Consider the following 124,875-nt stretch of genomic DNA (forward strand, 5'->3'; position numbering starts at 1 on the left):
AGAATTTGGAGGGATTAACTGAGTAATATTATCTTGAATTTGTCTTGTATGTAAAGAGCCTTATTATATGTTTCTTATAACAATAATTTACTTAGATTTTACTGACGCGATTTATTAAAAAAAAAAACATTATAATGTTGAAAATCACAACTATACACCTATATAACTCACTATCAAAGGTGAGTTTTATATATATATATATATATATATATATATATATATATATATATATATGAAATTAAATAAGGCTATTGCCATTTATACAATTTAATGTAAATAAAAGTCGTAATTGACAGGTATTTGGTCTTCCGATCATATGTTAGTTTGCTTATTTAAACACATATGTGACAGATACGGCCAAATACAAAATAATTGAATCGGAAAAAGTAAGCGCTCTGTGGTGTAATGGTAGCACATTCACCCGGCAAGTGAGAGATCCGGGTTCGACTCCCGGCGGAGCAAGTACTTTTTGTGATTCAATGTTTATTGAAATTAAATAAGGCTATTGCCATTTATACAATTTAATGTATATATATATATATATATATATATATAGCACAGTTATATACTGATGGGAGTGTTAGTGCATGTGAAGAATAATAGACCTTTAAACTTATAAACCCCTCAATTCCAAAGTCTCGCGGAAACGAGATCAAACAAAATTTGAAGCAAATTGAAGCTAAAACTTTAATAACTTTGCGTTCAATCTACTTATTAATTGATAACCGCTTATACTTGTGGTTTTAAATGTCTAAATATATGTCTTCATCGACTTACTATATCCCAATAAATAGTTAAGTAAACCCTAATAAGAATTGTACGCATTGTAAAAATAAGGTGACTACTATTTATATGTAGGAAGAAAATAAGGTTTTAACCTATAAAAATGTTAATAATGTCTCTGTGAACGTACTTAAAGCGTATCATAGAGTGGCAAGGCAGGAGAGAGTACTGAGAAATATAGTTAACCCGTTTTGATAATACAGACGTTTTCACGTTTCAGAGAGCTAAATTTTGTTATTGTCCATTCCAAACTGCTCAAAACTGGTTAAATTAAAAGTTAGCTACCCCAAACCTTAAGGTTCGTTTCTATCAACTAATAAAATAGTCTAGTAATTCAAAGTAATAAAAACTGTGTAATTCATAATTATATCATTTATAATTGAATCAGACTAGGAATTATCTAGATGTTATTATTAATTATCAAAAACTAGTTTTTGAATGATTTTATTTGACATTCGGTCATCAGTATTAGCAGTTCCATCGATGGTTACAAAAAGAAAACATCCCTCGAGAAAGTGATTTATCACATAATAGAAGAAAACTCGAGAGGAACTAATCTGATCAGAAATGCCAGAGACAGCAATCAAATATAATAAACCTATTTGCAAGGATGTATTTCCATTTAAAAGAAAAGTTTCAGTTCCAAGTCCAGCTGATTAGTTGCAAGTTTGTTATCTGTATAGCAACCAGGTGTTTGCCACATGTACGAGGCACGTCCAGAAAGTAAGTGTACTGGTACTCTCATAGCTGTAGGGAATACTTTTTCGACATGTTTGCAACACTGCCGCGTAGCCTGGCTCCTCCCCTTCAAAACGAGACCAATCCGAGGTTAGTGTGTTGAATACTCTTGTCACAGTAGTATCTCTCGCGGAAAATACCGATCGTATCTCTCGCCAATTAGTGCGAAATTCGCGCCGTCATTCGCTACCTTATCGTGAAGTTGAAAGCTCAGGTTGAAATTTATAATGAGGTGAAAACTGTTAACGGTAATGGAGTTATGAATCGTACGAGCGTGTACAAGTGGTGTCACGAGTTTCAAAATGGCCGTACTTCCGTGCATTACGATCAGAGGAGCGGAAGACCTTCAATTGTGACTGACGAACTTGTGAAAAAAAATCAAGAATGCGGTCTGTGACGATCGCAGATTGACGTTAGATGAATTTTCTGCGATATTTCCGCAAATCTCCAGATCCCTGATACACGAAACAACCACAGAAACTCTCGGATATCGGAAATTGTCTGCGAGGTGGGTCCCAAAACAGCTGACAGAACAGCACAAGTTGAATCGAGTGCAGAGCTCCATAGAGTTTACGGAACGCTACGAACTCGAAGACGATAATTTTCTATTGTTACTGGAGACGAAACTTGGGTTGCCCAGTACACGCCTGAAACTACGAGGCAGTCTAAACAGTTTTCTCCTCAAATTTCAACCGGAGCTTTTCCCTTCACAATGAGGTAGCGAATGACGGTGCGAATTTTGCACTTGGCGGGAGATACGAACGGCATTTTTCGCGAGAGATGCTACTGCGTCAAGAGTTTTCAACACCCTAACCTCGGATTGGTCTCATTTTGAAGGGGAGGATTCAGGCTATGCGGCCGTGTTGCCAACATGTAGAAAAAGTATTCCATACAGTTGTGAGAGTACCAGTACACTTACTTCTGGACGTGCCTCGTATTATAACTGATAACGCAGATAACTGATTTTAGTAGTTGTTAACAATGCATATAAATAAAAACGTTTAAGGTTTCGAAGCATCTAACAGAAATGTGGTCCTCAATATGCATTGAATACATTTCGGAAACCTAAAACACTAAAAGCTAAATATATCGGCAAGCACAAACGGAACCAATAAGCCTGTGTTAGTGTGAATACGGTACGTATTGCTTAACACTCTGGCTTGATAGTCAATTAGTTCCTGTGATGCCGCTGAACAGTCATGTTAAAGTCAGTCATACTCGTACTACATAGATGATCTGGTTTTTTACTAGAAAACCTTCAAGCATAAGTTTTTATTAGCGAACTGGTGAGCAGAGACTAGGAAGGAACGTAGTGTCGTGCCAGCCCGTTACTGCCGTCCCGAGAGTGATTTAGCTTGAGAAAGGACTAGGAAGGAACGTAGTGTCGTGCCAGCCCGTTACTGCCGTCCCGGGAGTGATTTAGCTAGAGAAAGGACTAGGAAGGAACGTAGTTTCGTGCCAGCCCGTTACTTCCGTCCCGGGAGTGATTTAGCTTGAAAAAGGACTAGGAAGGAACGTAGTGTCGTGCCAGCCCGTTACTGCCGTCCCGGGAGTGATTTAGCTAGAGAAAGGACTAGGAAGGAACGTAGTTTCGTGCCAGCCCATTACTTCCGTCACGGGAGTGATTTAGCTTGAGAAAGGACTAGGAAGGAACGTAGTGTCGTGCCAGCCCGTTACTGCCGTCCCGGGAGTGATTTAGCTAGAGAAAGGACTAGGAAGGAACGTAGCGTCGTGCCAGCCCGTTACTGCCGTCCCGGGAGTGATTTAGTTAGACAAAGCGTTCCTCGAGCTACTCGGCCTCAACAGTACGTGGTTGGCAGCTATATGCCCGCTGTCGATGAGTGGGAAGACCAGTTGAGGTTTATTCCAGTGATATTCACTGTGACAGGGGTGCCAGAAAAGCTTATTTAGTACAGTACAATCCCGATGGTGTAATGGGATATCCACTGTTACTTTCACAGTCAAATTTCTTTTTTAATGTTCGAAACTAGGCGTTCGTGACGCTAAATCTTTAGATTAAACTACATTGGCTTATTGAAGTGAAAACTTCTTTAGGTCGCGTGAGCGTTTTGGTAGAGGGTTAAAATCCTCGGTTCGCGTCACCGACATGCTAATGATACTAACCTGCATGAAAAAGTCAGTCTCGCTGTGTTTTTTAACCGTAGAACTTGGCCGCGGACTACTAACCTGATGAAAAGTCAGTCTCGCTGTGTTAAAACTGTCCCGGCGGAGTATGAAAACAGACTGCGAAAATCATTGAACTCTCGCGATTTAAAAGTGAATCCAATGTCGTACAATTCTGTAAGATGCGTCAAATTAAAGCTCTTAATATTGGCAATCTATTGGTTTACATTTTTAAATATTAAAAAAAAAATTTCGAAATAATTTTGATTATTGTTTACAATTTTACATAGCGTTTACAATGACAAGAAAAAAGTAGTAAGCGAGGATTTTTTTTATTTTTTTGTCAGACAAAATTTGTCAGCGAGAAAGTTGTGTGAAAATAGATGAATATTTTTTTTGTAATTTATCATCTTTTTTATTCGAAGTTTAGTTTAGTTTAGCCTGTAGTAGCGTATGAAGTGATGAGTGAAACGTTTCTCGCCTCCGGAACTGTAGTTGGCGCATTGGCTCACTGATACCGTATTAACTCAATAAAATTAGTTTATTGTGCAATAAAATACCTTTACGAAAGAACCAAGTTAATTTAAACTAATTTATTAGTTTTAAAAATATTGTGGGTTTAATTGTTATTGCAATTATATACTTTTCCATCCGTTGCATAACAGTTTTATTTACAACGGTGTTTCAACTCACTGTTGTTCACTCGGTGTTTACTCACTTGTATTCTAGGTTTACCTTACTATTAATATTGAGCATTACAACATAATTTTTATACAGATAAATGAAAATGAAAAACAACGAATATATTTTTAAACAATTTTTAATATTTGTACGGGAATATTTGTATTTAAAATTTTACATTAATTTAATTATGTTTTTAATATTTAACCTCTCTCATCATGAAATGAGTATTATGACGGTATAAGATTTATCTTACTAGCGGGTAGCGTGGTAAAATAGGTTTCTAGTTATTTGATAATATTTTTTCGTGGATTTTTTTAAATTTGGAAAATTAAAAACGCGTCACATTTACAAAACTTGTAACACCCTTTGTACTGCAACTCTTTTTAATTACTGTCAACTTAAATAAATAATCCCGTTTTCACTTCTATCGGCAGTCCCACGACTTGCTACTGTTTTTTTTTTTTTTTATTTTTTTTTTTTTTATTTTTGTTTACACGATTTTACAAAGACTAACTACGTTTTTACTTTTTACATACTACTTTTTACGTCTATTTAAAATATTCACATATATTCGTAAATACGGTATGGAAATAAAAATTCCATTGGATTCGTTAGAAAGTTATGAGTATAATAATTAATTCATTGATCCTTTTTGAAATATCTGAAAGAAGCATACAACGGTGGAGATATTTCTTTTTACACCCAACAGTGTATGCATATACAAGGGTTTTACTATATCTTTATCCAAAATAATGACCTGCTGTATTACCCACAAAATACTGTAAGTGGTAAAAACTCCAGCCAGGTGGGGATGTTCTGTTTTAATTCTCTATACGTTTTATTGACATGAGCTGCTCTGGAAAGCAGAGTTGCAACTTAGAGTGGATTGGAAAATAGAGCATTTAAATTATTTGTAAGAAGGTACACACAAGACTTCAAGTATACAATGTAGAGGTACTCTGTGTTATAACTGGATATCCAGACGACGTTTATTTCATTCAATATCCTGTAAGTTTTGGTTGTGGAGTCTATACTTGTAACAAACTTTAGAATAGTTTTAAAATGTAATAATCATAATTGTAATGTAGGAGTACGCCAACCCACACGTCCTGTAATAGGCTTGCTGAGGTTGTAAGAAAAGAATTTCAAGTTTACAGCTCATTTGATTCTGATATGAGGTTCCTGACGCCTAAATATGTTACTATTCACATGATTTCAAATGCCATATAATTGTACTCAGTTTGTTTACAAATACTGTATTTTGCGATTTTATCATTGCCATCATGTCTACCTGTAAGACACATGTTCGCTAAGCTCAAACAAATCCCACGGAGTGACACGCAACCACTACCAAATTTGACGTCGCTTATGCAGAAATAAAGCTTCGTGGGAAATGCCAAAGTCTCTGGGTCAGCTCGTTCCTGAGATATCCTGCAAATACATAGACAGTTAAAGAGACGGACAGAAATTAAAATTTTCCACACCCAATAGGCTCTGCTAACGTTCAGCCAATAAAACTTAGTTCGTAAAAGCAGGGAACACATTACGTTAATTGGCAGACTAAGGATCGGCAGCGCTCACGGTACGACAATTAACATTTGCATGCATTTAATATTTAACAGGTGAGTCCGAAGAAGAATAAAGGACCTCAGTTACTCTTGGACGGCTTCACTGCGTCAAACACTTACTGCCTTGAGGACTGTCTTGGTATAGATAATCCGCTGGCAAAGAAACCTGCGCAGAAGCAAATATCTGAGCAGCCACGCGCAGGAGGGGCTCCAATGGTAGGGAGTGGAACAACCATATCCTCGTCTCTGTTTTGTCAGCTGTGTGGGTCGTGCCTCGATCGCGCCATTTTCTTTACACTGCAGCTACATATCTATTCTATAAGTATATTGTATAGGCCTACACAAGCGTAAAATATGAATTGAACAGACTATCCAGGGACGTATCCAGGGAGCTTAAGTGTGAGGTTAGCTGCTAGGTGGCAGTGGCCAGGTCAGGGGATAGAGCAAGCGGCCGAGTGCCGAGCAGTGGTGGGGATTCTGGGAGAGAGCGGCATTACAGCGGCAGAGGGGTATAATACTATCCCACCCTGCATGGAGTAAAATCGCCCAATGCCTTTTTTAAGCGGTTTTCCTATAGTAGGCAGTGTGATATATTATCAGCAAATTAAAGTTGCAGATAAAATCTATTTTATAATTGGGTACTCTAAAACTTCACTCAAATCAGTATAGAAGTGTAGAAATTCATCGTCCATCTTTATTTTTTATTATAGTTGCATTTTGCATTGTTAATTTAAATTTGGTTGTTTAAAATATGACATAAGTTTGTGATCTAATCTTTAGGTGTATAACGATCTTATTTTATGTGTAACGTTTGATATGTTGTGAGCTGTCGTGGCTTTAACTAAGGGTGGCAAATGTAAAAATACTATGATTATAAATGGTTGTTTTATACACGTAACAGTATTGATTAATATTTTAATTAATGTGTGAAAACTCTGTGTTAACCTAAGTTGCAGCAATTAATTAAGTACCTCAACCTTCCTATTTAGCTATTCAACAAGCTTGTGTTGATTGGTTATTAGCTAACCAAATTGAGGCTATAAACAAACGTAAGCCAAAAATGTCTAAACAATTAATATTAAAATACTTAGTTTAGAGTATTTTCACAAATCTGGTTAGGTTAGGTACAGAAAATATAATCTACCGTTTTTTGTATTACAATAGCGCTGTCATCACAATTAGCAACAATTTTTAACTTGAACTTTCTACTCTACCTTTTATTGTTAAGGTATAAATTGTGGCCCCTGTTCACAACTGAGCAAAAATTGAGAGTTTATTTACTGACAAGGTTTTGAATTCGTGCGAATCAAATCGATGCTCCGGGGCCGGAAGACAAATTATTGAAATCACTGCTTGTGTTATATAGTTTTGAAAATTATCGTAATATTTAAAAGCACTTATGCTTTATAATAGTTTCAAAATATTAAAATACTAGAATTTGTAGTTAACACAGTTTTATTCCATGAGAATTCGTCATTTGTTACAAGTATGAACAAGTTATGCTCTCGAGACAAGGTTTAAAGTCCATACTACGTATATCAGCTGCAATTACAAGCAACAAAAACATTAAAGTGTAATGAATGAAAAGCTGCCAAGTTGAGTGTCCCGTAAGTGTGATTTAATGACGCCGGCCAAGTTTCCTCGCCAGTGACGCAAGTCGTTAGTCTTAACTTAATGAACTTTTCAAAATGCAATTTGGCAGTGTTTGGCAAGTGGATTTCCTTTGAAGGGACACCGTGCTACTTCAACAAGTTTAACACGTCCAACAAGGTAACTGAATATTAATGCACGAAAATCAATGTCATTTTATTTATGTGATGACGTGTTATATAATGTTGAAAATTATCGTATTAGTGGAAATCGATTAAACGATAATTTATTTATATCCGTTGAACAACAAGCGCTGCTAAAAATACGAGTTCATTTATCTGATTTTGGAGATTTTTATTTATGGAGTTTTGTAATAATTAGTATGGAAGTATGATTCTTTTACTCCCAAAGGATCTTTATAGTAAACTCTTGCTTCACATGAAACCCAATCCCGTATTTAATTTTTCTGACAATTCCCTGTACTAGTGATGAAATTGCTCCCTATACCTTTACCAACAAACGATAGCGTCAAAATAAAGTTTGAATTTAAACACACTTTACAATTTGATATACGAAGCATCTTCCAAATGTTTATAAAACATCTGTTTTCCTATGGCAATACCGTATTTTATGTGATCTGTAGAATATTTACACCAAAGTTGAAACTTTTGCATCAGAGATTACAATGACTACGTTACGTTTAGCTTATACACTTACGTAAGAAGTTACAGCGATTTACATGAAATATAAGCGAGCCCTCTAGCAGCACATTACGAGTATATGCTCTATTACAACCACGTGTAGAGGGACACTAGACGAGGCCCATTCACAAATACAGTAGCTTGTAGATTTAACCGTATATGACTTCCAAAACTGATTCAATATTGATTAAAATCGTAAATTTAAATTTATATACATTTTTAAGAAATTAAGTAATATAACAAAATAAAACAGGACAAGAAGTAAAATAGTTCTTATTTTTACACTAAGTAGATTTGTAAAAATGTCCAGCAGTATTAAAAAAAATATAAATTCTGGAGTTTAATTGATATTGCAAATATTTCAATTGAAAAATATTTTAATTTCCATTCTAACTATCGTATTTTACAACATAGCATTACGACATCGAATTAAATATTGTTGATGTCACTAAGTCTGATAGATATATCATCACAGCTCCAAGAGTAACCTAATGACAGAAGCTTAAATTAGCCATTTCCAATAGTTTTGTTACCATACCCAAGAGTTAAAATAGATAAGTTTTGTACATTATGTACGGTATATACAAATTATTTAAGAGAACTGAGATTTTTCATGAATTATGGCTTTTATAAATTATATTGTATGATATGCGTGATGTAAAAAAATATATTGTGATTTTCAATGAGTAGGCCTAAATTAAACTGTCATATTTAACCAATTTTATACATATAATGTATATGAATAAAATACTATATTTAAATGTTATCCATAGGCTTGATTTCAAGATAGCCCCAAACACTGCTTTTGTTTACTTACTTACGTCGTGGAGTGAACGGGAATCAATTTACGAGTATTTTTCTGTATTAAGGGAAGGTACCTCAATGAGGTGTAATTGAACCTTTTAAATTAAAAAACCTTTTTAATCCATATTATACCGAATGCACTAGTTGAATAACTGTTTAGACTTTCAAGCGGTGCGTTAATTTTCTATAGATGTTTTGAATATTTCTTGGTTAGTTTTGCGTGCAGGAATGCAATATATAAAGGTTGGGACTGTTGAGTTCAGCTCTAGTTCACCTACCTAGTGCAGCGTCTGAAATCTGACGCTGTCACAGACTTGAGTCCTGGAATCTCGCTGAAGTCGTGTTCGTCTGAAGAGATTCGAAATCAGATCCCAGGGGTCAAGTCTGTGACACCGTCAGATCCGAGATGCTGCACTTAGATGAGTTGAACTGGAGCTAAACTCAACATTCACATTGAATCAACCCCTCCCACCATAGCTACGTTACGTAAATGTTATTTTATTCCTAAGACGTTTACGTTAAGGATAAGAAAAGCTCATTATATCCTGAAAAAGTGCCAGAAATACCTTATGCTGGTTTTGAAACCCTCTAATGGAAAATAGATCAATTGTCCTACTAATTGTAATAACTAATTAATTATTATTATTACTATCATTAACGTGTGAAAATGGTTCTGACGTTTGTTATACACGTAACGGTAATAACTCAATTCTAGTGGATAATCAACTTCGAACCAGGCTGTATATTAATAAACAAATTTACTGGTTTGATAAAACACTTCAAAACTCTACTGCATGACTGCCCGCTTCACAAAGTATATGCTGCATATCAAATATTTAAACTGTATAGATCAAGTCCAGTGAAATACTGTAACTTGGTATGTAAATAAAATAAAGTTTTACTTTAATTGTAGTCTAAAATGTAAAGTCAAAATATGATGATGGTTTATAAAGCTTAAGAATGTAATGGTCTAATATAAGCTTGAGAAAGTTTTACATCCGAGTCAAATATACAATCGAGGTTAATAATATCTTTTATAATAAAAACCTTTTTTGTTTGGACATGTGATTCACTTGGTCTAACGCTGCCAATTCTTTAACAACTTTCTTATGTTATAGTTGGATAGTTTAATTTGCAAAACGTCTGTGGTTAAGGAACACTGGATGAACTGCTGTGTTAAATACATGGGATTGTCTCATTTGACACGTAGATTAACGGAAAGTAATAAGCCCATAAATAAACATTACGCTGGGATCGTATATATAAAAACTACGACTGCATACTTTTGGGCAGTAAAATCATGCTAGATTTTTAAATTCACTTAAGATACATTTTGTAATAAACTTTCTTGGATAAAACATGTGTTATATAAACCAAAGTGTATCCCAATAAACCATAGTACGACAAGGTAATGCATTTAGATTACATTGCTGCTAACATTTCAAGAAGATTGATGAGTAAACGCACTGGTTTTCTATACAGTAATTAGATTTATTTTTATATAGAATAATTCGGTCGATTTTCCACCGATTGTTATAAAGTTGATATTTTTGTGTAAATAAAACTAGTACAATTTAATGTGTATAAATAAAAGCCTTTTCCAAATGAGATTAAGGTTGAAAACTAACACCTTTTTAATATTCTAAATTACTTAATATTATATTTTTCTCGTGTATACTCATAATATAAGTACAAAATTTTACTGTTGTGCCTAACTTCATGGTACTAAACTTCGGTAAATCTGTATGTTATTTCACTACAACATAAGTAACTGTGGTCAGTTATTACATTTAGATAGTGCCGAATTAAATTATAAGCGGAAATTAACTTATTCAATTATCACGATTAATTTTTGTAGTAGTTACTCAGCATGATATTTTCTCCCAGCATTTATACCCTTACCTTAGATATATCCTACTGATCCCTATTTTTATGGGTTAAAAAGCGGGTGGCAATCATCACGAGCGTCGTCAGCATATAGATACCGAGATGTCCCCGTACATCAGTGAGGTCAGTGATGGTAGGCTAATTGTGTGAAATTCTAATCTCCGCATCCTCTCCCCTCTGACTGTTTCATTACACCCATTACCGAGATGTCCCCGTGCATCAGTGAGGTCAGTGATGGTAGGCTAATTGTGTGAAATTCTAATCTCCGCATCCTCTCCCCTCTGACTGTTTCATTACACCCATTACCGAGATGTTCCCGTACATCAGTGAGGTCAGTGATGGTAGGCTAATTGTGTGAAATTCTAATCTCCGCATCCTCTCCCCTCTGACTGTTTCATTACACCCATTACCGAGATGTTCCCGTACATCAGTGAGGTCAGAGATGGTAGGCTAATTGTGTGAAATTCTAATCTCCGCATCCTCTCCCCTCTGACTGTTTCATTACACCCATTACCGAGATGTCCCCGTGCATCAGTGAGGTCAGTGATGGTAGGCTAATTGTGTGAAATTCTAATCTCCGCATCCTCTCCCCTCTGACTGTTTCATTACACCCATTACCGAGATGTTCCCGTACATCAGTGAGGTCAGTGATGGTAGGCTAATTGTGTGAAATTCTAATCTCCGCATCCTCTCCCCTCTGACTGTTTCATTACACCCATTACCGAGATGTCCCCGTGCATCAGTGAGGTCAGTGATGGGTAGGCTAATTGTGTGAAATTCTAATCTCCGCATCCTCTCCCCTCTGACTGTTTCATTACACCCATTACCGAGATGTTCCCGTACATCAGTGAGGTCAGTGATGGTAGGCTAATTGTGTGAAATTCTAATCTCCGCATCCTCTCCCCTCTGACTGTTTCATTACACCCATTACCGAGATGTTCCCGTACATCAGTGAGGTCAGAGATGGTAGGCTAATTGTGTGAAATTCTAATCTCCGCATCCTCTCCCCTCTGACTGTTTCATTACACCCATTACCGAGATGTCCCCGTGCATCAGTGAGGTCAGTGATGGTAGGCTAATTGTGTGAAATTCTAATCTCCGCATCCTCTCCCCTCTGACTGTTTCATTACACCCATTACCGAGATGTTCCCGTACATCAGTGAGGTCAGTGATGGTAGGCTAATTGTGTGAAATTCTAATCTCCGCATCCTCTCCCCTCTGACTGTTTCATTACACCCATTACCGAGATGTCCCCGTGCATCAGTGAGGTCAGTGATGGTAGGCTAATTGTGTGAAATTCTAATCTCCGCATCCTCTCCCCTCTGACTGTTTCATTACACCCATTACCGAGATGTTCCCGTACATCAGTGAGGTCAGTGATGGTAGGCTAATTGTGTGTGAAATTCTAATCTCCGCATCCTCTCCCCTCTGACTGTTTCATTACACCCATTACCGAGATGTTCCCGTGCATTATTGAGGTCAGTGATGGTAGGCTAATTGTGTGAAATTCTAATATATGCATCCTCTCCCCTCTGACTGTTTCATTACACCCATTACTGAGATGTCCCGTGCATCAGTAAGGTGTGAAATTCTGATATCCACAACCTCTCCCCTCTTACTGCCCCATCAAACTCACTTATTAATTAGCAAATTTTGATAAATTTTAAGTAAAATTGTAATTGAGAAGACCAATTTGAACCCAAGACTGGCAATTCTCCTCAATTAAAATTATTGGCGCTTTTCCGTTTTTTTAAGTTGGATTGGTAAATTAAAGAAATAGTAGTTTAGTGAATTTTTTAAGAGGTATATGAAAACTTAATTCAATTTTTTGAAAATTGAAATTCCGTTCAATATGTTCATGAAAATATAGGATATATATTATAGTGTTAGAGAGTAAAATATAACGGAGACGGGCCATTTGGTCAATAACTGGAATTATATACTTGTTGCCTAACACGTCCTGCGTGTACCAAAAATTAACTTCTGCTTGCTGTACCTGAATAGTCTGTATCTGCTGTATTTTCACTTAATTATTCCGAGTTTAACATGAGGAGCACATTTGCCAAGTGACAAAGCTCTTATAATTCTGTTCATATTGCTTGAGGAAAACCCGTAGCTTGTCAAATACTATAAACATGAGGTCTGGAAATTCCCATGTGTGAACACGTACTGCACTCATTTAGTAAAACATTTTGTACTGGAACGTTTTTAAATATGAGTAATGGTTATCACAGTATGGAACTACTTTATTTTAATCGTTTTCACGATGGTAAACTCGCAACAAATCGCACTAGTTTTCAATACCCCAAAGTACGAGCAAGTGATTTACATTGGAAACATGCAGTAATTAAATTACCTTAAGTGTACGGCAAAACAACGGTAGCAGAGCACTGTAGCCGCAAGGTCGGTGCCAACAACACGCGTCCCCCCGCGCAACACACACACACACACACACACACCCTCACGTTCTGTGGCAATTACTCCCTTTGTATAATCAACCTGTGTCGCCTCTTTGGGAACAAAGCCGCCATCGATATTTCACTATACAGCAGGTGAATTCGCAGAATTAGTCAATGGAGTGGTGTTATAACGATGTGTTATGGTTGTTTCTAACAGTTGGTGTCACGTAAGATATCCTTTGACAGAGAAACGCTGGTGTTCTACACACCATCCGTTAAGGAAACGTTAATTTTAAAATGTCTAAGCTTAGTATTTTAAGTGAGTTACCACAAACTAATGCAGACCATAACAATAAAAATAACGTTTTGGACTATATGGTTATTTAATTCTTTCGTTTATACCACATGGTCGGTAAGGGCCCGTAATGGTCCTCCAAACACGTTGATTCTAAACATTTGACAAGATATGTTGCTGCTACTTCCTTTCTAAAATAGTAAACAAATAAAATATAAAAAACTGTTTAAAAAGAAAGAAAATAAATCATTGGTATAAGATAATTAATTATTTCTATATTATAAAATTTAAATTGTATCTTATTAGGGATGTAGCCTATACATATATATATTATATATATATATATATATATATATATATATATATATATATACCTGATGATGAATTCTTGGAATTTGAAATGTACATCGTACGAAATAAAAATATATCAAAAGTGTTCAAAAGGTTTATTATTGTACATAATTGTAACTTATTTAGTAATAATGAGAAAAAAAACATCGTCCGACACCGACAGTGTACTGTCAGCGCACATTTGCAGTGACTGGAATATCTCTTCAACTTATTTAATTTTATTGCGTGAGTGATCTTTATGTATGATCATAAATCAATTGCATTTTATTCAGTTCTTCCCCTCCAACTTTGAAAACGTTTTTATTGCCATATAATTATAATGATTTAATGTTTGTATCATTCCCGTTTTAGAATCACTAAACGCTTCATTAATTCAGTCTGGACATTACTATACGCAAAGATGACATAAATTTAAAACTTATTAATATAAACTCATTTAAAATTACGAAGTTCTAAACTAATCCATTCCCACTCCTTGTGTGTGTGTGTGGTGTGTGTGTGTGTGTGTGTGTGTGTGTGTGTGTGTGTGTGTGTGTGTGTGTGTGTGTGTGTGTGTGTGTTGTGTGTGTGTGTGTGTGTGTGTGTGTGTGTGTGTGTGTGTGTGTGTGTGTGTGTGTGTGTGTGTGTGTGTGTGTGTGTGTGTGTGTGTGTGTGTGTGTGTGTGTGTGTGTGTGTGTGTGTGTGTGTGTGTGTGTGTGTGTGTGTGTGTGTGTGTGTGTGTGTGTGTGTGTGTGTGTGTGTGTGTGTGTGTGTGTGTGTGTGTGTGTGTGTGTGTGTGTGTGTGTGTGTGTGTGTGTGTGTGTGTGTGTGTGTGTGTGTGTGTGTGTGTGTGTGTGTGTGTGTGTGTGTGTGTGTGTGTGTGTGTGTGTGTGTGTGTGTGTGTGTGTGTGTGTGTGTGTGTGTGTGTGTGTGTGTGTGTGTGTGTCACTGTACTCCTCCAAAACCTCTTGGCCGATTTAAATAAAATATTTTGTGTTTTGAGGTGGATTCGAGAATGGTTTAGATTTATAAATTTAAGAAATTAAAATTAGAAGGTAAAAGAAAAAAGTTATCAAGCGCCTGCTTGCTATAAACTGCAATTACGGTACAGTTATGTATAATAAAGAGCAAAACACTATTTGAATACGCTAAGTTATGATGTAGGCTATATTTGTCATCAAAATAAAGTTCTTGTTGAACTTAAAGCTTAAATGTTATACCACTTTATAATAAAGTACATGTAGTGTAGCATGCGTCTTTTTATAATTTTAGTGTGGTTCGCAGGACATCTCAGCCAAAAATGTAAAATCGTCCATAATGTAATTTGTAAATATGAACAGTATTGACCATCGCAAAGTATTTTTCGTTATTTGCTAAACTTAAATTATGTATTTTTTAAATTAACTTAAATTTTTTGCCATACCTAAAACATTATAACTATCGCAACAAATGATTTTATTTTTGTTACAATTACTCAAAACAAATGCTAATCCTAATAATAATATGAATGCGAAAGTGCTTTTGTTTGTTTTGCTTTCACGCATTCAATAAATTGTACCAAATTTTTCATGGACATTATTAAAATCCCTGGGATGAATATAAGCTTCTTCTTATTTCGAAATTCCCTCCGGGCTACGCCCCACTGGATTTAATGGTAGAGACAGAATCCCGCCTTGATCTATAAAGTTGTAAATATTAAATTAATATTGCTGTAAAATTAAATATTAATTAAAAGAGCATTTATAATGTAATAAACTGTTCAGTATAAACATTGTTCATTAATTTTAATTTATTTACATTTACAGTGAGTACGAATATTTGTAACGCCTTTTTAGCGATTGTAAGTACTCGTATATCTTACAAACTGCCCTAAAACAAGATGGTCATAATTTGACTCCATCTTAAATCCCTTTGAAGCATTCGGCAAGACCTATGCTAGATTAACGTTCGCTGGACTGTGCTTTCAATCTAATGTCCTAATAGGCCTATGTATGTATGTGTAATATATATTGCAGTATATTTAAAGTGTACTGGCTAAGTACCTTAATCCACAATTGATTACACTATTGTTGGAGTAAAGTATGAACTGTTTCCTATTTATTCTCCTAGACCATACACTCTCCAGAGAGCCCAGAAATATGATAGCAATGTAACATGTCTCTATGGAGTTGTATCCCAAATTGAAATACTCCCGTTCAAAAGTATTTAGAGTAGTAATAGACAAAATTTTAGTCATAACATGATTACAACAATTTTATTCCCTCGGGGGGATCAAACTTGTTTGTGATCTATAAGGGTTTATTTGTAGAGATAAATTCTACTTATTTATAGTTGCTAACATATTTGGTCTATGTATTTCATTCAACCAAAAGCAAGTGGGTCCTAAAACAATAAGTAATTTAATGAACTTTTAATAAATCCTATGACAAATTTCACTTAACTTCTTTTATTATTTATCGAATATTTAAATAATTATATGTGTTTACTTTTCCTTATTTCAAGAAAAGTTGTATTGAAGTAATATTTTTAATTAACGTCCTTGACCGAAAACATTGATGAAACAAAAACATATGTTTTTAAGTTAAATAATAAAATCATCAACTTTATCAATAAACTATTTCAGTTTATCCCAGAGAAGCATTGTTTTGTGATGGTATTGCATAAACGTTATGGTCCATATGACTGTACAAGTGTACAAGTCCTGAAACAGCAAAGCATTAATTGAACTGTTTAACTTATAAAATTAATATCTTCATATCATCATACGACATAAACATATTTTTGGTCTTTTATATTTTTAAAAAACTTTAAGAGACGTATCATAAATAATTATAATGTGGGAAAATACTGAAATTTAATTTTAAGCGCGGTTAAATTGTGTGCAATTTTTAAGAAAATAGATACGACGTAAAATAAAATGACGTAGATAAAAAAAAAAATTCGAAAAAAATTGTGAGAAGTCAGCAATTTAATGCTTTTAACCGTTAAGTACAAACCTTTGTATAGCTGTGTACATTAATATTTGTACAGGGGTTAACTTAATAGCAAATCATTGCTCCTAAAATAATTTGTTTTTTTTGTTCATATTTTCCTCCTGGAATTACTGTCTTTAGAACGGTATAAGGTATAGTGCTGCAATTCCATCTTACTACATACTAGCTGCTAAAAATAATTAAATCAATAATTTAATGACGGCAGTTTTTCATCATCTCTGGTGGGTTGTTTCAGTGATCTTGTTCTATTGTACAGTAACAAGGTTCGTACTTAATCAAGTCGCCCTGAACTTGACCGATTGATTACGCTCTTAGCAATACGAGTGAGAATGTCCATCCAACATAAGAAGTCCTTGGAGCAGTTTTAACTTAACTTACTTTTTGAGCTGGACTTAGTATAACTTGACTCACCAAAGCGAAAGCTTGATGCCGAGGCAGGACCAAAATATCTTTGAAATTCTCTCACATCCTTGATACCTACTCTCTGAAAGAATGAAATTGCATAATTAATAACGGCGACCATATTTAATACAGTTAAGGAGGTTAACAAATATAAAGTGTCATCATACGCATCATCTATACATAATCATAAATCCAACGTATTACATACGTCCTTCAGATACATCGTATACCTAAAAACCATTTACAGGCAGTTAGCCTAGTGATTTTAGCTTGAACCATGTTCCGGTCTGTGGTTTGGGTGTTAGCGGTCACGTGCAGCGTATACATTAGAGAGGTTGTGGTTGCCACACAGTTCATGGCTAGGTTTATCCTACGCTGTGATGTGCAGCAAAATTGAATTGCCGGAATCACATAGTAAATTTTGTAATATGGTATGAGTTTGATAGGAATCAATACTGACTTATGTAGTAGAGAACCGTAATTAATTCTAGTGAATTCCAATAAATACAGCTGACTAAAGTTTTATAATTTGCATCAGTATCGAGATACATTGGTGTTATATGAACAGCATGGAATAAAGTTGTTAAATATGGGTTTTCATTTTTGTAGTCTAACTACAGTGGTGGCAATAAGTCTAATTCGATTATTATTCACTTAATAGTTTTGGAGGTCTTAATTAATTGTTTATTATGGTATACACTTATATACAGGCTACGTATACTAGTAAATAAGTTGTAAAATACTCAATATTGGACTCTAACCATTAATAATTCCTGTACTCAAACGTAATTGGTATTCATGTCTAGATTTGAATGAGACAGTTAAATTTGAACTTGCAGTAGGACGTAACCATTCACTTCATCGAGCACAAGAGCAGGATGAGTAATATTTACATGGAAAGAAAATAACTTTAATTTTAACAACCACATTATACAGTGACTGCCTAATATGGTGTTTATTGCTCGATACTGACGCGACCAGTAATCAAATTTAAGTACATCCAGTTTTAAATAATATATATTTCCCAACTATTGCACGATCGAACAAAAGTCTCGAGTAGAGAAACTTGGTGTTTCTAAAATAACGATATAATATAGTTTTATTATAATTAATTGAAAACTTTGTATCTGTGCAAACAGTAACCGGAAGTGAGACGCATGCATGAAGATTTTTTCTATGAGTTTTTAGTTCAGTTTTATTTCGCTTCGCTTATAATAAAAAAAAGTACACCTTATTTTAAATTAAATTAAAGATTTTTATTTTATTTCAATTTTATAAGACAGATGGGTTTTTAGTTAGATTTTAATTTTGATTTAAAACAAAAAACCTTTCCTTGAGAAAAATTGTACGTGACATTTGGTTATGTACGTAAGCATTTGGTGAATTATAAATATTTCATTAGAGCAAAGTTTATTTAAATTAATACCGATTTTAATTTGAAGTTATTAATAAAACTGTTAAAGTAATTCGAGAAAGTATCCTCCTGTTTATCGATCCTAAAAGAAATAATTAATTACTTTATAAACTGGAAAAAATAAGTGTTGGTAAATTAATAATAAAAATATGTAAAGAGGTTTTGTGGGTTTGCGGATCTCTCTACAACCAGTTCAGCGTAATGTTATCGACTTCTATTTCAGAACACTGTCAGAGAATATTGATTACATAAAATCCATCCTGATGATGTGGTAGTTTAATACTCCGGAGATGAGCATTCCTTTACCCTTTGATCTATTCCACAGCCTATTAGATACTCTTATAAGAACATAATTACTTGAATTTGTCAGCTTCACAGCGGGCAGAATATCACTGATCGAATTATGATCAAGTGGCTTCTATTTGTTGACGTTTCACTGGTCACGGGAGACATTGACCATATTGAGGAAAGTTAGGGTTAGTTTTTGGTTGGAAAATTTTTTTATATGTCTTTGACCAACTTGATTATTTATTTGAAAAGGAAGCTTTTTCATACAGAACAAAAAATACTTCGGAGTTTGCAGATTATTAACCTATGTAGTGTAATCGGGCCTAAAAAGATGAGTAAAATTGGAAAAAAGAGTTCTAGAAATTTGTGTAATGGGTTAACCATTTTTTTAAATATTTTCACTCTATGTCAGTGACCAGTGGTCATCACTAATGCAATTTTGTTGCGCTCAATATTTTGAGGTCACTTCATTACCGTATGTCAAGATTTTGGTAAAAAATGAAGACATATTAATGAAAGAACCTATTAATACAAACGTTTGTTAAACGTTGACATTCTTCCCGTTTTGGTTGCAACTGTCAATTCTGTCCTGCGGATTTGATTGTAATCTTGATATCATTATCAGATATAAGTGTATTAGGGTCTTTTTCGTTTAAGGGCCAGCACAAAAGACACTAGCTTGCCTATTCAAAACTCAGATCACGCGATGCTTGCCCGCTGCTTGCTCTTTTAGAAAAAAAATTAACTCGAGCTTGCAAAGTCCAAGCCCAGATCAACTCACCACGATTTATTGAACAAGAAAAACTAGACAGAACTAACGCGGGTTTCATTACAGGCAAAATATAAGCGGCGCGTGTTTATAACTGATAAGATAAGACGAGTTTATACTAGAAGTAGTACCTGAACTACTGCCCTACGAACTAATAACACAACAAAAAAACGATTAAATTCACTGTCAGTCAGGTATAGTATGTTTGTAAGGTGCTGGCCCTTAAACGAAAAAGACCCGCGTATTATTGCTCCTGTGTATGTTCCATTATTAAGGGTGAATTTACTGAAGAATTTATCTCCCATTTGAAAGACTGAGGTAGTTAAGGCGACCCAAACGATCTCCAAATTCTCTTTAAGTGTAGTACAATTACTGTCGGTTGACACCTTGACTTCCATCGAAATGTATGACAAGCTTAAGTGTCGTTGGAGATTCAAGAGTGTCAACGATATACTTAAGCACTTCCGTCTTTAATATTTTATCGAGTACATAAAATATCCATCAGACCAGTCACATCCAGCTTTACGATAATGATATTGGGTTCTCCCGACAAATCACAAGACAGCAGAACATTTGGCTCCCTAATCAGCTATTGATTCTGATGAAGAATGTGCTGAAACAAACATTTTCTTGACTATCGCCAAAACTGTGTTACTTTTAGTCGTAACCATAAAACTGTTTGGTGGATTTGGCACGGCATAAGTAAGAGAAATCGCAATGTAAATGATCTAGGTTGTCTCATAGATTCTGATCTTTCATATAAACTAAGCAAAACTTTTTTAAAAACAAATATCCTTTATTGTGATTTAAAGTTCCATAGTCCCAAGCCACCTTGAATATTTAACAGTGTTATAATTAATGAGGACAGGCATTACAAATATTTGCAAATGCGTTTGCACGTGGAAATCCTTTTCGTAAATAGTTTGGAAACTTCCTGAACTGATTGGAGTAAATTTGTAAAAGGAATTTCTTTTTTTCCCGTTCTAACCCCGTTGTTCTTTTTATATCACGATGTAATACTACATACCTTAATAGGGTCTAAACGTTTTCCGATGAATATTATGTATGATAGACCCGTATACAGGGCGTCCATAAATAAATTTATTAAACATCAGCATTGGAGTTTTCAGATAAAAATGAGTAAAAATGTCGCATAAAGTATAATCCTATCAGGCTTAGTTTACCGTCTGTCTGTTGACGTTTTTAGGGGAAAATTATTTCTTTCGATATTCCCTATTTAAAAATAACACCAAATTTAAAGGTCAATAGGGTAAAACAGTATGTAACGCATCCAAACAAATTTTATAACGTATTATGTTTTACAAAATAACAATAATGAGCAATGTATTGTAAGGGTTGGGCTCAATGCGACTGTTATTAGAGTTCAGATACATTTTACCTTTCGCTTAGTGCAGCATCTGAAATGGAACTGACCTCAACTTTTGCAATGATCTAAAATATCATCTGTTACGTTTAACAATCGGATCCTTGTTAATCAACAGTTAACAATATAAATAACCCAAATTGTGCATTTTAAGTGAAGGATAGAGCTCGCCTTCAGTTATTACTCATCGTAGCGAAATAAATTTTGTATCAAAATCTTCATTTAAAAGCAACCCACATTTTTATGAAATTTTCACAAACTTCCGGTTTCTTAATCAACAATTTTTATTTAACTTAAAAGTATACATTTTCCATGGACTATACTTTACACGACACTTCTTACTTATTTTTACCTGACAAATCAAATTGTGAAGTCTAGTAGCGTAATTTATGGAAACGCTATATGTGTTATACTTTGGAATTTGCGACCCGGGTTTTTCAGGTCGAATAAGTCAAAACTTTAGAATTATGTAATACAAAAAATGCCTTCCTTAAAGGATAGGTAAGTAAGAATTACTATTTACTACATTTTCAGTTGTTCACGCTAAACCGTGTAATTCGTACTCAGAACATATCACGTACAAATACAAATTGTCTCTAATTTTACACAATAATAAAAGCTATAATTTGTGTAGGCACGTGGTCCATAAAGTAATTAAGATATGTAATACTAATGATAGCAATAAATTAATTTGTATTCGGCTATGCATGCCTTTGTCCTTTAAAGTTAGATACTGTCAATACAAATATTGTGAATAAAAAAGGATTTTATACCAATCCAATGTCATTTGTGTAGCACATGTATTTTGTATGCTACCGAGTTCTTGTACCACTTATCGATGGCAAATGTCTGGAAAAAGCATGTTTCTTTAACATATCTTTGTATTAAGTGCCTAATCACGATATGCCTAGTAAATATTGAATAATGTCAACAATAATGTCCATGAGGAACGAAAACTTTCAAATTGTAGAATTCGAGGCTTAATAAAGTTAAAAGACATAATTATACTGACAAAGCCTTGATGTCATTTGGGTTGGTATAACCTAGCAATAAATAATCAAAACAATTTTCCTGAGCATTATGAAAAACGTGATTGAAATTCAAAGAATACCACATTATCCATAGTTTATATTTTCAAATGGATTAGAATAATCAAATAATTAATTATACAATATTTTTAATTAACCGTATGAATGGGCATTAGTAGAACAATTGGAATTTGTTGGATACTATGCTACGTTAACCACACAGCATAATATTGTTAATACAACGCGTCTCCTCAAATTCGAAAATGTCTAGTACAAGAAAAATATTCAAAGTATGAGTAACTGAGTGTTTGAATGTCGAAGAGTTTCAGTTGTCATAATTTAGAAATTGTGGCAAATGACAGCAGTGTCAAGAAAGTTTGTGCAAAGGCAGATGGAGTTATAAAGTTAAAACATTTTGTATTCGTGTTCAGAATGAAATTAGTATGTGACACCTTCAGCATGACAGATTTCTTGTCTAAGCAGGAGCAGAGTGAATCATTAGATTTAACACGATTTCTTTGTGGTTGAGGCTGTTATTGATGATAAAAAAGATTGAAAGGATTGATGATGGTGCCACCGGTGCTATTAGATTGAGATTCGGTCAGTGCAGAATGTAATTTTACGTAGAAATCAGGTAACTGCAAAATTTCTATGGCAGCAATATTTAAAAGCCAATTCACACACTGACACACTGATCTAAACAACTTTCATTTTGTAATGCAAATGCCGCATAAACAAAATGTGCCATCGGCGACCATTGCGTTGTGAAACAACCACACGCGTAGTGTAGTTTCTGTTGTTGCCGCAGGCCTCATTCAACGCTAATAAATCGCAATATTTGTACCCTGCGAAAATCCAATTATTGTTTATTTCTTTGGAATAGCACAAATGATTTTCTAAATTTACTCAAGATTGTCCCAAGAGGCATGCAGTCTTCGGGAATGGAAAACTGCAGTGTTTCGTGTGCATGCAAGTTGTTTCAGTGCCTAAGGAATATAATGCTAGAGTACATTACTCAACAATGCATGAAAATAAGTGCACTCATATATAGATAAAATTCGGAGTACTTTAGTTGCACATTTGAAGAAGAAACTTTAACAACAATCTGGTATAGGCATTCCCGAACTTACTCTTTGATTGTATCTTATGCTATATCGCTTGGGATGGCCCATGGCAAATAAATCTTTTACTGATGGCAGGCAGTTTAATTAAAAATGTGCTATTAAAAAGGCAAAATCTGCTAAGGGTTCCAAAATAGTTGAGAAATTTCAATCAGTGACACTTTCAAATCAAACCATCAAAAAGAAAAATTGTTGAAATGGATGAGCAAGTAAAAACATCATTGCAGCTTAGCCAAGCTAAAAAAGTATATATTTTCCCCCTCGTTTGGATGAAATTGATGATCAAACAGATGTCAGTCAGCTCCTAATATTTGTACTTACTACTTTTGAAGACCTCTCTAGCAAGGAAAAAATATTTGGTTTGTGTTCTCTTCATGGAATAACTTTAAAGAAAGCGGTTAATAGAATTAGAGGCTTTGGTAATCTTCGGCCATTGTTACAGATGTGGCACCAGCAATGGCAGGTAAAAAATCTGTATTAGTAGGGTTGCTTAGGGAGAATAGAGTAGGTAGCTTGTCACGACAGTCTACTGTATTATTCACCATGAAGCTTGTGTGAAAATCCATCAAGCAGGATCAAGTTTCTAAACTTCCGATTAAAATTATAAATCTGATCAGAGGAGGAAACCGAGACACAGACAACTTAAACAGTTTTTACAAGAAACAGAGGCTGAGTATGGATACTTGCTATTATACAATCATATAAGTTGATTGAGTGCAGGAAAGTGCATGGAAAGTTATGTTCTTTGCTATAAGAAAATACTTCTCTGCATTCTTTAAGAAATATGTATAACATGATACCACTTAAAAAGAAGTGTGAAGATCCAGAATTGTTTGTTCAATTAGCTTTTCTAACAGACGACGAATCATCTTAACATTTTGAACTCAAGTTTTCAAGGAAAACTTGAACAATATCAGATTTACCAAGCAAGATCAATGGGTTTTGCAGTAAGCTAAAAGTGTTCAAACAAACATTGGAAAACAAGAAATTGATATACTTCCATAGCTCTTGTTAGTTGGAGAATTCAAAGATAACGATTTTCAACCTCCCTTTCTCAAATCTAAGAAGATGAGTTCAATACACAAGGTTCGACGAAATTGAAAATCTCAAAAATAGTCTACTGCTTTATAATAATCCTCTTGAAACTACAATTGAAGACCAACCACCTGAACTACAACATGAATTATGTTATATGCAAGCTGACATGTTTTTAGTGACAAGGCAAGAAAGAGCTCATGATTATTTTTTAAATTACTTCCCAAAGAGATATTTTCAAAATTGAGAAATATTTTCACTAAAAATTTCATTAATGTTTTGAAGTAACTATTAACGTTAAATTTTATAGTCATCCATGTATTGGTTTATTAAAAACGAAAATAGAAGCAAGCTTTCTGATGCGTTTCTACTTCATCTCAGGTTGGCTACAACACAACTAACTACAGGTGGATACCACAACTAACAATGTTCACACTGATTAATAATATATATTTTTAACCGAGAGATCACGGGTTCAAATCCCGGGGAGGTTCAATGAACTTAATCACAGAATACAATGATAAGTTATTAATTGCTTCAGTGTGCATTTTACAAACTAGATTCATATTATTCTTCTTGATTTTTATATAGGCGTAATCTTTGCTTCTTAACGTTTTGAGTAATAATAAACCCTAAAATAGACGCTAATATTCGTAATCAAAGCATAAATCACTTTGTTGTTCAGAGAATAATTATTATATTCCACATAAAACTAGACTTCAAGAATCTAATCTGTGCAAAGACCTACAAACAGTCAATACCGAAAGATTAGATGTAGGCTAATTAACTATAATAAAATTAATATTTTTTATTTCCAACTTTTTGTATCTACGATTAGGTAGCTTCACTTACAACATAATATTAGCAGATCATTAACTTTTTAAACCAAGGTCTTAGTATTCTAAACAAAGTCCCTAAACAAATTAATGTTTAAAAAGTACAATATTCTACTATAATATAATAAAATATTATATTATAGGAGATTCAATGTTCTGCATTTAAATTAAAGATACAACACGTCATGTAGAGTAAGTTATCCGATGCAACCCGCATCGAATCAGATATTGCTCCAATTAAAATCTTGCAATACATACATACATAACAAAACTACAAGTAGAAAATCAAAAAAGGTTGTGTCATTAGTTGGCAGGTTAAAATATTTACATGGCAATGGCATTAAAGGTTTATTTTGTTTATTGTTTCGCTGTGGCTATATGGCCGGCTACCGTCTGTAGATTAGACAGACGGGCGATGAGTGGTGGCGTCAACCGTGACGTAACGAAAGGGCAGCCATAACTGTCACCTTTACATCACTGCCTTAGAAATATAAAACACACAATTAGTAGACTATTTTATTAATTGCATATTATGCATTGGTAATGTATTGAACAGTAATGTAATAAAAGTGTACGCTTAAATAAATTAAAAAGAAGAAATAGACAACTAAAAATTAACCATGTACCAGAATCTACACTTCGTAGTTTATTAAGATATAGTTTTGTTTCTCACAATTTTACTGGAATGTTTCAATTAATAGTCATTAAGAGAAATCATACCTAATTAATTATAAATAATTTTGTCATATTAAATATGTATGTCATTTAATAGCATAAAATAACTGGAACATTTGTTTTATTTACTAATAACACTCAAATGGTTATGATTTCATTGTATATTGTGTGTAAGTGGTAAGAGGGGAATTAGTCTCTCGTCTTGAGATATTTGAAAATTAATTCTTCCATTTACCGATTAAAAATAGTTTTATTATTAATCACTTACGTATTATCGGACTTTAGCAGGACTGTAAGTTCTTTATAGAAAGGATCTTGGTACAGTTTAAAGTATATAGCATACAGTCTACATCACTACCTAACTTTTCTATTGTTTTCGGCAAAATACTGTCAGTTATACAAACGTCTGGATGGGTCAGACAGATGTAAAGTAACACTTAAACTGGAACTTGAAATGTTATTCATCAATGTATAATTATCATTCATTGTTATAAAACACAGGGATGTGTCATTACGATAACAGATAGGATTATCTAGAAAAGTTGGCATCTTACACGAAAGAATTTTGAGCTGTTAACTTACCATAATCTAAATATGTTCATTAAGATGTGACTGGCCAAAAACGGAAAATTGCGTTAAAGCAATAACAGTCTAGAGAAAGTTATAAGAGTTGTACACGACATCTCAACGAAACAAATGATGGCATCTCACACCCAGCCCAACTGTCGTAGATATAATACATTTAACGTGGATGATACAAACAATTCTTTTCATTACCACAATCCCTTCCGCTTTCCCATTACTGTACAATAAATCTCGGGGACTGATGTTTCCTCAAGCTCAAAATTCTTATTTAACAAAAAACGACCATGAAAATTCCTAAAATTGACTCTAAATATGAAACTTGAATTATTAATTATAATTAGGAGAGGCAAACTAAAATAAAGCCGTAAAATGCATTATAAGAAAATTATTAAAATGGAATTAACTGAGAACTTACAATATTTATTAACTTTCAAAACAATGAGTAAAAATAAGTAATTCACTTAATAAAGTTGTAAGAGGGATTGGACGTAAGTTACCAATGCGGTATAATGCTGTTACTAAAATGTGACAAATAGGTCTTTGTAAGCATCCAAATTAAATAGTTAGTTATAAAGTTTGCATGATAATGTTTACACGGATCAATACTGTGCACTTTATGATCAAAAGATAAGATCACTGTATATTTCTAAAGATTTAAAATATTATACGTACTTGTAATTTAATTTTTGTTTGTATTCACACTTATGGAGTTTAATCACAAGTGTGTTTAATCAATATTGTGAAGTTTGGTGCACAATATTGAGTATATTTAGGGTATAGACCTATTTCATGAAATATAGTTCTTCATGAAATGCAATTGTTCTCGAATCACTTATTCTTAATTGAATACCGGTATGGTCCGTATTTTCTTTATTATTGATAAAAGTTTTCAACTGGTCAAAAGAACTAAACTTTCTCCAACCCGCCATTTTAATCACAATGCACAGTGCTAGAGCTACTTCAAAACCTTTGGCGTCACAGTCTGTGACGTCATAGTCGTTCCCGTTCTTTGAAGCCAAGCCCGGTGACCGGGCATATAGCCACTCTGTTATTGTTTACTTAAATTTTAGGTTAAGCCCTGTTTGTGCCGGCTTGAGAAATATTTAAAAATAGATGGCTCGTATCTTTTCCAAAATTATTTAATAGTTCAAGCACAGTATTATTATTTCTTTTTTGCAATGGCATCAAGATTTAGAGCCTTAAATACAGATTCCTCAGAAGAAAGTGAAGGCGAGAATGATGCTCCAATTCCAACTAAAGAAGCATTGGTGAGTTTATTTACGTTTAAATTTTAATTCATAGACCCTGTTATTATTTTAGTTAACCAAATCAAGGCGAAATATTTGAAACACAATAGCCCAATAAAATAAAGTTTTAGTTGATTATTTCTTTATTCTAAATTGCCTCCTAAAAACAATTTCCTAGGATTTCACTAATTAATTTCCTTAGAATAGTTTTTATGTAAAACATATTAAATTTATTACTTTGTTAAATTCCTTGTTTAATAGTCATAATACTGATATATTGTTATAAATATTTGGATATTACCAATGCAAGAACAAAATTGCCTTTTTATGGGCAGACTTTAATAAGCGGCCTACACTTGTAATTCTATTGTTTGATATTTTTATCTGAATGCATAATTCAATATTACAAATGTATTTAACTTAGCATATGATTTCACCTTACTACTTATATCAGTTTTAATGTAAACAATAAACAGCAAGAAGTAACTAATTTTTTTGAGACTGAAAACGGCGATGACTATGAAGAGAAGAAAATATGTGAGTTATTTCTCACAAGTGACGAAATTAGTTTAAGTGGCTTCAACATGTACGTTTGGCTCCTAGTATCCCACGGGGAGAATTCTTTCCCCCATTTCACAAAACTCTGTTACTCATTGCTATAAAGCTGGGCAAGTTTTAAATATTGAAAGGTTTCTTTGATATGTAAGTCTAGGGCTTGGTTGGTTTTGTAATGTTAGTGCTAAATTTATGTTTTTAAAATTATAATAAATGAGATTCTTTTTGTTAAAGTAATTTATTATAACTCTTGTTTTGTACGAGTTTTTCACATCAAAGTTAAATAATTTAGGGATTGAACAATTGAATAACAAGTGTATGCCGCTTATTAAAGTCTCCCCCTTTTTATTACTGTCAGTGCATTATTATTATTAGTTTGTGCAGTTTACACAAACTAACCAGTCACCTGAAGTTGACACTAACCAATTTTTTTTAGAGAACCTAAGCCTGTTCCCACCACTGTAAATAAAATTAATCATAAACCAGATAGCACTCAAAATAATAAATGTTCAATTTTTCACCAAAATATTCAACATTTAAGCTCAAAGCTAGAAATTTTAAAACTTAACTTAATGGAAACTGATCCAGATATTTTGACGTTGTCAGAGCATAAAATGTTAGAATCTGAGCTTACATTGTTGCACATCCCAGGGTATCATTTAAGCTCCTATTACACTAGATCTACTTTTATAGGCGGTGGTGTCATGATCCTCACACGAGATAGCATCACAAGTAAAAGAATCCTAATGCCGGCTATACAAAATCTATTAGTTGAAAAAGAATTTGAGTGCTGTCTGTCCGAAATTTCAGTAATTAAGTTCACTTTTGTTTTAGGTTGTATTTACAGGTCACCAATGCCAGGTTTAATGGATGGTTTCTTATTAAAATTTGAAGCTTTATGTAGTATTTTAAGTAACAAACATAAGCATATTATTTTAACTGGAGATTTTAATATTAATGTTTTAAAAAAAGACAGACTTTATCATAAATTTATTAGCATTTTAAAACTATACAATTTAACTTACAGAGTAAATTTCCCAACTAGAGTTCAATTAGGGTCGGAGAGTGCTATTGATAACATTATAAGTAATATTGAAGATAAAGAATGTAAAGTAACAGGTTTAATAACACACATTTCTGATCATGATGCACAACTTTTGGAAATATTTGGTATAAAAAATAACAGTAAGAAAATAACTAAAAAATATTCTAGGAAATTTACACAAAATAACATGCATTTTTCTACAAAACCTGTTTAAAGAATCTTGGTTGGATGTATATCAAGCCCCAGTAAATCTAAAGTATAATATATTTTTTGGGGATTTTTTCTTATCACTTCAATATTTGTTTTCCCAAACTCTTTACCTCACTGCGGGAGGGTGATGATCATAGTTGGATGACTGAAGAAATAAGATTTAGGAAAAATGAAATTTATGAATTAGAAATTTGTTTTAGGCAAAGTAAAGACCAAAATTTAAAGACAATTATAAAGAATCTGAAGAAGGATCTAAAAACTTGTATGGCTAGGGATAAGAAAATATTCTTTGACAATAAGATTAAAAACTCTGGAAATTGCTCAAAAGTCACATGGAGTATAATAAAAGCACAAGTTAAAAAGACCTCAAATGCAATTTCAAATATAAGTATTGACAGTAATGGGGAGGAAACAAGTGGTCCTATTGAAGTTAGCAATGTGTTTAACAAATTCTTTGTTTCAGTAGTTGACCAAGCAGTACTACCCAAGATTGTTAAAAGTAAAGATTATAATGAGAGTAATATCAATACTATAAATACAAATTTTAAATTCAGCTCAATAACAGAGCAAGATCTGGGAAAAATAGTTAATCCTTTTCAAAATAAACTGTCCACTGGGTACGATGATATTTCAATAAATATAATTAAAAAGGTCCTACCATCTATTATAAAACCCTTAACTCATCTAATTAATTCATCTTTAATTACTGGTTATTTTCCTGACGAACTTAAAATTGCAAAAGTAATACCAATATTTAAAAAGGGGCAGGTAAATGATCCCTCATGTTACCGCCCTGTCTCATTGCTCCCAATTTTCTCAAAAATCTATGAAAAGACAGTTTACACGCAATTAGTTAGCTATCTAGATAAGAATAGATTATTAGATAAGGAGCAACATGGATTTCAATCAGGAAAATCTACAATAACAGCTGGAATAGACTTTATTAGTTCAATAATTGAATCAATTGATAGAGGAGAAAGGGTAGTAGGTATTCATAGATCTCAGTAGAGCTTTTGACAGCGTTTCTCACAAACAGTTGTTAAAATCGTTAACTATTTTGGGTATTTCTGGTAAAGAATTAAAATGGTTTAAGTCCTATTTAACTAACCGTAAACAATATGTGGAAATTGAACATCTTGAGTCAGAAGTTAATGATAAATACATATATTTGAGAAAGTTTAATTCTCATAGGTTAGAAATACCACACGGAGTACCACAAGGATCTATTTTAGGTCCGGTCCATTATTGTTCCTTTGCAACATAAAAGGTTTGCCTGGGCTGATCCCTAGGGGCAATAATATTTGCTTGTATGCCGATGACTCTAATGTAACAATCTCTGGGAAGACCATGGAATGTATTGAGGAATCATCTTTTATTTGCCTTTCAATCATTAAAGACTTTTTTGACAGTAAAAATCTTCTCATAAATTCAAGTAAAACTAATTTTATATCTTTTAATACTAAACAAAATAGAGAAAATGATCAACCAAATATTTTTTTGGACAACACTTTATTAGAACAAGTTGATCATACCACATTTCTTGGCCTAATGATAGATAAAAATCTTTCATGGGATAAACATATCGACTATGTTGTTAGTAAAATGTCATCTGGATTGTATGCCCTAAGACAAATGTCTAAAATAAGTAATTTGAAAACTCAAACACAAATTTATTATGCTATGGTCCATTCTCACCTAGCCTACGGGATTAGTGTGTATGGCGCTACAGCAAAAAGAAATCTTGATAGGATACTGCTTCAACAAAAAAGGGCACTTAGAATAATGTTTAACTTAAAAAGAGACCAATCAGTGAAACATATTTTTGTAGAATTAGGCATTCCAACTGTTTTTGGATTATACATTCTGGAAACTGTAGCATATGCTAAAGTAAATATAAATTTTGTTCAAGAAACAAATAGGCATAATTATAACACTCGTACAAACAGGCAAGTAGAACCTCATAATTTGAAATTTTATACTAAAAAAACAAAATTTGTAGGCACTAAAATGCTCTATCACCTTCCCCGGAAGTTTTTGTTGGAACAAAATTTGATTAAATTTAAAAAAGAACTAAAAGAATTTTTGATTAAAATAGCACCATGTTCCATTGAGGAGTTTTGGGAATGAAACTATAATTAAAATTTGTGTATACACTTTGTCTATTTATTTACTTATAAGCTATTATTTAAGTTGTAGTTTATGTATACACGTAGTGCCATAAACTTAAGAAAATTTTGTGATAAGATCCTTTTTCTGTATAAGAATTTATGTTAGAAACTAACTACGTCTTCGAAAATATATATATATGTGTGTGTGTGTGTGTGTGTGTGTGTGTGTGTGTGTGTGTGTGTGTGTGTGTGTGTGTGTGTGTGTGTGTGTGTGTGTGTATTTTGTATTTTGTCTGTTTGGTGACCTGTTAAATGTTAAGTTGTTATTTGTTTTTAAATTTTTGCTAATTATTATATTAGTTTGGTTTAAGTTATATGTCAGCTGTTGCTCGTATTAATTTAATTATTATATGCAAATTTTAGTTATTATTTAACTATTATTCAATATTATTAATTATATTAGTAATTATACTTATTGTAGGTTGACGCTATTCATTGTACAATGTACATTTTATTGAATAAAGGATTTTTGAATTTGAATTTGAATTTGAAAAGTGCCAAATTCTACGCCATTTACTGTAGAAATAATCAGTCCATGTTTGGATATTATAATGACTTTACACGAACTGTAAATATTAGGTTGGTGTGTCAATATTATAACAAACTTTAGCATAGAAATGACTGCAGTATAATAAGTGACCACCACAACAATGAAATCATAATTATCAATTATAAATAATAATACTATCGAATACAACAGTTGACGTATAGAAATTCTGAATTAATCGTAGCCAGCAGTTTTTATTTCATTTATGGACAGAGTAGGCTAGTGTCGTCATTGCCAGCTGTTTTATTTCATTTATGTAGTGAGTAGGCTAGTGACATCAGCAAGAACAATGGCGAGGAACATCCAGATATTGGCCCAAAAAGTATTATTAAGCATTGAGTAATGTTTTAAATGGTGCAAGACAAAGAGCTTGCTACATTAGAAATAAACAAACACTAATGTATACATTTCGAAAAGGGAGAGAAGAGGTGGTAGATTCCGTTTGGTAATTTGCCCAGAAAATAAACTAAATGCCGAATCACTTATCCCATTAATTGTGAAACATGTAAATCCAGGAACAACGATTGTTAGGGATTTATGGAACACCTATTTTGTCCTAAAAACAAAAGGTCATGACCATTTTACTATAAACCACAGTAAAGTATTTATTACCTCTAAAATTGTTCTTAAAGATTAATAAAATAATAGGCTAGCCTATTTTTTCAAAGCCATAATGATTATGCTAGATTGTCCAAACTACTATCACCATTACAATATTGGGAATATGCAGGTTATATCCCATATATTATATAACTGCATGTGAATTAACTCACTGAGTCAGGTATACAAATATAAAATGGTCCTGCTTCAAGTTAGAGAGCTTTTTACCACAATATTACCTAATTACCCATTACCCATCTTGTTGTTTTATTTGTTTTTTTTTTGTCTTGTAATAGCATTCAATTACAGTATGGTTAAAAAAATATTATAAGGCAAAAAATGTGATAAATCCAATGCTTTTAACTACTAGGTTTGCTTTGGATGGATGTGGATGATTAATTAGGCTGCATCAATACTTGTCTTAATATGACTGATTCATAGTAAATGTTTTGTTTTATTTACATAAATAAAAAATGTAATATAGCTTGTTACTGTACATCCTAAACAGATATAGTAATTTGATTTGTTTGCAATTCATATTAGTCATGATTCTACATATTTATCTTTATTATTCTCGTCTTCCACTTCAATTATATCTCAAAAACTACTTTGTTACTATCTTCTTGTTCCACCCTATCAATAGGCTTTAGTTTTATATAGAATTTGTAGTAAACCTTGAGAACATACTTGAAGCGCTAATATCCTTTAACTTCTTTGCAAACACTTCAGAATATTGCTATAATTAAAAATTATTGTACTAGACACTCACACAGTTTCTTAAAAACAACATTCTAGTTTGAAAATCCTAGTTGATGATACATCCTGTCAATGTCAGCTTCAGAAGACCGTGGTTATATCCTACAACCAATGACATCGTTCAAGGAATACCGTTTGATCCTTCTTATCAATGATACTGGTGATGTTTACACTCAAGCTGACTCCATTTCTTATGCAGTAGTCTCACTGTATACAACTTAATCATTTTAAAAAGTTAGAAGTTTGTTGTATCTTAATTTCAATAATTTAAATGTACTTACTATTAACAATTATAATAAGAAAAAAATTATGAAACAGGATTCCAAGGCTCAAAGTTTTTAATTATTTGTCTCCACATAAAATAAAGTAGTAGTAGTAGTAGATCATAAATTAATACAGCAAACCACTATTGTGTTGGCTGTGCATGCATACTAGCTGGTCCGTACTGGTAACCCACTATTATTGTCTTGATTCGTTTCAAGGCTGTACACACAACATTAATGTTTCGCTCATGGATTGCGTGGTTCTAAAGTTAAATAAATACAAAATATTTGCTTGCTTATAAGGTAGAAACTTAAGACTAGAACAAAGACAAATATTTATTACATTTTAATGCTAAAACCATTTGGCTATCTTTTTAATTAGCAAAACAATCATTGTTTTATTTAAGTCTGAGTCAAAAGAGCATTTGAGGGATGATGTTATAATGTCACATGAAGTCTTATAATAATCCATAATCTCTCTATACCTTTGCAGAATTTAAATTATCTTTTTGAATATGATGAAACAGTCAAAATATGAAGGAGAGATTTTTCTTGTTCTTAGCTTTCCTACACATTACAATGACCTAGGTATACAAATGCTTGTGATAATCTTATACATATAGTAAGTCAAGATTATAATCTTCTTATTTGCAAATGCCAGACTCACATTTCCAGATTCTTAGACAAGGCTGCAGCTAATGTTTGCAACACTGAATGTTTACTTTTAGAACATGAACGATTTTCTTTTATTTAGTTATTGAGCTAAAATATTAGTTTAGAGTAAAAATTAAAATGGAAACTGATTGCATAATCAATGTTAGTAGTAGTATTTTGTGTCATGTTACAGGAAGACAAGGCTTCGGCACTTTATAGTGAGGCACTTCAGTATCAAGGAAACAGCCAGTGGGACGATGCTGAGATACTTTACCAACAATTGCTGGAGTCTGAAGTACTTACAAAAGTAATGTCATATTTGAGTATTTATACAGGGTGAGTCTGACCACCCGTGCAGTATTTACAGCTGTCTTTAATAACTGACTTCCAAAACTTTTTCTATCTCTTTTCTCCATAATTTGGCCTCTCCCGAATCCGTGAAAAAATTATTTTTAATTTTGAAAAAATGCCCCTAAAGGGCCCAATTTGGGGGGTAGGGGTACTTTTTGGGGAATTTTCAAATGTAAACATGGGTCATGTTGATACATCAATTTAAAGGTCTTATTACACCGAACATTTTGGCGCAAACAAAAGTTAATTATCTTTAAACCGTATGTACAGGTGTACCAAAACGTTTGAAATAGGACTTTAAAATAAAGTACCGTGTTACCCTACCTACAATATACGGAACAGCTCCAGATTTTTTTCCTAACTTGCTATTGACCTATTTTTCCCATGAAATATGTTGGTACGGGCATTTTTCACTGGATTTTCTAAATTTCAAAAAATATTCAAAATTTAAGAATACAAAAAATCCCTAACACTCAAAATTCTTAAATAGCAACATATAATAAATTTTATATCAATAAAAGGTCTTTTTAAAACAAACTTTTTTTGTATTTAACTTTTTTCCCCTATCTCTTACTGTTTCAAAATGGCAGCCGAAAAACTGAATTACGTATATCTGTTTATAAAATGTAACAAATTATTTTTATTTGAACAAACAGGTTTTTGTGATTAAATAAACAGAATTTGTTATGAAATCAGGCCAAAAATTAAGCATGTTTTAATTTTCAAATGTGGCCCAATATTTTTGTAGTAGTTTCCATGTTATCTTTTAAAGATAACCATTGATTCATGTATGCACAATCTCAATGCAGTCTTGGACTAGAAAGGTACTTTGTACCACCCTCAACAGGCTTATCACTTGCGGGTAAGCTGGCTAGACATCTTTATCTGACAAATGTGATAAGGCTACCCTTAGTCAGTTCATTGGTGTCTGCTGTTTAAGGACAGCTTGTGGTTTTTCGAAATGCCGTACACAAATGCAGAGGCATTCGATATGCTAATGGTGTTAGGCGAATGTTTTCAAAACTATGTGGCTTCTGCTGCGAGGGTATATGCCGAACGGTTTCCAAATAGAGAACCTCAGTCACGAATGGCCTTTCAAAGACTTGCTATTCGAGTTCGTGAAACAGGACAGATACAGCCTGACAGCAATAAGGGAAAAACGCTTGCAAGGCCTGTAAGAAGTGATAGGGCACCAGAAGTATTGGCGGGCAGTGCAACTAAACCCAAATGATTCTTCTAGAAGAATAGCTATTGATTCTGGTATGAGTGAAAGTTCAGTGGTGAGGATCCTGAAAGACAATAAAATGCATCCCTACAAGATGTCCCTGCACCAAGAACTTCATGGTGATGATGGCATTCAAAGAATGAATTTTTGTTTGTGGGCAAGAGAAAAGTTGCTACAAAATGAACATTTTTTTTCGCAATCTACTATGGTGTGACGAAGCTACATTTCGGAGCAACGGCGAAGTTAACCGTCACAACATGAGGTATTGGGCTCATGAGAACCCCCACTGGATACGAGAGGTTGACAACCAGAGGTACTGGACTGTGAATACTTGGTGTGGTATTGTTGGTAGGAGAATTGTAGGTCCTTTTTTCTTTGAAGACACCTAGATGGAGAGACTTATAACAATTTTTTAATTAATCACTTGCCTAACTTATTAATAGATGTACCTGACGAAGTTGTTGGCAATATGTGGTTTATGCACGACGGTGCTCCGGCTCACTACTCGCACAACGTGCGGACAAACGCTTGATGAACAATATCCTGGAAGATGGGTTGGAAGAGGTGGTCCAGTTAACTACCCACCAAGATCCCCTGATTTGACCTGTATGGACTTTTACTTTTGGGGTAGGCTGAAAGACTTAGTTTATGTTTTTTACGACCGACAACACCCGAAGATATGATGCAGCGAATCCGGAATGCTATAAATTCAATCAGCCACGAAGAAGTGTTGCGAGCTGTAGATAGCTTAAGTTCCAGATTAGAACTGTGTTTAGCAAATGACGGACTACAATTCGAGCACCTTATACTAGCAAAATCAATGAAAGGTAAGATTATGGCTAGTTCAGAGGTCATTCAGAGCTATTAAGCAAATTAAAAATTAAAGGACATATTTTTATTTCATATAATTTAAAATTAATTTGTTACATTTTGTAAACAGACATACGTAATAATTCAGTTTTTTTCGGCTGCCATTTTGAAACAGTAAGAGATAGGGAAAAAAGTTAAATACAAAAAAAGTTTGTTTTAAAAAGACCTTTTTATTTGATATAAAATTTATTATATGTTGCTATTTAAGAATTTTTGAGTGTTAGGATTTTTTGTGTTCTTAAATTTTGAATATTTTTTGAAATTTAGAAAATCCAGTGAAAAATGCCCGTACCACATATTTCATTGAAAAATAGGTCAATAGCAAGTTAGGAAAAAAATCTGGAGCTGTTCCGTATTGTAGGTAGGGTAACACGGTACTTTATTTTAAAAGTCCTATTTCAAAACGTTTTGGTACACCCTGTACATACGGTTTTAAAGATAATTAACTTTTGTTTGCGCCAAAATGTTCGGTGTAATAAGACCTTTAAATTGATGTATCACACGACCCATGTTTATATTTGAAAATTCCCCAAAAAGTACCCCTACCCCCCAAATTGGGCCCTTTAGGGGCATTTTTCAAAATTAAAAATAATTTTAAACAGATTCGGAGAGGCCAAATTATGGAGAAAAGAGATAGAAAAAGTTTGGAAGTCAGTTATTAAGACAGCTGTAAAATACTGCACGGGTGGTCAGACTCACCCTGTATAATTATCTTATTTATTCAATTTAACCATGATTTTGTCTGCAGACTTAATTGTTTAACTTTGATTAACACTATTTTGAATTATTAGGAAATTAAACACATGTGATACAGTTTAAAATTGTGTTTTCAAAATAACAATAGAATAGTACTGCCAGTATTTTATACACTAAACATTTCCAAAAATTATCTTTGACTACAAATAGTAGTATAGTAGTAACAAAATAAACCCTCAGTACATTTGTTTAAAATATTAATAGGGCTAATGATTATTTCCCGGGATGTGTTTATAGACAGTTTTTGTATTCTGTTACTTTTATTTCTAATATTAAGTCATTACATGCAAGGTGTGGCTAGAAAGTAACCGGATGAGTATTGGCGGACCCACAGAACGGACACAATAAGGCTCAATATTATATGGCCGGTCACGTGACTTTCCTCCCTCCCCTCCTCGTTTTTCGTTTGGCTCCTGTACTTCTTCTGCCTGCAGTTGATCATTTTCTGTAACCCTCTTCATGACTTGCATCGCTTTTTTTTACAGCTTCCACAGTCTCAAATCTCAATCTTTTCAAAGCTGTCTTGACTTTGGGGAACAAAAGAAAGTCATAGGGGCCAAGTCAGGTGACTAGGGTGAATGATATAAGATATAAATGTTGTGTTTTGCCTAAAACGTGATAAATTTTGTGAGTTTGAGCATTGTACTGGTGGAGTTCATGACTTGTTTTTCCACAAATCATTCCGTTTTCTCTGTACACGCTCACGTAAGGTACTGTACTAATGTAGTAATTCTGATTAGTTATCAGTAATGTAATCGAACATGATTACTGATCTATTTAATGTTAGCATCAGTTCTTGATTTTTCAAGTTTGAAAAGAAATTTTATGTTCACATGTTATTCTTTCTGGATACTCAACATTTTTCCGATACATAGACTAACAGTAAATTGCTTATAACTGGTATGGGAGACAGAGGAAACATAAAGAGTGTTGGGATGAGGAATCACTTGACCAACCGTATGATATTCAGCCTTATTGCATTCTATCTGTTCTATCAATGCTAACCAGTTATTTTCTAGCCACATTTTCTTGTTTAAATTTTAAACTAATACAAATGATTCTGATATATTTATAGAAAAATACATTCATTGATTTATTTCCACCATGGTAACTTCTAAGTCAATAAACATAGTTCTAAAATAGGCTCTCTCTGGTTTTATTACAGTTCAGTGGTTCTCAGTAGTTGGAATAAACCAGCTTGTAATTTTTTGTCGTGATCAGGATATAAACCAGTGGTTAATTTCAGTGGGAACGCAAGGGAACGGCATTCCCTTACCTCCCAAGAGTGCCGGAACGCAAGGGAACGCTTTTAAAACTACGAGTACAAGTTTTAGTTAAAAAAAATTGTAGGTAGGATCAATATTATGCTATGCTTTGTTTGCGAGTGACTCGTAAGCAGATAGTAAGCGCCCGTACAAGCAGTTGTGAGCTGTGCTGTGATGAGTCTTGCACGGAATCAGGCAGGAGGAAGGTGACGGGCGAGTCATCCTAGTTCGCGCATGCGCGGCTGCGCCTCTCAATAACAAAGCAATACCCACCCCACCCCCTTCCTTTCCCCCTCCATTCCTTCACCGCGCCACCGCCCCAGTGATCACAAGTGTGTTGACTAGTTGACTTGACCTTGGTGTGTTTGGCGTTTAAGTTACAAGTTGCATCGCATCCCATCACGCTTAAGTTCGTTTTTGAGGTGCAGGTCGTTGATTGTGTTCGTGTTTATGCTTATTAGTGCTGGTGCAGCTAAATAGTTTCCTAATTGACTATGACTACCAGAAAAATTGTTGATTTCTTTAAACCTAACCCTAAGAAACAAAAAGGTTATGCGAATAATGAGAACTGCAGTTCGGAAGCATTGACTACAACTTCAATTGTTGATCAAGATAAAAAAGAAGACGCAATCGGGATCAATGAGGATAATTGCGATTACCATTCCCCTTCGACTTCCTCGTCGGTCAAAATAGTATCCAGGTTGGTGGGTTTGGGATCTGATGCAGACGAAGCTAAGGTTAGTAATGAAAATAATGATTTTGTTAATAGGGGTGAACAGCCAGTTTGTTGGTCTGAAGAACAAATTGTTGAATTTAAAGCTAAAAATCCATGGTTAATTGTGAACAGAGAACTAGGTTGCAACGTTTGCCGTAGTGTGAGTACTCTAGGTGCAGAGAAAACGAAGGGCCTAAAGATTAGCGAAGAGTGGGTTTTAGGAACTGTTACCGCTTATGGAAACAATAAAAAAGACCAGCAATCCTCTCTTAGGAAAAAGATATTTTTACACCGTGGGTCGCGAGCTCATTCTTTAGCTGAAAAAATACTCATTGAAGCTAAGAAAGATACAATGAAAAAAGCTGTTGCTTCTATGCATAAAGAGCAGCAGATTGTAACTGAGCGCATTTTCCGCACGGCTTATAAGCAAGCTAAACTAAATAGGCCATTTTTTGAGTTTGAAACTGAAATTGATCTTCAAATAATGAATGGCTTAGATATGGGGCAAATCCTACATTCAAATGTTGCTTGCTCCAATATAATTCATCATATTTCTGATGAAATGAAATCAGACTTGATAAATGGCCTAATCAAGTCAGACTCTAAATTTTCCCTGCTTTTGGATGAAGCCACTTCAGTTTCAAACAAAAATGCTTTGGTGGTTTATATCAGAACTGTTCTAAAGGGAATGCAAAACCCTATGACAGTGTTCTTAACACTTTTTGAGCTAAATAGCACAACATCAGCTGGTATATTACAAGAACTTTTAAATCAGTTACAAGCATTAGGTCTAAGCTTTGAATTCATGAAAGACCATATGATTGCTCTAACTTGTGATGGTGCTTCAGTGCTACTAGGCAAGAAATCTGGCCTTGCTATACAGCTTACTGAAACGTTCCCCAACTTGTTCATTTGGCATTGTTTGAACCATCGTTTAGAGCTTGCCGTGCACGATTCCATAGAAGAAGTAGCTGGAATCAATCATTTTAAGATATTCATGGATAAAATTAGAAACATGTTTAGTTGTTCACCGAAAAACAGCAGGGAGTTGGCAGAAGTTGCTAAAGGACTAGAGGAGCAAATGTTGAAAATCGGCCGTGTTTTAGATACTCGTTGGGTAGCCTCCAGCTTAATGGCGGTGAAAGCAGTTTGGACAGATTTTAAAGCTTTGTACAATCATTTCATTGAAGCATCTGAAGACAAACAAAGGGACTCGAAGCAACGTTCAACTTACAAAGGGCTTTGTAGTACATTATCTTCTACAACTTTTGTACAGAACCTGGCATTGATGTTCGATGCTCTAGAAGAGTTATCGGATTTGTCCTTACAGCTTCAAAAATCAAGCCTCAACCTTATCCAAGCCCACAGTGATGTAACACTGTTAATCAAAGTGTTTGAAAACCGAGTTGAAAACATGGGTAGACGTTCAGTGGAAGCTAAAATTGCTATTGACGATTTGATGTTTCAAGATGTTAAACTTTGTGTAAGATCCAAGATACCCAGTATTCCAGAAAAACAGTTCTATCGGAGCCTCGCTAACAACTTGACTTCAAGGTTGCTATCATTATCTTCAAATGCGGCTGAACACTACACCAAAATCATGAATGACATCAAAGTGATCCACCCCATGTATTGGCCAAAAGACTTATCCATCACCTACGGAGAATGTGAGATCCAGCGAATCTGCGATAGATTTAAGATTAGCATCTCTCAGGATATAATTAGAGACTTCAGACACTTCAAGCAGGGACTAAAGCCTATGTTAAGTGGAGAGAAACCTACTATTCTAGAGCAACCGCCGTCGTTTAAGAAACTGATTTCCATCATAAATAGTATTGCAGTGTCTAGTGCTGAATGTGAACGTGGGTTTTCTGCAATGAATCTAATTATGTCTCCTCTTAGATCTTCACTCTACATTAGCACTGTTTGCGATTTATTGCGGATCAGGCTCCTAGGACCTCCTGTGGCTAGATACAATCCCGAGCGACACGTCAAAACCTGGCTGGCGAAGGGACACCATTCTGCACTTGACACCAAGTCAAAACAACGAGGGCAGAAAACTTACCATGAAGACAGCATTGCATTGTGGGAACTTTTTTCCTAAATCTGTTTTTTAAATATCTTTTAGAATTTCAGAACATTAAGTTTTCATTAAAATAACTAGCCTATGCCTAACTTATAGTTGTGTTCTGAACTCAAGTTTCTGAGTTCTTTTTTGTACTTACAGTTAGTTTTGTGTATTGTTGTTTTGTTTCTTTTGTAGTTTTCACTTTAAAATATTAACAAACAACTAAAACTAAGTTTACCAACAGTCTTGGCATTGCCTTACAATATTATACTACAAATCCGTACATATTTGTTATAATAACTAATAAGCAAATAAAATAATCAACCTTAACTTTTTAAAACTACACTAAATTAAAAAAAATGAAACCGTGTTACTCCACTCTGTGTGTCATTTATTTTGTGTGTAATTAAACGCTTCCTTTTCCTTTCCAAGAAGTTGGTTTATTTTGAATGTATTAATATTGTTTTGTACCCATAAGGTATGCAATTTTTTTGTAAAATATGCAAACTTGTAAAAAAGCTGTTATATTAACAAACATCCATTTACATATTAATATGTATTATTATTACTACTGTAATGTGTATAAATAAAACTGTGAATAAGGCTCAATTTGTTTTTATTTTACCATTCATTAAAAAATTAATATTGGCGAGCTTCATTGATTCAAACAAAATGGTCAATGAAATCAAACCAAATATTTCTGGGAAATTTAAAGTAGGCAACAAGGTGTTAATGGAGTAGAGTAGAGTAGAGAGTAAACTCAATAATTTAAATTCATGTTTTTATTTTCTTACATCCTAATCAAGCACCTTAAAGAAAATAAACAGCATTAAAATATCACTTGGTATTTTATAAAAATGAATGTATTATTATGTCTGGGTGGCCTAAAAACAAAGGTTTACAGTTATAATTTTCAAAAGTTTTCCTGGGTGAGGGCCCCCCTCCTTCCTGGGGTGTATTCCATACCCACCGGTCTGAGCTTCCCGCTTTAAGAGTTCCCACACCTAAAATTTTAGAAATTAAGCACTGATATAAACCCTATTAGTACTTAATACAGCTTCTGGGCAACATCTGTCAAGTAGATCATGGGAGACATAAACTCAAATTTTTAAAATGTTACTTTGAACAACATTATTAGTAATTTACTTAATGAAAAGACTACTTCTTAAAGCAGAATATTACTGTTTGTTTCAGGTGAATGGTCGTGTGACATTTATAGATGGTCATATCAAACCATCTTTGGAACATCTCAAGTATAGTTGCTACCAGAACTTAGGTCATGTTCTTGTTGCAAAGAACCAATTAGAGAATGGTCTGGAATGTTATAAAAAGGTTTGTTCCTCAGTATAAGAAAATTAAATTTTATATTAGAGAATTTTAAATATATAAATTCATGAGTAGTTTGAAATAATGTTTAGAAACAATACCTAGAGGTGGTAGTTGTTTTTAATTAATTTGTCATTTAACCTTTTATTTAATGTATGAGGGCTATCCAAAAAGTAAATTACGTTTGGATATAGTCAGATATAATAGAATATATATGGATTATAGCTACAATACAAATTTAGGCACTTATCATAGCAGTGAACTAGTTTTGAAATACCAGCGTTATAAAATTCTGCCACTGAGACTAAAACAGGTAGTCACACCCTCCTGCAGTTTCTCTTCGTCATCAAAGCGCTGCGTCACAATTCACGTGTTTATTTAAGTTATTTATTATTTTCCTAACTTCTTTACAGAAATATTTATTTAATTTTTAATCCTTTGGCTGTTTTGCAATGATATATCACTGTATTTTTTTTCTGAAAACTGTTTTCCAACAATATTTTGTTTTTGTGTAATAATTATTTTACTGCAACGTCATTTTTCATTAAACAAGTATGTCTAACTTATGTACCAATAGTCAAAGGATTAAATTCGCTTCATACGAAAAATAATGTTTTGTACTCCTTTAGTTTTCCATTCAGTATTAAAAATTTTAAAAAATCTATGTGATTTAGATTACCAGTGGTGGGCGCTGAGTTGCTATGCCAGTGGAGTGACTATTCAGGATATATTTTTTATCATGCTCCATCAAGTATTTCAACTATCAATGTGTAAATAAACAAATACAAGATATGTTTTACAACTGCAAACTATAAAAAAGATATATAAACATATATACCTTTTTATATGTATGAGCATTTTTTCCGTGAAAGACAATTCTATTACCTTAAAAACAAGACAAATTTCAAGCAAATATCTTGATTTATAATATAAAACAAGTTAAAAATGTTGTAGTAATACACTGCACAAAGGTTAATTTGAGCAAAACAGTTTTTGGTATCACAAAAACCTAACATTTTTGGGAAAATTGTTGTTGTTCTGAACAGCCAAAGGTTTAAACAGCCTGAGGTAGTAAAGTTTGTTTTGTATTTAAGACAAATCATAATATCTAAATATCTAAAATATATAACTTGGAGTGATAAAAACTATTTCGTTTAATGGAAACCCGGATCTTGTCAGCTGTTTAAATAGCATTGAGCTGTAGTTCTAGTTGTTTTAAGTCTTTTTACAAGCTCTATTTTGGAAATGGTTGTTTAAGACATTTATTTAAATTTTAAATACAACACAAATATTAGGTAAACATTTTTGTAATGTAACTTTGATATGAATGTTGACTTTAATGTTCCTATCAATAAAATAGTTAATAGTATATATTTTACTTCAGTGATTAACTATTCTAATTATTCTACAGAGTTTTAAATAATAATTTGCACAGCTAGCAAAAAAAGTGCCTGCCATGCCATACAGGTTTTACAACTGCCACTTCCTGGTTGAAGTTTATTTATAACTACAACACTGAAATAAGGTATTATATTTACACTCACACATTGTGGATTCTAACTGAAGAAAATGTTTAGGCATTGGAGTTGGACGATACAAATCTGAATCTTTGGTACAAGATTGGTTTACTGGGAATGAAGCTGGTGGATCTAAATGTGGCTATATCTGCTTTTGAAATGGTACAGTATTTTTTATAACACATAATAGTTACTTAATTACTAACAGGTAAAAACACTTCTTTGAGCTTTCTTATATAGCATATGGGTTGGCTATATTTCCTATTCTTACTTTTTTCTTTTTTTATTATTTCTTAAACTTTCTTATTTAGTGAAAATGAGTTCTGTATAAACTCTAATATTGGTAAAGTGCATTGAAAGTAAAAATAGGGTTTTCTTCAAATGCAATAAACATTTTCAAGCAATAACAATGTCAACTATCCTTTAAAATTGTTATTAGAATAAGATATGAAAATATACTTTATTTTATTTTTCAGTCTCGTGAAATATCAGTAATAGTATTTACAGTTCATTTTGTTGATGATTTGGATTTATATCAGCCTCTCTAACTTATATATTTTGCAGTATGTGCTTAGTTAATGCTTTTTGTATGAACTGTGAATATATTGGTGATTTGTTCAAATAAAATTGAACAAGATAATATTGAATGAGTTAATTTAGCAGGTAAAATTAGGTGTGTAACTCAATTTCTATTACTTCTGTATTGAAATTGACAATGGTAAACATCTGTCCATTGGGAACCGTTCTCCTCCCCAGTGTGTGTCCTCTGTGAGACAAAAGTAAAGCCTCAGAGCATTTTGATCCGAATCCCGGCATGCGTTGAACCAGCTTAGTATTATTGTTTTTGTCCACTGAATGCTTCCTTTAATATTGGTTAATGTGAGGAAGGGGTAATATAAGAAATATTACCCCATTGACAGTGTGACATTTCATTTTTTTATTTTTTTTTATGGAGTACAAGTAGGAAAAATGAATAGAGACTTGCCATTAAGAACAAATGTAAGTTTTATGTCATTCATACTGTAAATTTAACGAGAGGTTCATTGTTATCTCAAGTTATCTATTAGTAATATTTTTTTTTTTTTTAAGGCTTTAGAAATCAGCCCTCGCCACTTCCCAACCCTGGACAACATGATCTCTGCCACATATGCTCAGGGTGGCTTGCTGTCTTGTCTGTATTACATTGCAAGAGCTCTTGAATACAACCCCAAATTCAAAAAAGGATTGGCACTCAAAGACAGGATATTTAAGGATCATCCTTCACTCAAAGAGCATTATGTCCTGTTCGATCCATATCCTGACTAGTAAGTATTATCAATTTTGAGAATTAAGCTTGTTCGGAAAGTAGTAAAAATTAATAACTAACAAATGAAATGTGACACAGTAAGCTTGACCCTGAAGAGGTATCAGACATAGAGCCTGCGGCTGCGGAGAAGTGGTACCAGGAAGTGATGTCTCTGCGGGAAGCCCAGAGGTCCGTACCTCAACCCCAGCCGCATCATACCCCGGAGTACAGCCTACCCTGTCGTCCTACCACCTGGCTACAACTGTCCCTCCTGCTCTCAGCTACACATACACAGTTCATGGAGGAGGCTCCACAAATGGTTGCTATTCAGTTTGAAGTATATAATTAACATTATATAGGATGGTATGTTTATAATTAAACTAAATAAATAAATGCTAAACAGAATTGTTAGCTGCATTAAAAAAAATCTTTATTGTTAGGCTTATGCAGGTGGTTTCATAATATTAACATCAAAGTTTTCTGGTTCTCACTGCATTGAAACATTGATACTCAGTTTAAATTCTTGACAGATTTTGACCTCACTGTGGAAAGTTATCTTCAGACAACAGATATTAAACTGAAACTGCCAATAATGAAAGGATTGAAGCTTTGTCATAATTGTTATCAGTCAATCACTACATCTGAATTCATGAATAAATGAATTATCTGCTATAATATTAGCTGAAGTCAGAAATATGTTAAGTGAATGAATCTACTTGCTAGAATAGAATACATGTAATGAAATATATGTAGAGGATTTTCATGTAGATTAGTTTGATGCTGTTTTTAGTTGTGTAATAGTCAGCCATTAGTAGCGAGCATAATATAAATAAGTAAAATAAAACATTCCACTGGAGATATTTATGTTTATTTTGTTAATTATAAATTGTAATCATGAGAGGTTAATTTTATATAACTTTTGTTCTCCACAAAAAATGGATCTGGATGGAAAATCTTTAAAAGAATTTTAATTGCAATGTATATTTACAATCAATTACATCCAAGTGGAAAATTTTGTAAATTTTAGCTTTTTCTGGCTTAATGATGTTCACCTACAGACATTTTCTGAAAAGTCACTTTTATTTAAGGGATTCCAAAAACGATCTTTATTACATTCTCTTTTTATCACAATACTTTTCCCCTTTGCATGATTAGGGTAGTAAATTTAAATTTAAAGCATTAAATTAGTTCTCTAATGTAGTAAAGTGAAATGTCCTTATTTAATTTTATATTTATTGAAAATTAGAAACTGATAACAAGTAACCTAACAATAAAATTGTTGTGAGCAGGATTTCTACAGGCCGGTACACCTGCTGAGTGAGCGCCAGTTCAGTGATGTAGACATGGAGGTTGGAGCGGAGGTTGAACAGATGTCAGTAGATGAGGAGGTAGACAACATCAACAACGAAGCAGCAAATGATGTTGAAGATGCTGAGCCAAGTGGTCAGTTCCATTCCATCATTTGTATAATATTTTTCTATACAGTGTTGTAACAATTATTAACAGGAATAATCTTATCCCCACATAATATTACAAATAGCATTTAAAAAAGTCACAGGAAAGCTTAATAAATTGGTTTTATTTGATTTATAAAATAAAACTATGCACCTGAAAAAACTACTTTGTGGTGGCATCAGTGACTTTCACCTCAGTGGGCTGGCCCATCAGGAGTTCTGATATAATCACAGATCAAGTTTATTTTAAAGACATTAACAAAAATAAATTATTAGTGAAATGAAAATATTGGATTTGTATAACTCAGACTAAAATGGTGATGAAAAATCTTGGAGCATTGGAAACAGGTTTAATTTACTATCGCTGGTAAATGAATAAAACCTTTTGTCAATATGAATTTTATTACTGTGCAAGGCCTTTTGGAATCAACGATTCCATCATCAGGCACTTCACAAATGAACAAATGTTTACTTTTTTCTAAATAATACATAATATAATAACATATGGTAAAAGATTTGGGTATATGATTAGCCAGTATAAAATATTTAAACAGAATAACATTTCAGTTTTCTTATAAATTGAGATGAGAGTATAATTCTCTTTGCAATATTTAATAAAAATGAATACCTGCAAGACTTTATCTCAACCCTAAATTCATTTTACACTACCATTAAATTTACATACGAAGTTGAGCAAAACAAAAGTATACCATTTTTAGATGTTTTAGTAATTAGAAACCAATCAAAATTTGGATTTGACATTTATAGGAAACCGTTCAACATCCTCACAATATCCCATCAATCTTTTATCCCATTCAAAAACCAGAATATGTGACATACAATTATAACCATACAATTCCTTCAACAATTGTACAAACATTCATTTAGTGTCTTTAAAATTACAAAGAATTGAATATCAACATGCAGTTCTAATTTTATATTTATCATGATTGCAACATTACAACACAGGACTAAATATTAATCAAGGAGGTTATAAAAATAAAGTAAAGTAAGTCAAGAGACAGTGTAAGATGCAAATAAGGATTAAACCAAGATAATTCACATTTTAATCCTTACAGTGCTGGATATAAATTTCCTTATTTCTTCCTAGCATGCAATTAAATTAAAAGTATTTATGTTAATTTGTGTAAAGTTCCATTTTAATTAAGATTCCTAAAGTGTAAGAAGTAATAAAATAGTCTATTTTTTGAATTATTAATATATTGTACAAATAAATATGTGGAAGAAATAAAACATGAGACTTTCCAATTCATTAAAAAAATAGTATCTATAATTTTAAATAACCGATAAATTAAAAACCAATATAAGTTAATAGACAGCTGTAAACAATATTAAGATGTAACACAACACGTAATTCAACATAGGAACAGAGCTTGCACGTAGATTCAAGAATTACACTGTCAAACATGTCAGTGTATAGCACAAAATGTCATTCAATTATATGACCAGTTTTGTATCGTTAACAGGCAGCCAAGAACATCAAATATAGAGCTGTTGTATGACGTTCAGTTAAAATTATAGTTTATTTATTATTAAAACATTCACTATGACATATCTTGTAATAAGTGTGGGAAAAGTTATTAGTTTGTGCTTTATGTCCAATGCCTAAGTTATGTTCATTTCTGTAATTTAATTGTTACACCTAGTTATATATCAGTCTAATTAAATAATGTGTTTCCTTCCCCTACTATTTTTGTCCTGTGCAGGTGTTGGAGTACGAGGAAAGCGAAGACGCAGCTCTCCGACGTGTCTGGATCAGCAGTCATCTTGGATGAGTGGCAAGCGACGTTCAGCTCGTACCCGCAACACAAATCGTAAGGAAGAACCCACACTAGCAAGGACACTCACCAACTTGTTGCCCTCCTCTTTACTGTGAGTCATCACCAATATTGTGTGTACTAAGTAGAATTGTATTTATGGAGCAGCAGTCATTTTGGATGAGTGGCAAGTGATGTTTAGCTTGTACCTGCAATATACTCACCAACTTGTTGTTTAGTCCATCTATGTCTATAGCAGAGTGTTAAGCGACCGAGAATAGTTAGGAAATTTTAACAATGTGGGGAAAGTCTTGGAAAAGTCAGGGAATTTCATGATAGACAGGAAAAGTGGTCTGGTTATTCTTGCAGGGTGTCTACCGGTCAAGGAAGTCACGAAAAGTTACAGATTTTAATGAAGGTTCTCAGAAATCACAAGATTATGGATTATGACTTTGTCACAGGAATTTTCTGTTTAACATATTTGTTTTATGGCATTATGATAACTATTGATGTGTTGAAGCCTAATCTTAAATCTACAGAATCTTCAAGAAAGATTTTGGTCCAAAAATCAATCAATGGGATTTGACAATAGAATTTGGGGAGATTCGCCATTATTAATCAGCTGATCGTCAGTATTCAAATTACCCATTCCAAAAAGGTTTTTTTCGTATTTTGTGTTTGAAAAATCGTAAGTAGATAATTGTATTATTGAATAATCTGAGTTTTTAAATTGTATTTTGTTTGCAGTAAATATTAGATTTACGTTTGTAGATCGCCGCAAGTCTGCTGCATATCTTCCCGAACGACAGCTGATTGGCTGTTGTACCTTATACTAAAATCTGTATATGGATATCCTAATTTACAGATTAGCCTACTTTTGTAAATACTTTGCTTGCAGTTTGTACTGTATGTGACCCACATTGTCACGAGTATGCTGTGTATATTCATGGACTGCAGCTGATCGAGTCTTCTTTTAATGGAAAAGTCAAGGAAGTTCTTCAAGCCACATTGCTAGACACCCTTTATAGTCTAGATTGTGGTGGTGTATGGCAGTCAGTGGTTGCCATAATTTGTGATTTCTTTGAAAGAAATACCATATTCCTGTAGTATTATATTTTTATTTAGAACATAATTTTTTAAAAGAATACATTTTAATGTATTGACTATATTTTTATGGCAATAGCTAAACATTATCTAGGCCTTGGGAAAGACTCACGAGGACTGCAATGTTTGGTTCGATCGTCCTGGAATGTTAAATATATGTACTTGAAAAATGTGGGCATTGTACAGGAATTTTATTATTGAATTTGACTGGACACCCTGTATAATAATAAATAAATAAATTTACAGACATATCTGCCAAGATTCACTACATCACTAATTATTGGACAGAAGTTATGTTTGTGTCCACCTCTTACTGAAAAATGTGTAGATCATTGATACTGCAGGCGGTTGGTTTGCAAAAATAGTCTCATAAACAAGATAAAACTACTTCAAAAGATTCATGGAGATCAACTGTCACACTCTTAGCATCGTGCCTCATCATTCGTAACTCATTACAATATTTAATTCAAGACAAAACTTTAACTTATATACTACAAAGACATTTATACATTTTATGTTATTCACGTTATTTGTATTCTGAACTGACTAAATACCTTGTCAGATATATTAAATTCCATGAGTATTAGAAGTTTTGGAAATCAAGTGGGTGATAACATGGTCATCAGTCTGGTAACACAGCAGCAGATGAAAACATCCTTATGTCAAACTTGTAAAAAGTTAATCATTTTGATCGGCAAAATAATCTTGCGTATTGCATCATAAGTGGAAGTGCTCAAGCTGAGTTGTTGTATGAGTATCTTTATTTTGCTAGTAGTGGTAAGTAGAAGAACTGGAGTTAAATAAACCAGCGAAAGAAAAATTATGATTTTGTAAATAATATTTGACTTGAAATCCAACAAGTTTTATATTTATTTTCATGCATCAGAGGATGTCTATTTGCAGATGACATGCAAATTAACTATTACTAAAATTTTATTTTATTGTACTTTGCTATGAAAACTGTAAATGATAACCCAATTAACAAATGTTCATAGTTTTGCAGATAATATTTTGCTCACAGTTCTTATTTTATATATGTATATTTGTGTATTACCGTGAGTTGCAGTGACCATGTGTGCGGTTTTCTGTATGTTTCTTCATTTCATACAGCTTTTGAATTTCCAGTACACTTTTCAAAAAGTTGTCCTTTAAATCACGAATTTTAGACCTTAGTTTATTGTTGAAACATTTGTAGTACCCAACCAATTTTAAATTACCAGGATGCTTTTTAGTTTTGTTATAAATTTTACTTTTAATCTTTACTTTCATTTAAATAAAATCGTTGATCTAGGGTTTCAATTTTGTCATGTTTAAGTTATTTTTCAATACTTCTGTTTTACTCTTTGAAATTAAATTTTTCAGTACGGAATTAAGACTGCCAAAAGGGTATAAGGGGTGAAAGTGTCGAAACCCACTATATACCAGTCTAGTCTGTGTTATCTAGAAAGGTTGACATTTTTGCGTAATCAATGCGATAAGTGGTTGGCTGATGCTGCATTAAGAGTTTAAATTTTTTCTAGAAAGATATGTATTATGATTTTCTTGAATTGGGTATGAATGGATTTAACAATCAACTTTGTTCTTGAAATTATGTTTCAGGTTAGAATCAGAGGATGGTAAGAAGGATAGTGAAGTTGTGCGGTGGAATGAGGACTCAATGGATACAATGGACATGTTCCGCTTGTTTGGGAACAAGGACACATCTGAGGAGACGAGAGAAATGGAGCTGACCAACTGTCTCAGTGAGGAGGAGAGATCCAAGTGAGTGAATTAAGAAAAAGATTTTGGGTAATCTGGCAGTAATTATTGATATTAGTTTGTCTAAATACATATCCTGATTTTTAAATACATAGTGACCCTGCTGTGTATTTTGTTAGTGTCTTATTGTTTAATGGTTTATGGCTAATTTAAACTTTTCAAGATGCTCCACTCTTAAATTTTGTTTATTTCATTTGTATATAAAATATTCAACCCATCCTCTTTAAAATATATATATATATATATATATATATATATATATATATATATATATATATACAGGGTGAATATAAAGTCATGACCCCCCCCTCTACTTTTTTCCATAGGTAATATAAGGAGATATCCTTTAGGCAGTGGTGCAATATGGAAAGGAAGTTTCATTTTATGATATTGAAAATTTTTTGTGTCCCCCAAAAATGTGAAATTTTGGGGGCAACCCAAAAATTTCAAATGTAAACCCCTATCAAGTGACCCCTCATTTTAAAGAGCATGAAAAAACTTAATTAGTGGTGAAAACCAGAGATTGCTATCTCTTTCCTAATCCGAAATAATAGCCAGTATTACCAGAACAATTTTAATAACTCACCACATCACGAAGTCAAATCAAATGTTTAAACTGAAGCCCTCCTACTATTTGGCAGTGAGACAAGCGTAGGGTGAACGCTTCTCAGACATTTTGGAAAGTCTGAGGTGGTATTTGGTTGTAAAAATCAATAATCCTGTTTCTTAAATCTTCAAGGTTTGCTACTGGTGTTTTGTAAATTATGGATTTTATGTGACCCCATAGAAAAAAGTCCATGGGTGTAAGGTCCGGAGACCGTGCAGGCCATTCTATTACACCACGCCTACCAATCCACTGACCACGTAGCTGAGTTCTCAAGGAAATGTCGTACAGCACGATGATAATGTGGTTGGGCACCATCTTGCTGGAAATGAACGATTTCTTCTTCAAATTCATGTTGATTCTCCCTAATAACAGTATTTATTGCAGGAAAAATTGATTCTTGTAACATTTCCAAATACAGTTGACCATTGAGATTCCCATTAATAAATAATGGTCCTATAATGTGATTCCCAAAAATGAAATGTTTGATCATTTGATTTGACTTCGTGACGTGGTGAGTTATTAAAATTGTTCTGGTAATACTGGCTATTATTTCGGATTAGGAAAGAGATAGCAATCTCTTGTTTTCACCACTATTTAAGTTTTTTCATGCTCTTTAAAATGAGGGGTCACTTGATAGGGGTTTACATTTGAAATTTTTGGGTTGCACCCAAAATTTCGCATTTTTGGGGGACACAAAAAATTTTCAATATCATAAAATGAAACTTCCTTTCCATATTGCACCACTACCTAAAGGATATCTCCTTATATTACCTATAGAAAAAAGTAGAGGGGGGGTCCTGACTTTATATTCACCCTGTATATATATACATAAAAGATATATATATATATATCTTTTTCTTTTTATATTTTTTTTTTTCGTTTTTTTATAGCTCTTAAAATAATGTTTCTTGCGTACTATTTAAGCTCATCCCGTATGTTGTCTTACATCTTATAGCCATATAACTTCATATAATAGAATTTGTTGCATCTTTGTCATGTAGTTTCATTATCATAAGTGATTAAATGATTACTTTTTACACTGCTTGAATTTAGTTAATACACATCCAAACAGAGTAGTTAGTTATTTTTAGTTATCTTTAAATCATAAAATTTTAATTTTGTTCTAAAATTTATATTGTATATTAGTACTATTGTGGATGCAAACTCGAGTGAAGATGGACTCGGTTCTCAAACACAGGCTTTTGCCCATGTGGGGGTACCTTCTCATGTATTTTATTATCACTATATTTGTATATATGTAAATGAGATAAATAAATGAAATTAAATGGAGTATAAAGAGTTTGCAATTCTGATGTAGGTTTTTTCTAAACAGTGATTATGAGTGCAATTCTTATATCAGTGATAGTGATGGAAGTGTGGAAGTTGTAATTATTTCCATACCCAAAACCATTCTGCCATTTTACACAAATGCAGGCAACTTAAATAGACAAATGTATAAATAATGTAAATTTTTTAAAATTTAACCCTTTCAACCCCGACTCCGTATTATACAGACACTGTAAATATTGCTTCAACTCCTGACGTCTGTATAGTGTGGATGTGCACTTTTTATTATTTTACTGGCCACCCATTTTACCAACAAAGTTTTACATACATGTAAGAAAGTGTATTGCATCGAATTATAATAGTTCGTAAAGCTTGACTTTGTATTTTGTCAGTCTGTGATTGTGAAATTGCATTTCGACTGTGGCAATCAGTGAGCAGTCAGATGTATTTCACTATGTTGTAAATATTACACTTTGTTCAGTTATTAGGTTAAAACCGTATAAAGTACGGCAGTTGAACGTTAGATTGACACTTATTTTATTTCAAAATGAGTAAAAGTAGTTGTTCTAAGTCTCCCCTAATCAAAGATACACCAATTACTAACTTACTTGCAAGTGGCATGGATGTGGGCAGTGACGACGATTTGAGTGATAGCTATCTTGACATTTCTGAAAACATTTTCTAAATATGTAAATATTGTATCAAAAGGTTTTTTTAATATAGGCTATAAACAGTTTAAATTTACTTTATAAGAAATAACTTTGGTTTTATGTTAAATACTATGATTTTCAAAGCTCACAAAGCTGCATTAAATTGAACAGAAGTGGCAAAATGTTAAAATGACACGTATTATTTAATTTTGGTGTCTCTGATGTGGAAAGGATGTAAAGAGTTCATTTTGAGATTTTTCATCATAGAGACTTATTTTTATCTCTTCAAACAAACATAACTCCAGATTCCAACAGTCAAGTCTTTTGACATCGTCAGGAAGGTTTACTAGAGCTAAACTAAAAATTCACAGTGAATCAACGCTTCCCACCATCACTGTGTAATAAATATAAAATTATTTTAAATTATGCTATACATTTTAATTAAGAATTAACTCTTAAGATTTAGTAAGATTTATTATTTATGTTATTACTGAAATGTATTCTATTACAGAATTATTAAAGAAGAAGGTTACTTTGGTTCAGAGATGGAATCATCTGAAGTCAGCAATTTCCTAGAAACCAACTCGGGATGTGATATTCTAACGTTGATTGAAAGAACTGTGCTCATGTTATCAGACAAGTGGAAACGACACTGGCCTACCTCACTCCCTGCTATATATGTACAACTATATAAGGTTTACCTGTAAGTAGGTTCACTTTGTAAATTACCAAGTTTCACTGTAGACAATGGTTGGACAGTGTTTTTAAAGTGCGGTTTTTATTAAAAATTATAATAATTTAAAGAATATGACAGTTAAAAAGTAACTGTCATATTCATTACATATGAACATATTAAATATTTGAATAGTCGATAAGATTGTCAAAAAGACCAGTGGCCCATGAGGTCAGGCAGAATAAAGCTTCAAAGGCAATCAGGCCCTCCTTTAAAAATTGTTAATTCTTAGGGACAAAATGTATTTTACTACAAGACATAAGTTAAGTACTTGCTAATTCATACGAGTTATTATTTGTTTAAATATCAGTCTCCTGAATGATAGCCTACTACTGTTTTGTATTTTTAAATTACAGGTAAGAATAGAATAGGGTCATGTACACATTTTTTAAAATTTTAAACATGTTTGTGCACAAAAATTTAAAAAGCAAAAGATATATAAAAGAATGAAAGTGGTAATGAATTGGTTCAATTTTTCAGTGTAGCCTATTGTGTATGCTTACTACACTCTAGATGTTTCTCTGTTGCAGACAGCACAATCCCCCTAGTATGAATGTACCCTCGTTACTCAAGACTGAGGAGGAAGGTGCAGCGTGTGTTCTCTATGGAGAGTTGTTACTCGACTACTGGCTCAAGCATGGAAAATCTCGTAACAAACCTTCTCCATTAGGTGATAGGTAATTTGAATCTGTTCAACTATAATATTCTAGAGTCTCTTGTTTTAGTAATTATTAAGGTAATTTGAATCTGCTCAACTATAATATTCTTGTTTAAGTAATTATTAAGTACAAAGTTTTAAGTAGTATTCAGCATTACGAGAATAATTGTGAACACATTAACTACCATAGTTGTCAATAGATTGAGACTAAATGTGGAACAGAGACAGTATTTAAACATAGCATAGTTGAGTTTGTTAGCCAGCCTAACCAATAAAATGTTTCAAAATGGGGGTAATATTTGGCCCAAATTTTTATCTCTGATATTTGTAACACAAAAATTTGACTTTTTCTTATTTTCAAGCAATTTCAATCAACATTTATTCTTACTTATTTTTCAATAACCCTTAAGGTTTCAAGGTGGTGGCCATTTTAAGTTATAGAAGTATAAAATTGATCCGTTATAAGTAAATATGTTTACAAACTTAATTTCTGATTAATTGGAACTAAATTGAGTCAGGTGTTTACAAAGAAATTTATATCCATGTAACAGTTTTTGTCCTGTAAGATTTGAAGTTTGTGTAGTGTCTAAGTACTTGAAAGTGGGAAAGGTTGATTTAATATGAATGTTGAGTTTAGCTCCAATTCACCTTCCTCTTAATGCAACACCTGAAATTGGCATTCTCATTGTCTTGTCAGGTGCACAATTGGCACCGACTTCCTACCATAGCTATGTTGTGTGTAGGAAACTTGGTTGCTCCACCGTGCTTAGATATCGTGTCAGTAACATCGTAATGTACTCAGTTGTGCCTCTGACGAGACGATGAGATTGACAATTCACCTAAATTACATTATATTTCATATTTTGTATCTAGGTAATTGTGACTCTGATGTAGAAATAATCCGTAATAAATTGTTCGTTTTGAGCTTCTACATAGTCAATATTTTGTTGATCTCTTCAGATGGACGTGGTTCCAGAAGTCAAGTCTGTAACAGGATCAGATTCCAGATACTGCATTAAGAGGAAGTTGAACTGGAACTAAACTCAACTTTCATATTTGAAAGTGTTATGATTATATTAACTTGCCAACATTGTAGATTGGATCTTGTTTTCACACTTCGTAATTTGTGGATGAACTCACTTGGAGAGATCTTGATGCTATATGTTACAAAAATCAGTCAATTTCCAAGTAACTGTGACTATTTTGGTGTGTTATAGCTGCCTTGGAGGAGAGTTTCCATCTCTTTTACTAGGAGATCTTCATGATTTGCGCTCTTGTAGTTCAGATCCTGTCTTCATAACTCGTAGTTTGTGGATGAACTCGCTTTTCAGTCTTTACAACGATGAAATTTCTACCACTGTACAAAAACTGTGCATTGTAAGTATGTGTACATGTGTGTATAGTTTGCATGCCTCAATATCATTAGTTGAAGTTATATTTATCACATAATTAATGTTATCTTATTATTCTTTAAACATTCTCATTATTCTTTCAAACAATCCATTGTTAACAATACTCTTTAAACAATGAGTTCCCATTTTATACATCGGGTCATCAAGAATAAAACAGCTAGTTTAGAATAGAATAACTAAAAAGAATAAAACAAAAGAGGAATTTTGGATGGTTGATTTTAAAGCATTGAGTCAAATGAGATTACTGAACAAAGACAACATATTTCTCAGCTGCCCAACAAATAAACTCATCTTTGTTCCTGTCAGCCTAAGTCAACAGTTCTGGTCCTACATGGAACTGACTGTACACAATCTTAGCAAGGTTAATAACTCTTGTGAATATTTAATAGTTTCCCTGGCAGTTATATTATAGATTTTTTTGAACAGCAATCTTATTTTAAATTTGAAAATTCATCTCTTTTACTTTACTTTAAGCCTCCATCTGATAATAAAAAACTCCCAGAATGATACACTGGTTTTTGTCTGTGTGCAGTATATTTTTCGGATACTTTTAACAAATATGTGCTAAATGCTAAGTAATAAGTGTTACAAATAGTTTTTTTGTAGAAACCAGAGAAAAATGTTAAGTAGCACCAATATACACTTACTAGAGTATTGTTTTTTGTTATTTGTACATAAATTGAAAACTGTGTACTGTACATTTTTTGTTTTCTAAGTTTCACTCCATGTAACTTTCACATGACTTGAGATAGTAAGATACTGTAAATGTAAAAAATATACACAGTTTTGTAATGAATAAAAAGATTATAACATATATATATACACACACACACACACACACACACACACACACACACACACACACACACACTTATTTACAGCAAAAAAGTGTTTTTATAAAAATGTAAAGTATGTACATATTGGTGTTTGATGAATTCTTTGGGCAAGAAGAATATCAGATAACGATGAATTGTTTTCACTGTTACTATCAATTTTTATAACCCAACTCACATTCCACCTGTTTATAATTATCCATGCTACCTGACAACAAATCTGGTAAATAAATATCATTATGCACTTTATTTGCCAATATGTCACACTTTTATCATCAGAACTAATATTTTCATTATCTTATAGTTCACGTATATAATTTGAAGGAGGATCACCCATTTCATAACATAACAATCAATTATAAACAACTAGCCTACATAAAAACCTAGCAACAGTAGCAACAAAGAATGTAAAGGCTGTGCAGTGCGTCTCTAGCTGTCAGCTGTATCTTGTGCAGCATTTGAATCAATATCAGCTGACAACGAGTTATATTACGAATATAAACTATATAAAATTAATTGGTATTTATGAGTAGAGAATTCAACTGGTGCAAGTTATGTCTTTATAATTCAAACGGTTTTCATGTAATAATATCGGAAAGTTGACCAATGGCTGTGCCATCTTTATCAGTTCACAAGCGGTATTGATGAACATCTGCCATCGGTCATCAGTTGGAGGGTTAAACTGAATGCATACCTTCAGATGTTGTGAGTAATGTGTCAATACTAAAATCAGTTCTTGGTACTAACTGTTCTTTGGTATAAAAGAACTGAAATTATAAAGTGACAATACGAATGTTTGTTGTTGTCCCCAAAAATATCATTATTAAATACAAAAATTCAATACCTAGCAAACAATACTTGTAAATGCAAGTGGCTGTGGCAATACTCAAACTTAATTTCAATGGGTCTTTACATTACTTGAAGATTTAGTTAACTTTATTTAGCTTAAAACATTATGAAAATAAATTGGCTTTTTTATTGATTGACAAAGTTAAGACTATTTAGTCCTTAATAACACTTATCTTGTGTGTAATATATGTGTGTATAATGGCAAATTTAAGTTTATTGAATTAGCATCAAAATAAAAATTCGGAATTGAAATTTTAATAGAATAATAAGAAGTATAATGTTTAGTAATTCTTATCATATTTCAAGTTACTTAAATTTATTTTGTAGTCATTATCAGCCCTTTAGTCTCTCTCAAGAGATTGTCATAAAATGTAATAGCTTTCCAATTTTTCGAACAATCATATAACACAATAAAGTTTAGTAATTATAAATATATTCAAAGTCACATTGATATGTTCATAGTAAAAGTCAAAATCAAAATTAACTACTGAGAGTGATAAATAGGACAATATACATATTGCAGTGTATTTTATTCTCTGAAGCAACATGGCGATAAATAACATATACTGTAGTTTCTTCTCCTTTAACCCTTTTTAGGACAAGCAAGCAGTTATCTGCCCGTCTGCTGACTTTTCCATAATATTCACGTAATAATGAAAATATTATAAACAAAAGTAATTTGCTGTATGGAGGCATATCATGTGAACCCCACAAAAGTATTTCAGAACTTCTGTTGGCAGCGCAATATAGTTTAACATCTGTCTATTTTGAGGACAACTGACAGTGTGCACCAATTGTTGCATCAGTGCACATAGTAATGTTACATTGTTTTATAAGACCTGAATTTTTCAATCAATGCTAATAAAACTTTCTATATGAATAAACGAATGGAATAGAACAATGTTAGTTCCAACAGTAAGAACCGGTTTTGTTATAAACTGATGGTAATGTTAAAAAAATAAAATAAATATATGATTTTCAAACTGCTCTACTGAAAACATTACTAATGAATAACGATGATATGGACACTTAATTCTGTATAATAGGGTAACAAATGGTGTATTTACAATACCTAGTAATATATTTTTATTACTAAATTTATTTATACTAATAATCTTCTTGATAAATTTTAACACTACTAAATTTTCCCCATTTCACCATTATCTTCATGAAATTTGGTCTCTTCAAAAAATGCATACTTAGTAAAAAATACCCAACATTTTCATTGTTTTAAAAGGGTTAAAACTATTATTATAACCATAACAAATTCTTGCAAATAGTTCTAAATTCTACTAAAATTTAGATTATGAATGCAATACAAATGTATTCTAAAATTCATTTTGAATCTATGAACACAGAAATGCCCATGTGCACTTGATTGGCCAAATATTTTTTAACCTTTTCGTAAGCAATTATTGTCAATATTTTGTTAGCTGATTTTTACTCTTTCAATAAAATATTCAGAGTAAACCATTTAACACGGTTAGTTATTGATATCAAGAATCATTTTGATAAATATTGATAAGTGATTCATATGGAGGAAATCCTAAAACCTTTTAATTTGTATGTCAAATTGTTATATTGAATTTCGTGATTTTTAAAATATTGCCTTATAAAACAGTAATGCAAAAATAATACAGATACCTCCATTATAATGTATCTGAGTAACACATACTGAGACATAGAAGTTGCTGTAAAATGTCTGTTTGCTGATACCATTAGTGATACAAATTATAATAATTCATGACACAGTTAACTTTCAGTGATATTTTTTAATTTAACTTCTTCTTATTATTATATTTCAGATCCAAAATTATGAAAATTTAGACAAGGTGAATGTACGATTGGTTAACGTAACTAATCACTTCATAATCAACAAAAGTACAGTTGAGACGATGCTGACTACCCTAAACAGGTAACAACACTGGCTACACAATACATTGGTGTAATATCTTCGTACCTTAGTGCAATATGTAGCCTTTAACATAAATAAACACTGCAGTAAAATCAGAAGACTGTTTAGTAGTGTTCTTAAGTGTTTTATTGCATTATTTGTGCTGGTGGTGATTATCACAAAATGACTGAGTGAACCTCTGAGCGATACTGTCCTTGCAAGCCTACTGTTGATGATGTACCTAAACCAAGTACCTGAAGATCATTTGACACTAAGCTGTTGGCCAACTCCACTACAAAACAAAATTTGGTGCAACTTTGAGTGAAAAACTTTAACATTTTATCACTGTCAGCCACTCAGAAATTTGTTTTCATTCCATGACCACTTACGCTTAAAATTAAGTTAATCATTCTTCCTGTTCCTGTCATCTACCACCTCTAAGCTTGATCCTAATTTATTAACGGTCTTGACTCGGCTTTGTTCTACCATTGTGTTTGGACCTTCCTAGTACTCAAGCATTCTTCAGTTTTATTAAAGATTTACAAGGCAATAAGCTGTGGGTCAACTGCCTGCTGTACATTACCAAGTTTTAACTATGTTGTTTCATTTATTACATGCTGAACTCTTGCAATAGACTCCCGAAACTTTTTAAGCTTGTCCTAGATACTTCAGTTATGCTAGGACTATTAACTCTTAAAGCGTGGCATACGGATATGACTGTACCATCGGAATTGCACTGAATGCCGTATACAGGAATATCCGTATTGACTTATTTTAGTTTATTGTGTACATTATAATTCAAAAAAATGCTGTGAATGTATAGGAATATGTAAATGATATATGACCATCGGGAAGCAAATTGGATTGTATGTTGCATGAAAAATCAAATAAAAACCAGTGCTATACTGTTATCAGTGTTTTATCTTATGATGTAAGGCGCGGCATGCGGATAAAACCAGACGGTGCGTCCACATATGCCTCTATGTGTAATAGACTTTGCAAAAACATAAATTTTGTATCTCTAAATGCATGCTAATTCAATCGAGGCTAAATTATCTTCAACACTTTGGGGGTTAAAACTTCACAGATGATCCTGATTTTGATATTATTGATATAGCAAGAAACTATAACATTATTTATATTTTTTTACAAATTTGTTTAAAGAATGCTGCAAGTTAAGAAAAGTTAATAGGATTAACCGTGATGCGATCACCCATGATATCTAGTGTGTGTGTGTGTGTGTGTATTTTCTTTTTGTACTGATTTTTTATTTGATCAACTGATCTTCAGAAAGCCAATACAATGAAAATTCCTTTCTACTTTTTAACATGAGTTATATTTTGACTTACCGTGATTTTGCATAATTTTGCAAACTTTTTCTATTACAATTTTTTTATTTCTTAATGATAACAGTTGATTTGTTATTGATGACAATCACACTTGTCTTTTAGCTATCACAGAAATTGTATTTATATTTCTGCATTTATTTTTTCACAGAAAGCAGATGGTAGACGAATTAGCGGAACTGTATGAAAGAGATGACTGTGAACAGATCGTAGCCATTTTGACTGAGGTGAGTAGTAAAAGATGTAGAATCATTAATATTAATTATGTAAAATCATGAAAAGTAAAGATAACATTTATTAAAAGTCATGAATTGTATGTCTTTTGAATAAATTACATAAGATCTTATTTTAGCATGATGTCTGTTTTTAAACAGCCCTCATTAACTCAATATATATGTTTACAGCCAGAATGTCTGCCACTTACGTTCACCTTGAACAGGGTGTGTGGAATTGATCATCCTGCATTATAAAAATAAGCTAACCTTTAATAAAGACAATCTTTCATTTTTTCTGCCTTCAGCGTCTTTTGTTTCTAGCTGGATCCATCATTTGCTCGGCGTTTTCATTTAGCCATTGGTCCCTGTCATCTTTGTAGAGTTTAGAACTCAGTAGTTGATTGAGAAACTAAAATAATATTTCCTTCATCTGAGCTCTCCAGATTATTTTCACTCTTTTCTCAAAACTCCCATTGTTTTAAAGCCATCTTTCATATTGAGGATTGTGTATACTGGCGAATCTTCTTATGATCTATAATAGATGCACTACTTCAATAAGTTGTGCAGATGAAATATTTCAAGATACGTTCCAAAATATCCATGGTTGGAAAAAACTGTATTATGTAATAGATAATCTACCATGTAAAAAGAATTATTGAGTTTTCTTTGCAATGAAATCTCCACATATGCATCTAAGTTGTTGACAAATTCTCCCTGTTTATTGTTACAGATGACTTTCCAATGAAATTCTCTTTCATTATACACATCTTATACGTGCAAGGTGGATAGCTGTGAATTCAAGGAGGCAGAACGTTTTTTTTTAATTCTGAGAAAATTGTGTGGTGACAAGAAATATAGGCTGAGCCAGATTCCTCTAATCAGTTTCCTTGCCATTTTACCTGGCTGATTTCCATTTGACACTATGTTTGCAGCACTTTACAGCAAATTATTTTGTTCAGATGTCACCCCTTGGTCAAATTCCACCAGAATTGGCCACTTCATTCCCAAAAACTTGTTTTACAAAGCATTAATAAAACCCATTCACTTTTAAATATGGGTTCTTTTTTATTGGTCATAATATTGACCATTTATCAAATATTGTTTTTTGTTGTTGTCTTATTTATCCTCTGAGTATCAGGTAACACAGTAAAATCATTGCCTGGGGTCCACGGGGTTTGTTTGGCTATCAATAGTTAAACATCTATTTGAACCAACTTACTTCTCTACTTCTTGCATAGATTTGTAATAACAACAGACATTGTAGTCTGTGGCAATCACAAACGCCTTTGTATCTTTCCGTAAATGAATCAATTGATTAATTTTTAATGATACGCTGCAGCCAATGGATTCTAAAATTCATTGTAAGAACCGTTGTGCTTTTACTTTCCAAATACACATTAAAAATTACACATAATGCACTCTGTGTAAGTTAAACAAATCTACCATTTATTTAAAAATATTATTTGTTTGGTTATTAGTACTATAAAATAGGATTTTTATATGTCACTAGTTATCACAAATTTGAATTTTCTGAAGTTTATATAGTTGTGATCTACTCTGTATGTACAAATCTATGTTTTAAGATTAAACTGTTTTTGTTTATTGCATCATTATGTGTTTCTCGTTTTATTTCCAGATGTGATTTACACAGATATGTAAGTAATAAGTACTTTACACAAAGTTTCACTAGGAGAAATTAGTAGAATGAAGATTTATTTTATTAAGTTGAGTGAAAGAATAAATCAGTTGTTTATTTTAACTAGTTGTAAGTGTAAATATGTCTTTAATTATAGAAAAATATTTCAAGACTAAATAACACTTACTAAGTTTTAAATTGAACTGATTTATGTAAAACTTCAAGTGATATTTCAGTATTGTTCATCAGATATTACATCCATCGTTTCTATGCTGATTTGAGAGATTGTAATAAGAGAAGACATTTGTTTGTCTTTGTTAGTTTATTAATCAATCATAATGTGTTTTTACATTTTCTTTAAGCACTGTAATGGCATCAAATACATGAATAAAATTGTATCAAATAAAACATAGAACTTTCTGATATTTTCTATAGAATAGACAAGCAGATGTCAGCTGATTGTCCAGCCTTTGTTTAAGGACAGTGTTGTCAGTGCTCCAATGTCATCTAATTGTACAGCTTCGCTCTGATGTTAAGAGGCTTCCTTTTGTTCATAGCTGTTTTGTGTCTTGGAACAGTGATTTTTTATTCATTTCCTGCGGTTTCTGGATTCTTTAGGTAAACCAATCCTCTCAACATTTTGTGGCAAATATATCTGTGATCAACCTGAATGTTGTGGTTCACCCCTTCTAGTAAGAACACACTTTGATCTGAGTATTTTAATTACATATCTTTATAAGAGATGGGGAATGAATCACTGTTGTTTTGTGATAATGAAATCATAGTGATTTTGAGTGTATTATTCTTGCATATTACTGAGGTGAACTGTTTATTTAGTAATCAATAATTTATGAAATATGAGTATTTGCTTTACATCCCAAAACATTCATACCTTCCTAACAAGACAACAAATGTCATAATAAATAAGTTATTGGAGGAATTAACTGAGAATAAATGTTTAAAAACATCAATTGTAAAAATGTATTATCCTGATGCATAAATAAGAGAAACCTAACATAATAATTAATTACCTGTGCAGGTTCTCCAGCCCAGCAAGCTGAGTGCGGGGATGTTCCAGCCCTCTCTGCCCAGGGATGCTCAGTACAGTCTACTACTCTACACTCTGAAGAGGCTAGACAGAGACCATGTGCGTGTTTCTTCACTACTAAACACTAAAAGCTCTCTGCTTTGTACTGTGAATAGCACAAAGCATATCAGTTAATGTCCTTAGAAAAATAAATACTAAAGTGGTGCTGATTTTAGTTTCATATAAATTTTAATTTATTTAAGAAGCCTAGTTTTTGTAATCTACCATACTTAATAAACATGTAGTTTTTTATACAATAATTAACACGTTAGCTGCCAAAGGTATTTTTGAAACTTCTCTCAAATGCCATGTAGGTCAGATCTGGCCGGCACCGTATATAATGGTAAGACTTTCTGTCGGCCATATCTGACCGGCAACATCAAAAAGCAGGGTTATGTTAGGTTATGTTTTTTTACTATGTGCTGCGGTCTACAGTCAATTTGTTGAACTTCTAGCGATCTTGAATATCGCTATTTACCTACAAAACGACTCCCGTTGTTGTCTACTTACTTTAGCGCGGGAAATTAATACTCAAATATTGACTTGTTGTCATGGTATTGTGTCGGCCAGAAATGGCCGGCAGTATTTATTACGTAATATCGATCATTTTGATACTTACAAAATGAATTAAATTCTTGTTAGAAACACATTTTACGTGATGGAGTGATTGTTCAAGGATTGAATAAAGGTACAGCCAATGATTTACAAATGTTTGGTTTAATTTTTACATAAATCAGACATATTAAACCTAACTATCATTTTTTTCAATAAAGTACATTTCCTTGTAAAATATTTAGTTGTGAAATAAAATAAAATTGTAAAAATTTGCAATATTGATAATAATTACATGACACTTTGTTATAAAACATGTTATTTGTGAACTTCACGAAAACAGTCTTTACATAAGTATGGCTTCTCAGGACACTGCTCACAAAATGTGTTCACTTTGCCCAGTTTCTTGGCCACATCACGTCCACTTACTTGTACAGCTTTTTTGTAACACATTTTGCAGTACCTTCTGACCCTGTGTCTACCCTTTCCCTCTCCAGTAAAGTTTTGAGATATAGTCAGATAATGGTGCCCTGTACCTTTTACAGGAGTAATAGTGTTATTATCTAGACCCATAAGTGAAACAGCCAGATTTTCTTTAAAAGTTGTAATTGACATGCAGTGCTTTTTCTGATGTCCGCCTGCTGTAGGTCTTGCTTTCACAGCATTAGTGTAGGCCAGCCAAGAGTTTACAACAGCGGTTCCAAGAACTATTTCTTCTGCTGCTTTATGGTACCATCTTCTTGACTTTCGAACACCAGTGCTATAAGATGAGAGTTGGTCAGACACATCGATGCCCATCTTTCCCTTGTTGTACTCAACTATCACTAATGGCTTAAAAATGTCATTGCCTTTTTTGTCTATTTTTCCTGTGAGAACGTACTCTACTTCATGTTTGGTGGACAACATTCGCACTTCTCTCTTGTCCTTCCATTTGGTAACTACAATACCATCTTCATTTTCAAGGGCTTTCATTTCTCCTTTTTTTATTTGTGCCTTCATAACATAACATTGTGCCTTCACGACCATCATTTGTATAATGTCGTCAGTAATGAAAGCTAAGTAATAGTCTACAGGTTTAGCATCATTGGCCATATTTAAATGGTACTCAGAAGTAGAAGTGAAAAGAAATTCTTGTTGCCTACCTTTAAATTCAGTCCATTCATCCATCATCACTTCTCCGTCATTTTCACCAGAATCGCCACCGTTCATATCATTTGTCTCTATTTCCATTGTAGCCTCGCCTTCATCATCACTACTGTCATGATCCGATTCACTTGGCAAAAAGTCCGGATCTTCATCCGTGTTGCTGGCCAGATCTGGGCGGCAGTGTTATTTTTAATGAAAAATCACAACGAAAAATGTTGTGCCGGCCAGATATGGCCGACGCTCAAATTGCATTATATTCAAGAGATTTCAATGCAGTTTTGACAGAAAATGAATTTTAACTAACAAAACAATTCGAGTTAATGAATAAAATAATTTTAGAAACTTGGCAATTTCGGGGTTGGGCAGTAATATGAGCGTGGCATTTAGGGCTAGTTTACTGCCGGTCAGATCTGACCTCCATGGCAGCTAACGTGTTAATTAAATAATTTAATACTTAAGGAAAATTATGTTTCAGGATGAAAACAGATTTTTGGAGCAAGCTTTTAAGCTATAAATTTTAAATTTATATTATAATGCAGGCATTGTTAACTAACTTGGTATTGGTGAAGGCAGTTGTAAATAAAAGAAATTCTCAGTTAAAATATCTGTAATTTAAAAATAAGATAATATAATCATAGCATGATTTGGTAGAGTAAACATAATGAACAAACATGGCACGTTACAATTCAATGACGTAGTATAAAGCATCATTGAATGAGGGATAACATGAACCAAGAAAATTAATCTAATATTTGGGTACAATATAAGTTTGTAGATTGCAATAGTTCCACACCATTTTATTAATTAACAAAAATGCAACAAGATACACACCATGTGTCGCATAACCGGCTTCACTGACATTGCTTGTAAAATTTAAAATCTATAGCTCATTTCATTCATCTCGAGATGCCCTGTACACAGGACGTAGATAGATAGACATTTGTATAACCACAAAAAAGAAATTATGTAAGCCTACTAAGTGATAGGTTTAAGTGACACTCACAACTAAATTTCTTGCAGCATCACAGAACTCATTCTTGTCTATGTATAAATAAAGTTCTATGCAAAATGTAAAACTACAGATCTTTCTTAAGATATTACATCAGTTACACGTTTTTATTCTATCTAGTATACAATCATGATGTTTTGTATGTGATCAATGCCTAATTGGACTTTGTTTTAGGTTTTGGAATGTATCAAATCTTTTCACACAAAATATGTTAAAATAAATTTGTACGTTTTTAACAAAAGTTACAAAGTACTTTTAAAAAACCGATTGCTTTAAAATGGGTAAAACAGTGGGACCATTATATTATTCTTTGAGGTTTTCTGAAAACAATTCATATTCATTTTTATCATATTGGTTGAATTTTGAAAGTACACACAAGTTTTACCAAAGATTAAAAATGTTTTATGTGTAATGTTTGACAGTACAGAACATATGATTTCTCAGTTTGGAGATTAGTTGACTTGACTTTTCTGAAAAGTACAGGGTTATGCAGGGATATGTAACCGGTGAGTGAAAAGTAACAAGTTATTATAAAACTGTTATAAAATCTGTTATATTACTGATTTTATGTTTGCAATAGTGGTATAATACTGAGTAAACATTAACATTTTATACTGCCTACTTAATCTAGTTCATTGTTGTCCTTTAAAATCAGCTGATGCATTGTAAAGAAACATAGCAGTAAAATTGGCTGTTTATGAGCGAGCTCAGATTGCTTCACATTATGGGGTGTGGAAATCGATTATTTTAGTGCAAAGATGTTGGTGTGGAGAGATGGAAGTAAATGTTTCAATACATCCAGAGACAATTAAACTTGTCATGCAAAGCTGATGACCATGGGCTCTGTGAAAGACATAAGAAGTGGCTGCCCCATGCACATGAAGATCGGAGGAAAATGGGGTAACAGTTCAGGAAATAGCTCAAAAAAATCGACATATCAGGCAGCTTGTGAAAGTGGAGTAACAAGGCATACAGTACATATGGTGTTGCATAAGGAATTAAATTTTTGCATATGGAAACCTTATGTACAAGAGCTGAAATAAAACAAATTGACTAAAGAATGAAATATGGGTATTTAATGCTGGGATGGTACGAAGATTGGCCACAACTGTTTGAAAATGTCTTGTGAAGTGATAATACCGTATTCCATATTCATTCCGTCTCGAAATGACGATTAAAAAGTTGCAAACTCACCCCAAAGTGACCGTGTGATGTGGAATGACTGCAACAAAGCTCATTGGTCTATATCTTTTGAGTGACATCATGAATGCTGATCGCTGCCTTCAGATGTATCAAGACTATGGCCTACAATAGCACATTGTAAAACATTGATGATCTTGTTTTTATGTAAAAAGTGCGCCACCCCACTTAGCAATAGTTGTTGGTACCAAACATGGCTGGAATGGCATGGACTGCACGAATGGTCGGCAAAAATTCCATGTTATTTTTTTTAGGAGCTACATGCCAAGGAGGAGGTATGTAAGTCCAAACCTGAAACATTGGAGGAATCGGAAAACAGAATTCAAAAGGTTATCACCAACATCTCCAAACAACTTCCTTCAGAAAGGCGTAAATTGTATCCCTGGCCATTTGAGGAAGTTAATTAACAACACTGATGCTTACGTTGAGATTTAACCTGTGTTATCTTATGTAGCAAAACGCATGTACTTGATTTCTAATACCTAGTTACTCTTCATCCACCCTGTATAATATACCTTTAACTCTGGAGGAGGCAAATCAGTCCTTTCTTCACTGAATGTTAAACCATCATCAAGTATATCACTAATGTCATAAATTTGTAATCCACTTGTACTTACAGCCATCAGAAAAATAAATAGTACTAAATGAATAATCAATGTATTGTTTCAACACTATATACTAGTAACTCAATCCAAAGTAATAAAAGTTACATATTTTCATGTGAAATAAAGAACTAAATTACATTATTTAATTGCACTTTACCCTCATATTTACAATAGACTAAAAACTAAAAGAAACTTGTATTATGATGACAACAACAATAAAAGTACAAAAAACCCGATTCACAGTGCCTCAACTAGTTTGTTTACATCAGCAGACAATTCATTCATCTGGTACTTTTATTGCTCATCAACAAACCAGCAAATGTACTACAAAAAAAGGCTGCAACATTGTTTTAAATGGTCCAAACTATTCCCCAGAGGTAGCAGCAAAATTCAGAGGAAGTAGAACTCAACGAACTAATCTTATATGTTAGTGAAATGAGACGTTGTACACCAGGCGTGCAGTGCCTGTGATTCGTCCGCTAACGGAATTACAGCACTCCGGGTATTGCCCGTGTTTCATCTGGGACGGGTTAATGAAAGGAAGTATTATTACTGCAAGTATGTGTTTAAGAGTGCATGCAGTGGGCAGAAATGTTTGTCCATGATAGTGTGAAGCGTCTGTTTGCAGCCAATGCTGAGGACAACTGTTAACTAAGGACCTAGTGGTTTAAAATTATGACTGCAAGTTTGTGTGTAGGAGTGCATGCAGTGGGTAGAAATGTTTATTGCTGATAGTGTGATTGCAGCTACTCGCAGCCAATGTTGAGGACAACTGTGAACTAAGGACCTAGTGGTTTAAAATTATGACTGCAAGTTTGTGTGTACAGTTGGAGGATTTTAGCTGTGCTCATAGGGCCCAAATACAACCCTTTCAACCAATAAACGCTATCTGTGTGGTGGGTTGCATTTACGTGCTAGCCGCTGAGATGAAGGCGCATCGATCTCTTTAACGATTTTAAACTCACGATTTTTGATTTGCAGTTTTGTATTGACAAATATGTTGTTTTAAAAAACATGTTAAACAAGTCTATAATAACTGAAAAACTTGGATAAGTCCTATCATTGCTATTATTTGGTATTCTCTTATTATTTAACTCCGCCACAATCAGCACTGTCACAAAACAGACTGATTGTAGCGAATGTGATGAGTTATTTGGGCCACAGGAAATGTTTTTGGGACGCAGCGCATATTGATACTCCGCCACCCCTCCCGCCTATTACCACACACTCAAGGTCACGCACACAGCTAAAGTCCTCGAACTGTAGGAGTGTATGCAGTGGGCAGAAATGTTCATTGTTGAGAGTGTGATTGCAGTTACTCGCAGCTGTTGCTGAGGACAACTGTGAACTGAGGACCAAGTGATTTAAAATTATGACTGCAAGTTTGTGTATAGGAGTGCATGCGGTGGGCAGAGATGTTTGTTCATGAGAGTGTAAAGCAGCTGCTCGCAGCCGTTGCTGAGGACAACTGTGAACTGAGGACCAAGTGGTTTAACACTATCAACAACACCATTATCTGCATCCTCAGCTGTGCTAACTACGGTGGTTCTAAAATTTGTGAGTTTTTAAACATATTGCTGAAACTGTATGCTCTGAATTAAGAACATCATGTTGTTCATTTTAAAATGATAATAAATTTATGATTTAAACCTTAAATAGAAATGTATTGCTTACCAAATACTTGTTTACAATATATTTGTTTTGGGTACTTTGGTATTATCAGGAGACCACTCTGTCCCTATTAACACATTAATACATATATAAATATTATTTAAATATAACATATATAAATAATATTTGAAAATCTACAGTTAACACTTACAAGCGCTCACATGATGTGAGCTTGAATTTAGGTACTACCTCAAGGGATGCTTATCTTTTTTTGCAAGAAATACAGAAAGGCACCAAAGGCATTATCAAATCCCACACTGATGCCCAGGGTTATTTCCGATCGGTTTTTTTTCCTACATCAGATCATGTTGGATGACATGCCTCATTTCTGGCAAGAAATAAAAACACCTCTCGAGATAGTACTCAAGTTCAAGCCCAGATTACGTGAACCTATAAAGGTTTGCTTTAACCTTGATACTAATAGTAATATATTTATGATAACCTTATCTAAACCTACTTATATCGCGTAATAACAAGTAGTAGATAGGGACAGAGTGGCCTCCGGATAGTACCGTATACTTGTATACTTATTTTGTATACTTGTAATTTTGTTTTGTTGTTTTTGCAACTAGCAAATTTGTTCCAGTTGGTGCTTTAGAGAAGAATCGGTTACCACGGCTGGTGCAGTCTCTGATTCATGTGATCTGCCGCCAGATTGAGTCAGGACAAGTTTCTCAAGTCAACACAGGCCCAGACAAGTGTCAGGATTCACAGTTTGAAGTTGTTGCCTCTTGGGTGCTGCTCTACAATATCATCACCCAGTGAGTCAAACGTCCATCACAGCCTTTGAATATAGTAATCATTTGGTATTTAATGTTATACTTTATACCATTTTTAGTTACTGTCAAATTGTATTTGGCATAAAATGAACTCTTCCAATTTCAGCTTTCAAATTTTTAGGCTTTATGGTATCTAAATAAATTACCACCATCCAATGTTCTTGGATGTGATTGTTAACTTTCAGTTTAATGCTGCATGAACTGTTAAATAGCTTAAAAGAACCAGCATCATTCTTGCTGTTAGGTGTATTCAGTATTGGCCAGTTTGGCAGTGAGATGCTTCCTCTACTGGTCAGAGGAAGTGATGCTAGATGTTGACTATCATAAACACAACATGGTGTGAGTAGTATAAAATCATAATTTTATAGCTGTGAAGAGAATGTAGCAGACACAAGACAAGCATCCAGTGCTGAGGAACGACTTCCGTCCTCCATCAGACTCTTGTTCACTGCTCATGAATATCTTGGCAGGTGAGTCGACTTTAAGCAAGTTCATCAAGACAAAATTTCATAAATGACAGTTGTTTCCAAAAAGAAAATAAGGGAAGAATCTTAATTTTACATTTAATGGGAAAATATGTATAAAACCATTCTTAAAGACTTTGAGGAATGATTTATGAATTGTCAAGATAAAAAGTGCAGACTTCTGAATTAAAAGGGCGTGTTGATTTCCTTCATGCTGAAAAATGGCCAATTTACATAGTTCTTTTTATATAACTTCAGATTTTTTAAGTTGGTTGCTTTCTGTCAGAAACAAGTCAGAAAGTAAATAGCAGACTTAAAAACTAGAGATAAACCATAAATAATTAAAGAAGATATATATTTGATTTGTATTTGTGTTTGTGTTATGAATGAAACTAAGTAAATTTTTATGTATATTTGTCAGGCGTGCCTGGTGTTGCTTGGATGAAGGTGTGATTCTCTACCAGATCCTGTACCAGCTACAGACTCTCATTGACCGTTACTACCCTGAGTCTGAGGAGTATTCTATACTCGCTCAACAGCTTGAGCAGATCTTCTATTGTCTCTACGGGCATCCTATGAAACGTAACAAGGTACAGTTCTCACTCACACGCTCTCATTGACCGTTACTACCCTGAGTCTGAGGAGTATTCTATACTCGCTCAACAGCTTGAGCAGATCTTCTATTGTCTCTACGGGCATCCTATGAAACGTAACAAGGTACAATTCTCACACTCTCATTGACCGTTACTACCCTGAGTCTGAGGAGTATTCTATACTCGCTCAACAGCTTGAGCAGATCTTCTATTGTCTCTACGGGCATCCTATGAAACGTAACAAGGTACAGTTCTCACTCACACGCTCTCATTGACCGTTACTACCCTGAGTCTGAGGAATATTCTATACTCGCTCAACAGCTTGAGCAGATCTTCTATTGTCTCTACGGGCATCCTATGAAATGTAACAAGGTACAGTTCTCACTCTCATACACTCGCATTGACCTTTACTACCCTGAGTTTGAGGAGTATTCTATACTCGCTCAACAGCTTGAGCAGATCATTTGTTGTCTCTCCGGGCATCCTATGAAAAATAACTGTTCCCATCTTATGCTTGTAAATGTGTCTACACTTCCTTCTAAAATTTATTTTCTTTAATGGGATGTATTACACAAAAGTTTATTTTGTCCAGTTTAACATGTAACATTTAAATTAAATTCTCTTCCCCACAGATCATGAAAGGATATCGCCAATAAAGTTATGAGTAAAATATGAGTTTTAAAATTTTAACATGTAAATAACAGCATACGCAGAAACTAATAAGGAGACATGCTTTACATCAGTTTCAAAACAATAAAAGAAAATTATTATTGGAAAATAAAATATATAATCAGATTTTGAGCTTCGTCTTAGTTTTAAAATGGTTACATGAGTTACACCAATCTAATATTGCAATATTATCTAAAACATTGAATAGAAAAATACTAGTAAATTTGTGTTTGGTTTTGATTAACTGAGACACACGTCATCATCATAAACATAGTACATGTCACCACTATCCTTAAAAATTGATACCAAATTATTTATTAAATAATACACTGAAATTGAGATTATCCACTATACAGATTAATTTTTAATTTCCTAATTTATGTATTAATTTTTTTTATTTAAAGGTTAGAGAAATAGTATTTAATTGAATATTAATTTTTTAAATAGATTAAACGCTATTAATTCAATGTTTATGCCACTACTATTGCCGCTTATTTTAATTTTACATAAGCGAATTTTCTTTTCTTTTATCACTATTTTATAATTATATACAACAACAAGCAGTACTAACAATAAAAAGGACAAAGACACACATTTGTGCATACTCAGATATTAAAAGTGTTGTGCATACTTCTTGAGTTTATTTTATGTAAGCACTAAGACTAAAAAATATAACATTTAATACTGTACATTTCTAAAAAAACATATTTTTTATAGAAAATCTGAACAAAAATTCTGTAGGTGTGGTAATGTACATATCATAGAATTTACTTTATTCCATCATAAATGTCTTCTAATCTATCTTCTAATTTTATAAATAGGTACTGTATATTCTTCTGTTTTGGTATAAATTGATTTAAATCTAGCTAGTTCTCATTTTTAGCCATTATCAATTAATTGACAATTTTGCGGATTATTCGTGAAGCTTATCCTCAGTCTCCATTACAATAAACTCCATGGATGATTGAGAATTTATTATTAAAATAATAGAGATTTCATTATTAACCCTTTGATGCCTGGCGCTATTTGACGTGCGCTGTGCCTAAGTGGTGGTGTGCGCGAGACCTGCCTGCCCTCGCTGGGCGGCGGGATTTCACTCAAATCTCACGTCCCGCGCATCGTTCTAGTTATTTGCCTCTAACTTTCTTATTTTTTATTCAATTGGTTTCAAGTAAAGATTTTATTTTGTAAAACTAAATTCCTTTTATTTTGAATTAATCTTAAGAATTTTCCGTCAGTTAATATATGTGTTTTACATTAATTTAGTTTGAAAAACTTGTGTTTCATTACATTTTAAGCGTGTTTTGTGGTAAAAAAACATAGAATGAAGTTGTTTTCAAATAGTTATCATTGAAATTAGTTTTAATATCAATATACAGCTTATGTTAGATTTTAATTAGAAAAGAAACATTTTCTTTGGGATAAGAGTACACCAATACGTTTTTATAGTTACAAATTGTATTGAGTAGAGTTCAGGAAATTAAAGTTATTTACACAGATTGAAATAGATTCGAGTATGATTTTTAAGTCCTTTTAATAATGTAGGATGGTGTGATACCTTTGAAAGCAAGGATCCAAACACAATCCTACGTTACAACCACTGCAGTAGATAGTGGATCTCTTCTCTCTTCCAACTTTGCGGCACACTACACAGCGTCATTGAGTGTTGGATTGTTTAGGCCAGTGATTACTATTTCTAGCAGAAAGCTTAGTGGTTTCTCGTATGGTAGGACTCTGAGCAATTCCCTCAGTGGGACCAAAACGAAGAAAAAGTACTTGGACAAGCTTTAATCGAAAGTCACTAAGAGGCTTCTTTGTTCCATTTTCAGGTTTATAGAGAATATAGCTGTTGAATACAGTGGTATCCAAAAAATGAAAGAATAGTTTCTTTGCAAGTAGACGTTTCAAAACAACGTCAACAATTTTGATTAGTTTTTTGTGAAAAATACAGCCTTTTAAGAAACAAACAAAAAACATTTGGCATGAAAAGGTTAGTTCGTTTAAGAGATACAAAATAAAGAACAAAGCACTACAGCGCGGGACAGCAGGTGTCCCGCTCGCTACTCAGCCACCCAAGTATGCCGGGACAGACGCTGTCCCGTGTGCTACTTCGGCCACTCATCACGAGTGGGACAGATGCTGTCCTGGCCAACCTCAAAGGGTTAAACCTAAAGAAAACCGTTGTTTTACAATTTTAATGTGATACATACCACTGTCAAAAAATGCCACGAGCATTCAACAGTGTCAATTACACACATGTTAGTAGTTACATCTCAGTAATCAATCAGTCAGCCCCAGTTTGTTTATTTCTCTAGTTATATAAGTACATAAGGTTTGTTTCTGTAGTTACATAAGTACATACAGAACATACATATTAAAGATTTATTCTAACTGATCTCAGGATATGTGTCATCATTATCTCCATTAATTAAAGTCCTACTGTTAAAACAAACTGATATTAATTCATGATTAACTGGTGTAGCCAAGATACGTCCAGGAGCACAATGTGAATGGACTAGAACTGACGTGGGCTCGCAGCCATCAGGTGTTGAGCCTGCTGCGGCCCAAAGAGTTGCCCACCTACGACTCTGCTAGCAAGTGTTCCATCTCTACTGATACAGAGACTCTGCTCCAGCGCATCATTCAACTGGTGCCCCCCGAGATTAATCCCAGTTAGTACAATGTTACGATACACTTACAACTATACAAGTACTTTAAGGGTTTATTTTGTGAGAGGCTGATTTCATTTTAAGACTTATTCTACCTGTCCTCATGGGCCATTGGCCAGTGCGAGGATCCCATAAAAAAAAATAAGAGGAAATTCGAAACATGTACAACATTGATGGTACATATTCTATTAAAAAGAAGTATAGTCACAGAGAGAATTTAAAACTGCACTATATCCAACTCAAATTAATGTACGACAACAACAACAACCTGGACAACAGTCACACCCAGTTTTTGTCGGATTAGCTGTCCTATTGCAATTATACAACTTAATCAGACCATTTATTTTACTCAGAGCTTATAAATTGATGTTTTAATTTTTTTAATTTTTTAATTATTATAAATCCAAGTGAAGTCAGGACATGTATCCAATTTACATATTTATTAGTTTATTCATATTTTAATGGTTAAATATCAAAGTAGACTAAAGTATAAAAAGCAGGTTCTCAGATATTGAGTTTATTGAAGTTTAAATAATTCCTTTTTTATGCCAGGTAGGGCTATTTTTTTATTATTATACTTGTAGGTAACCTTAAAAATGTTTGTGATTGGAGCTAGTAGTGAAAGTTATTATCTATATATCTTAAAACTTATTTTATAAAGGAATACTTCATTCTGTCATTAAATTATCTTGGATTAGTTACTTATAACACAAAGCTATAATGTAATGGAAAGAAGTTTACAAAATCTACAAACTCTTTCAAGCAATAAAAATTGTTAAAAAATTAATTAAAGTCATTGATTTGTTCAGTTTTCTTTTCAAAATTCATAAATGTGCTTAAAATGTTCCGTATGGTGGATAGAACAGTGTGTCCGGTAGTTTTGTTGGTTAATCCATTTTAATTTCATAAAAACTATGAATTTGCAACTTGGAATAACAATGAATGCACAGAATACAGAACAGTTGTTATTGTTTTTAATACTAGGGGTAATTTAAAAAGTAATTTGTCTGTATCAGATTGTTTTATACTCAAAAAGTTTAAGTTTGTGAATTTGTCAATTTCACTTTTTACATTGTGTATATGAACTTTAGAAACTAATGGACACTTTTGCCATAAGTGAATATAGAGTTTTTTGAGTGCTAAAAATAAAAATAAAAGTATATTTTGTTGTTAAGCTTTATGTGTTGAGTGTTGTTAATTTATAATGTTAAGCTTCCCACTACTTGTGACCATTGCTTGTTTTATCCACCAAGTAACCAGGCATCTGATCTACTCAGTCTTAGCTTAAGAGAATACTCTTCTAAGAACACTCTACCACAGTTTAAGAGATAACCGCTCAGGGTGGCATTGATAGACCTTCTTCCCACAAATATCTTGCAGGAAAATGTAGGAAGACTGCAATGACTGAAGTCTTTTGAAACAGTTACATGTGGTGCAATTACAGCTCTGCATATTTTAAGAACAGCTGGAGAAATACCACCAGGCCCAATCCTGATGTTATTATCCCACGCTGACAGAAGCTAGTCATCCTACTCACAGGAAACTTTGATGCTTGGTACTGAGTGTGTACTAAATTATGTGTGTAAATTATGTTCACCTGGATGATTCTGTTATGGTTTAAAAGTAGAAAATTGCTGGCTGAGCAAATAGATAACATGCAGCCTGAGCGTTGTCACCAATCATGTTCTCCAGCTCTAAAACTGATAATATGGGAGATTCTTTGTGAGTTCTATTAATTTACCCCTAGAATGCTGTTAAGTTGCCACTCAATTTTAGCTATGTAGTTTTTATGTTAATCGACCGATAGTAACCTGCATTTTGAACAAACGCTGCAGAAGTCTGAATGCATTTGGATTGTCTAGTTTCTGTTTAATCCTTTTGCAGAATGTCTCCTTCGACAGAAATAAACAGTTCGTAGCTTGTTTTACTTGGTTCTGTTGTGGTTAAATGTGTTGAATTTTTTATGCTCTGTACTTAAGCAAACTATTTATTTCTGTTTCAGAGCGTCTTTATGATCAGATGACCAAGTACATAGAAGGCAGTGTTGATGAAATTCCTGAAAATAACAACCCATTACCAACTGAAATGGCTGACATTTATTATTTGATTGCTGACTACCACTTCAAGGCCAAAGCTTGGGTTAGCAATAATTTGCCAGTTTATTACACGTGACAGTGCCAGAATCTCTTTCAGTCGGTTAGGAACACCTGGATAGTGTTTATGAAAAGTGCTAATAATCTAAGTAATATAACTTATACTTTAAATACATTCTAATGAAAAGTTATTTCAATCTAAGTATCAAATTATTGTCTACTCTGATTTCAGAAAAAATCTCTCCGCTACCACACTCTCGATGTGTGCAACAACCCAGAGAGGGTGGATTCCTGGGCTTGTTTGGCCCTTGCTAGAGGCAGCATGTTGGAAACAAAATTGAACTCTGTGAGTGATATTTTTTTATATTTTAAAAGTACTTATATATATTATATTTTTTTTTAATAAATAAATAAATATATATATATATATATATATATATATATATATATATATATATATATATATATATATGTTACTTAAATATAAACACTGTCTCAAATCATTTTTAAAGTGTCTTACTGTGGAAAGCTTTCTGAATGCATAATGAAGTAACAAACACTGAACATGCCTTTATAGTTAAGGCCTTTATATATCATCCCACATTAATATTATCTATTCTATATACATGTTATTACCAGTGATTGAATAAGAATTGGAATAAGAAGTGTTGTTACTAACAAGTTTACTTTCACACCATAAATGTAAACAAATTGGACATGGTGATTAAATTAATTTAACCCTTTGTAATAGTAGCGAATACGGCCAACTTCCCATATATCGGGAGTTTTGTAATAAATGTTTTAAATTTATTCATTGACACATTATTATTGAATTTTCATGAAAAAAGTAGATAAACAAAGTAACGAAATATAATGGTTTTGTAAAGATTATTTGACTTTTCAATTGTTTATTCTATGTCTGTATACATGCAATGTCGCCTGTCTGTTTTCTCAATGGTCAGACTGCGGGCTAGTCGCTGCTTCTCAGGAGTAAACAAACACACAATGAAGGCCACTATTTTTGGACAAGTTTGCCTTATCGAGGACCAAAATAAATTACAGTATTAAAAAGAAGAGAAATTTACAAGTCATTACGACAAACGGTTATCGTATTCTGCCTCCCAAATGGGTGCGTTGTCGGTGAGAATTGAGTTGAATGCTTGGCCACCAGTCTTCGCCAATAAAAAACATTTCTTTTCAATTTGAGGTAAATCACAGAGGCAAAGATTGATGATGAAATTATGAAAACAAAATCTAAAAGAACAACAATTAATTATTCGAAAGTGACCGGTGATTCTTGAAGGCTTGCTCGTCTAGGCCTATTTCGAGGCGATTTGACAACAGGAAGTATGACTCATCAGGCATTTTTCAATTCATTATGAAACAAGGAAAGTACTAGTAACATATAATGAAGTTTTTTTGGCCCCTAGTAATATATAAGGAAAACTCGTCCAAAAATAGTGGTCTCCGGATAATATCGAACTACTCAGACAGTTGCTAAGATGTGTTTACATTGTAAATAGCGTTATTTACGCTGTGTTTCGTTTGATTTACATGACGAACAATAAGTCAGTGTACCGAACTAGAGTAGGCCTACCTGGAATACATTTGATTTAGTTCATGAGTCAAATGTTATTCATCATTGTTGGAAAACATGGTATTTAGGATTTTGTACAAAATGTATATAAATATATAATATTACTAACTGAGAATTTTCTTGAGTCATACTTTTTAAGTTGTATATAGACATATTCACTGTTAGAATAATTTTTTTATCACTGATCAGAAGTGGTTTGAAACTGTTTTTCTAAAATTTCAAATTTTAATACTTATTATAAGTATTAAGAATTCATACTAGTATACTTTTTGCAAGTAAATGACATATTGTGGTAGCCCATTTTATAATATACAATTTAAAAAAAACAGATAAAGGACATAATTTGTTGTTCTTAAAATATATCCATTTACCTGAAACTCTTCAAATCCCATAAAAATAGCCTGGCATTTATAGTTATATGGCTGGTAATATAGACTGGTCTCCAAAGGGTTAAACATATGGTTGTGCTGTCTTAAAACAATGTTAGACTGATCGATTGATTACATTTAACAGGCTTTTTCAATTAATATTTCATAACTTTAGAGACCAGGAGGGATTTTCTAAATAAGAATATACCTATATTCATACTGAGGACTCAAAGAATGTCAACGTAATTTCAGTACAATCGGTTGAATAGCTTACACGTGAAAGCAAAACAATCAAACTAAAGCACTTTTGCATTTATAATATTTTTAGGATGTGACAATCTGATTCAATACTCTTGCATTCTATTAGACATCTGGAATATTGTATGTGTGTTTACAAGTTTGGATGGAGAAAAACAGATTGTAGAGACTTGATTATAGTACACAACATTACTTCTATCATAATTTTAGCAAGTTTTTTATTGATATCAAACACGTAACATCACAGTAAAATTGTTTTGTTCTAGTGTGATGCTCTCAAGAGTGAGCTTGAGTTCCTCCAGAAAGCACAGATGTCATGTCGGTGCTACAAGACCTCTCTAGAACTGGACTCAGGCCTGCCAACCTTGTGGATAGAATATGGATCTTTCTCATACATGGTGCACTCTTTCTGCTCTCGACTGCTCAAGCAGGTAGATATCAATTGAAGTACTTGTACATCAGACACTGATTTGCTACTTCCTGACAAACTATTGAACTTAAAATCACAAACATAAATGAAGGGTTGAGTGGTAGAAGGGGGTAAGTAACATTTTTTTCGAAATTGAGTTAGATGTATGGATGAAGGGAGTAAGTGATCCTGTATTTGGTACACTGGGTCCCATTGTCCTAACTGCAGTAACAGCTGAGATATTATTTTGAATTTAGGGGGTAAGTGCAGAAACTGAACTCAAAGTTTGTGGATGAAGGAGGTAAGTGCTTCACATGCCCCCTTTTTCCACTTAAAATTGCACTTACCCCCTTCATCCACTTACTCTTTGCGCACTTGTCCCCTTTTTTCCATTACTTTATGCGCACTTACCCCTTTTATCCAGTACTATATATGTACTTGCCTCCTTTATCCACTAAGAACAGATGATTATTGTTGGTTTGTCATCATCTGTGGTTGAGGTTAGATGTGAATGTAAACACCAATTTTTGTAAAGCAGTGAAGTATTTTAGCTGAAATGTCAGGAGTACATATTATTACTAAAGAGACAGAAAAAAACTGACTTTTGCACTTGGACAGAAGATGTTGCGAATCGGGGGCAGTAATGAAGTGGCTCCTTGCTCACCTTATTCGAACTAGATACAACCTTAATATATTGTGACCACTTAATTATACGGTCGATTCTTCCACAGGACAAAATAAAAAACTTCTTACTGATCCTACTTTATCAGTACATGGTGGCCAAAAAAAACTTTGTTGTAGACATGTCATCTCATTTTAGAGATTTTGAAGGATTTTCTGATAAACTGGGCCTAAAACAAAGTAAAAAGGATCTTCTGGAAGAGAATGTCAGATTCCGTGACGGAATAAAGTGGATAAGGGTTGACGAAATTCGGTTGTTACTTATACAAAGAGACCTATGATGAAAACACAGCATTAAAAAAGGTGTCCCTGATAAAGCAGGAAAGAAAAGGGCACAAAAGCTAATAATAAGAAGGGGAATGATCATCGAACATTGTCTGAAAAATGTTTTTAAGATTGTTTACATTGAAAGTAAGGAAAAACGGTATGGGACTGTAACCAAAGAGAAACTCAACAATTTGAAAAACACAACTTAAATATGTTAAAGGAGAATATAAAGTGGTTTTATCAGAGAGTAATCGAAGAACAAGAAAACAGTACTGGGAGAAAGAATCAGAAGAAAAATGAGGAGGGGCAGATAAACAAAGAGTGGCCAGTGAAAGAAACAGAGTAAAGAAAAAGTGACAAAGAGTTTTACATTGAACCAATGAGAAAAAACTGATTAATTAATAAAATAGACTAATATCTATTAACCTATTTCAAGGCTTTAAAATAATAATAAGATTGTAATTTTTTATAAGTAGACTTTAGTTATTGTTTTTAAAATAGCTTACAAGAGAAGGCATAAATACTTAGGATGTTGTATTTAACAACAGTATTTTTTACTGTGTAATATATTATCGCTGAGGAAAGACGACTTAAAATACACTGTTCTCTTTTTAACTTCTTTCAAGCATTAAACAATAATAGTATTGTGCCTTTTTGAATGAGACTAGGTTTTAGTTATTTCAGTTACCGTAAGTTAAAGAAAGACTTAGATATTTACCTTTTGATAAGAGTAGCCTATTAGTTACAGTTTAAAGTTTATCATTGAGATAAGGGTGTTTCTCCATTTAAATAGTAATGATATTGAGCCTTTTTGTATTTTAAAACTAGATTTTAATTACAGTTTTATTACCAACACGGAAAAGACTGATAAGTTACCTTTTCATAAGAGTATTTACACCGTTAAGAGTTTGTTGTTGTGCAACAAATCTCATCTAAAGGTATTCCATAAGGTAACATTTCAAAATAAAGTTCTGTCTTTTACATAATATATCCTTAGTATTATTTTACAGTACTTAACCCCTTCTTCCATTCCCAAGTACCCCCTTTTTAAGTGGAAAAAGGGGGTAAGTGATAGAAAAGTTGAAAATTTAGTAGGAAGGAGTATTTGAATTTTTTACCAGGAGTTGCCACAAAAAATGTATGTATCTTTCCCTCCCAATGCCGTTTTCAGAGCTGAATTAAATAAAAAAATACAAAAGTTATAACTTAAAAACTTTAGGTCCATTTTTTCTCAAAAGTGGCAAAATGTGACTTACCCCTTTCTTCCACTTAACCCTTCAAATGTCAGACAGCACCTGATTTCAAAAGCCATTTGTTGCTATAAACTTTGTTATTCTGCCAAATCTTCCATCTTTACAAATAAACTAAAATTAAAACTTGTATAGTGATAAGAATATACTTAGTGTATATCATACGATTGTCATGTTTTAATATTTGCCTATACAGGAGCAAAAGTTGAATTTAGAAATGTTTGAGACTCTGGAGACTCAGAAGGAAAGCATGATTCAGGCAGCTCTCCACTGCTTTTCTGAGGCTAATAAAGTAAGTAGTACCATTGCATGAATGTATTTATTAGTTATTCTTGAATATCTATTTGATATTCTTATTCAAATATCAAGTAATAATGAAGTTCTCTTTTGGTTATCAGTAAAATTAATTATTCTTAGAGTAGAAAATCAATGGCCCTGTATAGTGATTAGTTGTAAAGAAATTTTGCAGCTTCCAGAAAGCCCAATTTGACAGAAAAGGAGAAAAAGGCTGTTGATCCCTGGTAAATATGACATGGTCAAAATCTTAGGCTTCTGTTGTACTGAACTCAATTGTGTAAAGAAAAATTACAGGAACTTTAAATGTTGGCATGTATACAATTTTAAATAAAGCCCCAACTGAACTGTGTTCACCTTTGAATGTAAATTAGTGGAAACACTTTAAGGAAACATTAAAAACATTTCTCAGATAAATTATGTCCAAATCAATTTCAGTCCAAATCAATCGGTTCCTCATAATTCCAAACTCACCTGTATGCCGTCCCAAAATGCACAATCCGAGCATTCCTCTCCATCCAATAGTTAGTATCTTGATTCACCTTGCAAGGATCTGTCTATAGTTCTTATGGATGATTTAACACCAATGGTAGGTAAAACCGATTATAATTTATGGAGTGTAAAAATGTCTATGGCCAATATGTATAACACAATATGTATAAACCTTTTTAACACTTTTTTTTCATACTATGCACATTTCGAAATCTGAGATTTCATCTTCAGGTACTAAGGTTAAGTTAATTATGAAAATAAAATTTTCAGATTTGACCTACTTTTCAAAGGACATTGTACTAAACTAATTTCATTGCAGTTTAGAATAAATTTCTGTTATTCAACATGGGAAAACTTCGCAAAAAAGGCTGAAAATACGTAAAAAAAAATGGTTTTCAGCCTCAGTCCCGGTTATTTTCTAAGCACACCTTCTATTATTAGATAATAGAGTAGTATTAGTAAATACATTTATATCAATTGGACTCTTTAATTCTGATAATGGCCTCTATCTTTAATGTGGTAGCTTATGCTGGAACAACCCTAGGAAATTGTTGATGGACAGTGGAATAATCATTTCCTAATTATCTCCAAAACCAACAATATTGGAACTGATTCAAACTGGTGTAATGTTTCAATGAACTTTTGTTTTAGCTGTGGTACACTGAAGATGGCCAGGAGATGCAGGATGAGTGCTGGCTACATCACTACTACTAGATTGCTGTGAAGTAACAAGAGCCAGCCAGTCAATTTCTCTTTCACTACCTCAAAGTGTGCTATTGTATCAGTAAATTGTTGTTTTAGCTGTGGTACACTGAAGATGGCCAGGAGATGCAGGATGAGTGCTGGCAACATCACTACCTGTTGGGTAAGATTGCTGTGAAGTAACAAGAGCCAGCCAGTCAATTTCTCTCTCACTACCTCAAAGTGTGCTATTGTATCAGTAAATTGTTTTTTTAGCTGTGGTACACTGTAGATGGCCAGGAGATGCAGGATGAGCGCTGGCAACATCACTACTACTAGATTGCTGTGAAGTAACAAGAGCCAGCCAGTCAATTTCTCTCTCACTACCTCAAAGTGTGCTATTGTATCAGTAAATTGTTGTTTTAGCTGTGGTACACTGGAGATGCAGGATGAGCGCTGGCAACATCACTACCTGTTGGGTAAGATTGCTGAGAAGAAACAAGAGCCAGCCAGTCAATGTCTCTCTCACTACCTCAAAGTGTGCTATTGTATCAGTAAATTGTTGTTTTAGCTGTGGTACACTGAAGATGGCCAGGAGATGCAGGATGAGCGCTGGCTACATCACTACATGTTGGGTAAGATTGCTGAGAAGAAACAAGAGCCAGCCAGTCAATGTCTCTCTCACTACCTCAAAGTGTGCTATTGTATCAGTAAATTGTTGTTTTAGCTGTGGTACACTGAAGATGGCCAGGAGATGCAGGATGAGCGCTGGCAACATCACTACATGTTGGGTAAGATTGCTGAGAAGAAACAAGAGCCAGACAGTCAATGTCTCTCTCACTACCTCAAAGTGTGCTATTGTATCAGTAAATTGTTGTTTTAGCTGTGGTACACTGAAGATGGCCAGGAGATGCAGGATGAGCGCTGGCTACATCACTACATGTTGGGTAAGATTGCTGAGAAGAAACAAGAGCCAGCCAGTCAATGTCTCTCTCACTACCTCAAAGTGTGCTATTGTATCAGTAAATTGTTTTAGCTGTGGTACACTGTAGATGGCCAGGAGATGCAGGATGAGCGCTGGCAACATCACTACTACTAGATTGCTGTGAAGTAACAAGAGCCAGCCAGTCAGTTTCTCTCTCACTACCTCAAAGTGTGCTATTGTATCAGTAAATTGTTGTTTTAGCTGTGGTACATTGGAGATGCAGGATGAGCGCTGGCAACATCACTACATGTTGGGTAAGATTGCTGAGAAGAAACAAGAGCCAGCCAGTCAATGTCTCTCTCACTACCTCAAAGTGTGCTATTGTATCAGTAAATTGTTGTTTTAGCTGTGGTACACTGAAGATGGCCAGGAGATGCAGGATGAGCGCTGGCTACATCACTACATGTTGGGTAAGATTGCTGAGAAGAAACAAGAGCCAACCAGTCAATGTCTCTCTCACTACCTCAAGGTATGTTATTAATATTAATTAATCCAATAACTGCTCAAATCTTATAAATTTCTTTGTGCCATAACCTATAACTTATATCAGAACTGTTTTGATACAGCTTGAAACTGTATATATTATAAAGACCTGAACAAAGTGCCACATATCTAGCTGAGCTACATTAAGCATTTTGTTTTTTCCACTTTTTTATAAATAAGAGAATATGTGAACTTTTAATTCAGATGTTAAATATTATATAAAATTTATTGCATCAAACAGTTGTTAAAAAATAATTATAAAATGTTAGGTTCAGTTTTTGAGTTATGTTACTCCATTAATTTATTATTGTCAAAAATAAGATGAGACTAGTTTTAAAAAATCAGTTATGTGTTAATATATAGATTTTTTTGCGAAAATATATCCTATCAACAAATTGGAGAATAAGCTGATATCCGGCCTTCTGAGTCTAAGAATTGCTGTTCTGTTAATAGATAAAGGGTCTATGACAACTTTCTTCATTATGTGCAATAACTTGTCTATATTGACATGCTGATGCCTATTTCAAAAATATGATTCAAAACAAAATTTTGAGCACTGCTACAAATTATATATTTTAAAATTTTATCTCATAACAGCAAATTTCTATTTTGCTAAACACTTTTCATGAGCCACAAAATACTGTTCCCACAAACATATTAGTACACATGTCTGTGTGACGTAGTATGAAATTGCTTAAATTTTTGATCAGTTTATAAAAAAATCCAAACTGCTTATTGTTAATAATATTATTTAATTTTAAGCATTTAAAGCTGAATAAGACGTCTTTTAAAATCCTTGTCAGATGTTGTTTTATTTTGGTTATTGTAGTGCTGTTTTGGTAATATTTTAAAGGTTCAAATTATAAAAGAGAAATTGTTTGTCTCGAAATAGTGTCTAAAGAAATCTATTTTATGACATAAATCATTCACTACAGTAGAAGTGTGGTTTTTCTTATGAGTCAGGGACAAAAAAGTGGACATTCTCATATGTAAGCTTAGATTAAGGGCCTATCTATTTATAGGTATTGATAAAACAAGAACAAAAACAAAATTTTGGTGAATCTGATCAACTGTTTTGTTTATTTATAAAGTGTTTATTCTAATGTTTCAGTCAATGGAGTTCTTACATCTGAATAATGCCATGTATCCATCATTGGTGACATATAACAGTCCTCAGTACCTAGCAGTCGAGGCATTAGAGGTGATTTATTATTGCATTTTACTAGTTTGTACAGTTTTGTAATGAAACATGTTGATCAAATTTTGCAGTTGGCCTGATAGTTTAATTCACATACATTGTAATATTGAAAAATATCTATTAATACAAATTTCTTGTATTAACAGATACAACCCATTGCGGATCACTGACGAGCTGGGCTTGTCACACGGCGGTCGGGCCTAACGGCCATAACGGATGACGAGCTCAGGTCGCAAAAGTGGTCTGCTTTTAAGTTTCCCTCCAAATAGTTCTATTAATGTCGGATAGATCGGGCGATCGTCTTCATTTGTCAACTAAGAGTGTTTAACAACGGTCTACGTTTAGAGTTTTCAAAAGTTTTATAAATATCCTACAGATCGCAGTTGTATGTCGAAGTTGAAAAATCATTCATATGAGTTTACTCTCTGCTTTTTAGCGCTTCTGATTGGGTGTTTTCCTAAGTTGTTATTATAATACTTTTGAGGTTAGTGACACTACAAAACGACGCAGACGTACATATTGGCGGGTTTAGTCTAGACAATGGCCCGGATGTTGTAATCGCTTCGCCCGAGCCGCTTTATTTAGTCTATGATTCAGACATTATCCCTGCCACCCCGGAACCTTGCTCGCGTGTTATCGTTCCTACATCACGGATACCCCAGCAGGTCCTTGTTCCATCTGAACGAATACCTTCACAGCTGAATATTCTAGTATACAATAGCGAGCAATACGATGTGGCGCACCATTGCTGTTAGTTCGGCCACTGACCGTAAATTAATTCGTGCCCACGCGCCGAAACAATACGATCCGCAATGGGTTAATATTCATATCTACCAGGAAAATAAATTTTGTTTTTGTATTTTGATATTAAATTACATAATTCAGTCAAATTGTTGTGTAAGATCTTGAAATAAGTCTTCTGGTAGTGTTTTGATTTTTCTTTACACTATCTCAGATTTTCTTCCAGAATCAAAGGATTACCGGTACCAAAAGTTTTAATTTTATAACTAAGATTTTAAATCTAGAATTTCAATTTGGTTTGTCTTAATTAATTTTGAATGCTCAGCTGTACTACCGGATTCATGCAGTAATACTGAAGACCCTAGAGCAATCTGAGGACAAGCCTATAGACCCAGCTCTCCGGACCCTGTTCCGAGAAACAATAGAAAAGGTGGCAGCAGGCTCCTTTGCTCGAAGGGTTACAAGGTTGGTTTATTCTATATGTAAATATTTCTCTTCACCTTTTAATTGTCGAAATGATTGGCTTTAAGGTTGTGTAATTCATGTTGGGTTAGGAAAATGTTTTACTATGTTATATTCATAGTTTTTTCATATAATTTCCCTGAATACAAAGGAATAGCAAAAAGGTTTCTTGATCACTCCACTGGGAATTACAGACAATTAAAGTAGGGAATGCAGGCATGTTGTAATCAGGTCCAAAGAAAAAAACAGCTGTAGCTAGAAGTTTAAAGATTGTAGTTTTTACAGTATATATATATGAGTTATAGCTTCTGGGATTAACATATGTTTGATAAAACTTAATTTGGTAAAAACATATTTAAAAATAATTTTAAACTATGTAATTTAGTGCAATTGTTAAAATATATAATTTACTCTATTAATAAATTAGTTTAAAACACTATTATTATAACATGAAGCTACAATATAATTTACACTATTCATAAATAAGTGTGTGTGTGTGTAAGTTTTTAAAACTTATTTATGAATAGAGTAAATTACATACTTTAACACCTTGCCTGCCATGCCGACCCAGCGACGTAATTGCTACAAACTTGGCAATGCCGACCCGATCGGCCGGCACAATGACGTTTCCATTGTTTTTCTTTGTTGCCGCTGTGGGCGTTACGCTCAACTCTAGTGGCAAATGAACTGAACTAAGTTTTCTAAACAGATATGAGACTTATCAGAGAACGTTGTCTGGAGTCGTTTTGTTGTTTGTAGGTTAGCTAAAAAACACCACGCAATATCGTTAACATTTGACTCCCGATCTGGGTTGGCAGGTTTTTTTTAAGAAAATGTTGTAGGTTTTTTTCTTTTATATATTTTTAAATAATTGAAAACAAAGGTTGTTTTAATTCAATATTGTACTTTCCTCACCAACATTGTATGGGGAATTTTTAAATTAAATATTTGAAGCTGCTAGTTTTGAGTTATTGGGTAGTAAATTAAATTTCGTATTCAATTTGTTTTGAAAAAACAAAGTTTATTATGGTTACAAAGATATGTTTGAGGATAGCAAGGTTTTAAGTTTATTATGAATAGGCTACAAAGATATGTGAAATAGAGGATTACATAGTTGTATTCAAATTTATTTGTGAATATTCTTGAAGCAGTCTATACAGAGATAAGGCTTCCCTGAACATAATTCACAAAAAGTGGTTACTTTTTTAAGATTCTTGGCTGCAAGTCGACCTCCTTGAAGCATAGCTGTTTGGTAGCAAATTTTACTATTATACGTAGATGATTCTGAAACGTAGTGATGACCAGTTACGCGAACAGGAGCCACAATTTCATCTTCTAACCCCAGGAGACTAAACACTAGTTTTTTCTCTGAACGTTTTCCATCGAGTAAACATTTTTCCTTCCTCGTTGGGCAGTACCGGTAGCATCTGCATCGTTCTTATAGGCAAGCCATGCATTCACGATGGCTGTTTCCCAGGAGTAATTCCTCTGCGATTTTGTGGTACCAACGCATCAAATTCCTCACTGGCATGTTGTAGGAGGACATCTGGTCTGACAGGTCTATGCCCATTTTAGCCTTGTTGTATTCTACCACAACTAAGGGTTTCATTATAGGATCACCCTATCTGGTTTTTTTCCCAGTGTCAACGTAGCCTGGAGGATGAATTGTGGACATGTCTTACCTCTCTTGTCCACCCACCTTGTGTACACTATGCCAGAAGGGTACTCTAAACAGATTCATTTCACCTCTCCCTATCTTCAGCTGTGGAGGATTGTAATTTTGTGGGGAAACCAGGCACGGTTGCTCGTTGCCGTACCTACTAAGTGAGTATCCTTGCTAATAGAGTGTTGGCAAGATCCACAGATGTGTAGAAATTGTCCCAAAAATAGTATATGACCCTTATCTACATAGTCAGTCATTAGATCCATGACAGCTGACGTCGCTACTGTCACTCCATCCTCATTGCAGGTCTTCTTCTCCCCATGTACACTTTTAATTTTATAAGTGTAGCCTGTTGTGTCGCAGATCTTAAATATTTTGATCCCATATTTGTGGGTTTTGTTAGGGAGGTACTGCTTAAAAAGCAGACTACCTCTGAACGGGACCATACTCTCGTCAACCACAAGCTCCTTACCTGGACTTTTCCTTTTGAAAACACTCATTGAGGTGAGAAATAAGCGGCAAAAGCTTGGACAAAAACGGCCTTCTTGGTCCATATTTTCGTTGTTATTGAAGTGCCAGAAGCGTAATAGCAACTGAAACCGGTTCCGGCTCATTACACGACCTGCTACCAAATTTCTATATAGCATCTTTGATGACCAGTAGTCACTTATTTCAGGCATTCGGACCAAGCCTGAAGGCTGTTCGAATAATTACCAAGTCTCACTACCTGACTAATTGTAAACCACTTTTTAATTAATTTAGGTATTTTAACTGTTTTTAATCTCTATATATTTTATTTGTTGTTATATATTCATAAAGATATTTTATCATATAATGTAAGGAATGAAATCCATGAAAGATTTACAAGGCATGGTAATCATCTTGATGTACCCTTCACAAGATTGGAAAAAATTAGATCTAGCCATACTATAATGTGTATTAGACTATATAATAAGTTACCACTCTCAACCAAAGATTTATCTTTTAGTCTCTTTAAATGTAAGTTACATAGATGGCTGGCTGCTCAATCCCTTCTATAGTATCGATGATTTTTTTAAACATGCCAAATTCTGAAATTAATGTTTTGTAAGTTTGTTATATATGTAAGATTTATTTATTTTTATTTATTGACTATTTATTTTAGTTTAATTATTTAGTTTAAGATTTTTATTTGATATTTATCAATTTTATTTTAATTCAAGAATTAGGTATAGCAAAAATGATGTTTTATATTATCAATTTACACTAGTTAGTCCTACCTAAGTAGTATAAACATTAACTATGACAAGTTATGATTTGTAACATAAAATGATGACCATGTCGATTGCTATATGCCTAAAGACAATAAAGATTTTGATTTGATTTGATTTGATTTGATTTGAATTTGATTTTGATTTGAAGCCCATATACAAAACTAGTCCTAAAAACTTCATTTCATCGATATTGGTGATATTGTCCATTTTTTTAAGCCTACTGCTGCAATTTAGTCTCATTATATTTAACACTTGTGCAGCATTCCTGTTGGTTTCGACAACCATGATCTCCAGGATATCATCAGTTAGATACAAGGGAAAAATAATCAATTGGTTTTGCTGTGTTTGGTAGATTGAAATTAAACTTTTCGTTTCCAACAAAAAAACAATATCTTTTTGTTTACCATAAAACAATTTCCATTTACCCCTCTTTCCTCTACTTTCATATTTACCTTATATGATTTTCCCCCTTAAGATTTTTATACGTCTCAGCGAGAGTAGTGTCATCCCCAGCAACTAAAGCTTCCTGGCCCTCATTTATCTACATTGATCAAGTTTCAAACTAGCATTTTCGATACCGCCGTTCTCACTCACATTATTTTATAGTATTTCCAGAAATATTATCTAAGTTTACGTCTAAGCCTACCTCCATTTCCTCATAAACATCATTCTCATTCTCAGCCACAGCACTTTCGTCATCAGTTCCAAATATAGAGTCGTAAGTGATGGAAGTCCACGTCGTCCTCCATGTTGTCCGAATCAGAAATATCAGAATCAATGTTTATTCCGATTTTGCCTTCACTCACTACGAGTATGTCAGGTTCACTGCTCATCGGAACGTCCAGAAACAACTGTATGTCATTGTCCTCTAGGTTTTCATCCATCTTGGAGAGTTTGTTAACACAATTACAATAATGCCTACGCACACGGATAGACACAACGTAAATGTAAAGACGTGAAGTATCAATGAGGTTAGTATTTAGGCGCAAAACAACCCGCGTTACAGCTGTACCTGTACGCGGCAAGGAAAAGGAGTGGGGGACGAGTGAGTACTGTGTCTGGCACCAGCTGGGGTCTGGTAACAGCTGGCGCTATTTTTTTTTCTTTCTTCTTTTTGCCTGTTGGCTGGCCTTTATAAAACTTATAACGCGGCCACATAGTACACTTGTTATAACTTCATTCTAATTATTTAATGTTATTTGCCGTATTTACTTTTTAAACATGAACCTTGTGGTTGCCTATTTAATCAGCCAGTGCGCGTACACTCTGTCATCACAGTAGTATAAAGTAAAATATCAAGGTCGACTGAAATTTGAACGTCGGTCCGATTGGGTCGGCAACAATTTTTTAAAGGCAATTTTTTCATTAAAAAATATTGTTGCCGACCCGATCGGGTCTGAGTTAACCCCCCATCCCCTTATCATGTGTTTTGTGAAAATCAATTTTATTAACCAGTATCAATAGTCCAAAACTAATTTCACAACCAAAAACACGACTGCACAAGTTGGCAATCCAGGAATCTTGAGAATCTCTTATGGTGGCAGGCAAGGTGTTAATAGAATAAAATTTCAGAAAATTTAATAATTTTAAATAATTTTTAGATCTTTTTAATTAAATTTTATGAATAAAATATATGTTAATCCCAGAACCTATAACTCATGTAAAAATTCACATATTTATCTTCAGCCGTTGTTATAGTTAGGCCTAATCACAAAATTGCCTAAATTTCATGCTTTAAATCAACACATTTTAAATAGTACTTGAAATTTTATAATTTTACATGCAGTGGTCAAAATAAAATTGTTCTATTTTTCTATATGCAGATAGTTATCGTAAAGAGCTATGAATTAATAATAAGAAAACTTTCCAACCCCAAAGTCGGTTGCACCACCCTTGAGGATTTTAGAATAATTGCCTGTGCTAGAAGTGAGGGTCAAAATATATTGCTGCAGATGTTTTCATTTACCATACCTTTATTTGTTTTCTGGAATTGTAAGATCAAAATATGTTTTGGTACACTGGGTGGTTGTCCATGTATTAGTATATCTTACAGTTTTCTGATCTTTAGATGTACCAACACAAACCTATATCTATGTAAAATAAGTATATGGATATAATCATAGAATTTTGTATCACGTAAAATAAATAATCAATAAAAAAGAAATGCTGTAAATAAGCAATGTTCCTATAAAACGTTCAAATTAGCTACCATCAAATATTTTTCTCAATTAAATATTATATGTGATGCCTAAAATATTCTCCATGAATATATTAATAAGATATTTGTTTATTGTGTATTGTCTAATCACAAAAATTAATTATAAGAAGTTATTCTGGAATGTAATAACAATGATATAAAGGTGACTATATATTGACACATGTTATTTACCATTATATTACTGGCTAGTGTCAAGAAAGACATATATAATAACTGTAATTAATTCAATATAAAAAAGAATGTTCAACTCTCAGTAAAATAATTACAGCTTAATTAATGACCGTCATAATATTTTCCCTTGTTTTTATATGAATTCTATATTTTAGAAGTGAAGAAAGTGAAGGTGCCAACTCAGGGAAGAAAACAATATACATTGATTCAGAGGTATGAAATCATTTTAATTCAATAATATTTTATGTATCGGTTTTCCTTTTGTTAGTTAAGTTAATCCACTTCATCTTTTGACAATTATATTTCAAACATTGTTACAGATCAAACAATGTTTCAAGACCGTTCAAAAGTTTCTTGAAACCTGAGTATCTATTAGCTGTTAATTTTGTAGCAGTAGTAATTTTAGTTTCTTAACATCTAGTAATTCAGAACTATTTATACAAGTAAATATAAAAGTAATATTTTAACAAAAGTAAATAGCTTAAAATTAAATTGACTGTAAATAGTTGTGTATTTAATATCATTAAATATTATAAGTTTAAGTTTTATTTACTTTATTGCAATTAAATTTTAGCTATATAACAATAAAACTGGTTTAATCTATGAAAAGTGTTATAAAACAAATTACTGCGGCATAAAATCACCTTAGCTTTACTTCTTTGGTACTGTTGGATAATATCCTGGCGAACTTCTACTTCCTTGGTCATTATTTTAATTTACAAATGTCTCATAAAAGTTCAAGCCTGATTAGACAAAACCTTTCAAGGGGGTAGTTTTTTAAAAATGTATGTACAATTTTATCTTGAGTATTACACAGTTCAGAACAAAATAATAACTTGATAGTAGCATGTTTTTTTATGTATCTCCCATTACATACAGCAATGCAAAAATTGTTTTGCTTATACATTTTTCTATAACTTGAATAAGTTCAAGTCTAAGTATTAGATAAAGGCATGTATAAATGTTGAAAAATGTATCAACGTCCAACATTTTCATATCTAAGTTACACGGTTTCATAAACTAATAATGAAGAAATCTTAAATCTATTAAGTAGTATACAACTTTTATCCTTTTATATTTGGATTTATTATAAAGTTTTAGCATGACAGACATATATTGTTTAAAAAGTATGACAAAATCTCACGAGTACAAAGTGAACACAATTACTATTGTACCATAATTTTTAACCAATTTCAATGACACATGTTATGTTAACACTTTGAATCCCAAGCCCGAGTTCAGGCCGGGCTGTGTCAATATCGTCAATGACCCAAGCCCGAGCTCAGGCCGGGCAGTCTATTTTTAGTTCGTGGAGACTGGTAATTCATTACTGACGTTTTTAGAGGTTGTGTTTTGTTTAGCAAGTCATATTAGACTAATTTTATTAGTCTTTGGTTATTTATAAACGGTTACAAGCAAAAAAAATATTATAACAGAAATTGTGTAACAAACAGCTGATACGACGCTGAGTCACCAACTACGCAGTTGTCAGCTGGTGCCGTGACGTCTGCACTGTTTACACTAGCTTTGTGTTTTACAGTGAATTATAAGTTATTTTAGCCACAGTTGTTTATAAAATTAGTATTTGGTGTGCTCAGTTATAGTTTTTATTATGTTATTTATCTTACATTAGTCAAGAACTACAGTACGTATTTGTCTGCTAGTGCCGTGCCGTGGCGTCTGTACTCCTTGTACGTCTACTCGCTTTGTGTTTTACAGTGAAATAAAAGTTGTTTTAGTTATAGTTATTTATACAATTAGGATTTTGTGTTGCTCAGTGTTGTTTTATTATGTTATTCAACTCACACGCGTAAAATGAGTGAATTTTTGGATCCCAAAACAACGAAGCTTATCGTTGATACATTGTATCATACAGATTCTGACTTACAGGCAGACATTTTCCCGAAAAAATTCCTCCGACTGATAAGAAGGTCCATCCAACAAGAGTGTGTAAAGTTTGTTCAGAGAAAAATAAACAAACCACAGGCAAATCTGGAAGAAAAGAAACTGTGTGGTTTTGCCCAGAGTGTGACACTGCCCTCTGCCTTCCTGAATGTTTCAAATTATTTCACACTAAAGCTAACTACTTGTAAATAGGACTACATTCTCTCTATTCAACTTTTCATCTGTGTTATTTACCTTGATTATAAATAAATATATTTGAACTACAACTTCTTGGCTTTATTTTGATGTGTAATATGTTATGGTTAGCTGAAAAGAATCATGAAGAAAAATGTATAAACAAACTTATGCTTTATGTTCCAATTTTTATTCTTCAATATTTTACACACTTTTTATGGACTCAACATTTTCATTGATTTAAAAAAAGTTGATATATTTACCTTGGATATATACACATATATTTGGACTAAAACTTCTGGGCTTTATTTTGATGTGTAATATGTTATGGTTAGCAGAATATAGTCAAGAAGAAAAAATGTGCAAATAAATTTATGAGTTATGTTCCAATTTTTTTTTCTTCAGTATTTTACACACTTTTTATAGACTCAAGATTTGTATTGACTTCAAAAAGATAAGTAACATTTTTAATAGTTTTATTTATATTTTTCTGCTTTTTAATTTGATATTTTGGTTGCTAAGAAACTATAACTTACAATTTTTTTTACAATTAAACTAAAAAAAAACCTTGAAATGGCTGGGACAGCACATATAAATATTACTAAGAACCGGGGACTCAAAGTGTTAATTGCACCTGACGTTTTGATAAGTTCATAAACCTGTATTTAGTTAACCCTTTGGATGCCAACGTCCGATTGATCGGACCGTCGAAGTCTAATTGAAAAACGCCAACGTTCGATCGATCGGACCACCGAGGTGCAGGCAAAAACCGCCAACGTCCGAATGATCAGCCGTTCAGGAACAACATCTTTTAAAAGTTATATGAAATTGAAAAGTTTGTTTAAACTGGTTAGGACTATTGTAGAAGTAAATAAGACTATCTGTAAAAAAGTTTAAAGTTGGTAGTACTAATGACCTTGACACAGCTGTTTGTTTATAATTGCCTGTTTCGCCCGCAAAATGCGCTACCAATCTGTGTACCTGCCTGTCTCTCTGTGATCGCTTCTGTTCTCTGTTTGAGAGGTTAGGTGTTCTCTCATAGTCTTAGACTTTTTTTAGTTGTGCGAGATGAGTCATTCACCGTTGAGTGACAACACAATTCAAAATATTATTGTAGAGGATGAGTTTCTTAGTGATAGTGAGGCAAATAATGTGCGTAGCAAGTGAAGTAGCAAGTCATCTGAAGCAAGTGAAAGTGAAGCTGATGGTACTGATTTGGATCCTACATTAATTCCTATTGCCAGTACAAGCAGCAGCAGCAGTTGATTGAATTTAGCTAAAAATAGTTCTATAAATAGGTCAGTAATTTCATCGTCCGAGGGTGAAGATCAAGCTGCACCAGCTCAAGCTACGACTAAGCCACCGCAACGTGGCCGACCCCGCCTCCCTGAACATGTCTCAAGTAGTGAGTCTGATAGTGATAATGGTGAATGGGAAAATATAGTAGAGAACAATGACCATGGTCATAATCATTCTTTTGTTTTCAATGAAATTCCCGACTGTAGACACTGTGTTCCTCGAAATTCTCCTCCCATTTCTTATTTTGGTCTTTTTTCCAATATCTTTTTTGACCATATTAGTGACCTACACAAATATGTATGCTAGAAATTTTATTCAGCAAAACATCCATAAACTAGGAAATCACAATAGAAGTCAATCTTGGAGGCCTTTTAGCTTTGTTGAGATAAAAGCTTTCCTAGGCAATAGACAATATCCTGTATTTTCATATTCATCAAGAACAGAGACAGCGTCAAATACATTCTTAAAAAGTATAAGTTGAAACATTTATGTTAACTTTTATTAGTAGGTGTTGATGGTCATAAATTCTTCTAGGCTGTATACAGTCTTTTCCACTAGCCACAACATTTTCCTCTTCAAAACTTGTGGGCCAAGGTTCTTAAGTTCTCCTGGTAGCATGTTGTATAACCTTGGCACCTGCATAGGTTGGCTTCTTGGCGAATAGAGCTGATCTGTGGGCTGGCAGATTGAAGTCATTGGGCAACATCTAGCTGTTATGACAAACATGGTTTTGAATAAAAAGCCTACAATTGAGTTGTATTGTAATACAAAATCGTCCAAGCATTCTCCCTGGTTCGCCAAAATGTTTTCTAGAAATAGATTTGAATCTATTTTGAAATTTTTCCACATGGTAGATACCCGATCATTACCTTTACCAAAAGAGCCCGGATATGACCCTTGTGCTAGATTTGCTTTTCTTATTGACCATGCGAACAATGTTTTCAAACAATATTATAGGCAGAATAAACAATTGCTATTGACAAAAATTTAGTGGGTACTAAAAATCACACGCAGCTGCTACAGTATATTCCCAACAAGCACCACCATGAATGGGAGGTTAATTTGTAGTTGCTATGGGACAGTGTAACACATTATTGTTTGTCTTTTTTCTGCTACAAAGGTAAAAGGGACACTGATAGAAATAATAAAGGAATCAACAAGGGACTTGGTTACACTGTTGTGATGAGATTATTAAAAATGGGAAACACATACAAAGGGTTTCATGTAGTCGTAGATAATTTTTTTTGACCTGTGAAGCTGCGCTAATAAAATTAAGCTTGAAAGGTCACACACTTCACTTGCTTGCAGTTTATCATTCGCCTGGAGGACAAGCTAAACAAGCAATAGAAATAATATCTAACATACTGACTACAGCACAATCTGAAACCAGACCAATTATTTTAGTAGGTGATGTAAACTTTGACAGGTTATCTCCAAATACAGATACTATTTTATTTGAAGAAGAACTAGCTACTTATGGAATCAAAAGACTACCACTCCCTGCAACCAGAATAACTAACACATCCCAGACATCCATTGACTATATCTGCACGAACATACCAGATAATAAAATAGACTGGTCCATCATCAATTCTGGGCTATCTGATCACACTGGTCAATTATGTACCATAGACTTTGCATTAAACAAAAACAAGACACAAGTAACCCTGACAAGAAGAAATTTTAACAAAACTAATCTTGACTGCTTTAAAACAGAACTAGACACAGTAAACTGGGGCAGTGTTCATAATGCCAAATATGCTGAAGAGGCATTCACAGCCTTCAACTTAATTCTAAGAAGAGCAATAGATTATTCATGTCCAAACAAGCCAACAAGGTCAAGACCGAAATCAAAATTAAAGGCTTTCTATGACAATGATGCAATGCAACTCAAAAATGACTACTTAACATCTCTTAATGTTTATGAAATTACAAGCAGTAATAAAAGACAAAGAGATAATGGTTGCCAAAAAAAAGGCATATGATCTAAAATTAAGAACTCTTAAGCGTGAAACAGCTTAACAGTGCCAAACACATCACCAAGTCGGATAATAAGTCAAAGGCAGTATGGGAAATTATAAACTCAGAAAAGCAAAATAAACAGATGGATAATTGCGTATTGCGCATAGAAATACACAATAAAATCGAAGAAGACCCTTTGAAAATTGCAACGCACCTGAATCAATTCTTTTCTAAAATCGCAGAAACAACGCTAGAAGAAAACCGTAAACAGCTCCAAACCCTAACTTTTCCCTCTGAGCACAGAATACAAAATTTTAACCACCCTCATATGGAATTCACACCAACAAACCAAGAGGAAGTTCTAAAAACCATACAGTCCCTAAAGTCAAAATTATCCTGTGGAGTAGATGAAATCCCATCAAAGGCTGTCAAACACTGTGCAAAACAATTAGCAGGACCAGCGTAAGCATAATTACAAATCCTTTAGCCTTGGCCAATTTCCTTCTGCACTGTGCACCAACTCTCAAAAATCTACCCTAAATACAAAAATGGAGCCACAACAAAACCAGTAAATTTTCTACCGATCCCACTTATCTCCACTTTTTCAAAGATAATTGGAAAAATAGCCCTTACAAGAATGCTTAAGCATCTGGAACAACACAATCTCATTACCAGAAACCAACATGGATTCCTAAAAGGACGATCTACCATCACAGCAATAAATAGCCAAGTCGAATTTGTGACTGACCATCGAATCACAAACACGTCTCAGCAATTCTGTTGGACTATAGTAAGGCTTTCGATTGCCTAGGGCATAAACTTATCCTTCAAAAACTGTCACAACTGGGAAATTTGATTGGGTAAAAAGCTACCTTGAAGGGTGTAGGCAGATGGTTGAGGTCAAAAAATCAATTAATGGGAGAGTTCAAGTTTATAAATCTGAACCACTACCAATAGTACGAGTACCATAGGGCTCGGTACTGGGACCATTATTTTATATTTGTACTGTTTACAAATGAATTCCCACAGTTGTTTACAACTGAGAATGTAGAACCCGTACTCCATGCAGATGACACAACCCTGATTTGTAGCAATGATTCAGCTCAAGAACTGTACTCAAACATTTTAAACTCAACAAATAAAGCACTTAAATACTGCCTGAATAATGACAGCTATAAACCCACTAAAAACAACACAAATAAATTTCAGTAGAAGACGAGACAACTGTCCAGAAATTCCTGACATTTCAGTTAAAAATCACACGAAATTATTAGGAATTACTATTGACTCTAACCTATCTTGGACGAATCACACTGACATCTTAACAAAAAAACTCAGTACTGGAATATTTGCAGTGCGTTGGATGAAATGGATTGGTGGCATAGATGTAGCAAAGACAGCCTACTATGTGTTGGTTGAATCGCACATTAGGTATGGCCTGACAGCTTGGGGTGGGACATCTGAGGCAAATCTCACCAAAGTTCTTTTTCTGCAAAATAAGGCGATTAGGGCGCTTGCAGACCTTAACCCAAAAGACAGTTGCAGAGAGGCTTACAAGTCACTCGGAATTTTAACTGTTGTCGCTCTTTACATCCACGCAGTTATCATTTACACAGAAGAAGCAGACTTCCAAGGGGCAGGGATTTTCACTCGTACAGAACCCGAAGAGTTACTATCATCTACCTACTCATCATACGACTCAATACACCAAGAAACCCTCCTACATGGGATATAAACTGTTCAACATGCTGCCACCAACACTGAAAGATCTAGAAGGGACAGAACTGAAGACTCAACTAAAAAAATGGCTTATGGAGAGACCTGTCTACTCTATTAAAGAATACCTGGACCTGGTGAAGACATTGTAAAGCAAGAAACTGAAGCTATTTAGTGATGTATGTTATTAATTAATTAATTTATTTTGTTGACGCCAATACAGATCTTGATGATGTGTAAATAAAGATGATTGACTATTGACTACCTCATTTCCTCTGGCCAAGGATTTGTATTCAAAATTGACTCATCTGACAGGTACTTTACGAATAAACAGAAAAGGAATACTCCCTGTCCTCAAACAAACATTTGATGTAGGAGAAACCAAATATGGTGCAAAAGAAATATGCTTTTAGTTGCCAGCCGAATGAAGATGATAGTTACACATGATATTTATATATCTTCTTTGTAGATAAATGTATATTTTATACATTTTTTTTGAAATCTTCTCGTGTCATTGAGTAAAGGGCGAGTGGTGTAATTGCCTAGAAATATTGGTGTGTCTATACAAAAAATGTATAATTAGACATTCCTGCACCCTCATATATTCAACTATAAAATCTTAGTCCACTTTTGTTATAAATATAGGATTTTGAAAAAAGATGGAGAGATTGTAATCTGTGTATATTCTCTCTAGCAACTAAAAATAATTACATATTCTTCTCTTTCTATGGAAACTTACATTAGTTTTGCAAAAGCATGCTCCATCTCCATAATGTTTTTAATTTCTACAGACTTTTTCCTTAGTGCTTATTTTTAATGTTATATTATTATTGGCCAGGAAACCAGAATGGCGACTGTGAAGCGGTTGATGGACTCTGTTCTTGAACTGGTAGAGGCCAATGTGGATGTTGAGGACCAAACAAACAAGATTCCAGAGAAGAGACCAGCTGAGACGAGTGAGCAACAGCCAGCCAAACGTGTCAAGCGTGAGGATTCAGAGACTTCAGACAGATCCAAGGATGAGAAGAAAGGAAGTAAAGCGAGCAAGAAAACTTCCTCAGAGAGTTCATCAGCCAGTGATTCTGATAGTGAAAGTTCCTCTAGTGAATCAACCACTTCAGACTCCTCAGAGGACAGTGACGATTCCTCAGATGAGGTTTGTTGCAAATTGTTGTATGCATTTTGTCTATGGCTTAAACTGAATTATAAATTCATGTGCTGAAATAAGCCTAGATATTTACTGTGGCTCTTGATATATTGCATGATATTTTTATGAATAAGGCTCAGTTTTTGGCTAAGAGTCACTTTTGCTCTATAATTTTCTCATGTATCCAATTATTTTAGCTTTTGTTGTAATAAAATATATTGATTGTTTTTTTTTTTTTTTCAATTATATTTAATAATGCTTAAAATACTTATCGTTTAAAAATGTTTAATCAATTTCCTTTATGTATAGAATGTTTTATCTCTTGTCCTTTGCAACATTTAATGGTACCGTATTTTAGTTCATTCAATTATTGTTCCATAATATTATTTGCTTTTGGGGAGGGGGGATATTTATGTACTCATGTAACACTCTTAGAAGCATTTTCTGTATATTAGTAATATAGCCTCGAAAAGTATTTAATAAAATTAATAAAAATAAAACATCATTACCACTTTAAATTTTTAATATTCATTTAAATCATTTAAACAATACTAGCCATACATACACAAACATTGATAGCATTTTTGAAATTATATGTATGTATATCAAAGAAAAACATAAGAGTAGCATAATGCAACTTTAGAACATTTAAAAATTTATCAAAATGTCAAAAGCAGCAATCCTGAAGTATACAATTGACTGGTATCCTGACTTTTTAAATGACAAAGATTTTTTGATAAAACATTTATTTTTTAATTAAATTTTAAATAGTTTGAATTATTCACACATAAATTAAATATAATATTCAGTAATGAAAGTAGTTAATAGTAAAAAACACGTATTGATTTATTTTGATTTTATTTTTGTGTATATTTACCTTAACCTACTTTTGTATCTGATGAGTCTTACTGAGTCAAATGTATACAGTATAGTGAATATTAAAGCTTATACGAGGGGTATCCAAAAAGTAAGTTTCCATTAATTATGAAAAAGTTAAAAAGACTCAAAAAATAACTGAAACACATTTATTCAACTTTTTACATCATACCTTATTTTTCTACATAGTTACCATCCCTTTCTAAGCACTCTTGGTATCTAGGAAGTAGTTTTTTTATTCCAGCATCACAAAATTCACCCGCCAAATTTTTAAGCCAAGTATCCACCTCATTTTGAAGGTCATCGCTGTTGGCAAATCGCCGACCGCCAAGGTGTCTTTTCAGCTCCGGAAACAGATGAAAATCGCTAGGCGCAAGATCTGGTGAGTATGGAGGATGACCAAAAACATCCCACTTAAATTTCCTCAAAAGTTCCATTGTTGCACGAGCAGCGTGTGGTCGGGCGTTATCTTGAATAAGCAGAACCGTGCACGACGAAAGTCCGCGCCGTTTATTCTGTATTGCCCGCCGAAGTCTGGTGAGAACTTCACAATACCTTTCTGCATTTATGGTTTCGCCACGAGGAAGATAGTCAATCAATAACACTCCACGGCAGTCCCAAAAAACTGTAGCCATTACCTTTCCTGCCGACTCAAAAACTTTGGCTTTTTGAGGAGCTGCCTCTCCTTTTTTTTGCCACACCATACTCTGGCGTTTGGTCTCTGGAGTTGAGTGGTGAATCCATGTTTCATCACCAGTGACTATTCTACTGAAAAGGTTTTCATCTTCATCGTCAAACAATCGCAAGAAAGACTGGGCAGCAGCCATTCGTTGTTGTTTATGGGCATTGCTCAATAAGCGAGGCACCCATCTTGCACACACTTTTGCAAGCTGAAGATCTTCTGTCATGATATTGTGCACAGATGACCGGCTAACTTCAACACTTGACGGCAGTTTATCCATAATTTCATCGAGAGTCACTCGCTTATCATTGTCAATAACTGCTCGTACAGCATTAATGACGTCAGGTTGCCGAGAATTGGCCGGTCGGCCACTATGCTCATCGTCATGAAAATTTTCTCTTCCTTCCAAAAACATTGCACGCCAACGACGGACCATCTGAATGGACATAACATGTTCACCATACACTTGACACAACTGACGATGAATTTCAACGGCAGTTTCGTTTTTGGCGGTCAAGAAACGAATAACACTACGGACTTCGCAACTGGCGGCAGAACGCAGTGGAGTCTCCATGATGTTTGGGCAGCAACTGACTGAGAAGCGTGACAATGGGCCAATGACCGGCGCACCTGTTGCCAACCGAACCGCACTACATATCCCCGCCCACAGCTGCACGCTGTGTTACGTACGCGTCATTTTACAGAACAGGGAAACTTACTTTTTGGATACCCCTCGTAAATTGTACAGAGTATCTTGTTGCTAAATCCATTCTCAATACAAAACACAATCATATAAAGTTAAACAAAGTTTAAATGACTATATAAGTTTGATTCCATATATTGTATGTTCATTTTTGTATTGTCTCACTAGGATAAAAGTACTGATGACAAGAAAGAAGAAGGAGCAGATTCAGATGATGATAAAGGTGATTGGAAAAAAGGTAGGCGAATTTTTGTCTTACATCATTTAGACGTTGTATATTGTCTGAACGTAAATCTAATATATGTTGAAGATAATTATATCAAGCTAAGGGTATTGGCTTAGCAAAATACTACTGGTAGTTATATGTGCATCCTGGTTAATGTTGGAGTCTCACAGTTTACAGTTCTTGAATTGTTTGACCTTTCCGTAGAGGGGTTTTTCGAATGTGCTGCCACTCTTGTCAAGCCTTCTAAAGATCCTAAACCGTTAGTAATAGTATGTATTTATAGACTTCCTAAAAATGATAAACTTAATTTAGATCCTTTTTCAGTACATTAGACAAATTGCTCACCAAATTAACACTTAAATTCAGACATGCGCAGATATTCATTGCTGGAGACTTCCATGTAGATATTAATGATAATATAAAACACAATTTTGTAAATAGTTTCAAAGCATTTAATCTTAAGCCTAATCTTAACTCTCCAACTCGCATTACACTATCTACTGAAAGCTATCTTGATAACATCTTTAAACATTTTGAGCCAACTTCTTGTAATTTAGTTGAAACTGGTCTTTCTGACCATTTGTCTAATGTTTTATATCTTGTACAAATCGGAACCAAACTATAATGAAAAGAAATTATTTCTGGTCCTAGACCTAGTTTTCAGTAAACGTTTTAAATTTTCTTGAGATATTAGAACATGCTTCCTGGGATTCAGTGATTTTTTCATCTTCTCTCCCAATTCTGTGTACTCTGCAGTAAAGTCTAGCTTTTATTCTAAAGTCTAGTAAATACTGAGCATCCAATTTCCATTGAAATGTTTTCATGAGGAATATGTCATATTTCAAAGCCAAATGGCCAATAAATTAATGAGACACATTGATGCCTATGAAGCATGCAGAGAAATGTCATTGACTTATTATATTCTACTTTAATCACCAACTCAGATAAAAAACGATTTTCTAACTTTTTATGCTTTTTGTTTAAGAGCAAGAGTATTTAACCACTGCGTGTCTGGATGCCTTAGAAGATTGTGCACAAAGGTTTCCTGAACACTACAAATCTCTCTACCGTCTTGCACATTTTTACTTCCGTTCCAAGCTTCGTAGAAATGTAGAGAAGGCGAGGCAGTTGCTCCTCGGTGAGAAAGGCCTATTTGCTGATCGCAAGCCTTCAAATTTCTTCAATGTAAGTAAACTGAAATTTATACTTAATTTCATTCAACATGTGTAAGATTTATATACATTGGATAAAGCACTTATGATGTAATAAGATAGTGTCCTATGATAAGGTAAGTACAGTATTATTTCAGTGCTCATGGTTAAGACAATCATAGGTTAAGACTGACTCTTATATCAGGTTTTGTGCGGATAGAAAAACTTCTGGTTCGAATTAATTATGTTACCGATACCACAGTTGAGTTTGTCTTCTTGTTACGATCAAGAAAATGTAAACATAGGTTTCATAAACCTGTTTCGGAAAAAAATTGTTTTTTTCAAGCCTGTAATCTACTTCTGGTCTAAGATTCTCCAGTGTCATAGTTGAGTTTGCCTTGTTGTCTCAGTGAAGAAAATATATGTATATAGATAGATAGGACTGAAAATCCTATTTTTGTCAAGGTGAAGTTAGTTATACATACGTGCATACTTAGGACATACTTAAGAGAAGCCTCTTATGGTAAAAATAAATAAACACCTACTTCTAATTTGTTCATTCAGGTGGTTTCATTAATGTTTTAATAGTATTTTCAAAAAGAAATGTTAAACAAAGTTTCTCCAATACATTAAAAGTTTTTGATTCGTCACTGGTGCAAACTGGAATAAAAGTTGTAGGGTAACTTTGTATCTTTTACCTGCGTGCCGCTACTGATCAAGCACTGTTTACTTAATATTCTATAAAATTAAAATGCTACCAAATGTTTATTTATAAGATGAAATTAAAAGAAGCACAGCATATTAGATTACGTTAGTTACTGTCCATTCAGTTTGTACTAAATTGAATATTGAATCATAATGTTGATGGTTTGTGTTGACATGTGTTATGATTAACCAATTGTACTGAATTGAATATTGAATCATAATGTTGGTGGTTTGTGTAGACATGTGGTATGCTTAACCAATTGTACTGAATTGAATATTGAATCATAATGTTGGTGGTTTGTGTTGACATGTGGTATGATTAACCAATTGTACTGAATTGAATATTGAATCATAATGTTGGTGGTTTGTGTTGACATGTGGTATGATTAAACCAATTGTACTGAATTGAATATTGAATCATAATGTTGGTGGTTTGTGTTGACATGTGGTATGATTAACCAATTGTACTGAATTGAATATTGAATCATAATGTTGATAGTTTGTGTTGACATGTGGTATGATTAACTAATTGTACTGAATTGAATATTGAATCATAATGTTGGTGGTTCGTGTTGACATGTGGTATCATTAATCAATTGTACTGAATTGAATATTGAATCGTAATGTTGGTGGTTTGTGTTGACATGTGGCATTATGATTAACCAACACGTAGTTAGTAGTCTGCTACTACCAGGTATGAGTGTGGAGAGGTTATTATGAAAGTTTGTTACCAAGTTCAATAATCAGGTCTTATGATTTCATTGATAAACGGTGTGAATCTTTTCAAAGTGGCTCTTGTATGGTTGCTTACCAGGGTGTATGGCGTATTCCATCCAACGAGATTGACCGCCCAGGCAGCTTTGCGTCACATATGAGTCGGTGTGTATTGCTGCTAGTGGATGTGTTGAGAGACACATGTGATCATAAGATGCTTTTTGACCTGGCTCTGCACCTTAAGGATACTCCTGAAGCTGACAAGTATGTCAAACTATATCAATGTTAGCTAGTACCTCTAAGTTACAATTTAAAAAGCTGAACAGTACAACAAGTCACTCATTTAAGAACTCAGTCACTGTGGAACACATCTACTAATGTTAATTTACTTTAAGTATATCAGCTTGATTCAGTAAAAAATAAGTGTATATTTTAAACTTTTAAATTTGTTTGAATAAAATAGATTTAGTCATACATTTCAGCTCAATTTATGATAGAATATAGTTATGTATCTAATTATTACCATACATTATTTTCCATTTTATTGTAAGATGGTCTTTGAATGAATGTGAAATTGTGTGTACATGGACTTTGATTTAAATGATTTGTTGTATTCCTGTTTCCAGTATTTTTTACTTTAGGAGTTCTATCTCGAGTCTTATATAATTTCAAACACAGATAGGATTGAAGTGGAATAGATCATCTAAATTCAATATGTTCCTTATAAACGTCTGTACTCTTCAAGTTACCAAAATTCCACATTCTACGAGAAGATTTAATGTACTAGAGTTTCTTTCTCCTCCAGACAGAATCTATAAACATGTCTACTTCTGTTCTGTTCTAAGACGTTTCTTAGCAGTGACCTGAGAAAGCCTGTACTATTATCAGTTGGTTCCTTTCAGGACGAACAACTGTTGTTATTATAGTTACCTAAGAGATTATTCATAGTCATCCATCATATTTCTACAGATCATACAGCTTAGCTTTCTGTGAAACTTGTTCCATGTGTAATTCTCCGTGTGAGTTTACTCTCTATGATTATATTTAGATACTCATTCCAGTTCAGATTCCCACTCCAATTCAACTCTATTAGAAGATAGTTTTGAGTCTCAGGAGGTTCCTTCATCTAGTTAGTGATACTAACGCCATCTTACTTACACTGATTGTGGAAAGTACACCATTTGTTTGTGACTAACATTTTTATACTGTGGACATCCATAGTTAATTAAATAGGAGCTAATCAATGATTTTGAGTAAATGAAATAGCATCTGGAATTGTAAAAATAGTATATCAGTGTATTAGGAAGAAGTGTATTCAAGCAAAGGGTTGAACATGAGTACCAGTTTATGTTTGCATTCCTTTTGAGAAATGTTGCACAGGTCAGGAGAAGCTATGCATGAATTTACACAAGTTTGATACAAAATCTTGATTTTAATATTGTATAATCTGTGTAAACAATTATTGCTTGTTATTGCTTAATGTTACATATTTTAATAAAGTAGCCTCATGGTTGCATCTATTGCAACTGGCAGGATCTTGTTATGTGTTGATTGATGAATTAAATTGCTTCAATCGTATTGTTATAAATTTTGAATAAATGAAAAATGAGACAAAAATAATTTTTATTTTACTTCTGTGCTTTTATTTATTACAATTTACAGGTTTAGATTATGTTCTATTTTGAACTATGTTTTGCAAAGAAATATTTTTTATATTCAAAATGTAATGTTAGAATAGATCAAACAACCTTATAAATTTTCATGCATATTCAACAACTTATTATTAGAAACTGTCTTATTGTGTTTTAAAGTTACTGCATCTCTTCTTGTGTGAAATGATTGTGTTTTATAACTTCTGTCACAAATTATTCTTAACAATAACATTTTTAGGGTGGAATTACAGTTGAAAATTTGTGATGTGTTAATTGTAGGAAGTACCTGAGAGATCCAGAGCGTGAAGAACTGTCAAAAGAGGCTTTGTCACTGAGTGTCCAGACACTGAGACGGAAGTTGACAGAGGCTAAGTCAGAGGATGACCAGAAAACTATCCTCATTGAGATCTACAAAGTTTATAAGCTATGCAGTAAGCATTGGGATGTTAAGCAGGGTCAGTTTGTTACATTACTTACTGATGCCTTCTCACAGTACAAAGAGGTAAGAGAACTTCAGTTAGTGATAGAAGCAATGTTGTCCTTCAATCTAGGAAATAGTTTGTTATTACAGATTCAACAGAACCTTCTTAAATTGTGTCATTGTCCATCCTTCTGTGCAGTAACTTATGAAAAAAGGTTCTGTAGACTTGAAATTTGGTACATTGGTTCCTTTTGGTACAAGAAAGAGCACTATTTATTTTAGGGTTAAAATATCAAAGGGGATTGATATGTCTGGTTCTATAGGTTCATGATCTCTGGTATCTTTACTGCTATAGTCTCTCCCTCCCCCCCCCCTCCATAGATCAAATATCAATGCAGAAGTACTACTCTCTAGTAAGTAGTTAAATTTAGTATTGATCTTAATGGACTATTTATGGATGTCACATTTTGCAGGAGAATAATGGAGGTTTTGATGCTGCCGTTAAGTTCTGCACACAGGAAATTGCTATGCAGAAGGCTGCTGCTACCCCAACCCCCTCTTCGGCCCCTCAAACTGCCTTTTCCTCCCCAGACGTTAGTCAGGTAAGTTTATTATATTAATAGAGGGTTGTTGTAATTGTTGGGAGGAGAGTTGTCCTGCAAAATGGATATCAACGTAACTCTTCATGTTTTTGTTGATATACTTTCTTCTGGTCCTTTCTTAAAATTTTCTTTTTTTGTACAGCTGAGAGGATAAATCAGAGTTAAATGAATCCTGCTAACCTTGCTCACACTTTATGTCTTTATTCTCAATTTTATTCTGGTTCACATTGTTACAAATAGTCACATTCTGAAACAGTCTTATTATATACTGGGTTTAAAGTCAAAGTTACAGTGATCATTAATACATTTTTCTTTATAGAATTATCTTCAATTATAACCTTTCCAGTTCAAGTTCGTATCTACAGCAATCTTCATTGTCAAATTAAAATTATCCATGTTTATTTTTACTACACATTCACCTTAAAGTTCTATTTCTGACTCATCAGCACTGGCACGTTTTATTAATACTGTACTTGAGCAAACTTAATAGCTTATTTACTAATAATTTATCAGAAAATTTGTTACTCACCAACAAATATCCTGTATCTAAAAATACTTTCCATTAATGTCGTAAACCATTTGAAATACAGGAAAATTACTAGAAAATCTTTGTTTACAAATGATTACTCCTATTAACACCTTCACTGCTGGTCTATACTCAGTGAAACCAACTATTTACAATCTGAATCTGTGTCATAAGGTGTTTGCTGCAATCAGCATGTCAACTCTTTTAACCCTTTGCACACTGCTAATAAATCCATTGATTTCCCTAGAACACCAAGACATTTATAAAATGTATTTTTCTTTAAGTTCAAAGCTAATTTTTATTATAAGTATGCTATTAAAGGTAAATGCACAAAATATAAAACAGGGCATTTTAGTTAAAATTTGCATATTTATTGATACAAATCTAAATATAATCTATATTTACCATACTGTTAATATGATCTAAATTGAAATTCATGCTACTTTCTAATTAAACTTAAATATTATAATAGTTACAAATTATTAGAACATTTTGTTGTCTAAGGTGAGGTGTATGTCTTATCTTATCATCTGGGCAGACAAGGGATATATTTGGTTACAGCTCTGTAGGACACACAGGTGGACAGATGAGCTAGATAAAGGGCCCCATGGAGTGAAGGAGCTAGATAAAGGCCCACCACAGTATCATGCTTCTTTGTTTCTAATTATTTCGTTTTGGATCTGGAAAGAGATCATATTGTTAACATTTGGTTGAGTATTTAATATTGACATTTTCCAGCGTACAAGGTTTTTTTGGCTGTTACATGTATGCTTCTGAACCTGAGTGGGTCCTGTTTGTTAAAGCACTTCCGTTTATCTTAAAACACTTCTTAACTGAATAGCCTATCTATTCACAAACAAAACAACAGCTGCCTGAGATCTTACTCTGGGCCCTGCCTGAATGAGCTACATTTGATGATAATGGTGGGTAAAATGTTCAACCAATCCTCAATCACTGCTTAACGTTGTGCTTAGTGTGAAGTTCAGTGCCACTATAGAAGCGCTGTGTTGCGAGCCAGTTCTTCATCGCTGAAAAGAGGTGGAAATCACTTGGTGCCAGATTTAGGCTATAAAGCGGATGATCAAACACTTCCCAATCAAAATCATCCAAGACTTGTCATGTACGATTGGCTGTATGGGGACATGTATTGTCGTGGAAAAACAAAATGTTTGAGCTGAATTTTCCCCTACGCTTGTTTTGTATCACTTGCCGTAGCTTCTACAATGTTTCACAGTACCTCTCTGCGTTGATTGTTGATCTTAATTCAAGGAAATCAATCAGATAATCATTCAGAATCACAACCTTAGCATCCCAAAAAACAGTTACCATAATCCTTTTTGCTGACCATAGTTTGGAGAGATTTTCTTGGTTTTTTTGGAGTATATGTGTGCTCCCATTCCATAGATTGCATTTATGTTTTACCATTGACATGCTTCACCCATGTTCCATCACCAGTAACGATACGATCGAGAAGTTCATTACCATGTTTGTCATATTCATCCAGGAAAGTCATTGATGCAGTAAGTCTTTGTTTTTTGTGATCTTCCGTAAGGATTTTTGGAACCCACCTGACAAACAATTTGTGGTATCTAAGCTTCCATACAACAATCTCATGAAGTAAAATTCTTGAAATTTGTGGGAAATTTTCCAAAAGTTCAATCATTGTGAAACGTTGATTTTCACGAATTTTGTCATTGATTTTTAACATAAAATATCCAGTCACTAGGCTAGGCTGACCGCTGCTACATAAACTTCACACAGAAATAGATTTAAATTGGTTGTACTAAAGGAACAAATCAAATTAACTAAACATGTTTCTTATAATAAATTATTGTCTTTTTAGTGTGAGTGAAAGGTTGCTCTAAGGAAATGGGTCTACATAGGCAACAGTGGCCTGTACATAGACTCAAGTTGCTTAAGATAAAAACAATAATTGCAACAATTATTCCAAAAAGGATGATATTGAACTATTATTGTTTGTAATTATTATATTATTATTTGATTTAATTAATCAAAGCCACGACCCTAAACTATGTGCAGCCAACATTGATAGAGTGTGTCTGGGGGGGGGGAGATGCAGCGGTCAAATCCATCCATAGTTGGACGCTATCAATGTATCAGTAAGTTGCTTTGATACAGTTAAGTAAATTTTTTAAATAAAAATTGAAGGTACAGACAAAATATTTTAGTTGTGTGTAAATTTGAAGAAATTTTTTGATAGAAATAGTAAAAATTAGTAATTATTGAGATTGATTTATTCACTCTGAGAGATCGAATTCCAGTACTATTGGAATAATGGATATTATGTTAATGTGAAACTGTAGAAAAGAGATTATTGGAATTATTGTAAATAGAAAGTTGAATTATAGTAGTTCTACTAATTATTGTTTTAATGCATAAAATACCATTTTTTATAGCTTTAGGGTGATTTCTGCCTTTGATAATTGGACTAGATAGAGTTAGGTGCCATTTATTATATGGCATATTTATGTATTTAGTATCTCAGACAAATAAAACTGTACTGTGTTCATAAGCTGATAAATAAATATTGCCACTAGATGTCTATTTGAAATCAGTAATGCAAACATTAATACACATTTTTTTCATATAATGTTTGTCTCGGAAGTTAAATGATTAAATTACATTGAATTATTGTTACAAAAAAATGTAATAGCGTACAATAGTTTCAGGGTCCCCACCCGACCGTGAAAACCGTGAAACCGGGAATAAGCCGTGAATTTCGTTCACCGTGAAAAAAACCTTAAATAAGCCGTGAATTTTGTTTACATACCGTGAAAATCTCTGCAACTTTTGAATAAATAAAATCAACACGGGTCGTCGTCAGACGATCATATGGGAAGGTTGACCTTCGCTATTGCAAAGTAAAAAGTAGCACGCAATGTAGGGGATAGACCACGAAGTTTGACAGGTGCTGCTATCTGAGCGATTGTACTGATAATATGGTTTATAAACAAATGAGGAAAAGGAAGGGCCGGTGGGAGATGACGCTTCCGGCTCAAATCACGTGAGGCCTGTCTTTGTCTGTCGCCAGGTTCCGGGCCTTGGCTACGCTACGCGGCTGTAAACAAGGCATTCTCTGATTGAACGCGAGATGAATAACACAATTTAATTACTTGATAGATTGTCGTTTAATGTAAACACTTTTCGTATTGGAGTTTTATTGTATCAGATATAGTCTATTATTGTTTTCATAAAATAAAAAAAGTATACAAATCCTTAATCTAATGTAAGGAATTTAAATTACATTTTAACTTAATTTCATTCTATTAAATCCCTTATTTTATTTAAATATTAATGAGAAAAATGCTATTCAGTACGATATCTATATCGTTGTGTGTAATGACTGTTAACACAATGTAATAATTATAAAAAATTTTAATTTATGGTGGACAATAAATTGAATTAATTTAGGGTCTTGCGTAAATAAATAGTATAATAATGTGACGGAGCAGAAACTACACGACACATATCAATTAACGCAGCGAGACCATAACTTTATAGGCCTATATAACTGTTTTAATTACCAGTAAGGTCGTTTGAGAAAACAATTTTATTTTTCATCTCTTTAGATATTAAACGGTAGTGATATGCGTTTTCCTTATCAATAATATTTTTTATGATTCCTAAGCTGCATGGATATTATGAGTGTACACGGTTTAAATCTTTTATGGTGAATGTGTGTTTAAATTGTATAATGTATTAGTAAAATATTACAAATGAAACGTCATGTTATAAAAACGTTAGAAAAAAAACCATTGCATTTTTTCTAACCAGGAAAACAACAAACGTCAAGTAACTTTGTAGTGTTAAGCTTTATTACTACAAAACTACAAATCGAGGAAGTCGTCCAAGTATAATTTTGTCGGGTTCCATACGACTACTTAACGCTATTAATCATTTCATGCAGATGAAAAATATATCGTACAAGGTTCATTTATTGTAATGTGGTGCAGCGATGTTATGGTAAAAATAACCTTTGTTGTATACTGTCAATGAGAGTGGAAGGGGAGGGGTATATCGTGTACTCCACTCCCCCATCCTCGGACAACAGCTGGTTTCATGTCTCAACATGAAAGATTTGTTTCCCCAGCTCGGCACTCCAATCTTATTCTTATTGTGAGAATTGATATAAAGATTTAAAGCTTTTCATTCAACTCATTCTGACACTTTCTCACGGAAATTCTTCTGTTGAAAGAGGCTTCTCTGTCAACAAACAGTGTATAGTTGAAAACTTGAAGGAGGAGAGTTTAGTCGCGTTGAGAAAAGTTTGTGACGGCGTATCAGCAGCAGAAGGATTGGAGGCAATGGAAATCACTAATGAATTAGTTCATGCTGCCAAAAATTCCCACGCCCACTACTCGGAGCACTTGGCAAAACAACGAGAAGAAATGAAAGACAAAATTAATTCTGAGAAAGAGAGGAAGCAAGCTGCAATAGAAAAAAAAGAATTGGAAGCACAAAAATTCCAGGTTTTGTCCGACGCCAGGAAAAGGGCAGCTGAGTTAGACGATAAGATACAGGAACTTAGCAAAAAGTGCAAATCGTAATTCACTTTTATTCTAGACATTTTTATCAATTTCTTTATTTATGTGTACAAATATAATTTTTTTTGTATAAACTGGTACCAAATAACTTTTCTTATAACAAGTTGTATATAATTTTTATACATTTAACGTTTATATGTTATTTTAATTTCAATAAAATTGCCTTTTCTTATGTACTAATTAAAATGTGAACCTGTGATTATGTGAAAATTTTCCTGTGGAAGAAATCGATCGAAATAATAATAATAATGTGTTAAACAAGAAAATAATTTAATAATCACGCAAGTGTACTTCATGGACTCAAACGAGTTAGCCTTAGCCAACGTACGAATCCTGTCACCCTGCATCTTGTCTAACCTGTGTCAACAAAGTTCTCTTCAGATTTCAACAAACTTGTAAGTTAAAGAAAATTATGAGCCATGTGTATGCTAATTATATTGAAATTTGTCTTTGTCATTGCTTTGATGACTGTTATGATGATGTTTTGTAAAAATAATATGCCTTGTTATATTCATTATGTAGCAAATCGCACATAAAATCGGGCGCGCTCGCCGCTCATTGCTTGCGTCGTAACCGAAGCCTATTGTTATTTCGTTCTTTTAGACGTTTCCGTCAATTCCTGCACGACCAATGACATCGTTAGTCAAATGGGAAGAAGTTTTATTTTGTATTTTACCGCTCTGCCGCGTCTGTAGTGTTTACGTCTCAACTTCGCCCCTCTCCAACACGATTTTGTTTGTACCGGTAACGTTGTTTATGAAAACTTTCCGACATTGAATTTTAATTTTTTTAAACCGTGAAAACCGTGAATTAGCCGTGAATTTGAGTATTTAGATTGAGTGGGAACCCTGATAGTTTGTTAAATTTCAAATAAAAATACATGTAAATATCAATATTTTAAATATTAATCTACTATTTTAAATACAAACCGTAATTAATATAAATAACACCATCTTCAAAATTTATAATAAATCTCCATATACTTTATGGACTAACTATATCTAATTAATAAACAAAGTATATTTTGTATTTTAAATAAATAATTTAATTTGAATGTGAATGAATAAGTTTTGTAGTTATTCATATTAATACTACAAGATGCCCTTTGTTGTTATGAATCTTGGATGAAATATGAGTTTGGTATATCATAATAACCATGGCATCTCCAAGAGTGACCAGATTAGATTGTCAGACAACATACAATAATTATAGTTTATATTCTATCCTCCATCCCCAACCACTCAATATGACAGATCTGTAAAAAACATAATAAAATAATATTGTTGACTTGGTCAGAATCAGATTCTGTGATATAGTTTTCTTTGCCTTGTTGATTTCACATTCGATAATAATTTTATATCGAAATACATTCAGCTTCACATCTCAAATAAACTAAAGCTCTTGAAAAGTGATTTTTAATTGTGTGTGGTAGAAAATTCATGTTTATTTTGCATTTGATTCAAAATGTGAAATATTTATACACTCATCATGTTTTGTTAAGATAAACTGACTTGAATGTATCAGGTTGTTTTAAACCCGAACCAAGTTCTTGTCTCCTTGTTATCTGATTTTGGGTGCCTGATCATTCCCGTTATTTGCTTTTATAATAAGTTTCTTTACATTAATTAACATTATGTTCAATATTTCATATATTTAATCCAGTGAAATTATTCTCTGATCTATATTTTTTTATTTGAATTACTAACATGGCCTATCAAAAAGCACTTTTTCTATATTGAGTATAAAACTATAGTTTTTAAAGATTTCCTGGATGTTTGAGACATTTGTGTAGTAAACCGTGATATCTGTCAGATTCACTTTTGTTTACTAGCAAAATTTATGATTATAAACAAAAGATTACCACAAAGAGAAGTAACATTCATAATTTTTTTGTATGAAATACTTATAAATCATTTTGAAAGTGTCATTAGCCTTTTTATACTGACTGTGATTGTCTTGAATATCTGTTCAATAAAATCTTATGTTTATTTATTCCATAGGCCTCTAGTCCTGCACCATTAATGCCTCCTATGCAGCAGAAGCCTCCACCAATGCCAACTCCACCTGTAAAGCGAGGACGAGGTCGTCCATCCACAAGCAGCTTACGCCAGCAGAATCCCAATGCGTTTAAGCAGAACTACCGCTCATCAGCCGAGGAACTGGCCCAGTTCTATCGGAACATGGTGACAATGCAGATGATGAACCAGTCCAAGGCTGGTCAGTCAGGGCCTCTGCTGAACCAGCAGATGTTGACCAATGCAGCAGCAATGGCTTTGAGTTACCAAACAGAGATGTATCAGCAGCTCTTGTTGCAGCAACAACAGGTGCAGAAAGCAGCTCAGTTACAAGCTATGAAAGATCACACTAAAGTCAATATTACACCTGTGTCATCACATCAAAAACCTGATACTTCAACAAAAGCTAGTTCACTGTTAGCTCCATCAAAAGTTTCTGTGTTTTCCTCTCAAAGTATTTTGCTACCAAATCAGAAACCCGTAGCAAAACAAACTTCTAAACCTCAAAGTTCTCTTTCTATAAGTCCTGTAGTGGTGAGTACCCCTAACTCTGCCATATACCAGCACGGAACCCAAACACAATTTACTCCAGCCAGAGCTCCAGTTCAGCCATCTCCATTTCAGCAGAAAATACCAGTTGAACCTAAAGTCAGCTTGCAGCACAAACTTTTGTCAGCAAAGATGGGTAAACAAATTACTACGTCACTTGTCACGTCAACCCAGCAACAATCTTCTGTTATTGCCAGTTCTGACCGAACCAAATATACCAAAGACAAAGTATCATTACAGAAAACATCAAGTCTGTCATTACAGAAATCGTCAAGTCTACCAACTGCTGCTTTGAGCTCTAGAGGAGTGTCTATAATTCCAGCCAAATTACCAGAGATAAAAATACCTAAAGATATAACTTTAGGTCATGGATTGAGTATTTCGCCATTAAATTCATCCAAAAGTAAATCCTCTCTGAGTCCTTCCACATCTAAAGAAGTTACTGTGACTTTAATGAAATCCCAAAGTGACCTGAAAAACTCAAAGGCTGGCAGTTCTGTGAGCGTTTCTTTACTAGAGAACAAGAAATCACAACTAAGTCCTGGAGGAGGAAGAAATTCACCATCAGCTACATTGAGAATGGGCAGTTCTGTGACTATTACTCCAGCAAAACCTGTAAAATCAGTACCTCAGGTCAAACCCATACCTAAAGCTGACTTTTCAATATCACTCTCCAAGCCCACTGACACTAAGAAAAAGGATGGCAGTGATGTTATCATCATTGAATGACAAGATCAGATTAATGATATAACAAAATGTAACCAATATTCATTTACAGTCTTAATTATTTTGTTAATTATCTGATCTCTGTTTCTCCTACGAGGATAGGACAGAACAAAAGAAAGTACATTCGTAAAAATTCAGAGGAGATTAAGAAATAATGTGCATTTTTAATTCTGTGAAAATTTGTAATTAAATATAATTTAATTGCTGTTTTTATTTTGAGTTCTGTTAAAATCTAACATGATCAATTAGTTAAAAATATACACCTTTCATTTGCTTAAGTTGTTGCTTGTTTTATTATCATTAATGTGAGTTCTAATTCAGGCTGATACATTATAATGGTATTAATTTTTTAATGCCTAACTTAAAATGTCATGTTTAACTTATTTTTACTACAACCATATAACCTATAGAATAAAAATGGAGTTCACTGTTAATTGTAAGCTGCTTGTGTTTAACTTAAATATTGTTAATATTGCAGAATAAATGTAGGCTAAAATATTTGTATATATTTTATGTATTACTTATAAATCATTGTAAATATATTTTTAATTTAAGAGCCTTATCCATTATATATAAGCAGAATAAATTCTTTTTTCTATGTGAACATTTTTAATTTGCTGTGATATAAATAATACTGTACCAATAAAGTCAATCTAATTTATTTATTTTTCAGTAGTGGTGTTTTCTCTGTGTAAAATGGTTACCCTTTTAACACCATCAATCATTACATAGGCTACTGTGCTAGACTTGCAACTAGTAGTTCTGAGAAATAGGGGCTAGATGGTATCTGTTGGAATCACAGAGTTCTAGTCCAGAAACTTGCAAATGCTACAACAATGCAAATAATCTGAAATTGTTCGATTATGGCTGACTACTCTGAACTTAACTTATTTGGATAGATAAAGCAGATGAGAAGGGCAACTGCCAAAAAGTACATGCGTGTCTGCAACATTGTCACTTTCAGTAGGATAAGGTGGGCAATTAACACGTTCAGGGATCTTTCAGAAATTAACACCTTTACAACTTGTGGGTTGCAGATGTGCAAGAGTTGGTCTTAAAGTTAATCTTTTTAGAGCTGTAACCATCCTTCACTCGGAAGAAGAATATGAAGGTGATTATATTCCAGATAATGCAAGGAATTAACTTTCTTTTGCAATCACAGGCGAACTACTTAAGTTTTATTTTGAACCAGAAAGATCATTGGAGCTAATATGTCAACAAGGTGATTAGACTGTGACAAGTAGATACTTCTGCTGAATTGTAGGTGTCTCATATGAGGAACCTGAAAGTTAAGTAGCTGCTGTGGCTATGTACCTCTGTAAGACCTGTGGTGTTGTATGGAGGTGTGGTGTGATGGCCTAAGATGGAAACTAGTCTGGTGTGTAGAGGGTTTAGGCTGGTGGCTCAGAAGAGAGCATATCACCTCCAATGTGAAAAACTCTAGAATGCTTCATGTGGACATATAAGAATTATTCAGGAAGTTGATGGATTTTTTCTACATGCCATCAGGTCTTATGACAACTACTTAAGTACATCATATGAAGTGTACATTTTTTCAAGAGAGGATTAGCTTGACAGACCTCAAGAACTCTTCCTCATTGTGATTTGGAATGGTACAGAGACAGATCCAGAACAAAGAGAACTAGGAATTCAAAGAGAACATTCTGGTATCAAACATCTAAGTTTTCCAGTTCATATTTTGTTAAAACATTGCTACTGCAATTAATTTCTTAATATATTTTGGTTTTGTTGTGGAGAGTCATCTTCAGTCCACAGATGTTAGTTATGACACCGGCCACATCTGTTACTTTAGTACGGGTAATTTGCCGCCACTATTGAGTGCAGTCGTGAGAACTGGAGTTGAGGACAAGAAAATCAGTATTGTCACAGGACATATAGGAAATCCTAAAATTCCTGTCCTCTGTGGCCAGAGTATGTTCGGGAATGTTAACATCACAAGTCTCCAAGTTAGGTAGATTCAACAATATAATTGTTTGTTGAATACCAAACTACACTGAAATTCAAATGATGAAAGCACTGATGAATTGGCAGATACTTCATATTATCAATGAAGTTCATGGGACCTTAGTCTTTCTGTGGGATATCCAGGAGTTATCCACAACAAAATCGTTATCAGGAGTTGTCTTGTAATTAATTTCTGGGCAAAAGGCAAGTGCCAAAGAAAACATGTTACAACTCCTGAGTACAGGATGAGTAAGGCAACTTTCCAGAGTAGTCACCTTTAAGGGGGACTCTGCAGTTGGAGTGAAATATTTACTATTGGATAATAGGGTTTATTGTAGGACACTATCATCTGAGAAAGCACCTTCACAGGATGGATTGTCTCATATGACCCGCCACTGGGCGTTTCTTTCAAACACTGATAAAGGGTCCTGTGATAACTCTTTCCGAGGTAATTGCTTAAGTAGTAAGTATAGGTGTGCGCTGGGTTCATGATTTGGAGGTGCCTGACATATGGAGGGAATTTGAGGGTTATTCCAACAAAAAGGGGGATCCGGGCCTGACATACGGGGGGTTATTCCAAAAAAAGTATTATTACACATTCCTTAAAGTGAAGTTTACTAAAAACTTTCTTTTGAAATCTGTGAGTAGTAAAAAAGCCTTGAGGCTGATGCGCCTAGGGTTACTGGTCCAGCCAATTTGAATTGAATATCCCTTCATTCTTAACTACAGCTATCAACTGATTAGGATGGAAATTTATCATCAGTAGACAATTTAGTTTTTTTTTTTTTTACTTTCCAGTTCTGTTCATTTAGGTTAAGATGAGAAAACCACTCATTACACTAATCCTAAAAAAGATCTTTGCTTTACTATTGGAGTGAGGATATTCAGAATGGGTAAAGTTGAGTATAGGGACTGCGTTTTCTCGAGATTCGATAAGCTGGGATAATGGACACTATCTCTGTCTTGTCACCTTGGAAAAAGGACAGGTTAGCTCTGTTCCAGTTTCTTCCAGTCAAAGTGGACTCAGGAAGCCAAACTCCCTCATGTTTTTTAGCTCTTAACACTAAGGGAGCGCTCCCACTACCAACAGTTATCCTCTGCCGTAAATTAGACTTATGACCAGCAATTTTTACCACTATCTTAACATCTGTGATTAATGCACCACTCCTGGCATCCAAAGGACTGCTTAGATTTCAGTGACAGGTTTTTATTGTACTCAGTATAGGATCTACAGGCAGGTATAAACCAGCTCTACTGTAGGAAATGAATTTCCAGTTATTAAACTAAATCAATAAACATTTTCATATGCACTATTCTTCTGTTATCATTTTTATGTGTTAATACACAACTGATTGTCTATGTAGTGTATAGTTTACCTTCATACTTTCTCACCCGTTCTGTGGAAAGCCAGTATTATACTAGCAAAAAATCTGTGATTGTAATTTATTCTGGGTAACTTTATTACTGCTCTGTTTTAGTGAACATTGCTGCTTACATGGGTACCAACTGCTTCACATTACATATTAAAGCATTATTTTTTATAACTAAATCTTAAATTATGCACAAAATTAAAAATGAAGTCTTCTCGATAACATTGCTTTTTCAGTTTTCATTATCGTAATCGTGATGATTCCAATAATCTGTGAAAGATACTGCATATTAAAGTAAGTATAGAATCTTAGTTTGAATTCAATTAAATTCTTTTTTTAACAGGGAAAGTCAGGCAGCACAAGTGACCAAGCGCTAACTAAAGAGAACAAAGTAATTTGGATTTAGACTAGGGACCAAAAGCTTATTTGCATTGTATACCTGTAAAATATACAATCTGGTTTTTCTTGAATGGAGAGGAACTTCTACTGAGAAAATAATCTATCGTCAGCCATGCTAGTTTTGGTGGAGGTTGAAAATATAAATGAGAGGGTATCAAAAGGGTTAAAAATATCAAACAATAATTTTTCTTACCTTGAGATGCTTAAAACCATCTGTCAGATACATAAATAATAGCTAGCCTATATCACTGTCAGATAACTAGATAAAGAAACAAAATCACTAATGTTATACTTATTTACATGTCTGATGATTACTTCTGTTTCACGTGTGTACAAAACATGTATTATGTCTAGTGCTGCTTCAAACAGGTATTATAAAAAGAAATTCAAAACTCAGTTGAGTCTACTATATTTGTCCCCCATGCCCCCCTTACCACAATTAATTGCTGTGTTCTATTATAAATCGTAAACTGTATCATTTCACTGGACCCAAGGCAACAAGCACATCACACTGTTTGTTTGATTTGGCTGAATGTGTAACAGGTCAAATTACGACATTTGAATATTCGCGGGGAATTGGCAGACTGTGACGTCAGTGAATCGGCAGACTGTGACGTCAGTGAATCGGCAGACTGTGACGTCAGTGAATCACATGTTGTTGTCGGAATTGAGATTTATTTAATTAATAACGAAGAAATTTATTAAACTTTATACAGGAAAAGATTTGATTAATTAAAATGAAGTAAACATAACCAAAATTCATGTTTTACAAAAACACTAAATAGAATTTCGCAGAAAAGCCAATTGTGGGATGAATGACTTGTATATTGATGACGTCATAAAGCACATGTTGCTAAAAATTTGAATAAAAAGCTTTGAAAAAATAATAAAAAGAAAATAGAAAGACTTAAATTGATTAATTATAGTAAACGTGATAAATTTCGACAATTATAAGAAAAGAATCAAATTATATTTATTCGTGAAGACGCTGATTTGAACGAGAGAGGGGATGAGTATTGTTTTGAGTCGGTATCCGTAGTTTTATACGGAGATTCGGTCTTCTCTCACCAGACTTGAAGCAAGGAGGTTGTGTTGATTCTCCTGGGATAGTAGTGATCTGTTGTATAGTGTATTGAAATTTTAATGAAGGATGGGATATTATTTTAGACTTTTAAATTATCAAAGCATTGCAAGGTGAGTGAAATTATAATATGTATTGAGAGTGTGACATGGAATAAATTAATCTCATGGTCACTTGGTTTGACTTTTCTTTGAATATCCCCTTTATAAAAAGTGTGATGGAGTGATATTGAATTTTTTAATCACTACTTAACATATTTTTAAAACCTGAGATACACACAGACTTGTTGTTGGTGATAACACCACAGACATTCAAATTTAATAAGTTTTAAGCAGTACCAAGGGAATGCAGCTAACATTGGGCAAGATGGCGACCAATACCATGATGAGCAACATGGTACAACAACGTGTCACTGGTGACAAAAAGGCGTACAACTACATGGTGAGTCAACAACACTAAAGAACCGACTCACAATAAATTGACACAACCACGTGGAGGGGATCCGCAGCAAATTGACGCAGTCAAGGTAAAGGGCTTTCAGCAAATTACCGCAGTCAACATGGGGGTGACACACATCAAATTGGCGCTACAACCTGGGACTCTCATCAAATGGTGTGTGAAGGGTTTGGCCTATTTCGAAAATTCCTGAAACTCATTGAGAAAGAAAACTTTGTTGATATCCAATAATGGATTCGTGGATGTGACATTGACATCTACATACTATTTGTTTCAGGATCGTGTTCCTGACACTAGGAATCATTACAAGTAATTTTAGATTTGACTGAAGCCATGGCAAACTGAATTACGTGGATAAACCAATAGCCAAGCAATTGTAGATTGATGAACCGTTGCTCTGAGTTCAAATCAAATTATTTATTCACATACACAAAACAATAACATATACAGTACACTTCCATAATTACAAATGGAAAAATTTCCCATTTAGACTATAGGTCTGTGTAAGGGGAAGAGTCTATAAATAATTCTTTTCTTGAATTAAATTTATATAGTAGGGTTATGAATGCCCCCCTCCCCCAAGAATGCTTTATTTCATAAATAAATCCCTTATTAGTTTTATTTTGGACTACAAAATAACATTTATGTTGTAGCTTTTATATCAATTACAATCTTATGTATAAATCTAGACTTTATAACTATATTAATTAACGAAATACACAACACTACACATATAATTCAATTTAGTTAAAACACTTCTTCTTCTATGGGGTGTCCTATTGCCACGCACTTAATTCTCAAGGGTCTTATGTGCATCCCGGAAGCACACCATGAAGCCTACCAGTCTATGATTTCAGCAGTTCCACAAACCGCCGAAAACAACCTCAGGTCCTGGGGAAATTCATGACCACCCTTGTCCAAACTACCAAAGATGGCATACCGCTCCCTTGCTATTGAAGGACAATCAAAGAGCAGGTGTTCAGCAGTTTCCTCCTGCTCATCATACATTCTACAGAGCGGATCCTTCCGAAGGATGCCGACTCTGTGAAGATGCTTCCTCAGGTGACCATGTCCCATAATCAAACCTATAACCCGTCAATCTCTACTTAGTGAAAGAAGATCAGACGCCACCCTGGAGGAAGGCGACTGTAGTACCAATCTTTTACAATATTGAAATGGTTTATAGTTCAACTTAATATCCAAAACATTA

At 33.6% G+C, this 124,875-nt stretch overlaps 1 protein-coding gene across 1 annotated transcript; it reads left to right on the plus strand.

Annotated features, from left to right (window-relative positions):
- Positions 1-27,294: 27,294 nt before the first annotated feature.
- On the plus strand, positions 27,295-119,066 carry LOC124361151 (calcineurin-binding protein cabin-1-like). The gene is made up of 39 exons (XM_046815192.1): positions 27,295-27,701; positions 34,672-34,785; positions 42,923-43,060; positions 44,632-44,733; positions 45,661-45,875; positions 45,956-46,175; positions 47,146-47,299; positions 49,038-49,203; positions 51,792-51,953; positions 55,006-55,197; positions 55,758-55,904; positions 57,103-57,262; positions 60,785-60,894; positions 62,371-62,446; positions 65,110-65,217; positions 71,064-71,226; positions 71,927-72,101; positions 72,488-72,589; positions 73,005-73,173; positions 76,328-76,517; positions 78,517-78,653; positions 78,840-78,953; positions 81,097-81,261; positions 83,634-83,729; positions 85,476-85,598; positions 85,632-85,754; positions 85,788-85,926; positions 86,091-86,143; positions 86,236-86,358; positions 87,484-87,573; positions 88,637-88,776; positions 94,234-94,291; positions 101,973-102,290; positions 104,711-104,780; positions 105,754-105,953; positions 107,439-107,602; positions 109,270-109,492; positions 109,885-110,013; positions 117,105-119,066. The coding sequence occupies exons 1-39, from the start codon at positions 27,612-27,614 to the stop codon at positions 118,395-118,397; spliced, it is 6,711 nt and encodes a 2,236-aa protein (XP_046671148.1). The 5' UTR covers positions 27,295-27,611; the 3' UTR covers positions 118,398-119,066.
- The last annotated feature ends 5,809 nt before the right edge of the window (positions 119,067-124,875 follow it).

The sequence above is a fragment of the Homalodisca vitripennis genome, chromosome 4, assembly GCF_021130785.1.
Source record: "Homalodisca vitripennis isolate AUS2020 chromosome 4, UT_GWSS_2.1, whole genome shotgun sequence".
In the NCBI taxonomy this organism is placed as follows: Eukaryota; Metazoa; Arthropoda; class Insecta; order Hemiptera; family Cicadellidae; genus Homalodisca; species Homalodisca vitripennis.

Coding starts and splice junctions, on each gene's coding strand:
- LOC124361151 (XM_046815192.1), top strand. CDS start 27,612: ATGGCATCAAGATTTAGAGCCTTAAATACAGATTCCTCAGAAGAAAGT. Junction 81,262..83,633: donor GCTCTCGACTGCTCAAGCAG/GTAGATATCAAT, acceptor TTGCCTATACAG/GAGCAAAAGTTGAATTTAGA. Junction 88,777..94,233: donor TTTGCTCGAAGGGTTACAAG/GTTGGTTTATTC, acceptor TCTATATTTTAG/AAGTGAAGAAAGTGAAGGTG.